This window comes from Archocentrus centrarchus, chromosome 18 (genome assembly GCF_007364275.1).
Source record: "Archocentrus centrarchus isolate MPI-CPG fArcCen1 chromosome 18, fArcCen1, whole genome shotgun sequence".
NCBI classification, from domain to species: Eukaryota; Metazoa; Chordata; class Actinopteri; order Cichliformes; family Cichlidae; genus Archocentrus; species Archocentrus centrarchus.
The window spans coordinates 6,016,302-6,160,480 of NC_044363.1; the positions used below are offsets into that span (position 1 = coordinate 6,016,302).

General features: G+C 40.1%; 1 protein-coding gene across 1 annotated transcript; it reads left to right on the plus strand.

Annotated features, from left to right (window-relative positions):
* The first annotated feature begins 29,263 nt into the window (after window positions 1–29,263).
* Window positions 29,264–91,866, plus strand: LOC115797317 (neuropeptide Y receptor type 2-like). Its single transcript, XM_030753864.1, has 6 exons — window positions 29,264–29,378; window positions 55,035–55,277; window positions 56,947–57,079; window positions 81,451–81,616; window positions 89,718–89,871; window positions 91,144–91,866. Exons 2-6 carry the CDS (start codon window positions 55,098–55,100, stop codon window positions 91,720–91,722), a joined length of 1,212 nt encoding a protein of 403 aa, XP_030609724.1. The 5' UTR covers window positions 29,264–29,378; window positions 55,035–55,097; the 3' UTR covers window positions 91,723–91,866.
* Window positions 91,867–144,179: the final 52,313 nt, after the last annotated feature.

Below are 144,179 nucleotides of genomic sequence, written 5' to 3' on the forward strand. Positions count from 1 at the left end.
TGTGTGTGTGTGCAGGCAGTTTCCGCACTTTCCTGATCTGTCCAGGAAATTTTCTCGGAAGATTTCTCTTTGAAATTGGTGGTTGTTTTCCCAGAGTCCCGTCATCCACACTTTACACTAGTTTAAATTAGTGGTTTTCAAGCTTTTTGTTCATGGCATACCTGCATTCATATCTGTAGCTCTGTGTACTCTAACATAGGTTTAGTGCATCTGCAACATTTGGACTTAACATCATCGCTCCAGCAGCGCATAACCTGCCTTCTTTTGCCCGTTATGTTTGGCTCTTTTTTTCTAATGTGGATGTCTGGAAGTGTTTATGCAGGAATAAATGTATAACTATATGTTTGAATGTTTGGACATTTACACTTATTCTTAATATGTGGTTGTATTCAAATGTGAAGCACTTTGTAACTATGTTTTTAAAAACAAAATGATATGCAGATGTTTTTAGTAGTAATTTTATCACATCCCAACACTCCTGCTGCATTTGGTTCAAATCCAGCATGTTTTTAACCTTTCAACATCGACCATATTGTCACCAACACTACGTGCTTCAAATGTGTAGGCGTTCACAGGCTTCCTGCAGTAGCACAAGTATAAGCACATGTTGGCTGTGAAGCGCAATTTCTCAGCTTTCAGGAACCATTTGGATTTTTCCAAAACACGTGTCGGCGGCACTACGCTTGGTGTTGAAGGGTTAAAGTAGGCCAAGTTTCTCTCTGTAGGGATGTTTGGTTTCCATGTGCTTTTTAGGTTATGGCACCATGTTGTACCATTAGCCAGTTTTTGTTGTTGGCTCACCCTTTCATAGCTTGATGTTGAATATACTTACTGGGTTCATGATTACATCTGCATGCATGAATGTGTGATAGGAATGAAAGTGCCATCAGCTCTGGCAAAAGGATACATGTCATAAAAAAATAATTCCTTTATCATTATTATGTATGAAACTAGCTTATAGATTAACTTATTTGTCATACCGCCAACTCCAGACCTGTCTTGGTCCTTATTGTAATTCTCTGCTCCCATGACTCCTCATGACTCGTTTATCACCTCCTGATTTATCTTGAAGGTTATTTTCCTCATGTGTCCTATGTTTTTACTTCCTGCCTCTTTTTTTTTTTTTTTTAACCCAATTTCTGCCCCACCTTTATTGGTTCTGCCTATTTCATTTAGCTCTGTTTGTATTTATAGCCCTAGCTCTTCCTTTGGCCCTGTAACAGAGGCCTGTCAGTGAACCCCTGGCTACCTCCAGTCACTAAGGAAAATGTATATTCCCTGAGTGGGGGGAAAAGTGGTTCCTGGAGGTTGCTGGCAGTTTGTAGGTGAAAACTGGTTGCAAGTCATATACAGTGCTGCACTGTTCTTTTGGCAGTTTGTCCATCTTGAGTTTTGCAATGGCAAAACATTTCATCACAGCTCTGATTTTTGTTTTCTTTTTGCTTTTGTCTTACAAAAATTTTTGAAGGCTGTTTTTTTTTTTTATCATAATCCAACAGCGTGAAGCTGAGCCTGATCAGCTGAATCTCAGAAGAAAGCTAAACTATTCAAGTGTAGTTGCATCTCAGGTTTGTGTCAGATAAGATCCTTTCAGTCTATACAGCTGAGTCGGAGGAAAGACTCCACTTAAAAAACACCTCCCTGCCTGCAGGCAAAAAGTTGCATATCGTGGCACATGAAAAGAAAGTGTCTTCTCTTCTTTCCTTTAGTCTCTCTGTCTTCCCTTTTCATTCTCTCCAGTAGCTGTCATCACTGTCATCTGTGGATCTCCTTCTCTGTGTTTTTAATCCCAGACACTGTGACTGGCACGCTTATTACCGCGAGGCTTCAAATGCTCACAGGGAAAAGAATCATCTGTGCTGGAGTGGTGACAAATATAGACCTCTGCAGCCATACGCGTTACCATGTTTTAAACAGAGCTACTAGGCGAGGTTTTCTACGCATGTCTATTAAAAATGTGTGTGAGGAGCAAAAGATGGAGAGTGTTTGTGCGAGAGCGTTATACTTAGCATTTGTGACAACCGTGGGAAATGAAATTCCCCCGGACTGAGTGGTGAATATTAGAGCATCCAAAAAACTCTTAGTTTGATGGAAAGTAAGACTGTGTACGACCTATGTTATATAACTGTGTGTGAGTGAATGTGCTGGGTAGATGAAGCCTTAAGTCTGATATCCACATGACTGGTTATCCTGACAAGAGTAATCTGTCTTCTGACGGGACATGAAGCACCACAACGTATTCAGGTCACTGAAAGTCCTGCAACTTTCTGAAAAAACAAGGAACAGCAGACCAAACATTAAAGTTCACTTTAGTGCAATTTCAGGCACCTTACTTGGGAATTATCTTGTCACGAAACTTTGGAGTATTGTAGTATTGTACAATACAAAATGCAAAATATGACTTGCTTGTAGAATATGTTTAAAGAAATACTGGTAAATGTTTTGTTCATTGTGTTAATCACCTTTTATCTTGTGATGTTCATTTTCTCAAATGTTGGAATTTGGCTGACTGTGGTTTTTTTTAAAAAGGCAGCAAAGTCCTTCTAGAACAGGGGTGGGCAAATTACGGCCGGTGGGCCACACCCAGCCCCTTGATCTTTTAATCCGGACCGCCAAAGATTGTTACAGAATTGCCCGAATCATTTCATAATTATCACTGATGTCGAGGATTCTGAGAACTGGTGCAACAAAACCAGCACCAGACTTGGATGCACTGGCAAAAACAACACTGTTCCCACTAAAAGTAAATGTAAGTACAGTGGTCCCTCACTATATTGTGGTTCACTTATTGCGGCTTCACTTTATCATGGATTTTTAAAAACATATCTAATTCTGTTTCACGGAGTTTTCACTATATTGTGGGATTTTACAGTTTTACTGTAACACCCCATAACTATGTTCATCACTCAGACAAAGAGATAAGTTATGACTACGACTACAGTACTGCACAGCTACATAATTCATCATCTTCATCATTTAAGTTGTAGTAAGAGAGTGGTAAAGGTTTATAGGAGTGTGGGAAGGATTTATAAAGCCTTAAAAATATATAAATAATAAAATAAATATATAATAAATATAACACCGCTACTTCGCGGATTTTTACCTATCGCGGGGGGTCTCTATCCCTTTTAGCTGAGCATTTGATCAATCACTCATTTTTAGTAAAACCTAATAAGCTAACTATTTCCCTTGTTTTTTTTATAGTATCTAAACTTTTACTGAATATTTGACATTTAATTAGCATTTTCAAATCACTAAATTAACACTTTAGCAAAATAAATACATTTCTTAAAATGTGATCTAGAGAACCTTTGAGAAGGATCTTGAATGGTCTAGCAAATATTTTAAAATGCAATGTACTATTATTCTGTTCATGGGAACAAGAAAGGGCACAATGAAAATATTTCAAATAGCAGTGCAAGTTAAGAGAAGTGAGAAGCTTGCAAATTCATGATTACTTAATTTGGACAGCTAATGGTTAGCAAGCAAGCTGGAAATATTCAGATGCTAGAAATTCACATTTACTCCTGTCTGGATTTTGCTCCTAGGATTTTTGATCTCTGTTTAATTTACACTAACCTACCAAAAATCTGATTTGAGAGTGAGACAGAGTAAGCTACGCTAGGTGTTTAAAAACAATAGCTTGTATAAAAGATGGACATAGCCATCATGATATCACACTGGTTTCTTAATCCCTATTATGAAGCCGAGAGTAGAGTTCTGTTTTTTTTTTTTGTTTGTTTGCTTGTTTTCCCGTGGCCATCTTTTTGTTTTGAAATAGGATGTGACCAGTGAGGTGTTGCCCTGACTCACTGATCATAAGCCAGTGAGCATATAATGCACTACTATAATCCTCTTTTCTGACTTTTATAATGACCATTTACAAAATGGGCTCAATGTTTTATTGAATATGACCAGAAATGAGGGGCTGAGCCCATACAGTCATCCGGAAAGTTTTTACAGAGTTTAGTTCAGGACTGGGGGCCATTTTTCTCATAGAGTTCTAGAGATCTTTAAGTCTTTTTGAAACCTCAGTGGTCGCTCCCTGGTTGCAGGTTCATGGCACTTTTCAGTTGGCTTCACTTTTCAAGATGCAGAAGCTACAGCAATCTTTGATACTCACTGAAGGTTTTTCCAGGTAGATTTTTGAACAAGCCTAGCAGTAATAAATGCATGATCTGGTTTTTCAGCGTCACTCTGGCCTCTTTTACACCAACAGCATTCCAGTGCCAGAATTTGAACCGTTTAGCGTTTTTTTCCACCGCGAACGCACTCGGTGCTCAGCTAAAAACTGGGTTCAACTTGGGCCCCGCAAGCTAGCTAGTTTTGAACCAAGAACGCATGATGAAAGTTGCAGAAGGGCGTGACTCTGCCATCCCCATGTAAAGTTTTCTACCATTATTTCACTGCATGGTGTGTATTACATGAGAAAAGTGAAGCGATTTTCACGGCTGTGAATTAGGTTGGGCTCTAAGGCTGAACTTGCTCCTTTGTATCAGTTCATATCACAGATAAAAGGACACAAAGTGCGTACTTGTCGTCTTGCTCACAAGCACTGTCTGTGTTTACCTCTGTGCTGCACACAGATGCTGCAGTAGTTTTGATTGAAATGGACATCAGCACTGGAACGAGCACCGGCACCTCGATGATGGAAAAGTAGCATCTGAGACAGGATGTTTCTAATTTTAGAAATATTGTGCAAATGAATGAAGGCAGTCCTACATATTTGTTTAATATGTGCATTGAAGGATGACTCCAAGATTCCTCACAGTGTTACTGGAGGCTAGGGTAATGATATCCAGAGGGGACATATCTGTTAAGACACCATGTTTCCAAGATTTCCAGGATTGAGTACAACAATCTCAATTTTGTATGAATTTAGAAGCAGGAAAAAAGAAGAGGTTATTCACACCTTTATGTCTTTAAGACATTTCTGTTTAACTGTACTACTGCATTAAAGGAATACTTTTTAATCAGAGTAAAGCATCAAGTCAGGGACATTGATCTGATCCATTAAGTAGCAGAGGGGGTTGTTAATCAGTTTCAACTGCTTTGGTGCACTAGAGGGGCAACAATGAGACAACCCCAAAAAAAGGAATGGTTTTACAGGTGGAGGACACTGACATTTTGCCCCCTCATCTTTTCTGACGGTTTTTTCAGTAGTTTTGCATTTGGCTAGGGTCAGTGTCATTAATGGTAGCATGAGGCAATACTTGGACCTTACAGAGGTTGCACAGGTAGTCCATCTCCTGCAGAATGGTACATCAATACGTGCGATTGCCAGAAGGTTTGCTGGCAGAGCATGAGGAAATTACAGGAGACAGGCAGTTACCCTAGGAGAGCTGGACAGGGCATTAGAAGGTGCTGTGCCCATCAGCAGGACCAGTATCAGCTCCTTTGTACAAGGAGGAACTGGATGAGCACTGTCAGAACTACAAAATGACCTCCAGCAGCCACTGGTGTGAATGTGACTGACCAAACAATCAAAAACAGACTTCGTGGGGGTGGCCTGAGCGCCCAACGTCCTCTAGTGGGCCCTGGTTGCACTGCCCGGCACCATGGAGCCCAAGTGGCATTTGCCATACAATTCCAGAGTTGGCAGGTCCACCACTGATGACCTGTGCTTTTCAGAGATGAGAGCAGGTTCACGCTGAGTACATGTGACAGATGTGAAAGGGTCTGCAGAAGCCACAGAGAACATTATGCTGCCTGTATCATCGCTCAGCATAACTGGTTTGGTGGTGGGCCAGTGATGGTCTGGTGAGGAATATCCATGAATGGACACACAAACCACTACATGCTAGGCAACATTAGGAGCATGCCCCGACAATATCAGGCATGCATACAAGCACCATTGTGCCATTTTGAGTTGCTGCAGTGAAATTTATTTTCCACTTTGATTTTTGGGGTGTGTTTGAATTCAGCCCTCGGAAGTTTGATCATTTTAAGTTTCATCAAATGATGTGGCACCTTTCATTCCCAACACATTACCCAGTCCACATCAGTATCAATTTCAGCATGATTTTCTTTTTTTCCCCACTGAGATCTGATGTGTTTTCAAAGTGTTCCTTTAAACTTCTTGAACAGTGTTACTGCTGTGAAGCCAGAGTTGTATCATTTGGCTTCATGGATAAATGAATCTGGGTATCATTTACATAGTAATGAAAATGTATGCAGTGATCTGTAATAATCTTACCTATGGAAGCATGTATAATGTAAAAAGTTCTGATTCCAGCACAGGACCCTATGGAACTCTGTGACTAACTTTGCATGTGAAGAAGGCTCCCCATTTACATGCACAAATTGGAATCTATCAGATATGATTCAAACCACTACAATGCAGTATCTTTTAATACCAACAGTGTGTCCAAATTTCTGTAATAATATTAAAGTCAACAGTTTTGAACACTGCACCTGAGGTCTAGCTGGACAAAGAGTCAGGTGGGGTGCTGGGCAGGCTTCTCCATTAGACCTGCCTCCAGGTGGAGTCATCTCTTCACAAACATGGTGTTCATAGAATAAAAGTGAATAGAATGCCTTTATTGTCATTATACAGAATGTACAATGAGATTGATTTTTTGTTTGCTCCCTGTGTGAAAGCTTTCCATCTGCTAAGTTTTTGTTTGTTTCTTCATTCTCAGTCTGTGACCTGCTCAAGAAACTGTTTGCCACTGTATGGCCAACTCTGGAAACACTTGTGCACACCAGCAGCTCATGTCCGGAAAAAGTCATCTGCAAAGGACTTCTGCAACTCAACTTCTCTGCCCGCTCTCCACCGTCGCACACTCTGTTTGGAGTCCTGCCTGCTCTCTTCAGATTCCTCCAAAATTTCTCTCTGGAAACTCAAGATGACAAAATCTACTTCAGATGCACTTCCTTACTATCATTCTTCTTCCTGGTTTAATTTCTGCAATCAGTTTTGCCGCGCCATTCTCCTGTTTGCTCTCAGGAATCTATTTTTCAGTTTGTGATTGAATCTCTTAAACTTGCTCCCCAGGGTGCTGACTCTGAATTTAGAGTCCAATTTGTGCCTAAACATGACACTGGAACTATTCAAATAAACAAAATGCACTGCAAGTGATCATTTAACTGTTTGACAACTACTTTAAAAAATCTTTGAAATAAAAAAGGCTAGAAATTGGTTTATAATTAGCTAAGACAGCTTGATCACCAAAGAGCTTTTTAAATAATGGTTTAATTACCAGAGCTAAAAGGTATATTGATGATGTTAACTCAGATCGATAGAAGAAACTCCAAGTAAACATCTGCAGTTATTAAACTTGATGTTCTTAATGACACATCTGTAAAAAAAAAAAATAAAAAAAAAATCTCTGATTATGGAGAAATTCATAATCATTGCAAATTAACAGAATACTTGGCTCAGCACAGCTTTGTCTCTTTGTCAGCCTGGCTACTGTACTGAAAAGAAATCTGGCAATTTTCTTCCATCAGTGATGAATAGTAAGATGTCTGAGCTTTATGGAGAGGTTTTTTTTTATAGAGCAAACAAATTTCCCAGGACAAACAAAGATCTTCTAAATAAGTCAGATGACATTTCCTCTCCAGCTCACAGCTGATCTACAGGAGGAGAATAGAGTCCCACCTGTCCAGCAACAAGACATGGGAGATGTGGCAGGGCATACAGAACATCACAAACTACAGAGGCTGTGATGTGACAGCAGGAGACATGAGTGTGTCGCTAGCACAAATTCTTTAGGATTAAATCGTTTTTTGCTGGTTTTTGCTTCGCTCTTTGGTGGTCTGGGCGCAGACACAGCGTCTATAGGGATGGAGTTTCTTCAAGCACATTTACTGTTTGTGTCTAGATATTCTATAATTGATGATGATGATTTTTGTGATAAAGAAATAGAAAACAATTTGACACTATTTAAAAATAAATTCCAGGCTTTGTGTGTGCACTGAGACAACCAAGCTGTTGTCACAAACATGAAAGAAAACTGTATTTGTGTGTGTGCGTGTGCACATGCGTGCATGCATGCGTCACAATTCATTAAACACAGCTGGTCTGACTAAAAGCAGAGGGGCAAATGTACCTAATAAGCCTTTTAATTAGGTCAACCCACAAGCTCTTAAATAATCAATTACACTGCAATGAATACAACAAAGGGCCTGCGTCACCGTGTTGGATGGAGACAGACTGAGTACAGGTCTGTGTAATACATGATAGGAAAAGTCAGGGAGTGTTTTAATGACAACACGTTCTTGTACAGTAAAGAGCCAGTTTTAATTCGGTTCACAGAAAATGGTTCCCAATTAACCCGCCATTTCTCTCAGATTGTTGTTATAATAATGGTTTACAGCATTTAACAGCCACTTTAATTGAACTTTATAATTATGAGGTGTTTAAAGGATTTATTCCCCTTGATTTTTATACAGAGCAGAGAGGTCAGAAGGTTTTGAACACATGGTTAGTTTCTGCTCTTGTGTGATTTGTTGACCACATGACCTTAAAAAAACTTAAAAGCATTTGTTTTACAGCCTGATTTCAGTCTGTATTTTGTATCTAAAAATACACATAGTGAAGAGAAAAGAGAAACCAATGCTTAAATGACTTAGACCTTCATTATTTCTACTGGCTGGGGGGGAAGTGACTCTTCTGGTTGAAAAAAGAAGGCTTATTATGCAGACAGACTAAGAAAATAACCCTTCTAGGAAATTGGGGGACATAGTTTTATAAATAATTAATTCATATTGTATATTAGATATAACAAAAAAAAGGGGGAGGGGGGGTGGATGATATTCATGACTTGTGGGCCCCTGCAGCTCTCCATGTTTAGCGCCTGTGTTCCCTCGACTCGTCCCAGTGCTTATGGGGTCTGGTCCTCTATGGTTCTCAAGGGTGGGGGCTGGCCTAGTGAGCCTCTCCTGGTGTCTCCATAGGGGGTGTCTCCAGGTGAGCACCCTGTGGGACTGGGTGTTACATCCTGTTACTCTATGCCCCACTGTCCACTGCTGGTGTTCTTCCTGGACTTTGGAAAAAAAAAAGGAGTGACCCTCCAGCTCACAGAGGATCTTCTGCCACATTTTTGGAGTGTTAGAAAAAGTACCCAAATGCAATAAACAAGCCAGCTGTTTGTTCTGGACTTTTTGTATAATAAGAAGTCCATAAACAAAATAACACAAAATCCAAAGTAATGCAGGATTAGGTGAAGGGGAACACACAGAGAAGGTAAACACAAGCAAAAACAAACACATATGGCATGGAGAGGAGTATTCATACATAAAGTCATCCTGTTAACAGGAGGGTGACAAGACCAGATCTACATAGACAATGAGACAGAAACAAAAGCAAAATTAAACATTAGAGAGAAACTATAACACAAGTACAGCAGGAAATGAATAGCAGCCATAACTGGAACAAAGGAAACACAGGAGGAAGAAAACACTGAGAGGACTAACTAAACTCCAAAAATACAGCAAAAACAAACAAACAAACAAAGGAATTACAACTAAAATATAACAAGAACTGAAGGCTCTGGAAATGCAGTAAACAATAATAAAAACTTAAAAAGGAAACAAATCTAACAGAGACACAATAAAGCAATGAAACAGACAGCACCTAAGAACAAACAAGAATCTTAAACTCATGGGACTACGTAGGAATGTCTCCAGCTGCAGTCCAAGATGGTAGACTTCAGCTGGAGTTGAAGTCCGTCTGACTGTCCGATGACTCCCCCATCGCCACTTGTACATTTTAGCATTGGAAAAATTGTTGGCTGATCATATTTGGGTTGGGTCTGGGTTGAAAAATAGCTCCAAAATGAAAGCTGTTCCACTGTTGCGGATGTAAGTCTGCTGTCTGCTGGATGCAGCTTTTCAACGTTGCCTGGACATCCTTGTTCCACTTTAGTGAAACTTAGTGTCAAATTTTGCTTCTATTACGCGTTTATCAATTAGAACTAATTTTTAAAAAGCTTTCTCAATTCTAAAAAGAGTAAGAAGACCAAAAAAAAGCATCTATCAATAGGATCTCACCCTGTTAACTTCCTGTTCCAATGATGACTTCGTATCCTGCTGAGGTAAAGAAGCATCTGCATCACAGGATTTATGACTGAAATTGAGAAATTGTGTAGCTAAACATAAGTGTTGTTAAAGAATCATGCTGTGTTTGTAATACTAATCTGTGTATGTGCAGAAGATGTTGTGTGGCTGTCTCTTCACAACCATTTAGTGACCAAATTAGCTGTCAATCAAATCTCACTGGATTAAAAAAAAAAAAAAACAAAGACGCATGAATTTAACTTGCATTATGTGTTAAAAACACCAACACCCACCCAGAGTTCCACTTTTGCTGTTGTAGCAAAATAAGCTTTGATCCAGGAGACAATGTTGCTGTTTTTATGTTTGTTGGGCTGCCAGTGAGGACACGGGAGAAGAGAATGGCCGGGGGGAGCTGGTCAGCAGAGATTGACTTTTTAAAGTCATAGCAGTGGGATTGTGCACTAGATGGCATTGTTTTCTCAGATGGATTAAAAATTTAAATCTGAATCACAAAATGACAGCCAAGTGAAGCCTGTCATCTTCTCCTGTGGCATGATGGGAATCTGTAGTCCATAAATGTTGGTCTGTAATAATTTTGGACACTCAGCTGATTCCATTTTCAGATCTCCTTCTTCAAACTGACAGCATCACACACAAGCTGACACCAAACTTCACACTTCATTTTGCTTTGAATTTGCACTCTGCTAACACACACACACACACACACACACACACACACACACACACACACACACACACACACACACACACACACACACACACACACACACACACACACACACACACACATACACACACACACACTTCTTCAGCATCGATGAACTGCACTCTGAAAGCCAACATGTGATGTCTTCCTCCCGATACATTCGCAACACAAGCTCTGGCACACACACATACACACACACACTTTGTTGCACATACACGCGACAGCAGCAGATATGAAGCAGACTTCCTCACAACACTCACGCATGACTGGTTGATGTAAACTGTCACCCTCAGCAGCTGGTGGACACCAGATTCCCCAAATTAGTGTCGCTTATACTTTAATCACCATGACATTGTTACAGTGAGAAAACTGCAGAGAGAGCTTCAATCTGACTCATCAATTTACATGAGTGTTCCTGTGCAGAGGCTTTTTTCCCTTTTGTGGATTATTTATTTAAGTATGCATTAAACATTTGAAGCATGTTTCTGCCTGTTACTGTACATCCCCCAGGAAGTCCGGTGGATCTGAGTAAGCAACAATAAATATGTCCAGGCTAAAAAAGGAGAAAAGGAGGCAGAATTAGGGACAAAACAAAGTTAATTTTTATACGTATATCTACTAGTCATGTTATTTATGGTCTAGTTCAAAGTATACCAGACCAAACATGGATATTAGAGATGCAAAAGTCATATAAACATACATTTACTAGTTCAATGGACAGATGTAAATTTATGGGTATTTGTTCATTCTGACTGCAGCTGTAGACACATAAAATGCAAACAGCTGCAAAGCTATATAAGCTGAACAATAATCTGTTTTTGGTAGACACTGGTTACTTTTAGGTGTCCACATGGGTGCATCATAAATCATTTTGCTCTGAACCTGGGCCCAGGCTTCTGGATTAAACCCCTTTATAAAAAAACCTTGGACTCTGTGTGGCATTTGGCTTCAGCAGACAGAGATGCTGAGTATAAGATAAATGTGAACTAAGGTCTGATTTACAAACAGCACAAGAGGCTTGCAGTTCTTTAGAATAATATGGGGATAAAGACGTTTCCAGTTCGACAGAGAGGCCGTGAGCCAAAGCAGAGTTATTAAACATGACTGACAGGGTGTTCATGAAGTTAATTCAGTCTGCCTCTCAGTAAAATGACTTTGTTCAGTGTGATATCTTCATTCATTGTTTTCTGTCTGATGAATTTAGATGTATTACCTCACTGGATGGTCAGCCTGAAAAATGATTTATTCTGTTTCAGTGAGCTGAATGAACTGGGCTGTACTGTAATGTGATGCTACTGCTGAAGTACATATAGGGAGTAATGAGTGAGTGTGTATGGGTGTGTAATAGCTCCATATGTTTATTTTTGGACTGCTAGAGTATCTTTGCATGATTTCCAGTTCAAAATAATCCTTATTTATCTTGTACTGACCTTTGGTGCAGCCCCTCACTTCAACCTCTGGTTGCAACAAGCGCCTCACCCTTTAAGCACTGGCATTCTGTGAGGGCAAGCACAGCAGCAGTGCTTGCCTAGTGAAATCTGAAAAAATAGACTTAAATAAAATGAAAACATTGTAAACTGAAAGTGAGCTTTCTCCTTTCATCTGAAACAGCATTCCATCAAATCGCCTTGTCTGCTTCCAGACATCCTTTAAATTTCTGCCATCTTATCACTGTGTTTAGCTATCTCTGGAAGCAGGATTGACTCTGCTCGACAGATTTCCATTAGAATCTGTAGCGCATCTTGTTTTGATGGGTGTATCCATGTTCTTATAAGAAAGGTTTGAGCTTGTCAAGCAGCATTTTCTGGCTGTTTGCATAAGAGATAAACCTTTGGTCTTTGATGGGAGGATGAAGGGAAACTAACAAATGAGAGACTAGACAATTGCATTAGCCTCTGCTTTCACTGTTGAGTGCAGCATGGTTACCATTTGTACATTGTGTGGAAACAGCTAGCATTAGCAAGTAAAAACTGTGGCTGTAATTTATTATCTCAATAGATGATTTTCTTTATTACTAATCACTTAGGCCAACACACATGATGTATAAGAGGTAGAGTGAAAAGATTTTTGATAGCTTCTTTAGCACATTAGCAAAGAAACCCTCCCACCATATGTGATTTAATTTCTAGTTTAATCAAACAGACAAGTTAAACAGGTGCAGTCTACATTAACAGTTTCACACAAACATTTCTGAGAAATCACTTGGTTGACCAAATGTACTAAATTTAACCAGCTGTTTTGTTAGTACACACATTAATTCATTAATATTTATTAATATTAATGTTCATTAATATTTTTAATCTAGTTGTAGATATTGATGGTTAACCATGTCACACAGTACTCAATCCTTTTAATTCAGCTGTTTTTTTTTATTACTATTTTATAAATTCTTTAAAAATCTAAGTGAAGGTCTGTGTGTCTGAACTCATTAACAACTGTTTTTTTTTTAGAGATATGTGGTTCTCATTGTCTTTGCTTTCCTTTATGTAAAAATAACCACATGCCACTGACTTTAAGCTAGCATTTCTCAAACTGTGGGGTGCGCAGAACAAGGAAATTAGCATGTTAGCAGGTATGTTACTTTAGTGACTTGCAAAATTCTTCGCCATCTTCTGATGTCGCTTTGCTGGGTCTTCACTTTGCTATCAAGGGGGACCCCCACAACCACTAATTTACAGTCACTGAATGAACATGATGCCCATGTTATACAATTATGGTCACACTTCGAGAATAACAGATGATAACACAGGGTCTGCTTTCACGGCAGGCTTGCAGTTGATAAGCTGCTGTTGTTCTCAACACACACTCCTCACACTCATTGGTTTCAAAAATTGAAGATGCTCAGCTCAGAAATGCTCAGAAAAACAGGACCAATGTGTAACGTCATGGTAGCAGCAACTCAATGTTAAGAATACTAAGTGCCATTTTAACAGCGTGTATTTTTCACATTCAGTTATACTTAATTTTTCACATTAAGTAGATAAGATAAGATAGTGTTTATTTGTCACATGCACAGTTATACACAGTACAATGCACAGTGAAATGTATTTTGTACCTGCAACCATATATACACACACATATAAATAAGAAGAATAAAAATAAAAAAAAGTAATTCACACTATACACTATACTCTATATACTATACACTATACACACTTTTATAAATTATAATATTTACATTGTGCAATAATGGTCCAGTTAGGGCTCAGAGTTGAGCAGACGGATGGCTTGTGGGTAAAAACTCTTCTTCAACCTTTCAGTCTTAGCCCTCAGGCAGCGGTAACGCCGGCCTGATGGGAGCAGGGAGAAGAGAGAGTGTCCGGGGTGGCTGGGCTGTTTTAGGATCTTCATGGCCCTCAGCCTGCACTGCTTGGTGTAAATGTCCTGCAGGTTGGGGAGGGTGGTTCTGATGGTCCGTTCAGCTGAACGAACCACCCTTTTTAGGGCCATGAAGTCCTGCTTGGTGCAGTTTCCCATCCAGGTGGTGATGCTCCCACGCATGATGCTCTCGATGGTGCAGGTGTAAAAGTTCCTGAGCACCTTGAGTGGGAGCTTGAAGTCTCTCAGCCGCCTGAGGAGGTAGAGACGCTGTCTGGCCTTCTTCACAGTGATGTTTATGTGATGAGTCCAGGACAGGTCCTGTGAGATGGTCACTCCCAGGTATTTGAAGGTGTCCACTCTTTCCACCTCAGCACCACTGATGACAAGTGGATGGTAGTCCCTCTGCTGCTTCCTGCTGAAGTCCACGATCAGTTCCTTTGTTTTGCTGACGTTGAGCAGGAGGTGGTTCTCCTGGCACCAGTTCTCCAGGCGGGAGACCTCTCTCCTGTAGGCTGTCTCCTCATTGTGAGAGATTAGTCCCACAACAGCAGTGTCGTCAGCAAACTTGATGATGACGTTGGACTCTGACGTGGCCTCGCAGTCATGGGTGTACAGTGAGTACAGCAGAGGGCTGAGCACACAGCCTTGGGGGGATCCAGTGTTGAGGGTGAGGGAGGATGAGGTGAGGTGACCCACTCGTACCACCTGTGGTCTGCTGGTCAGGAAGCTGTGAACCCACCTGCACAGGGATGGGCCCAGGCCCAGGTCCAGCAGCTTAGAGACCAGCCTGGAGGGAACTATGGTGTTGAATGCTGAGCTGTAATCTACAAACAGCACTCTCACATAGTTCCCCTTACCAGTGTCTATGTGTGAAAGGGTCTTGTGGAGGAGGAAGGATATGGCGTCATCTGTGGATCTGTCTGGCCGGTATGCAAACTGTAGTGGGTCGAGGGTGGTGGGCAGTGAGGAGGTGATGAATGTCTTGATGAGTCTCTCAAAACACTTCATCACCACAGAGGTGAGCGCTATGGGGCTGAAGTCATTGGGGCTGCTGGGGTGTGGTTTCTTTGGGACAGGGACTATGATGGACTTTTTAAAGCAGGTGGGAATCACACACAGTTTCAGTGAGAGGTTGAATATCAGTGTAAACACAGGTGCCAGCTGGTCAGCGCAGGTCTTAAGGACATGTCCACTAATACCGTCTGGTCCAGCCGCTTTCCTGGTGTTTACACGTCTAAACGCCCTCCTCACGTCGCGCTCCGTCACAGTGAGTGTCTCCGCCCCTCCGGCCGGGAGCGCAGCGGGCTGTCGGCTTCCCGACTCAAAGCGCACAAAGAAGATGTTGAGTTCATCAGCCAGAGAAGCGTCGGCACTCACCGGGTGTGTGTGTGGTGCTTTGTAGTCCGTGATGGTGCGTAGTCCCTGCCACAGTCCCCTGGAGTCAGACTGTTGTAGTTGCTGTTCCAGTCTGCGGCCGTAGCGATGTTTTGCCTCTTTCACCGCTCTGCGGACGTTGTATGATGCAACCTTGTATAACTTCTTCAACCTAAAAGTTAGAAATAATTTACATTTCCGTATAATTTCACTCCTGTGCAGTTGTGCTGGTGTCCCCACAGCTGGAATTTCAGTGCATTTTACTGATAAAATTAGACTAATTGGATGTCTGACACCCCTTGTCTGTGTTTTAGAGCAGTTTTTAGCCTGAGCTCTTTGCTCACAGGGATTACATGTACATACACTGACCTCCTTATTTGAAGCTTTGGCCATGTTTAATATGAAATCCACCAGTGAAGCAAGAAATTCATGACAGGAAACAAGGTTCTTCAAATGCATATTATATTAACCACAACCCAGATTTTAATACTGGTAGTTGTGAGATTGAGCCGTCACCTCACAGCAAAAAGGTTCCTGGTTTGAGCCTCCTGATTGGCTGGGGTCTTCCTGTGTGTAGTTTGTGCCCAATCCTGAGCAACAAATGACAGTAGAAGCATCAAATATATCAGCATGCAGTGAGAAATAAATTACTAAACGTGTTCATAAATAACACAAATATGTTCTTGTGACTTTGCTATATGAGTTTAATGTGTAGCTAAACCTTGTTTATAAGAGGCCGAGGTCACTAATGACCTCAGTGACTGTATGTGGCCATGCTGGAAAAACAAACCACACATAGAAGGTAAAAGCTGAAATTTGTCCTAAAAAGAGAGAAAACTACCAACCACAAAGACACACACACACACACACACACACACACGTTTTCTTCTTCTTTCTTCACTGACATAATAAATAAGGAGTGCCGAGCGGCCTGAATACTGATGGGTTAAAAATCTGAAATTGGTTCTGGCTCCTGCTTCTCTACTCTCCTTCCTCATCCTCCTCCTCTTTGTCCCTGTGGGGTTTACAGCAGAGGTCTTAACAAAGATTTCCCCTCTTTTCCTCCTCTGCAGCCTTTATCAAATCATCTTTCTCCTCCTCTTCCTCATCCTTTTCTCTGATTTTCCTTCCCCAGTGTCCCTCTTTTCTCTCCCTGAAGGCTGCTCCCTTTCTCCTGAAATTCTCATTTCTCCTCCATCTTCCCATCTTGCCTTTGCCTTAATCACCTTCTCTTTTTCCTCTCCTTAATTCCCCTTAAATCTAATTCCCTCCTCTTCTCATTCTTCACTTTTCTCTGATATTTCTCTGGTTTCATCTGTCTTACTCCTCTGTCCTCATCAGAGAAACAAAAATAAACTGGGGGAGGGGCTATCCCAGCTGTAATAGGGTGAGAGGCAGGGTACACCCTGTACAAGCCTGTCACAGCCTGTCACAGGGCCAACATGGAGAGCCAGACAATCATTCACACTCACATTCAATCACCAGTTAACCTAACCCCAGGAAACCAGAGTACCCACGCAAACACAGGGAGAACAGAAAGGCCGGGCCAAGGTGGACTCAAACCCAGACCTTATTGCTGTGAAGCGTCTCTGTGCTGCCCAATAAAAAAAAAAAAAAAAAAAAATATATATATATATATATATATATATATATATATATATATATATATATATATATATATATATATGAAAACAAGAAAGAAATAATTAAGGGCAGGACAAGCATGGCCAAAGATATAGTGAGGCTGTGAGGGAACGTCTTGGAATTTCCACCCACTTCAAATGTTATCAGTCCATTAAATGGACGTTATTAGCAGTTTTCAGGCCCATAGACACAGGCCAGGATCCTAGTCAGTCGAGAAGGTTGTTATCATCGTTCTAATGGAGGATCACTGACAGATGCATGAAGGGCCCCTCCTGGCCCATATCTATGGGTCTGAAAACTACTAATAACATTCAAAGTGGGTGGAATTTCAGACTCAGGTTCCATATGTGCCTTAATGTTCTGGATATTGTGAAGCTGTCTTGGCTGATTTGCCTTTGCAAAATTGCATGAAAGTCAGAGACAGAGCGTCTGGATTGGAAGGCAGGGGTGGTCATCCCTCTTTTGAAGAAGGGAGACCGAAGGGTGTTCCAGCTTCAGGGGGATCACGCTCCTCAGCCTCCTTGGGGAGGACTATGCCAGGTTGCTGTAGAGGAGAATTCAAATTTTGGTCTAACCTGTTATCATGAACAATGCAGTTTTCATCTTGGAGTTCAAGTATGTCAGGATCTTGTTCTCGAGTGAGGGGAGATTGACAGATGCACTGGTGCAGCATTTGCAGGGATGCAGATGCTGTGCCGATGTGTTGTGGTGAAGAGAGAGTCGAGCATGAAGGCAAAGCTGTCAATTTACTGGTTGATACATTTCACCCTCACTTGTCATCACAGCAGAAATGATACAAGTGGCAGAAATATGCTGACTCTGAAGCACATTTCGCAGTTGGGGTAAGGAGCTCAGAACATAGTAGAGAGATTATGTCTTTGGGAAACCTCTGTGTCCCACTAGAAGAGCTGGAAGTAATGGCCTGGGAGGTCATTACGTTCATTTCTCCACTTTCCTCTCTCACCTTACCTCCATGACCCCCCCCCCAATAATCCCAAACCCATCCATCCATCCATTCGCTTCCGCACATCCTGTTCAGGGTCGCGGGGGGACTGGAGCCTATCCCAGCTGTCATAGGGCGAGAGGCAGCGTACACCCTGAACAGGTCGCCAGCCTGTTGCAGGGCCAACACAGAGTTACAGACAACCTTTCACACTCACGCGCTATGGGCAATTTAGATTAGCCAATTAACCTAACCCCAGTAAGTGCATGTCTTTGGAATGTGGGAGGAAACCGGAGTACCCGGAGGAAACCCACGCAAGCACGGGGAGAACATGCAAACTCCACACAGAGAGAGGGAGAGGCCTGGGCCAAGGTGGAATCGAACCCAGGCCTTCCAGATGTTATTCTAACTGTGAGGCAGCAGTGCTAACCACTGCGCCACCATGCTGCCCTAATCCCAAACCCCTGTCCATATTTTTAACAATTTTATTTAATTATTTTTAACTTCTCTTTTTTAGAATAGATCCCCTCACGCACGCACCCACCTAAACTGGACATGTGGCAGAAAATGGATGGATTGATAATTGGATTTTTCATTTTACTTCATTTTAATTCCTCTCCCTCTCACTTTTCACGTTGTCTTTAATTTTTTTTTCCAGTCCCCCCCCCCCGCCGCTTCCCTCCCTTCCCTCCCCCCTATAAACAAGAAGTCCTCCTCCTCCGACCCGCTACTCCTTTACGCGCCGCGCGTAAAGCGCTTCAGTCCGTGTCCAGAGCGCACGGACCAGCAGCAGAGAGAGGGAAAACAGATGTGCATGTTTTAAACCCCGATGTACAGATCTCTTATATTTACGCTTTGCTTAAAATCTTCCTGTGTCTTCGACTCCTTGGAGGTTCGTTTGGGAAGCCAAATTTACCGGCGGGTTCCGCTGATGCAAAGTGACAGGAGCGTGAATGTCAGCGCTGCTGAGACTGTTTCCTAAAATACGGGAAAAGGGGAGCGGAAACCTGGAATCCCGCTCCAGGTTTGTTTAAAGACAGAGAAAAGAGCAAAACGCGGGCAAAGAGAGCGGGACTCCAGCGGGACGGAAAGCCAAGGAGCCGGAAGATGGGGATTTAAGCTCTCAACCATCTCCAGACAGCTGGCTGCTTTTTTCCCTTTTCTTTTCTTTTCTTTTCTTTTCTTTTCTTTTCTTTTCTTTTCTTTTCTTTTCTTTTCTATTTTAATTCTCTTTTTTTTTAACTTATTATTTTAATGGCAGCCGGGATCCGCGTGACTCTCCCGGGGTTTTCCGCTCGAGCTGCCGGGAAAAAAGAGAGGAGTGAGCCGAGATTAGAGAGCTCTACCGGGACCCGAGCTCCGCGCTGAGCGCCTGAGAGGAGAGACTTGGAGCAGGTCAGTGTGTCAGGCACGCACGCGCACCACGCGCTCACATACGCGCAACTGTGAGACTGTGAACATGCACTTGCTGTCTCAGTGCTACAGGGGGCACACGTGCGTGTATGGGCGGACGCTGATTTTCACTGGATACACACTTCAAGCACGTGCAATTTTCAAGGCTGGAAATAATTTTCACATTTTTATTTCACTGAATCCTATTTAATATTAATTAATTAATTTATTTTTCCTATGTTTCCCCCGTTTTTAAACGAATTTTACAAATAATTTAAACTAATTGAATATAATAGTAATTATTTTTATTATATATATTTTTATTTAATCCTGATTTAATTATTTTTTTATTTTCCTAATATTTTTATATTTATGTTTTCTTGATTTCAGTATTTTCAATTTTTTAAAAAATTTAATGTGTTTTTATTTAAATAAAATATTTTATTTTAATAATTTAATATAATTTTTATTTTCATATTTCTTTGTCTTATTTAGCAGTTTTACTTTGCATTCATTATATATATATATATATATATATATATATATATATATATATATATAATGGTTGTGTGAGTTTGTCATTTCCATGGGTTTTAGTAGTCTCAGTGGTCCTTATTGTTTCACAGCAGCCTTTAAACGTGTATCTTGGTGATTGTAAAGAAGCCATACAGGAGTGTACAAGTTTTGGCTCATAAAGTTTTATTATTAGCTCCAGTTTTAATGTGAGTTGGTCTCCAAGTTGAAAATATGTCCTTGAAAAACAAATGCTGGTTTCACACGCAGCGCTGATACGCTGTTAAATGAGAGAGAAACAACAGCGCCGTGATTGCACGTTCACTGCTCGTCTTATCCTCCCTGCGATAAGGAGGGCAGCTGTTTAAATATTAAACCTTCATTTCCAGCAGAAATCTGTCCTCCACACTTCTCCTCTGGTGATTAGCCCACAAACACACGTTTAACGTGTGCGCTCATGTGCGGCCTTCGAGATGACAGAAAAGTGCAGGTTGAAGTCTAGTGAGAAATGTTGGTGGATTCTGCTTGAGGTCTTAAAAAGAATCAGAGGCTTAGTGAGGTTTCCTCTCTGAGCTGACAGCTGGTGACCTGCTTCCAATAATTTATCCGTCTGACTACATTTATTGTGTTCACCTGTTTGAATGGTACACGCTGTTCCTGGAAATTGAGATTCTCACTCAGATGTTATCAGATGAATTTACATGGAAAACAAGCTTTTTGGGGTCCATCTGATGCCAGAGCCAGAAAATTACTTGAACAAACCTTTGAAGTCCCATATGATGACATTTAGACCCTTTAAAACACAAGCAGAAACTGGCTCACCAGATGCCAAAATATCAGCTGTGGGAAATTAATTATTAGCCATCAATGACCAAATTGGTTCACCGCTCAGCGTGTGTGTCCAGTGGCCTTAATCAAACACACCCATGCTGCCGCCTGGTCCACAGATGCATGCTGGATCCTAAACCGTGTGCAGCTCCTTCCTGTTTGCTGCTGTGAGTCCGGAGAGCAGCGACGGTTTTCCAAAAGCTCTCACTGGGACATAGAATGAGCGAACAGGGAGGTTTTGTGCTGCACCGGTGAGTTCAGCAGCAACATGCAGCTCCCTTTTAGCTTTAATGTGTCCGTGCTACAGCTGCTGTGGACGTCATTATATCTCACTTAATATTTGCACTTAGAATGCCTGACTGTCAAATATATGAAGGTGTGTATTCCAGCAGATGTCCTACCGAGGAGTCGTTTTAATTTGCTGTTGGTGATTTTTGTCCTGTTTTCCTGTAATCCTAAGAAGGCAGCACAGTGAAAGGTTAAATGGAAACATTAGTGCATTGAGCACCTTGTTGTCCAAGAATTGCCAGCAGAGGAGCAGCTGCTCTATTGTGTGCACTCCTTTTTTTCTAGACACAGGTGGTGAAGATAAAGATGGAGGCTTGGATGGTGCACTGTGTGACTTGGGTGAGGTGGCGAAGGGGAGGAAGTGGGTTGCACAAATGAGTATGCAAGGGTGAATGACAGGTAAGCAGTGAGTTTTAAGGTACGCAGGGTGGAGACTGATTGGACTAAAGTAATGAGGTCAGCTGTGAGTTTGACAGCATGGGAAAGCAGACGTTTTGAGAAGAATAAACTAGCAGACAGAGGAGTGAATACACATCTTCCTTATTGAACTCACGCATGAGCTTCATTTTTTTAGTGCCTAATGCTAAAGTCACACTATTGCAACTGTGTGCAATGAACTTGCATTCTTGTTGTTTGTTTGTTAGCTTTGAGGACAGGAACCAGGTCTGCGACCACTTGCAGTCACTTGCCTTCTTGCTAACAACAGGACAAAATCATTCTGCTGTTGAATGAGCTCAAGTTGGCAGTTACTTGCAGTCTCCTGCCATTTTCTTTTGGGTTTCAGGGTCGCAGTTGGGCTGCAGCCTGTCCTGGCTGTCACACCCACAGCCAATTTAGAATCACCAATTAAACTAAGAAGCATGTCTTTGGACACTGTGAAGTTCAGAGTACCTACACAGGCACAGAGAGAACATGTAAACTGCACACAGAACGGTTCCAGCTGGCCAGGGGATTTGATTTCTCGTTGTGAGGCGACCACCGCCTTTACATGCAGTCTGTTTGTGATAATACGATGATGGACTGTGATAAATTGACATGTAGTCATCTGCAAGCCTTCACCAATGTACCTGACGGTGATTGGAGCCGGTCCGAGTTGGACCATAATTGTTTGGAGACAGATTGCCTCCCATCAGCCAATCACTTTGTCGAGCATGCAACACCCTCAGCCTCTGGGCGACCAGCTGGTCTCTGCAAGTATTTGCAATCAGTCTCTAAAAAATGGAAAGAGAAAAGGAGGAGTGCAATCACAGAGTAACCACTGATTGGTTTTCAAGGGTTGTTTCCTGTTTTTACTCTAGTGTTACTGAGCCATGAAGCCAAACCAATAGCTGACCGAGTAGCTTTTAGAGAAAAATCATGTCCGCAAGCACAAATTAATAGATTAAATGATGCAACTGTTTGACAAACTGCCTTGAAACTGTTCTTTTTGCATCTAGAGTCGCCCCCTGCTGGTCATTGCAAAGAATGCACGAGCTTCACCTTTCAGACCCATATGCTCCATCCATGTATAGTCTGTGGGTGCAGCTCTACACCTTTATGCAAGCATTTTTTTGTACGTACACTGAACTTTGTGTTGGACAGATTTTACATTAAAACGGCCAAACATGGAGTCAGAAGAGGTGTATTCAAAATTGGTTTTAAATAGGCTTTTTTTTTTAGCATGTACATTTATATTAACAGGGAGAAGAAGTCTCACTTCACACACACTCACTTTATCCTGACTGCACTGGCAGGTTGCGACTGACTGAGCTGTTTTTACAGTCACTTGATGTTTCAGGCTGTTTAATCTCCATGTCTTTTGGATATTCTGCTTTTGATTGATTACAGTGAATCAGACGTTGATGTGTCAGTCTGACCGGTCAATCGATCAGTCACTGTCACTCACTGAGCTCATTCTGACAGTGGCATCAGTCAAACTCCTGGTTTCCTCCAGCCTCTTGCTCTTTCTCAGGCTCGTTTAATCTTATCAGGAAGCAACGCCGTCTGCTTGGAGTGATGTTACTAAGATGACTAAGATGTGTTTTGAGAGAGTGCTAATGAGCCGATCAGAAAAAATCTAACATGATGGCAGTGAAAGAAAAGTGATTCATAAATTACTACTGTGCACGTTTGTGTCTGTATTTGTGTCGTGGCATTGTACAAACAGTGAACCGCTCCATGTGAATGGACTGAAAACACAATGCAATGATTTGCAAATCTCATAATCTTAAATTTTATTTACAATAGAACATTTTAAGAAAAAATATGAGCTGACTTTGAATTTAATGGCTGTGTAAAAAGTTGGGACAGGGCCATGTTTACCTCTGTGTAGCGCCCCTCTTCTTTTAACAGCAGTCTGGGAACTGTGGAGACCAGCGGCTGAAGCTTTGGGACAGGAATGTTGTCTCATTCTTTCTGATATAACGTTATAGCTGCTCAACAGTCCCGCCTCTGCTTTGTTGTTCATTTTCTTTTTGGTTTCATGATGCTCAGTTGGTCAGTACAGCAACCGGACTCTGGCTATGAAGCTGTGCTGTTGTCACAGATACAGCATTTTCTTGCCGAAATATGCAAGGCCTTCCCTGAAAGATATCATCTGGATGGGAGCGTATGATGCTCTAAAATCTGTTCAGCATTGACGGTGCCTTTCCAGATGTGCAAGTTGCCAAATCCGTAGGCACTAATATACTCACATTATAGTTAGAGATGCCAGCTTTTGAGCTGAGTGCTGATAACAAGCTGAACGGTGCCAAAAGTAATTTCAAACTTCAATTCAGCTGACCACAGAACAGTTTCCCACTTTTCCTCAGTCTAGTTTAAATCAGCTTTGGCCCAGAGAAGGTGGTGTTTCTGCATCGTGTTCACACATTTAACCTGCATTTGTGGATGGCACAGTGACCTGTGTTCACAGACAGTGATTTCTGGAAGTGTTCCTGAGCCCAGGCAGTGAATTCTATGACAAAATCATGTCTGTTAAATTAATGCAGTGCTGCCTAAGGGCCCGAAAATCATGGGCATACAATATTTATTTTTGGCCTTTTCCGTTTGCACACAGAGATTTCTCCAGATTTCTGGAATCTTTTGATATTATTTTTAATAAACATATTCAGTGTCATCACAGTTTTATATTAAGGAACTTTATACTGAAATTGTTCCATAATTTGTAGATGCAGATTTTTGCAGATTGGTGCACCTCTGCCTGCTACCAAGAAACTCTGTCACATGCTTTTTTAAAAAATATAGCCTGCACTATTTTCATGGTTCTGGCACCACATTTGAGCTCAATCTGTGCCACCACAGCGCCTACCCTAACCGAGTAGACTTTATCCCCTAAACATAACTGAGTAGTTTTTAGTGCCAGAATTTGCTGCAGGGATTTGTGTCCACACCATTAAAAAAAACGTCCTAATTGACTCTCCTTTGGCAGTGTTTCCATGATGCTGGCACCTAATTGGAACCTACAATGTGCCACCACAGTGTCCTCCCAGAAATGTGACCAACAGAAAATGGGAAGCATCCCAGCATGCACTGCAAGACCAGCGCTTCTACTGTGTGTCTGTTCACATAATCATAAAAAGCCCAACGCTCGCCTGCTGCACTCAGGCCTCACCGCCATCACCCCGCTGCTGGTGCGTGTGTGTGTGTCGTATGATTCCAGCACACACACATCACAGACACCAGGACTGAGGTGATGCTATTCACTCAGTGTGCTGTCCCCATTGTTTCACTGTCTCTTCTGTCTAATGAGCGCACCACAGCTACAGATGTCAGGCAATTAAAGTTACAGGAAGCTGTGTGAGTGTTTATCATCAGCCACACACACATAAACAGAGAGCGAGAGCGGGAGGGAGGGTGATATAATGGCTGCTGGCAGCTGAGCTTCAACACACAGCTTTTCACCCTGAGGCAGCAAATGTTCTGTTTTCACCCCGCCTTCCATCGCACTGTATCACCTTTCAATCATCCCGACGGTCTGCCTCCCATCCTGAAGGTCGTAACCCCTCCCATCACCTCCGCAGATGTATTTCCTCTGTCTCAGACACTGAAGTGAATGCTGTCATAAATGCTGTCATAAAAGTCAAGGCCAAGCATCTGTAAAGCTGACTGATTTATCATCTTTTCACATAATAACACACAGAAGTGTAAATATCTCTCATGTCTTGAGCTCTGGTTTCTGGTGTGAGTGGCAAAATAATTTGCTCCACCACCAACAACCCCTCCAGCACACAACTTTTTCACCCTTTGAAGAAGAAAAATATTGATTTTGTGTTCATCAACACAAAACAGTACATACACGTATACACACATATTCAAGGACAAGAAAATAGGAGCCTGAATCAACAGAGTAGAAGATGTGACTATTTCACAAAGTGCCCTGAAACTGTGTTGCTATACACACACATGCATGGTTGTTTGGCTGGCTTTGTGAGTACACTAATTCCTTCATGCAATTCCTATTAACCCAAAGTTAAACCGTGGTATTCAACAGCTACAAACTGCTATTTTAGTTCATCATGCCATTTTTATCCAATTTAGCTTTCTGCTTAGCATTTTGCTTCTTGAGCTATTTGATTACATTTAGCTTAGGTGCACCCTGCTAGTACTGGACACCCCTCATTCTTTGTGCCATAGATTCAAAAAGTATTCCTCAGATTTTTTGATCCGTATGGATATGTATTCTTTCTGAGACCATTCTCTGTAAACCCCAGAGATGGCTGTGCAGGGAAATCCCAGCAGATCAGCATTTTCTGAAATTCTCAGACTAGCCCGTCTGGCACCAGCAACCATGTCATGTTCAAAGTCTCTTAAATCACTTTTCTTTCCCATTCTGATGCTCAACCTGAACATCAGCAGGCCACCTTGACCATGTCGAAATGCCTGAATGCACTGAATTACTACCATGTGATGTGATTAGATATTTGCATTAATGAGCAGTTGAACAGATGTACCTCATACAGTGAGTGTAATCCTGCAGCATGAAGAGTTCCCAACTTTTGATTTAACTGAAGCATATCTTCATGATCTGAAAGTCATAAATTTGCATAAGATAGAGATACTATAGGTGTGAAGTGGACAAACAAAAGTTTCAATAATTTGTCATGGTCATAAATCAGTTTTGTTTCCAGTGTTGTGGGATCCATTTTCCATCATTTTGTGTTTAATGCACAGCTTGATGGGCAGTTCGGATCATCTGCACCTCACTTGCTTGATTACAGCACACTCAGTTTCATTTGTGTTCTCAGACATAATTTTCATCATGATGTGTTCATGGTCATCGGAGCATCTCGGTCTGAATGATGATAGCAAATAAAACGAGGCAGTGATTTAAAAAAAAAAAAAGAGGTAAAACTAGTTAATTAAGAGGTCTAGTTCAAAACTGTTCATCTCAGTAATCACATAATTGAATATCATAGTTGCTCACAGCTTCACTTTGTCATTTGTTAAATATTCTTTCTCTTCTTTTTTTTTTTTTTTTAAGTCCTTTTCACTGCGCTGCATAGATAAAAGCATGTGGATGGTGTGTAAGGAGATTAAGCAGAGCAGCAAGCCCTTTACATTGGAGAATTTCCAACCTGGGATGGAGTTGATTACATTTTTATATTTACCTTTGCTTCGTTTATGTGTGTAAAGTTGAAAAAATATTTGTTTAGTCAAACAACTTCCCCGAACCGCTCCACCATGTTTCCTCCAGATTGTTTCCCGACTTGGTCACCTTCATCTTGTCCTTTATTTGATTGATATCAATCCTTGTCCACCTGTCTTCCCCTCTCTCAAAGGAATTAATTACAGCTGACATTATTACTGAGCTTCAGCTGACGTGGTTGGAACGTTTAGCCATAAAACTGCATGTTTATCGTTTTATCAACAAACTATTACCAACCACACCCACGGGTGCCATTAGTGCTCCATTAGTCACACAACCACTAACTTCACTCTTTTAATAAGTCCACATATGTTGACTCCATTTATGCGTGTATGTGTGCTCACACATTTATGGCTTGTAAAACATGGCTTTGAACTTTTGTATCTTATTTTTATTACCATTAAAATTATTCACTGATGCCATCATAAGGTTTATGACTCTAGCTGACCTATTTTCTTTCTGTGCAGACACTATTTAGTGTGTATTTATTGCATCAGTGCAGTCCCTGTTTAATGTTCAGCTCTGCAGTGATGCTAAAGGTGAAATGCAAATTAAGTGAATTATAATAATAATCCTTTTAAACTTTATTTACCTTCCAAAACTATCTTACAAAGTGGTTTGCAAAGAACAAATGGCATGAAAATAAATAGCAAATTAAAGTATAGTGAAGAAAAATAAAAGAAAATACCCTCGTATTTGGATGCTTTACTGAACTGGCTTACCATAAATGGGTCTGGCTGTCATCTGTCCATGCAAAGAATACCATTAAGATGCAAAATGACCACAAACAGACAGACATAAGGCAAGAAGAAAGAGTGAAAAAAATTATCAAAACTAGACTAAAAATGGCCAAAATTAGACTTACAAAGGTCTGAATGACAAAATGAACACAAAAAGATGCAAAATGACAAAAGATGTAAATGACCGAAATAAGACACATACTAGCAAAATGAGACAAAGTCATCAAAGACCAAAGATGACAGAGTGCTAAAAAGAGCAAAACATTCAAATAAAAGCCAAAATGACAAAATAAATAAATAAAACATATAAAACACAAATCACCTAAATACAACGCAACCCCCCAGAAATACCTGGAAAAACAGAAGAATCAAAATTAGATACAAAATTAAGCATTAAATTGACAACCTAAGACATAAAGTACAGAAGTATAATCCCAATCCCCCAAAAACTGACAGTAAATGAAAAAACTGAGATAAAATTGGGCAAAGGATAAACAGAAGGACCAACATGGCACACAAAATTACCAAAATTATACATGAAACAATTAAAATAACACAAATTGTGAAAATGAGGGCCAAAAGCTCCGTAAACAAAAATGATAGAAAATTATCTAAATTAAACATAAAAAGCACAAAGAGATGCAAATTCATAAAACTGACATAAAATGATGACCACCACAGACATACGAGACAAGTGGAAGAAAAAGATGAGCAAAATCACACAAAGTTAGACAAAAACTGAGCACAAACGTACAGATAAACAAAATGAGACATAAAGCCACCACAAACAGACCTAAATCTACATGACCACAAAGACAGAAAAAAAAGTCAAACAAAATTACCAAACTAAGATATGAGCAAAAAGACTGAAAACCAGACAGAGAAAATAAAAAAGAAATTAAAAAACCACATGAAACAAAAAGGCAACACAAAAAAAAATGTATTATGACAAATCAGAAAGAAGCTAAATGACTTATAAAATGTTTGCACTTTGGTAGTGGACTTGGTTGGACTAGATGCCTCATAGAAAGAAGTATATAGAAAATAACAGGGGACCAAAGGTAGAGCCTTGGGGAACACCATCAGTCAATCTGATATGTGTCTTGGTGGAAAAGCGGCACAACGGCACAATGTACAAAAAAGACAACGATGGTGGAGAATTTCGCTAGTTGCTACCTGCCAACATAATTTCCTTGTTCGATGTGAGAATGAATGTGATGTTCAACAATTGTTCCGCATAACTTTTCTCCCAGGTTATTCGAGCCCCACCTGTCATGACTCTGCGTCCCACCAGTGGGGCACGCCCCACAGTTTGAGAAACACTGCCTCAGGGTGATGAATGGTAACCTGGTTAATGTTAATAGCTGAAAACCAGAAAAATACACAAAGAAACAAAATGGTTGTTAGTGTGAAAGTAAATTGACAGCTCTTCCTTTCTTATCTCCTGTCACAGCAAAGTTTGAAGGATTTTTTTTTTTCCCAGTGGCTAGAGCTGACATTTACCTCCTGCAGCCAGACTTTTCCCTCCCCTCCCTCCCTCATTTAATTTTACTTCAGTCCATCTTGGCTTTATTGCCTTGATAAATCCCAGACTGTCAGACAGGTGGCCTACAGGTGAGGCGCGTGTGAGCAGCTGCACAGATCAGACAGCAGAGCTTTAAATCTGCTCATACACGTCATCTCCAACCCCCTTTTATTACTCACACTTCAATCATTTTCTTTGTTGTCACTCTCCTCTCTCTTGCGTTTTGTCTTTACCTGCTTTTTTATTCACTCTCATCATTCCTCTTCTCCTTCCTGTCTTGTTATTTTCTGTTAAGGTTTGTCTAATTTTTTTTATTTTGTCTCCATTCTTTCTCCCTGACTACTGCCTCTGTTCTTCTCACATGTATCTCCTGTTTCAAAGCTCTTTACCTTATAAGATCTCTTCATCAGACCTTCTGACTGCTACATCTGATTTGTGCCACTTTCACACCTGTATAGGTGAGTTTCACAGCTGGATACTGGTCTTCTGTTTGTTTTGTTTCTTTTTTTGTGTTGTATTGTTTGTTTTATAGTTCAGTTTCAGCTTTAGAGGATACAAATTAAAACTGTCTTTCTTTTCAGAAGGAGACCACAATTTCAAAACTACAAGACTAGAGTGAACCAAGATTGTCATTGTATTAAAATGTTATTTTCCATGTTCTGCAACCTGAAATAAGATTTCAGAACAATGCACCTGTTGATAGCTGGTGATGTGTGAGATTGAATGTTTGCTCAGAAATGGGAAATTCTGTCAACAAAATCAAAAGGGGAAAAATGTAAAAGAAGAATCACTTAAAGATTGTGTCTTCAAAAGATGGACAAAAAGGTTTCTGGAACCCACATTTTGAAGGCTCAAAGAATGGATGATTCCATGTTGGTTTCCTGCAGCTAGAAGTGACCATATTTGGAGAATAAAGTGGCTACACCCTTAACTTTAAGCCTTGACATTATCTAGATGGTGGAGTTAGAAAACAAGTGAATTCCTTGCATTTCATAGGCCCATCACTTGCTGCTCTTTGGCACTGAAAGGATGTACTGCAGATTAATAAATAGAATTGCAAAACACAGTACCATTAACTGTTTTCAGATACATGAAGACATCTTTTAACATTGTATGGAAACCCACATTTTGAACTTCATAGCCACACCAGGTTACTCAACCTCCACCAATTAGTCTGTCCTCATCTATTGTTCTCCACTCACGAGCAGCAGGACAGCAAATGAGGAATGGGAGCTGAACAAGCAGCGGGGAAAAGCGTTTTTCTAGTGCTTGTCTGACTGGAAACAGAGCAGTGGCCTGAAATGTCAGTGTGCCTAACTATCTTCTGTAAAGCTGTCAAATGAAAATAATAAGGATGCCATGTGTTTTGCTCCTTAGACCTTCAGTTTGACTCCAAGTATTTTGTTTGCGGTTTATCTGAAAGTGTCAGAGTCCCCAATAAAGGCTGTTAAAGTTATGCTATACTGTGTAAAAACTTCATCCCAGAGGGCTTGATTTGTGCACCTCACTCTGTTTGGCCTATTCAGTACAGTAAGTACGCAATAGACATCTGAGTGAGAGGATGGCTGTACTTTCAAAGTTTGGGTATTTGTGGTGCTTACATTTAGCCAAAAAGCCCCTGAGTTGTTTTGTCAGTTCTGCTCAGTATTGACAAAAATCCCACAAATGTTAAACATGCTTTTGTATTTTCTGGCCTTCACTCGTACACAGATACTCAGCATCTCAGTCTGAGGCTCTCTCAGATGCGCTCTCGCTCTCTCTGTCTCCATTTAGCTGCACATCACCATCCGCTGATTTATTCATCTCTCCCTTTTCTCACTTCTCTGTCACATGCAGCACCTCTATTTTTGTCCTCGTCCCAGAGAGTGCAAGCAGAAACAGCCTGAGTACAAAGGTGCATCACTGTACCAAGTGTTTGACAGTAGCAAGCCTTCAAATGTCTTCACGTGTGTCACTTCATTCACAATCTATCACTGGCATTCTTTTAGTTTCTTAATGAAATGTTTTCCCCCTCAAATTATACACAATTGTCATCTTTAGCTCCATTTTGAAATGGGCTCAGAAATTAACTTTAACAGTGTTCATCTTTTATTCAGGCCCCATTCACGCAGGCCTAGAGTCAAGTCAGTGACCACAGGTCCCAGACTGGTTGGCAAGTGGTTGCTGGAGGTTGCTGGCACTGGGTAGATGAAATCGGTCTCAAACAGATATGCGGTGCTGCACTGAAAACTTCCTTGTAACCACTTTGGCCACAGTGACCCGTAATTTGTATGGAAGATGACAACTTGTCTGCAGACTCTCACCAACTACTTGTACAGTAGCAAAATTGTGTGACACAAACTACAAACAGATGTTCATCTTAAAAGTTGCACCTTTTGAAATGTGTTGGAGTGGTAAGCCGCAACTTTTACTCTGCTGGCAAACAGTCTTTATTTCAGGAACAATCAGTAGGAGATTTTTGGTGTAGTACTTGTTGCAGCCTCCAGCAACCACACACCAACCGTTTAGAGAATGCACAATTTTCTCTTGCAACTGATGGTTACCAGGGGGTTGCTAAACAGTTTCTATGCCTGCGTGACTGAAGCATAAAAATTAGTGCTCCTGAGCAATCACAAACTGCCTTACTTGGTCTTAGTTTTTATGCCAGGAGCAGAAGTACTCAATCCTAGGATTTTGATCAGGGGATAGAGGGGGGAATTTACATTTGCCTTAACCCTAAACTTAAGATGGTCAACAGATCCAGTTCAATGACTCCAATAAGCTGAGGTGAAGCCTAGCAGCAACAGTATGAGAACACCTGTCACTATGCCATTTTAAACTTTTATACTTTCTATATGTTAAAAATTAAACCACTATACAGTCATTATAAAGAAGGATTATAGCCATAGAGACTGTTTGTAGCAGGCTGTAAACATGTTTTTCTGCTCTAAACCTGGGCATTTTAACATGTGAGTCTACAGGGATTTTGCAAGTACAAGAGGTCTTGGCTCAGAGTCCAGGATGAAACTCCTTTTCTTACCCCTTCACAGTCTTTGCATTTTCATTGTAAATTCTTTCCATGCAAACCTGGTATCAGACTTCAGGCTGAGCCAGGTTGCCATGAAAAAGGATTGAAACACTTGCTATGATAAATGTAAATGAGTGGTCTCAGTCTAGCACTGGGAAAAAATGGTGGTCATGTTGAAGAAACTAGGATCTCCACATTAAGTAAAGTGTTCACAACAAGGAGGGATTTTTATTCTGTGAAGTAACAACCAGAGCCTGGAGTATAGCCATGTCTGTTATACCAGGGCTTATTGGGGCCAGTCTTTTGCAGTCTGCTTTCTTACTGGCATTTATCAGGAGAACAAGCTGTAGAAATCTACCTCTGTTCTTCACACAGGACAACAGAAACAGGAGGTGTGAACGATAAGCAGCTGCTTGAATCTCACTAAAAAGTCTATATTTTAACAGGCACATTTTCCACAGTAGATTTTTGCTGAAATGGGTTTTAGTGCTTATGTGAGAAAGATAGAAGAGGCTCGGGTGTGCCAGAGAGCAGCTTGTCTCTCCATCTGTAATCATCAGTGTGACACTAATCCTCACACCGGGTGTCGAGCAGAGAATCTCAGTTTCCCAAAAACTAAAGAGTAGAAGCCACTGGCTTCCATTCGGTCCATCCAATCAGGCAGTGATTTAAACCTGAATAAGCTGACAGGCAGTTGCTTCTCAGAGTGATAAGTTGGATGTTTTAGATTTCATTTCTGCTTGCTTGCGTCTTTGTAGTTAAAGTCTCATTTTTTGCATTGTGGGCGGTAGTCATTGCTCATATAGCCATTGTTCATTGTTTTGTTTCTGTCATATAAGCTGTCACCAGTAACAAAAATAAATGATGGCACAAAATAGGAAAAAAAATTCATGTACAACTAAAATTTTCACTATTGATTTTCATAACTTAATAAATCATTTCTTGTTTTCCCGTGCAGCCACATGATTTATCACCCTTGTTGCTCTAGTTTTACCTCAGGATTTGTTTTGTGCGTATGTGTTGTTCCACACTTCTGCATTGTAAGTCTTAAATTATATCAAAAGCTGCAAAACAATGATGCTTTGACTTCATCTATTGCCATCAGCAGGTTGCATTTATTTTTTGGCCAGTCTTTTGTCAGCAAATATTAGCATTATTGAATTCACAACACAATTGTTTCTTCTCTCTGTAGGCTGGCCAACTCCATGTTACTGATGAATGCTCAAAAGCTCGACCTGTTAAAACAAACCATTTTGGAGGACAGCTGTGTGGCGTTATAGCCAAAAATAGCTAAAAACAAAGTAAAAAAAATGATGAAAAGCATCTCAAATAAAGGTAATTCATAAAAACATTCATCTTCAAAAAAGTAACTCAGAGACCATGGTTTTATTTTTTTTGGTTAAAAAGAATGCCTCTTATTTGAGGACTTTATTCAATAACTGTAGTTATAGGTTTGGTAAATTAAACAAATGTAATTTAAATTTAATTTAAATTGTTTAATTAAACAAATTAAACAAACAAATTAAAACAAACAAATTTAACAATTTTAAACAAATTAAATTAAATTAAATTTTTAATTTATTTAAATTTAATTTTAAATTTTAAACAAATTTTAATTTCATTTAAACAAAATTAAGCAAAGGTTTAATTTTGGACACTCTTAATAAATGCCAAATTTATGAATATTTTTTTCTTTATAAATCCTTGCTGTTGGCTTAAAAATGTGAATTTTGTTGGACTAATAAGAAGAAAGACGAAAACTTCTCTGTCATCACAAAATCAGTATTATCAGGGGCAACCTAGCCATTTTGGGGACACAGTGTTGAGCCCTGTGGGATGCCACTTTTAAACATAACCATTCAGATTTAACTAACAGCGCGCTTGCCCATTATATGATAAATCAGTAAAAACACAACACAACACTCAACCATAAATATGTGTACCTGCCATGCCTCATTGGTAGGTTTTCCTACAAATGACTGTTTAATTAAAAAATTTACCCCCCCCCCCTTTTTTTTTGTGCTGAAATGCTGGCATTCAGTAAATACTACAAATAAATAGACAAACTCTAACATCTATGAAAGAAGATTATTCATTCAAATGACAAATGAAAAATGTCACAGATAATTTCTTTAATTTCACCTGCAGCTGTATTCTGACATTTAGACAATGGTGACATTTGAAATCACTGATACAAAGCGGGTGAGTGAAATGAAATGTTAAATATATTCAAGCTAAATTGGTCATCCAAACATTATGTTACCTTCCATTTAAGACAAGCTTTACAGCCACACAGTGCTATTCCTGCAGTTCTTGATCAGCAGAGTAATGTTATACATCAAAGTTTAATGAGCTGCTGGGATTTTGTGAAAAAGCTGCCGGCTGCTGCTCCACTTTCTCACCAGTTTAATCCCACTACTTGATATTGTTCATTTTTCCATTCCCTTCTCCTGCCCATTTCCTCCCTGTTTGAAATCATTCTTTTGGGTTTCAGGCTGTGTTTAACATAGAAATGATTCAGCAATTTTAAGAAATGCATACTCACCGGGCCCTTTAGGAATTTCTTATTAGCATATACATCATGCCCATGCTTTTTCTTTGGCCAGCTTCAGTTTCTATAAGCCTTCCTTTAAAATTTTTCTCCATGTCACCATGATCCATGAAATAATTTCTGCAGGCAGCAGCACATTCATGCTACCAATCTCCAAATCTGCCACAATGATGCTCTACCAAATTTAGGTGTGATGACTGGGGATGCCCCTAAAGTACATTAAACTCATGTTCAGTTTGATTTTGTGCCATGGTGCATTATTTTGCTGGAAGAAACCAGGAAATCTGTAGCCACAAAGGAGCAACAACACCCACATAGACTGTGACATTTTGTAATTGCAAGCAGTAATCTTAAAGTACCACAGAACCATCCCCCACACAATTACACCAGAAGCAGCAGTATGGATTACTGATACCAGGCAGGCTGGGACTATATATTGGCTATTGATTCTGACCAACAATCTGCAACCTCCGCAGAGGTGCAGAATTATCAGAGCCAGCTTCATTTTTGTAGTCTTGAGAAAAAACGTTTTCTAGAACTGATACTTAATGGATGTTTTTCATGCACTGCCACATTACTGGCTGATTTGATAACTGCGTGAATAAATAGGTAGACAGGTGTTTCAACACACTTTTTTTCCAAAAAATGGAAAAGCTGACCCCCCTTTGGAGTCACATTTAATCCAAACCACCATCTTTTCCCAAATTTAACCAAGTACTACAAAGAAATTTCTGAGTGAAAAACAAGTGAAGCAAAATGCAAAACATAAAGCTTTCAAACAGGATTTCAACCATAGGTTCCTAGCTCATAAATAGCTAACGCTGGCACCTCTATAGCCTACTAATGTAGAGTTTATAGCTCTTTAAAAGGGGAGTGTTACCTTGTGGCTCAGCTATTGTTTAGCTGTGGACTTGGAAAAGCTGCCAGAGGGATCCATTTACCAATTGCCAAACTTCTAAGGACAATCAAGGTGTATTCAAAGGGAAAATATACATGTACATTTGAAGGGGCTTTCAAAAGACTTAAAAAGTCAAATACGGATATTAGTACAGGACCAGTCAAACCTTTGAATGGCTGAGTGAGTCCAAACTTTTGACTGATACTGTATATCATCGCACAAATTTTTTTAGCTCTGATTTAGTCTCCACCATTTCTCCACCATTTTATCTATCATCTTTCTTTACCAAGTACTACTGCATCTGTCTGCTGTTGGGTATTGAACTGACAATATGCTGAGGCTTCTACGACAACTTTTGATGCTGCTGTTAGAAATGTGTCAGAAAACAAAACAAGGAGGCCAAGAGTGTTAAGCTGTACTACTTTTGTGATGGTTTTTGCTCATATTCCCCATTTTAAGCAGTGCCAGCTGGAATATTATATCATAAAAGCTTATAAAGCTACACATTTTGACTGACAGCAGGATGATTAGATTAGGTCGCTTCATGGTGGCTCATCTGGCCCCAGAGAATGAACTCCACACAGTGTTTTAAATATTTTATCTCTTGCATTCTCTTTATTCTCTGATTTGATTTAATAATTAAAATACTGAAGGTGTGAGAGCTGCTTTGGAAAGGTTCCCCAGAGTAATGCTTTTGGTTATGTTCTCCAGTTTTGTTGTTATGTACCAGTAAAAAAATAATAAATTGTGACAGTTTATTTCATAAATTTTTCATATTTTAGGGTTTTTGGGCTGTTTTACTACTCCTTTAGTTATTCCAGCTGAATGTAACTCATGGTTCTCTTGGCATGCTGTCTTCAGGGGCTCATTTTACAGGACCTTGTGCAGCTCAGCTCTTTCCCTGATGCATTTCTCAATTCAGATTACAATTTACCAACTTTTAGTGCAGAGCGGGTGCCGTGTTTAATCTTCTGTCTTGTGATTTTGGGCGTTCTAAAGGGTCAAAGAGTGTGTCTCCTCAGGGTGACAGTGATGTGATCACATTTTCCTACATGTCACTGCTGATTTATCTTGCAACAGTGCACAGCGTTAAACATTTTTTAACATCTGTTAAACATACAGAAACAGCCTAAAGATATTCTGTTTAAAAAGATTTAAATTTATGGATTCTTTTTCGTTCATTTATCATTTGCAACGATGATCAAGAGCATTATTTGTGAGAGGATTTGAATGAGGTGATGTGGAGGTGCGGTGGGGTTTTTGATGGCTGATGAGCCCAATATGAGCATGGAACTTCCTCTGCAGATTGGGCACACAAAGTTGGAGTGAGTTGGCTGTGAAGAGTTGGATGATCTACTCTGGATTGTTTCTTTAGCTGCACATCACAGATTCTTCACTCTTCTTGATGGACGCACAGTGCCATTAAGAGTATTGTTGAGCAACCTATTCCCAGTTGTCAGGATTTATTGCCATGTTTTTGAGTGACAGTTTCAAGTTGTCCTTGAAGCACTTCTTTTATCCTCACCATGTTCTCTTGCCTCTGAACAGATCCCCATAATTCAATTCAATTTCATTTAAATGGCGCCAAATCACAACAGTGACTTCAAGGCACTTTTTATTGTAAGGTAAAGATCATAGAATAATACAGAGAAAACCCCAACAACCCCTGTGAGCAAACACTGGCAACAGTGGGAAGGAAAAATTCCCTTTTAACAGGAAGAAATCATTGGTAGACCGAGGCTCAGGGAGGGGCGATTATCTGCTGTGACCGATTGGGGGTAAGGGGAAGGTGACAGGGCAAAACACATGCTGTGGAAAAGATTAATAATAAATAACTAATAATAAATACATAAATTAAATGCAGAGTGGTTTATAAACACACACAGAGAAAAGAGGTAATTGAAGAAGAAACACTCAGTACATTATGGGAACCCCCCAGCAGCCTAGGCCTATTGCAGCATAACTAAGGGAGAGTTTAGGATCACCTGATCCAGCCCTAACTATAAGCTTGATCAAAAAGTAAGATTATAAGCCTAATCTTAAAAATAGAGAGGGTGTCTGTCTCCTGAATCCAAGCTGGGAGCTGGTTCCGCAGAAGAGGGGCCTGAAAGCTGAAGGCTCTGCCTCCCATTCTACTTTTAAATATTTTAGGATCCACAAGTAAGCCAGCCATCCGAGAGCTAAGTGCTCTATTGGGGTAATATGGTACTATGAGGTCTTTGAGATAAGATGAGGCCTGATTATTCAAGGTCTTGAATGTGAGATGAGTTCAATAGAAGATTTTCTTGGACACACAACACTCATTCATGCATGTTAGGTGGCCAGACCACTGAAGTTGTGCTTTTTTAACAACACCCCCTCACCCCCACCCCTCCAACCACCCCTTAGTGGTGTGCACTCTGAAGGTGTTTGTTCAGCCCAAGGCTTCTGTAAGCAAGACTTCACTGGACCCAGAAGAACTAACAACTTATGTAACTCTTTGACTCCTATAGTGACATCAAAATTTTGACTTGTCAATTAAAAGTACTGGCACAAGTTCATGGTTCCTAAAGAAGCAATGACTTGGTGCTGCAGCATGTTTCTTTTGTCACCACCATTTTAGGTTTTGCCTGTTCATGAAATTTTGTTTCAATGCACTTTGTCCCTAGGGGATGAATTGAAGTAACCTCTGTGGTCCTTTGTGACTTTTCCACTGAAATTGTTAAAAGGTTAAGGACAGACATCTGAGGTTCCCAGAACATATATTCTAATAACTTTAGTTCTCCATCATGTTTCCAGGAACAATTAAGATTTGTGCCTTTTAGTGTCATAATATTTGGTTGAGAAATTTATTGTAGCTTAAAGATGAGTTGTATTAACTTTCCCCATTCCTTGACTCTCCTTATAATACTGCCATGAGATCACAATGTTGACTTGATTACTTGATGGATTCTAACTGGTTCTCCATTATGTTTCCTATAGTTGATATTCTTGAGTTTCAGTGAAACATCTACTGGATGGATGGTCAATAATAGGATGAAGAGGATGAATTCTGATAACTTTTATAACTCTCAGACTCTACCTATAGTGCTGCCACGAAGTCAAAAGTTTTGACTTGTCTACTTGATAAAATGGCTCAGAATTTAATCCTGATGTTAGCTGTGTTGGTTTTGGGGTCCTAATTTGACTTTTCTTTTGGTCAGATTCAAAGATCTTCCCCCAATTTTTTATTACAGATATAAAGGCTTCAAAGCTGCATGACCCATCAAGTCAAATTAGACATGAATAGTGAACACACCAGCTGTCAGATACTGTGAGATAAAGGTGCACCGGCAGCCTGTCCATACTTGTGGCAGTTGTTGTATCTAAGTAGTTAACTTTCTCTTTAAATAGGATTTCTTGCTGAAAATTACTTTAGACTTTTATGGATGCTTTTGTCCATCATTAAAGAAAATAAACCTATCTTTAAACTCTTTCATGTCTGTCATCAGACTTTGTTGTCAGACTGCTTTGCTGAACTGATGTGGATTGAAGTGGACATCTGGCCTTGGGTCCAGGGGCCTGAGTGTGACTTCACAGTGATGCGGTCTCATCAAATCCTCCCTAATGAGCAGTTCTCTAAAGGCTCAGTGATTGATTCTCACTCAAAACTGGGGCGGAAAAAAAAAAGAGTGAATTAGAAACACTCGTCCTTGCCTCCCTCTCTCTTTGTCGGTTTCTGTTTTCTGGCCACATAAGTGGGCTGCTCCATGCTGTCTTTTTCTCTGACCTTAGCTGTGACTCAGGCTGTGTCATTTCCTGCTCAGCAGTAAAAAGAAATGGTGTGACTTCCTGTGTTAAAGTGTCACAGGCTGCAGGGTGACAGATCTGTTGTCTCCTTCACATAAGTTGTTTCTCTTTTCATTTGATGGGAGCTGTGAGCTTGTTGTGACTCTTGTAACTTTTGTTTTTATAGCATTTTTTTTAAAAGCTATGTCACTGCAGAAAGAGATGGCTATGAAAAAGATATGGAAAGCAGAAACACCCATGAGCAAAATACTTGGCTTTTAACAAGTGTTTCAACATAGTGTCTAAGTTAAAAAAAAACCTTGGTACTTACTACACTCATGTTAGAGATGGACTTCTTCTCCCTCTGTATGCAATATTTTGCATTTAAAACTTTTTTTGGGCGAGTGGGGAGTCTCTCTGCTGGCCCCTAAGGACAAACCACGTAGACATGTTTTTCTCAGCCCAATGCACCACACAAATTTTGAAATTTGAAAGATGCAAAGCACTGAGTTAAAAATGGTCCAAATTTTTCAGCTCCAATAAAATTATCTCCCAGATATTAGAATAAAGTTTAAAGTCAAGGCATCCACGAAAACGAGGGTTTAAATAAAATGTATAGCTCTGCTATGACTTTACATGTAAACAAAGCCAGAAAACTAAATGGCAGCAGAGTTGGAGAGTTGGGCGAGTTGACATGTAATGATGTGTTACCCACCCATGGTTAGGCTAATATAAAGACATTTGCACAAAGATGATGTAGGGTGAGGGTTTAATTGTTCTCAAGAAGAGCACTTGCTGAGTGTCCCCGATGGGCAGAGACAGACGCCATCAGATTACAAGAAAAAGACCCTGAAAATAAACAAAACAAAACTTCAGCCAAGACAACATATGAGACAATCCCTCCACAACAAGAGGTGAAGCATGAATATATTACTGCAGTTTTGATTATTCACTGTGAAAAGGAACTGATCCTAAGCTTGTTGTCCACACTGAAATCATAATCAATGATTTCAAAGAGTGATTCATCCATCCATCCATCCATCCATCCATCCATCCATCCATCCATCCATCTTTTGCTTATCCAATCTGGGTGGTTCCCTATCACGGCTGTCATAGGGCGAGAGGTGGGATATACTCTGGACAGGTTGCCACAGGGCTAATAAAGAGAGACAGACAATTCACAACAGACATTTTATAATCACCAGTTAGCCTAACAAGCATACCTTTGGACTGTGTGAGAAGGTCAGAGTACCTACGCAGACATTAGGGAAACAAGTAAGCTGCGCACACAAAGGCCCCAGCTGGCCAGGGGATTAAAATCCAGGACTTTCTCATTGTGAGGCGACGGGGTTTAACCGCCTGTGATTGTTAGTGTTCAAATATTTGGTGTTGTCTCCATGACAGTAAATAGAATTTAAATGGCTGTAATGTATATTGTGACTTAAAAAAAATAAACATGAATTGTGCCAAGAATAATAACACCGTTATTTAATGTTATTTTCATTTAACAAGCTGACAGAGATAGTTCACAGCAATGCTAAAGTCAAGGTGCTTTACACTGTTAGGAAAAGAACATATGATATTTAAAACAGAACCCCGACGTGCATTTTATGTTTAAATGAATAAGGTATTACACCAGTTAATGTTTTACTGTTACAAATTTACTCTACAATGTGGTAATAAGTTGAAGTTTAAATAAAGTCACTGAATCAGAGTTTCTTCCATTTCATATTATCTGATTTTTAACATTTTTCCTTGCTCTACTACTGTGCAGTGGTGCACATATAATATAATTAACATAATTACTCCTCATGAGGCCTCATGCATGTCCCCAGCCCGCTCTTATTAATTGGATTATTATTGGCTCTCCTGGTTGAACAGTGCTGAAATGATGGAGTCATAACCCTGCACTGATGCAGTAAATTAAAACTACCTTCAACTAGAGATCACAACTTTTTTTTTTTTTTTTTTTTTTTTTACTTTAATCAAGTTACTGAATATGTGTGAGGCCTGAGGCTAGGTCATTTGGCATTAAACTTCATTATCAACCACTGACATGAACCCTGTGTGTAGGGTTAGTGAGCCTGTTAATTAGGGGATTGATTAACCACTGAATCAGCAGTTTTCTCACCCAGTTAATTAGTCATCAAACCAGAGAATTGTCAGGTTTATCTAGTGCTGTCTAGTCATTTAGGACTAGAGGTTTACTAATGGTGAGATGTACTTCCCCGGAGGGCTGTGGGTTAGTTAAAACAGAAAGGCAACAGGTGAAAGTGACAGAGAGTCAGTTACTGCAGCTGATTTGTCCCACTTAGCAAAAAGGGCAGAGGTTCAGGAAAAGAAAAGGTTGAAGAAAAAAAAAAACTCCAAAAAGAAAACAAAAAAAATGTGAACTTTTATTTAACAGTTTTTCACTATAGACACTGAATTAGATAACCAGAAAAAAAGATGTTTTTTCACCATAGATTTGTTTGTTTGTTTAAAAAGAACCTTTTTGGTTATTTAATTTTTTTCAGTTTATCTATGGTGAAAAAAATGTGGGTTTTTTGTAATTGAATGGAATACTTACAGCAATCATCCACCTATTTCATGCCACTTACCTTGGTCCGCGATGAAGATGGTATCACTGTAACCAGAGAAGCCCACACCAGCCTCTAAGTTTGTCCACATATAAATGTAGAACTACGTTTCTGAAAGTCTTCACCCTGTAAGGAGTTTTTCAAAAGATACACTTTTATTGACCTAAAACGCCATTTACATGTAGACAAAGGGCCAAAAATGCAAAGAAAAAGCTAAGATTTCCAAAAATACCCGTGCATATCTGGACAGTGCCATCATCTCTCCACAGTGTAAAGCAGGCATCCTAGTCAGAGCCCAAAACCACCATAACGTCCTATAACGTGATCTACTGTTAAGGACACCAAACCTCAAACTGCTTACTGTGAAATTCTTAATCTCTGCAAAAGCCTCGACTGGGCCGGACTGTACCCTTTGACCCGCCAGTTCTGGCTCCTGGACCTTAAGTTTGACATCTGCTATATAAGAAGGACTTTAGAAGGTGCTTTCAGGGATGAATGAATAAAGTCTACATTATTCAAAAACTGCATGATCATCCAGAGTACAAAAGGATTCGCTGTTATCACCTTCATGCTCAGCTCCACCCCACCACTTTGTCCTGAAAAACATTCAAACTACAGCACTGCTTGATCCCATGAAGCCAGATTTATGGTGCACCAATAGAAAGGCAGGAGTCAGGAGACCTTTAGCAGCCCTCTTTTCTGTTTGGGACACCCCCCGAGAACTGCTGTATGATTAAACTGGTTGAGTTAATGGCACTTTGCTGGCTCTGGAGCCTGTGCATCCTCTTGATGTTTTCCGTCTCTCTGATTTGACCCAGCTTGTACAAATAAACAAGGAGCAGTCATCCTCGGAGACACGCAGCAAGACTTGAGACATCCACTGAATGTCAATGAAGGAACTTGACCAAAATTAAATGAAATCAAATTGTTTGACTCCATGCAGCCAGTAAATAATGATGCAGGCAGAGTGTGTTAAATTTAGAATTTAGTCAGGCGTGATATTTTTACAATGTAAACAGCTGTACAGAGTGTAAGGAGAAGATTAGGCGGAGAACCACATTAAGAGGATTTGTTCTGTTTCTGTCAGTGCTGACAAGAAAACAAAGGAAATGTTACAGTGAGAAGAGCCGTGCAGCCATCAAACTATTTAGATTATATGAAAGCCACCTGCTCAGCAGAAACATGGACACCAGCATTCAAGTGTTTGAAGGGGTGCATTTTCAGCCTGTCGTTTGAAATAAAGAGAGACCCATCAAAAACATTCTTTCAGACACTTTCTACACGTGCACTACAGCTTTAAATCAAATGACAACAGCTCAGACACCAAGGATTTGAAATACTGTTCATGTTCATCAGCATACGGTTGGTATGGAAAGTATTCAGACCCCTTTAAATTTTCTTTGTTTCATTGCAGTCATTTCCTAAAATCAAAAAGTTCATTTTATTTCTCATTGTACACTCAGCTCCCATCTTGACAGAAAAAAAAACAGAAATGTAGAAAGTTTTGCAAATTCATTAAAAAAGAAAAACTGAAATATCACATTGCTGTGACACTCATATTTAACTCACATGCTGTCCATTTCTTCTGATACTCCTTGAGATGGTTCTACTCCTTCATTGGAGTCCAGCTGTGTTTAATTAAACTGATTGGACTTGATTAGGAAAGGCACACACCTGTATATATATAAGACCTCACAGCTCACAGTGCAGTCAGAGCAAATGAGAATCATGAGGTTGAAGGAACTGCCCAAGGAGCTCAGAGACAGAATTGTGGCGAGGCGCAGATCTGACCAAGGTTACAAAAGAATTTCTGCAGCACTCAAGGTTCCTCAGAGCACAGTGGGCTCTATAATCCTTAAATGGAAGAAGTTTGGGACGACCAGAACTCTTCCTAGACCTGGCCGTCCAGCCAAACTGAGCAATCGTGGGAGAAGAGCCTTGGTGAGAGAGGTAAAGAAGAACCCAAAGATCACTGGCTGAGCTCCAGAGATGCTGTATGGAGATGGGAGAAAGTTCCACAAAGTCAACTATCACTGCAGCCCTCCACCAGTCGGGGCTTTATGTCAGAGTGGCCTGACGGAAGCCTCTCCTCAGTGCAAGACATATGAAAAAACACATGAAGGACTCCCAGACTGTGAGAAATAAGATTCTCTGGTCTGATGAGATGAAGATTGAACTTTTTGGTGTTAATTCTAAGCGGTATGTGTGGAGAACAGCAGGCACTGCTCATCACCTGCCCAATACAATCCCAAAAGTGAAACATGGTGGTGGCAGCATCATGCTATGGGGGTGTTTTTCAGCTGCAGGGACAGGACGACTGGTTGCAATTGAAGGAAAGATGAATGCGGCCAAGTACAGCGATATCCTGGAAGAAAACCTCTTCCAAAGTACTCAGGACCTCAGACTGGGCCGAAGGTTTGCCTTCCAACAAGACAATGACCCTAAGCACACAGCTAAAAAAACAAAGGAGTGGCTTCGGAACAACTCTGTGACCATTCTTGACTGGCCCAGCCAGAGCCCTGACCTAAACATAATTGAGCATCTCTAGAGAGACCTGAAAATGGCCGTCCACCAACGTTCACCATCCAACCTGACGGAACTGGAGAGGATCTGCAAGGAAGAATGGCAGAGGATCCCCAAATCCAGGTGTGGAAAACTTGTTGCATCATTCCCAAGAGGACTCATGGCTGTACTAGCTCAAAGGGTGCTTCTACTCAATACTGAGCAAAGGGTCTGAATACTTGTGACCATGTGATATTTGTTTTTCTTTTTTAATAAATTTGCAAACATTTCTACATTTCGTTTTTTGTTTTGTTTTTTCTGTCAAGATGGGGAGCTGAGTGTACATGAGAAATAAAATTAACTTTTTTGATTTTAGCAAATGGCTGCAATGAAACAAAGAGTGAAAAATTTAAAGGGGTCTGAATACTTTCCTTACCCACTGTACATTTAGGCACCCAGAATAATCTTGGATTAGCGGTATCATTTAGCTATCAAATTATGTGTAATGAGAAAGAAAGCACAAGAGATGCAATTAAAATTATGTTGTCAAGATTCTACCAACCTCTGTTTTGTAGCCATGATCATGAATAGCAACATTATCGTCACGCAGGCCTAGAAACAGGTTAGTGAACCCCTTAGCAGCCTCAGGTCACTAGGAAAAAATGTGTATTCCTCAACGAGTGGTGGCGAGTTCAGGATGTTGCTGGCTGTGAATTATCCTGTGAATCCCAGGCCACCAGTTTGGGCCCATAGTTTGAGTCAAGCCTACTCCAAGTTAATTTCTACAGCACCATTCTGACAGACAGATAAATAAAACATTGGTCTAAGTTATATGGTTCTGTGTTGGTCCTATTTTTAGGGGTCTCCATGTTCCTTTTGGCTGAAAATTCAACCTCAAATCCAAAGTTTCCAAAAACATCACTGGGATGAGCAAGTTCTGGTGCAGGCTGTTTATTAGACATATTAGTTACACAAAACACAGACAATAGCCAAAAAACAGACAGTAACATAGTTAAGACTAAGATACATACACACACAGAGAAGAAGAGAGAAACAAAGAGACAGAGATAGATGCAGAGACAGGAAGAGAAGAAGAAGAGGACAGGCTAGGGAGGGGCAAAAGTAAGTGAGTAAAAAAAACAAGAGTAAAAGAAAAAAGAGAAGAAGTCGTCTTAGACAAAGAACAAGCACCTTATTTTAGACACTTAAAGATGGTAACTGCCCACTTGCCTTTGGCCCCTCCTAATTTATATGAAGTGTTGTCCCCTAAAACCTTTCGGCTCCACTGGTTCCACTCTTCAGCGCAGGCTCAGAAACACAGTTCACCGGGGTCTTTTCATATCTATGGTAGATCTAACATCTGTCATTACGATGAGCGTTTCCCAGCGGAAACTACCTCCCCCAAAATACTCCCACGGACAGCTTTCTACAACTTCCACTATGAAAAACTCCTTAGAGCAGTTTTATCTAAGTATATAGAATTTATTCCCACACTTTATTCACATTACACAAACGCAGGTGGGTCTACTCAAGGGCACATGTCGTAAGCAACTCAAACTTTATTACAAAGTGATGCAATGTCATGTGAACAAAAAATTTGTGCATTAGATTAAAATGAAACTCTAAATATAGACGTGTGCTTATTGACAGGTGCTGAATGAGAGGCCCTGTGTTTCCATGGGAGGAAACACAACAGGCCTCTGTTTTATCCTACTTCCCAAAGCATGCAGTATTCCAGTGTGTGGATATCAATAAAGTGGTATGCAATATAAAAAGTGACCATTAATCCAGTGTGTGTGATAAAAATTCCCAACATCTGCTATTATGTAATCATGTATGTAAAGTATTTTATTTGTTAATTTAGTAAGCTATTTAATGACCTCACTTCCTGTGTGCTGCCAATTTCCAGGAATGCTAATTTCCAGAATGCTAATGCTTCTGAAGCCTCTGCTTCATAAAATGATTGTGAATCAATATTATTGAATTGAAAATTATATTGGAGAACTAGCTAATGTGATCCTTCGGGCCATGATATCCCAAAGCAATACAAAGAAAGCTACAGTATCGTTTCTTAATTTGTTACATAATTATCAAGTCTGTGATATCTGTAAAGTATACAGAGTCATTATGAGTAATGAGAAACGAAAAATTAAGATTTATATAGCCCATTGGGAAATTCTTTTTTTATAGTGGTTGAAATGATGATGAGATAGTAGTAATGATAATAATATCTGATAGATGCCTCTCTGCCAGAGAGATTTATTATATCATAGATGCTGATAGCATGTGGATAGCTGATTCAGTCTGTTAGAGTAAGTGATCTGCTGCCTTTCCAGTAAATGGTGCAGGGGGCAGTCAGGATTATCCATGATTGATAACTGTTTGTTCAGTGACCTCCTCTTCACCACAGCTTCGAAAGTGTCCAGTTTGCAGCCAATCATACCTTCCTAATCAATTTATTCATCAGCTCTGATGCTGCTGCTACAGCACACCACAGCCAAGTCCACTGCCCTTGCCACAACTGAGTGATAGAAAATCTCCATTGTTTTGTTGCAAACATTCCATTTTCCTTAGGAAGTAGAACCCTCTCATTCCCTTTTCATATGCACTCTGTGTTGTCGATGTGGATTCACAGGTACTTGTACTCCTCCAGCACATTAACATCCTGTCTCAGGTCAGTGGGTGTTCTGCAGATGATCACCAACTCTCTGGTCTTATTCATAGGTTTCTCAGACTACTCCCCAAAGTGGAGTGCTCTGTACTCCTCCTCCTGTCAATCATTAATGCATCCAACCACAACCACTGCATAATCATGAGAGTATTCATGTAGGTGGTACTGAAAGTCTGAGGTGTGCAAGATGAACAGGAATGGAGACAATAGAATCCCGTGAGGAGCTCCTGTACTATATCAGATAGATCGTTGTCCAGGCTCACATTTGCAGCCGGTCAGTCAGGTAGTCAGTAATCCATAAAATGGGGTGGATATGTTTACTGAGGTTACCTGTAGCTTCTCTAACAGAGGCTGAATTATATTAAATGCACTTGAAAAACTGAAGGTTGATCATCTTCATAGAGTAGTAACTATCAAGATGGGCATAAGCTCTCTGCAGCACGTAGATGATTGTATCATTTCAGATTTCATCTGTTCAAAATTTTCAGCATGTCCACTGTAGTGGACATCAGGACGATGTTCATACAAAACAATGGGGCTGAACTGAAGAATATAACTAATTTTGTTTTTGTTTTTTTTTTATCTCGCCACTGTTACGTATTCCATATGCACGGGGTAACTCTTTTAGACACCCTGACAGGAGATGATGCAGCCCAATATCCTAACCACCACAGTTTAAGTACTCGAGCTGTGCACAGATGTAGATATTTACATGCCAACCAGGTCAGGACCCTACAAGATGTTAATGCCAAGCCTGAGATGCAGAGGAGCTGTTAGTCTGCAAAATGCAAGACTGGCACCAAGAAGACCCTGCAAGATGCAGAAGGAAAGCCATAATGGCTCTGTGATTGGTCCACAAGATGCTAGAGCATAGAGACAATGCCCAGTTGGCTACCACTGAGATGCACCTATCACCTGCTCTCCGAGGGACTGGCTGACAGATTAAGATGGTAGAATCTGGAAAATGTGGACTCACAAGACCAGCAGCACAAATGGCCCTTGATGAGGCCCATGAAGTGGCCATACCTCGGGTTGAGTGGTACTGTACTCGGGATAGGAGGAGAGTTCCCAAAAATGCATACCCTTGGTAAATGGCCTCTACAACCCAATGGGACAGCCTGGGCTTTGACTGTCTGGGTATGCCCAAGACCCCAGAGTTAAAGTAATCTGGGACAGGAGGACTTAGATAGAGCATTTGGTAGAAATGCAGGGTTAGGCCAAAGGATACCCCGGATCCTTCTGGCAAAAACCTGCAGCAATCACTGTAAAACCTCCTGGCAAATGTTATGAAGAAGAACAAAGATGAAGAAGTTGTCAGAAAAGCTGTTTTAAGGGAAAGGCGTTTAAAATTAGCATCGTTGAGGGGATCAAGGGGGCATGATGAAGAGTGCCAAAGACTATGGGGGTTCCATGGGGGGACCAAGGGTCCAGACATGTGAACTGTAAGCCTGTGGGCACCTTTAAGAAACTGGGAGATCAGAGATGTTTCATCCCAACCCTGATGAACTGCCTGAAAGTACGTGCCAGAAACAGCTGATGTGATTATCAGGACCCTGATATCCCAAAGCACAAGATTTTAATTTTTTTTTTTTTTTTTTTATTTCTAATATGACTATTTGAGCATTGATGTCCTAAAAGTAAACAATAAAAGCCATTATTTCTTTATTTTTAATGCAATTTCTCTCACTCTGCAGATTTCAGGACAGCCTCAGTTTCTTAATATAATGAACTCAGACTTTGACTTTAGAATGGCCTCTGCTTCTTAAAATGCTGATTATAATTAATAATATTCAAAAACTGTCTTTTTTTTAGTGTTCCAATCTTGGAAAACTTTCAGACATTCTTAAAAAGCCTCTGACTGAGGTCTGGCAATCAGCAGAACATGGGTGGTTTGTCACAACAATAAAGAAGTTCAAAGTTGACACTGAGCTCAGAATGCAGCATGAAAATCAGCCTTTGTGAAACAGTTCCCTTGTGCGGATGCAAAATTCATGTCTGCAGTCACAGAGAAAAGACAGAAACAGACACACGTCGTGATGGTGTTTGTACTCTGACTTTAATGTGGCTCCAGAGGCGAGGAGTCTAAACTGAAACAAATTATCTTCTTGCTTCTGGAGGCAAATCTCAGTAGGCGTGTGTAAAGCATCTCTTCTGTCTGTGTTCAATACAAACAGAGTATTTTAGGACTATACGTGGCTTTGAGGGAGGCGTTAATTAGAGTTTCCTTAAAAAGTAGTCATGTGTATTTTTGGTTGAATGTGCATAAAGATTTAAATATGTTATTTTTAGAAGTGAATCACATCAACATTTACTGAGAGGAGCTGGAGGTCCAGCATCAGTTTGAAGCTACACCTCACTCATTAGCTCTTTTAAGCCTCTGCTTTGATGCACGTTTTTTCCGCATCAGCTCTTTTTAATTTGAAACCTTACACTGGAGGTTTTGCACCAGAAAACTTTAATTTACATTTTAAAGCCTGGCCTTCATGCTGTGCTGGGGAAGTTTTGTGTTACAGCAGAAATTAGTTGTGATGTGACAAAATTAGAACAAAGTAAAAAAAAACTAGAAACAAATGGATTTGGCCTCTGTGCTTCTTTTACTTATGTGTCTTTTGTTTCATCAGTATTATGACGTGATATTGTCTGATTGGATTGATTTCATTTTCATCTTAGCGTATCTTTTTAACATTTCGTCAGGGGTTAATGGATGGGAAGATGCTGTGCACAAAAACAACCAAACAATGAAGCAATCAAGAACAATCAGAATTTCTAGTGTTTCCAGTGTTTGTTATGTCTCCCAAGATGTATTGGTTATTGAATAGTTTGATATGTAAGCTGTATATAAGCAGTGCACTATTTTGCCTCAGATCCTCATTCAGAAAACCTCTTGACTATTAGAGGGAAAAACCCTACTCAGAGAAGCCACGCAGGCCTGGGGGGTGTGACTTGGCCAGTCAGCCAGTGAAATTTGCCCCCCTTAGTGGGGACTTCAGTCTTCATCTTCAAAATGTGGGTGTTAGAGTTTTTATCATAACTTTAATCATTTACAAACATGCTATAAGTGGCTGTTGATATGTTTGAATTGTTTAAATATTACAGGTATTTTTATTCACAGTCCCCCATTTTAAGAGGTTCAAAATTAATGACTGACAAGTAGTTGCATGGCCAGGTGAGGCCTGCTCCTTCATGACAAATTAAGCTGGCAAAATATGTGAAGTTGATGCAACGTGTTGAATTTGTATTTTATAGCTTTTCACTTCTCACAGAGAGACAGCAAAATCCTTTAGACCTTTATGCCTTTTAGGTTGTAAGGCGTGTCTTCAAATATGACCTTTATTTTAAGAAGGACAGGCACTCAGCAACACAAAAAGAACCAAAAGACCACAAAAGGAAACTAAAGTGAATGATTTCCACGGACTGAATACAGAAAGACCACAGAAACAAGAAGCAACTGAAAGCAGCTGCAGTGAGGTAGGAAACACAAAACTTAATGACGTCGATGTGTTCTAGACGTCAGTATTACAAAACATCTTTAGATTTAAATTATGTTTGTTCCATTAATTTCGAACCTCTGACAATGGGGGACTGTGTATAAAAATGACTGTAATTCTTAAACAGCTCGTTCAAAGTTTTTGTAAAACCCATTAAAATTAAAGCTGAAAGGCTGCACTTTAATCATGCATTGTTTGATTTACAATCTGCTGTGGTGGTGTACAGACGCAAAACTACAACAAAACTGGTTTCTTTGTCCCAAACATTATGGAGGGTAATGTATAATGCAGCCGAGCCAACAGAGACACAACACCCTGTGATTGGTCTGTTTGGTGGTAGTATGCCATGTGATCACAGCGGAAGGATAATGACCCAGTTTAACACACAGTCTTAGCAGCTTGATAACCAAGCTAGTTGACGTTAGGTGGTAACTTTAAACTTCACCTCCTCATCCAAATGTGGTTCTTTCAAACCAACAAGGTGGCAGAAAAGCACTAACCTTGAGGCTTCAAAATGTTCAGTGGTGGGTGACATCACAGTTCGCTGCATCAGTCATTACAGCACAGCATATTTTATTCTTTAATCCTATTCATCTAGTCTTCTTTACTTCATTTCAGTAAAAGTAACTGACTCAGAGCTAAAAAAAAATGACAATGACTTGGACTTCAGCCTGGATGTTTTGCTCCACAGTACAAAGAGTGAAGGCCTTTCACATGTCTGTGCCCAGAGGTCAGTTAGTACAAAACCGATGAATATTAACCTTTTTTGCTCTTCAGTTCTTTAAATCCTCTGCCGACCAGTGAATATGACTAAATCAACTAACACAAACACACACCCCACACCCGTGTCTTTTTGTATACATATAAATATAAAAACGATGCTTTGTTGAGACCTTTTCTGAGTCTGGTTTGTTGAGGACTGTCTCACAGTGTTGTGTTTCTTGTGGCGACTGTGATTCGGCATAGTCACTGATCCTGTCAGCCGAGAGAGAGCAGGAGGGAGCTGAATGCCCTAAAGCAACTTGCTCAGTGAATCAGCTCACTGGGGTGTGTGTGGATGTGTGTGTGTTTGTGTGTCTTTATTCCCACATGAATTTGTGTGAGTGAGCAGTTTTAGCCATGTTGGGTTTGTTTGTGAGTGCGTTCATTTTCACATTGGTGTGTGTTTGTGTTAGCATCGCTGTGTTGATATCTGTGTGTGTGTCTGTCTGCTGAAATGTCCTTTGAGGCTTGTTTAACTGACCTACATCACAGAGCTGTGAAATGGAGAGGTCACAGCTGCATGTGCATGCTAGTGAGCAGAAGCTATGACACAGCTGGTGGGACATCCTCCCACCTGTGAACCAACTTTGTGCATCGTTTTGAACAAACTGGAAACTTTCTTCCAAGATGGCGTCTGTTCATTTGTTCAGTTTCTTCATTAAGTTTCACTTTTACTTTTTAAAACAGAGTTACAAAGTTATTCAAACTGTGGATCCAACACACATTAAATAAGTGTAAATATACCAACATCTAAACAAGCGTGACAATACCAGTGGTGCACAGTGACTTTTACAGACAGGCCAGGAGACATTTTCTTTTTTTTTTTTTTTGTCTTGCTGCACTCGTCTTGGACATCTTCACCTTTTTGTACTTCGTCTTGGCTGAAGTTTTGTAAAATATTAGATAACATAAAAAAAAGATATTTGCCATTAGCTGACAATCCGTGTGGTGGAATGTTTTAGAACCATTCCTGCAGTAAAAGTAGCAATACCATAAAATGAAAAGTCCTCACACACTGGGTGAATGTGTCCAAACTTTTGACTGGTACTGTATAAAAGGTGGGACCTCATATATAAGACCACAAAAAATGGGTCCCCAGAATCAATAAAATCAGGAATATGTGTTTATGGTGTAATCGCTCGTGTTTTAACAGTTGCTTTGCTGAAGAAAAAGAATACTGTAGTTTAAAAAGTCTGAAACCATATTTTATTAGCATTTTCACAGTTAACTTTAAGTTACTTTTTTGTTTGGTGAGGTTTTTTTGGGCTCATCTTTAAATAAATAAATAAATGAAAACAAACAAACAAGCATTTCAAGGTAAAAAGACTAAATCTAGCACAAGTTTTCAGATGCCAAAACATTGTAGGGTCTCAAACTTTCACTCCACCCACACAGTCTGCAAAAGCAGAACGTTAATATTAGCAGCCTGAGGGTGTGAGTCCACTGAGAGCTGACCAGTACGGCCACCATCTGCTGCTTTGCATCACCCAGGACAGAGGATTCATTGTGCTACCTCAAGGCTCCTCAGCACTCAGCGTCCAGCGTTTTTAGGAGATGCTTGTTGCAAAAAGTTTCTGATAGCACACTCAAAACACACAGTACACACAACTCATTTTTAGGACTCATTTGCGTATATACATACACATATACAGCCTGCTGCTACAGATGTGTGTATATATATATATATATATATATATATATATATATATATATATATATATATATATATATATATATATATATATATATATATACACATATATATATATATATACACACAATGATAATGATGATAAAATGCCAAATAATTTCCTATAACATCTGATCTCATTTATGCTCTATGCTGCTTTCCAGAAAATGGGATTGAGGACAACCCACTGACAGGTTGATTTGACAGTGACCTGATTACTTTTAGATGTGTGTGAATGTACATAAAGTGATTTTTAAAGAAATGAATGCAGTGTAACTGAAATGTAAGACAAAATTGTTGGGGTTTTTTTTGTAAACGAGTGAAAATCTGTTTTGTAGTTGTTGTCTAGTCTCTTTCTAGGATTCATGTGCTATTTCTGAGATAGGACTTAGTGTCCCCTATTTAATCCTGTGTGTACTGGACCATTGTAGTAATCTGTCTGTGTTCACAGCTGAATAGATTGTTATTACAGGCAAACAGTACTGGCTGATTTAAACTGGGGTTTTAGAGTAATCAGCCTCACATAAAATGATTTTCCTGCTTTAACTTGATTGCTTGTAGTAATCTGTTGGGTGTGAATGAAAACACAGTCTCAGACAGGTTTATTCACATGGCTCACAGATTTAATTATCTCATTACTAATAAATGTAGTCTTTAACACAGTAATTCCTTAACACTTTTATCAAGCGTACCTCTACAGGCTTGCCAGAAGAGCTTACTTTTCCCTCACATTGTTTAACAAATGAACACAGTTTAAATGTGTTCAACTTACTCTGTTGATTGTTTTTAAACTGTTATATAAGACCATAAGTGGCAGTACAAATCAATACTGTTAACAGTAGTTAATTTTGGAGGAAGACATCATAGGTTTCAGCATTAGATCTGTGGATCATCCATGATTTTTGATAATTTTTACTATTATTATTATTATTATTATTATTATTATTATTAGAAGAAGAAGACTTTATTTGTCATTATATGTAAACATGAACGAAATGAATGAAATTTGCGTTCCAGAACACCCATCCAAGAGAAATACAAACAGCAGAAACAAACAGGGGGGACAGGTGTCTGAGGTCATGCAGCCATTTTACCGGCGCTACCTTTGGCAGGAAAACAGAAAGAGATACACTGGGATAGGTAGGTTCAAAAGAATCATCTCGTACTGTGTTCATTATGAACACCTTACGAGGTTCTAAAAAAACACTTCAGCAAAGCAGTAGGGGAGAGACTACCAGCAGAGACGAGCAGGATACTGTGATGGCCACAGAGCTTCCAGACCAGCAGTTCATGATAATGTTCATGATAACATGGTATAGTCAGCCTTGGTTGCCAGGATACCAGTTCATACGGGTCACAACACGGGGCGGGGGTGAAGAGCATCTGTTTACATAACAGCTCCAGGAGGCGATTTAGACAGACAGCCGTCCAAGGCCGTCTGGGAGCCAAAATCCAAACACTGCAATTCTTTGGGTTCAGGCCGTCATAACTATTTGCTGACAGACCTTACAGTGTTCTGGTTACCTCTCCGAAATCCAATCATTCGAATCTGGTTCTACTCCGCCACGTAGAACAGACACTCCAACACTCCTCCAGATGTAATCAACTTCGATTCAGCTCTACTAAATCTGATTGAGTTCGTACTGTTTCTGCATCCCTCATAGGCAGCCTTACTAGGGCCTGAACAGCTGCCCGGAAACCAGGTATCCCCAGGTCCAATTCGAGAAAAATCCCGGTATCAATATATATGCCACGTCCATACAGTGCAGCCAGGAATGTTATCTTCCATCCCCATGGGAATCCATAACATAGCAAGCCGGGTATGTAGTCGAACCAGAGGAAAGAGGGTTCCCCTTCTCCCCATCTCCTCGTGATGAGAATTTTACCATTAATAGTGTTGAGAGACCAGCTGACCAGATCCATAATTTAATTTCCAGTTCGGGGATGTGTGAAGAGACGCTGTAAGCAGCGAAGCAGTAAAAAAACAGGGGTAGATAGGGAAGGCTGGGGAGAAGAGAAAAATGCGTCCGTCTCTTATTATTACAAGCTCATAAGTTACTGCTAGTTTAGAAATGGTGTATCCCTCACTTTTACAAGGTATTAATTATTATTTATGGCCATTGTTTACCATTTAATCCATTAGTTTAGATATATGAAGCTATTTATTGTGCTATGTTTTTAATATTTGTACATTTGTCTGTTTCTTTATCGCCCTACAGGTCCAGTGAGTGTAACTGTGTGTCTGTACAATGGCGCTGCCAGCTGAGCACATATGATCGGACATGGAGGCCGTCATCGCAGTCAACTCCACACAGGACGAGCTCCCACCCGATGATGACCCCGGTAACGTTGCTTTCCTTGACTACGACCCCAACACCGGTGCAACTCCCCCAGCTCTGCCCACATTGGCATTTGAGGGAGTGAATTTTCCAGAGGACCCCATTAGACTGCCGAGCATACAGGTATTGGTCTCATGTCCATTTATTTTTTCCCTTATGAAGAAAAATATGTATAATTTATCCTTTTCCAGTATCCTCAAATCAGCTTGGCAGCCCATCAGTGTAGTAGATCTTTAGAAATGCTGGGCTCTCACAATCAAAAACTATCACTTTTACTTTTTCATACTTTATTAATTTGCCTAAATGATTGTTATCCCGTTCTATAAAGATATTGTTGGTATTTACTTTGTTTAATTGTACCATATGGTGTGTGATGATATTTTTTGATTACTACCATAATAATTTGTGGTTAAGTATGACAAAAAGTAATGAAATGATTCTTATCACTTTATAGCGTGAGTGAAAAGTTTTGGAAATTTACCGCACTTTATATATATATATTACCCCCATCCTGTGCCTCAGTGAGGTTAAGTAGCATGTGGTCATGAAAAAAATGCCCTAATGTTGTATAAAACCATAACGTGTATGCAGTAATTTTCTAAAAAGTGATGTTGTAATGACTCTGTTAGAATGTTCTAAAATACATGTTACTTTCACCATATATGTGTTTTTATTGTATTTATTTATTTATTTTTATATATGTAAATACCATAGAATTTTTTTTAATCACTTACAGTACGGACAAGGAACCAAATACAGTTACTTCATTGACCTTGTTTTGTTTAATGTTTTATTTATTTATTTTTTACATGAAAATGAAACATTTTGAAAAATGACATATAATTAAGTCTTATCTCCTTCAATAGCACTTTAAGGTTGAAATTTAGAATTTCAAAGTATTTTAATGAGTGCCCTATAAAGGGATAATGTACTGTATTATTACTTTTTATAGACTCATTTTTCATTTGTATAGACTTATGATTTTCAGCTGGAGTAAAAGGCCCTCTTCCTCAGCAGTGCAATTAATCAAATTTTATTTTCAATTAAAATTTTGGAACAAATTCAAATACACTACCTGCTGGGCTGTAGCAGTTGAACTTTAAAGTTCAAGGAAATCCAAGTCTTTGTTTATATAGTGATAAATAATCCTGATCCCAATATTGACAGCAATTTTTTTTTTTTTTCCATTATGAAGAAGTCTTACCTTAATCAACAATGCAGGCAGTTGAGAAGTGACGAGGTTCGGATGCTCCAATGGTCTCTTAAAAGTTCTTTGTGATAATATAATTAAAAGAAGGATTGACTACATATCAGATATGGAGTCCATCTGGCACAGATACTGAATGTATGCAGGTGTGCTTTCAAATCTGGTTTGCCCTTTGGTGTGGTGTGAACACAAAGTTAGTGAGCCACTGTTATAGTGAAATATGGATAATACAGAAAGCATTAATGTTATGTTTGTAAATGCCTTCATTAATTTCAGTAGCTCACTAACACATCACTGACATATTGAAATCTCACATAAAGATAATTAACAAAAACTCTTTTTGTTAGTCTTGCAGCCATCATTTTCATATCTTTGATTCAAACACCAGACTTAAATGAATGTGGTAAAAACAGAAAATTGAACATAAAACTCTACTAAAAAATATCTAAATTTAAACTCCGATGCAGTCTTCAGTTGAGGTACATAAAAGATCCACTTCACATCACCGCTGTTATTTCTGAATTTGTTTCTAGTGCTGTAAATACTTGCCTCTGACAGCAACTGTTTACACTTGTTTGTTTACAGGTAGTGTTGATCCTGGCCTACAGCACCATTATTGTGTTGGGGGTTCTGGGTAATTCTCTCGTCATCTACGTCATCTACCGCTTCAAGACACTGCGTACCGTCACCAACTTTTTCATTGCTAATCTGGCTGTTGGTATGTTTACTCACACCGACACACAGCAGCAGCAGCTCTTAGTTGCTTTTTGTTTATTAACATTATGGGGACCTCAATCTGTTTACACAGCCCCATAAAGGATGCTCAACTTCCATTTATGAAAAAACACCAACCTCCCATTATATTAATCATACAAGTCTCCAATATGTCCATCTGTGCAATGCCATCTGAACTGATGAGAACAGAAGTTGTGCAGTTACCAGGAGGTAGGATGCCTGTCCATATTTTACTCTACATTTTAGAAGAAAGATTAACTTTTAGCTTAGTCTTTAGCCTGAGATTCAGGACCCCCTCCAAGGTGGACTCCCCATCAGTTCACTGAAGAACTCAAGCACTTAATGTAAGTCACTGTAACGCCTTCAGAACTGACAGAAATGCAACTGTGTGTGAGTGAATAAGGAGAGCTGACCAATTTGGAGACGGTGATATCTGGCAGTCTTGGACTTGTGGGTTTTGATTGGCTGGCTTACCAAAAGCAACAGCTGAAGTTTTGCTGGTAGTCTGCTTGTCTAGTGAAAAATATGTGATGCATTTAGAGTGTAACAGTAAGGTATTTGGCCTCAGCCTGCTGCTAGAACAGATTTGGTGCACCTTGGGGTGGGTTCTGAGAGTCTACGGAACTCTGCTGAAGAGATAAACATCATTCCTCCAAAACGATATTCCTTAATTTGAGGTTTTGATCATAGCAATGGAGAGCGCTGTGACACGTCTCCAAAATCCTCCAGGGTTCAGTTGGGTTGGGATCTGGTGACTGCAGGCTATATTATTGTAGCCTAACAGAAATAGCAGAGGCCAACTTGAGCAATAAGTAGCCTAGCTATCAGGGATGACAAACATAACCCCTAAATACACAAGAACATGTCTTTTTGTTTGAGTATGTTTTTGGATAGGCTAAACGCAAAAGATACATTTTACCATAGGGGTTAACCATCTGAGGGTCACCATTCATGATAACCCTGTGTATGTAATTTACAGTAGGACCTGGCTTGCCCTCATGCAGAAAGAATTCTTGAAGAGAGCCAGTAAATAGTTTGAAATGGAGATGCATATGTTATAAGGGGTTTACATTCAAACTTTTAAACTGGGGGATTTTCTTCCTTGATACTTCATACAGGAGGGATTTATGCACTTTTGAGAGGATACTACTTGTTTCCCCGTCTGCCCAGTTCCGTACATTTTACAAATCCAGAACTTCATTTCAATGTTTTACGGTTGAGCTGTGGACAATTTAGCATGAAAACTTCCCTTTGGATTATTTTTTTCACTTTGATAATGCTAGAGTTACCTGTCTGAGGATGTCAGTGATCAGTATTGTTAACATTAACTTATCTGCTGTTTGCAGTATTCCTTTTGATGTCTGGCAGCTTTGAGGATTTTCATTTTTAGCTAGGGGTCCATGATTTCTGAAACAGCAGAGGGAGTGTGGGATCTTCTAGAAAGAGATAAAATGTGTGCACCAGATGTTATCCAGGACAGATGTCAGTCCATCTCTACAGCACTAGCCAGCTGTTCTGCACTGGTTCTAACATTATACTGATCATTATTAGTTCACTGTAACTGAGATTATGGGTGCCAGATTTGTGGGACTCAGTTAAATGATTTGAAGTTCCTGACTGAAATTCAAGCACAGAGAATGGCACATGAACTCGATAACAAGAAAACACAAATATGGACATTTTCTAGCAGACTTCTAATGCTGAAGTTCTAGTCTCACAAAGGATTTCATAGAGGTCTTCCTTTATAAATGGAAAGGATAACATAAGGAAAGATAAAACACAATAAACCAAATTGTATAGCCAGAGTATCTGGTGCCAGTCAAAAAAAATAAATAAATAAAAAAATCATCACAATTACTGAGATTAACCGCAAACAAGCTCATTAGTCAACTCAACTTGGACAATAGAAACCAGAAGGGTCCAAAAATCATGTTGCTACCGAAAACTGCCTGCTATGCAGATATCTGTTCATAAAGATTGGCTCCGGGCCTGGATGTGATTCACATTATCATACTCATCATCACAGTCACTCATGGCCTGTGGATGGGGGTACCGTCATCCAGGAAGAGACCACTCCCATTACCATAGAAATCTTTCATTATAGCATTGAGGTGATCTCACTGAACAGATTTCTGGGACATGTGGCCCAAACCACAGCAGCAAAATGTCACCTACAGCATAACAGAGTCACTGTTCCTTCAACTTAGGGGTCAAAAGTTGTGTTTGTTTGTTTTTTTTTTTCCTTTGTAACGCGTCTGTATATGTGTGTGCTGCTGTATATAAGCCATCTGCAGTGATGACTCAAACATCTGTCAGCCACTGTGTGCTAGATCTTTGTGATGTCTTGTATTTGCTGGCTGGTTTGCGTGGGACAGATAAACAGATGCAGAGATGAAATCAAACATTAATTGTTCATGTCATGCAGACATGAGGATTCAGAGTTTTTGTTACCAATAGAAAAATGTGACTGTGTGAGCATACAGATGGGTGTTTTATACCAAGGAGAGACACACAAACCCTATTTTTCCATTTTCATTTGATAACAAGAATGGGTGAGTGCAATATATTTTTAATGTTAGAGGGAGATGAAAGAGGTACAAAATGCAAATATCAAAATAGTAGACGTGCATTAAAATGATAATCAGCAGTTCAGCAAAGAAAAATAGTCATAGATTTTTATGTTTCAATGCAAAAAAAGCATTTTACAAGTCATTATTTCCAGATTATAAAGCATTTTTATTTTGTTTTCTTATTTTTCTTGACTGTTTTGGGTATCTTGATGTATTATGAATGCTAAATAAAAGTTATTATAAGCAGTTTGAATAAACTCACTCAAATCAGGTTATAAAGGAGAGCTATAATCTTGTGTAGACCCAAAAAGAGCAATGAAAATAAAAATTACCATTCAGAGATTTTCTGGCTAAATTATGTTTATATGTGTAACTCTAAAAAAAACTCACCTTACCATATAATTTAAAAAAAAAAGTACATTCATGTGTATGCATGTGTGATTGCACTCACAAAAGTTGCACATTGCACACGTGCAGAACATTTCCATTTGTTTTTCAATTTTTGAGTGATATCCCGCTTTTAAAACTAATTGCACACACTCATGAATGACCTCTTAGTTCCAAATGTCTTCCCAGTGTCTGACCTGCAGAGATTCAAACACTCTAAAGTCAGAGTCAGTGGGTGCTGAAATACTGTCAACAGAATAATTAACACAAGATTGGTAATTACTATTATGTGGGTAGTTTCTCTCCAAAATTGGATGACTTCATTGTAAAAATATGACATTAGAATTCAGGGATGCACAGAGACGTTTTTGGATGGGCTAGGACCCCTGGAGCTCATCCATAATGCTGATGCTGCATGGATAAACATGCCTAAGTAGATCAATCTAAGACAGTCTCTGTACCTGACTAGTTGGAGCAGCTGCAGAACAGAAGTGAAATGATTGCATAGTTTTAATGCTCATATCCTTTGGGTCAAAAATTATTTTGTATGATGAAATTAAAACGTTTTGCTTAAACATTTTGTTTAAATTTCAATTCTAATAAATGTAAGATGCATAGTTCTACTTTTTAGAACACCTGAAGGTCTTTTGATGATATATGATGTGTCAATTAGATGTTTCAGCATAAGACTGAGCAGCAGTGAATGTAATAACACAAGAAAGGTTGGCATCATATGACTGAGATTTTGTTTTCTCACTGTAAAATATTCAGTTATCTTTGTACCAGTTTTATGTTTTTAATGAGCTGGGGACTATCCTGGTGTCAACCTGAAACATCAAACAGGACTGAACAGCAACAGAAGCCAAGATCAACACTAAATCATCTGCTTCGATACATGGCAGGCAGTCTCACTCTGGTTTTATTTATACGTCTAATGAGACAAGTATGAACAGTTTCACATGTCCCCCCGCCTGTGGTGCTCACTTGTGAAATTTCACACTGCAACATGATTCACTGTACTTTGATTTAGAGTTACTGTTGATGTTCAAACTGACAGATGGGCTGAAAATCTGTTTCTTAGGTTATTCTCAGAAACACCAACACAACTGAGACGCTGCTGAAAGTCAGTTTGACATAAACTGACACGAATGAGACGTTTATGTACAAACCATTAAATGCACAAAATGAAAGCAATTAATTAAAACATGCAAAGTACTGCAATAAACCCTAATAAACACATTCTACTAAATGCACAAATTAACAATAAAGACTAACCAAATAAATTGGTGGATTTATGAGCAGCACACATGCTAATAAACGTATATATTAAAAAAATAGAGGGAAGTACTGAAATGTAATGTGGGTGGGAAACTGCCTCTGCTGGCAGAGCTTCTCAAGCCTGAAGAAGCACAATAATATATTTTATTCACAGCATACACTTCAGGGAATGCTAATGTAGCAGTAAACAAGAAAACAAGTATTGATAGAAAAGTGCAATGTGCCTCCATATGTAGAGAAGTATCAGCACTACAAAGAGCACCAAGCTGAGAGTGCACAGACAGGTTGCGTGCAAAGAGGCTGTTTGTTAAAGGCGTTTGCTTTTGTTATTGTCAATAAATCTTACAAAAACACACAAATGCATCCTACTGATTTTTATTGTTGTTTCAGAAGCCTTTAAAGTCTTATATCTCTCTGCTACACAGCTCCACTGTTGTCTAAAAATGATAAAATACAATTAGAGCCACAAAAAAAACATAATACAAAATAAAATACCCAATGTTACATACTTAACCCAGTGTGAGTCACCCCTCCTCTATTGGTGCAGCATATTAGATAAATGCTTGAGATATTACTTCATGCTCCTTGTTTGTGCTATTTAGTACAATATGCTAAATAGTCTAGGTCCTTCAGTTTGTGCAAATAACGTTTGTTTTTGTACTAACTATGAAGTTATGTGAGAATGGGGCATCGTCTGAAATGTGAAACTGCTTCTCATGCTTGATAGAGGTGGTGGAGACCAAAACTAGAGAACCACAAAAATCATCATGCAACACAAACCAATAATTAAAAACTAACAAAACTGATTTAAAAAAAACAAAAACAACAATAAGCAACGCCAACGGGAATCACTGAAACAAAAGTCCTCACAACAACCAATAATCAACAATATAAATCTCAAGAACAACACAATCCAACAACCGACAAAGAAAAACAGAGCCACAACAGCAACTGTCAGCAACTGAAACAACAATAGCAAACGGTCCCAAGAACCAACAAGCCACAAAAAACTACAATCATCACCAACCCAAACCAAAAACTAACCCTTAACCAAGAACAGGTTCCAACAACACAAAAATCACCACAACTCCAAATACCAACAACACATGAAGAGGCTGAATCCAAATCCTATCCTGACTGGATTTAATGTTAGAAGTAAAACACAAATTTGACTGCACAAACAAAACTAGTTCACCCTTTCTAAAAGACAAATAGACTACTTCATGAGTTTTTTAACGGAGGTCCACAACCCATAGCCAAGAGAATGGTTTGCTCTGCATCATTAAAAAGGGCGTATATTCACATTGGGACCGTTCACAACAATACAAGTATTTAGTGTCTGTGACTCCCCCATGCTATCTTTGGAGCAAAAGAAGAGGATGATATTGTGACAAGTGATGCTAAGTCCAAACCAACTAAATCTGTGTTACAGGATTTCCTTGGTCCAGAACCCCTTGGCCTAGTTTAGTAAAGTAACTTGTGACTGTAGTTGAATTTATATCATCTTTTGTAGTTAGTTTGCCTTTAAACAACATAAATCAGTCAATTCATTATTCATGTATTGTTTGTGGGAAATGTCCTTCCATCCTTTAAATGCTGACAGAAGAATTTGTTTTATTATAGCCCCTTTGTTATAAGAAATAACAAAAACGCTTGACATGTAGTTACAACTTGTTTTGGCTTAACCTTAACCTTGAAACAGCTTCACCATTTCTGTTGCCTGCATATCAACCACATTATTATGTATTATATGTAAGATTAAGAGAATTTGGGTTTGAACTCTTTCCAAATGCCCTCAACATATAAAAAAAGATTATTTTAAAGGAAGAATATGACAATGCCCTGGAGAAGTAAGATATGAAGGCAGAAACAACTCTGTAGCATTGTTAAAATCTCTTTAACCATGACTCAATGACCTACTTGCCTTCCAGTTAAAGCCAAGCATTTTGAGGAGCTGCGATCAGCTTTGTGAGGTCCCTGGCATCCCCTCTCCATCTGTCACAAAGTAAAAAGTTAGCTAATGAAGAAGAAGAAATAAATAATTAGATTAAGTGCCAGTTGCCTACTCGTGTGTGTGCCTAACTGCATGTGTGTGTTGTGTGCAGTAACATCTTTATATAGCCCCAAGAGTCAGTCGTTCTGAGAGGAGTAGAGAAAACTGGATACAAAGTAAAATCCAGCATTGGCTATCATTAATAAATGCTCACACACACTTACTGTTCATGTCCTGGGAAAAAAAATGCTATTAATTTATTTTTGCCTTTAGCAAGTTCTGCTAATTAAATCCTCAGTTAAACTCAGCTGAATTTATTCCATCAGTACGTCCATCCCCCCCTTTATTAAACCAGTGTGGCCACTGTGCCTCCAGAAACAATATCAGTGGTATTATATATGTCTATTCAATTTTATTCATATTGATCCAGTTGACAATAAGGTACTTTATATTGTAAGGTAAAGACCCGACAGTATTAAAAAGAAAACCACAAAACTCAGGCAGTGCATTCTAGTGTCTTCAAACAGGATGCCTGACAAACACTGACATACATTTCATTTACCAGTATAGTACAGAGTACAACTGCATTCAGTTGCAACATAAGCAGTTATTATTAAAGAAAACTATCTGATCTGCTTCAGCGTTGGATGGTGGGGGTGTGTGAACGCGGGGGCTCGGGGTGGGGTGGCGTGGGGGGGATGTTCCCCCAATGGTACTCAATGACCACTTGCTAATGCTAATGCCTGCTCCTGCTAGCTAAGTGTAAGGATGGAGATCCGTTACTGTAGCTAACAGCTGAAATTGTCGCCACGCGTGCGACAACCCCTCAGCCAGGTGCAGTGCCCAGCAATCAGCCACTAGCTAGAACCCTGCTGCAGTGAGAATAACTCACCTTAAACCCTTTCAAGGCTAAAGTAAATGTTACGGTAATGCATAAGTTTTATTATAGAACTTATTAGAGTCCGAAATAATTTCTTCCTGTCTGTATCTCAGCAGAACTGTGACGTTTTCTCTTTTCCCAGTTATCACTGACTTTAGTTCATTAGCTAGCTAGCAGTCACAGATGTGTAAAAACAGATAAAAACAGAAGCTAACATTTGTATTTAAGAAAGCTGGTCTTTTTCTGGCCACCAGAGGCCAAAACTGATGGCTTATCAATGGCCAAAAATAATTTTAATATTCACTAAACTAAAGCATAAGTCATAATAAACCTAAGTTATTTTTAAAACAAGTCAGCACAATGTTCCTGACTGGTTGCAGCACAAACCAGTCAACAAAAATGAGCAATGGTTTCTAATTTTTTATTTTTTTAAAAAAATCACATTGCGTTAAGTCTTTTGAGATGTTTATTTTAATATAAAAATATAAGTTTTAATATTTACCACAGAAATGTGAAGGCAGTTTCTCCAGCTTCAGAGTCCAAAATCCAAATGAGGTCTCTTAGTATAATGGCCGTCTAACTTTTCCCTCCTTTTGGGGTTCATGCCCCCACAATGCATTTCAGTAGCCAGGAAATATAGAAAAACACCTCTAAATAACTAATACAGAAAATTCCTTAACATTTATACAGTACATTATACTGTATTTTTACAGATTTTTTTTTTTTAAATTACAGTGTGGTTTGGTGAATGTAGCTTGTAGCTAGTGTTTTATGAGTGCACAAATCATTTCCAATTCAGATGGCATTTTAGCTGGAGCTCTTCAGCTCCAGCTCGGGGGACACAATGCGATCCCAAGAGACATCATTTCTCCAGACATGTCTTGGGTCTACCCGGGGTCTCCTTTTGGTAGGACATGCATGAAACACGTCCTCAAGGAAGTGGCTTTGTGGCATCCTCCGCTGGCTCCTTTCAGTGTGGAGGAGTAGCAGCTACACCCTCTAGAGGAAACTCATTTCTGCTACTTGTATCTGAGCTCTTAGCCACAGGTGAGGGCGGAGCCATAGATTGACTGGCAAATCGAGAGTATTGCTTTCATGCTCAGCTCTCTCTTTACCACAACAGATCTGCACAGTGTCCACATCACAGCAGATGCTTCGCCAATCCTCCCCCCCACTGTTTCCCAGCTTGTAAACAAGAAACCAAGATACTTGAACTTTCCACCTCAGGAAGAAATAGTGGATACTCCACCCTTTTCCATCTGAGAACCATAGGCTCAGCCTTGGAGGTGCCATTTCTTATCCCATAGTTTGAATTTGTTACCATGAATGATCTGGCCCTATCATATCTTGAAAACCTTTTGGTATCATCCTATCCCAATAGACCACTTCGTGCAGAGCGACTTGTGACTTGTAGAGTTTCCAGAAGTAGAATGGGAGGCAGAGCCTTCAACTATCAGGTCCCTCTTCTGTGGAACAAGCAGTGTCTAGGGCATAATTGGCCATTTTTTTGTACTTTTGAGTTTGCCTTTATATTTCACCTTAAAAACTGCTTACTTTGCCTTGTTTAGTATATTTGTTATTCAACTATTTGCAAAAAAATCAGGTGTCAAGATGCTACACAAAGTATTTGTGCCACTCCAAAAACCACCCTCTCTAATTTAAAGATTAGGTTCCAAACTTTTCTTTCTGCTAAAGCTTTTAGGTATGACTGGATATGGTGACCCTGAACCATCCCATATGCTGCTATAGGCTCAGGCTATCCCATGATTTGCTTTTTATCTTTCTCTTTATGCTCGTCTTTTTACCCCAATGGGTGGTGGCAGATGGCTGCCACTCCTTGAGCCTGAGTCTGTTAAGAAAGCTCTGGTTACTCAGAGGGTATCGCCTGGTCACTGGGATTCTCCCTCTAAAATTATAAGGTTTTTACCTTACAATATATGGCGCCTTGAGACAGCTATTGTCAAATAGTTCAAAATGGCACCGTTTAATGGTTGAGTGAATATAAAACTTTAACAGTGCTAACTTGCTCACGTAGTGTGAAATAAAACTTTTGTTTTCCTTTGTAGTATGCTTTAAAGACTGAGAGCCAGACATCCAGGATATTTCTGATCCAGAAAAATGGTCCAGAGTTTCAAGGATGCTGTTACTACACCGAGCACATATAGACATTACATAAAACTGAGACATGACATGAGCAGATGTGACAGTCTCCGTTAACAGTCACGTTCAGTTTGTCTCTCAGTGCCCCAGCCGTCTGACAGGACACAAGTGCACTATTTCTGCATTTTCTGGCATCTTCACCTTGTTGGCAGTGTCATCCGAAGAAGCTAGACGGTAGCATTTTCTAGCTGAATGCACCTTCTCTGATGGAGAGGAGAAGTGGCAGATGGCCCTTTCGTTCTTTTTCAGTACATTATGTTATAACAAAAGAGAACAACTAAATGGAAGTGAGTATAATAAAGATGTTGTGAATGAGACCTACTGAGAGTCTTTCATGGTGCCAGAGGCTGCTTTTTGTAAAAACACTCCACAACTGTGAGGCCAAATTGAGCAATCTTGGGCTCAATGGATAAGGAACACTTGTGAGACTTTGGAAACACAGCAAGTGAATGAAAATTTTAAACAAATCATTTACTTTCATACAGTCATGAGAGAAGCACAGAGAGCTTACACAGAGAGGAAAAGAAACAGGAAAAACTTAAGAGACAGCCAGAGGGCAAACATTTAAAAAACAGGAAAAAAGCACATAAAAGAAAAGCTGAACTAAAATGAAAAGAAACAAATACAGTGAAACTGTTGCACTGCTTTTCTTACACAGCAGAATTTAAACAACTCACCTAGCATTACAGAAGAAGCTAAGAAACAAAAAAGTATACTGCTGAAAAAAAATAAAGGAACACTTTTTAAGCAGTTTAGCATAAAGTCACTGAAAGTTCTGGGATATTGTAGCAGAGAGGGTTGTTAATCGGTTTTAGCTGCTTTAGAGGGGCAACTATGAGACAACCCCAAAATAGCAATGTTTTACTGGTGGAGGCCACTGACCTTTTTTCCCTCTTCATCTTTTCTGACTGTTTGTCACTAGTTTTGCATGGCTAGAGTCAGTGTCACTACTGGTAGCATGAGGCAATACCTGGACCCTACAGAGGTTTCACAGGTAGTCCAACTCCTCTAGGAATGGCACATCAATGCATGACATTGCCAGAACTTTTGCGGTGTCTTCCAGCACAGTCTCAAGATCATGGAGCTTCCAGGAGACAATCAGTTACTCTAGGAGAGCTGGACAGGGCCATAAAAGGCCCTTGACCTATCGGCAGGACTGGTATCTGCTTCTTTGTGCTTTGGAGGAACAGAATGACCGCTGCCCTGCATTGTGGAGACCAATTCTGCTCTGGCATAACCAACCATTACTTAAATCCATGGGCATACCTTTAGGGTAAGTAAGGCAGGTAGTGCTTGTCCAGTGAAATCTAGAAATGTACATTAATCGAAATGGTGCCAAAGTGAAAGGGATCCCTCTCCTTCAATCTCAAACAGTATACTGTCTCATAAGGATCTCCTGTTGCCTGTTTCCATCCATTCTTTAAATTAATGCCATCTTCTGCTTGTGCTTGGTCATTGCCTCTGGAAGCTACCCTGACTACAAGTCATTGGAATCTAAATTTTCCATCATTTTCATGGTTGTGTCCTGCTAACGGGATAGGGCAAGCTCACGGCCTAGACGTTTTTTTTTTGTTTTGTTTTTTTGTGTTTGCACATGCATATTGTTGATCAATTATTTATTCTGTGGGGGATTCTGTGTGTGCTTTTTGTTTGTTTGCTTTTGTTTTTTTAATAACAATGGCCAGTTCTCTTACAGGTTATTGCTTTAGATTAAGAGCAGGTGTAGATTAATGCACAGACATGAATCATTGAATCCATGAACCCTTACTGAAAGGATCTGAGGCTTTAAGGGGATCATATGTTAAAATTGCAACATTAGATAACAAATGTACCCTAATGTCTAATACTTTGATATGCTTCCTGGTTTTCTGTAATATAGGTTTTATCTGTGACCTCATTTGAAATCTTTTGTATTGGTCGAGGTTTTAGTTGAATCAGTTATGATCTGCCTTTTATCATTTTTTTCTTTTTTTTTTTTTGGTTGTTAGATTGATGCCTAATCTACACTAATGATTATTAAAAAAAAACCCTGGCATTTAGATTGCCAAGGATTAATTGTATTCCTCCTCCAAGCTGCAGTTCAGGTGGTATTATGTAATCTCTGTAAACAGATGCATGCATATAAATCTGCAGATAAAAGGAAAGATTTTTGAGTTTTGTTGTTTTGTGGTTGTAGACTGAGTTTAAATGACCAATCACATTTGATCAGTTTGATTCCATGTAAGTAGACGGTCCATCTGGAGGCAAAAAAAGGAAAGGCATGAATTAGATATCTTCTGACATTAATTTCGTCTTCTTATTATTTACTGAAGTAAATTGAAATCTTGGTCAACAGATCCACTGTATCACAGGAGACTAAGTGATCAGACTTTGGTATGGAGAAATCGATGGATACATTCAGGGTTTTGTGGTTCTCTTGAAATTTAGTTCGATTTAATGGTCTTGTTAAAGGCATGTTATTCAAAAAGGAGCGAGAAAATGTTGCTTATATAAATGCAGGATGCTCTGGAACATTTAATAGGCACACTCCTTTCACATTTGAGACTCTTTCAATGTGTTGATGTCTGAAAAGACCCCTTTTGTATATAAAGACTTTGAGAAGTAGTCAAAGGATGCTGTGAGAGAAAAATCAATAGCAGAATGAGACCGTGAGATGTGATTGATGTAATGTGAAATGTGCAGAAAGGTAGAAAGATAGCAGCTAGAAAGTTGCCGGTTCAATTCCCCCGAATGAAAACGGGGCAGTCAGGCAGTGTGTGATAAACAAAGCGAGCACTGCACTTCCTCGCCCATGGGCTCATCTGCTCCCTCTTGTTCATTATTTCTCTCAAGCTCTCTGCTGAAAGCTTTGTCTTCCTGCCTTGATGGGAGCAGCGGCTGTTGTCTCATTACTGGACACCACACGCCTTTGAGCGGCCAAACTAGACTCTTAAGTGCGATTCTTACACTGACACATCTGAACTGAAAAACACAAATAGGGTTTGATTGCAGTGCAGCTACGCCTCCAGTGTTAACATAATGAGAAAAACAATTACTGAGCCTTGCAGTTACTATGAATGAATTTTAAAATTTAATATGGAATTTTCATCTACTGTCACTGTTGTTTTTATAGTTGTTATGAAGCAGGCAAAGTTTTTGTGGTTGTTACTTGGTTTTACATTTGTGTAGTTGGCACAAAGAGTGGATCTGGTCTGGTCTCTTTTCTGTCGTCTAATGAGGTTAATTACCAGCCCTCTCTCAACCCAGGGCATTAAAAGAGGTAGTTTTATCAGAGCCATTGGTGTGTCTGTTACACACACACAGAGTCCTTTGGTTGTGTCAAATTATGGCAACCCAACTCCATCAGTCTGTCATTTTTTTTTTATCCACTTATACCATTCAGGGTCAGAAGGTCGTTGGAGCGTATTAAAGCTGTCATTGGGTGAGACACAAGGGAACTCCCTGGACAGGATGCCAGTCTAAAGATATGCTGTTAGGTTGATTGGTGATTGCAAACCCTAACCCTAACCCTGAAAACTAACCAAGTTGTTCTTAGTACCTTAAGCTGAGCAGTTTCCAGTACCAGAACTTAAAACAAATACTTGTTAGTACCTAAACCTGACCGAGCAGTTCTTAGTGCCTAAATCTAATAGAGTAGTTGTTAGTGAATAAATCTAACAAAGCAATTTTTGTTGTCTAACCCTGATAAACAAGTAAAGTAATGAAAAATTAAAAAATTGAGTGTAAAATATGGCAAACCAAAGCACAAAACAGGAAACCAAGTATGCTCAACCACCTCTCCAGCCTCCTAACATGTACACTTTCAAGCTATTTTTCAAAGTTTATTAAAATTATTAATGGGAGTTTTTCTTCCATGTGGGTCAGAGCTCAGGTTTTCAAATAAACAAACTTTGAGTATGACTGCTCCTTTTCATCTAAAATTCTTTTAGATTTATTTGATGTCATGCTTATTTTATGTAGCTTATTCGTGTTCCTCTGCATGTATCTGGCTGTCTCTGTTTGTCTCTTTCTTCTTTGCCTTTGCCCTGAAGCATCACAAGAAGCAGAAGGCCAAAATTGACAAAATCAAACGAAAGCATTCGGGCAACATCAGAATCAGCTCAACCCCGAATGGCTTTTTTGTCCTAACATAATCTGGCACAATGCCCTTATCACAAATTTAATCATCAAAAACTGACATGGTTCAGGGGTTTGCAGAGTGGCCCTGGCCCCCCTTCCGGTGACACCAGTTTGGTCCCTGCAGGGGCCTCGTGTACCAGAAAAAAAAACAGTCACATCTAATTAGATGTCTAATACAGGGTTCGATTGAAACAGCTGCAGCTGTTGTTTATGCTCTCTCTAACACCGGTAGACAATCAGTCAGGAGAGCAGGTGGTCCAATCAGAACAGGAATAACAGTGCAGAGTCGATTATATTTAAGTCCTTCAGGTGAAGAATTAAAAGCATACAAACCTATACAGAATTCAGCCTTCAAATTCACAGCAAAGCATTCAGCCAGCCAAGGCAGAATATTTCACATTTCTAACATGTGTGAAAAGATCTGAATATGCATTACTGTTTGGATTATAGGAAGTACTGACTTCAGAGAGGTTTAAAGGAGCTTGATTTCTGGGGGAAAATAAGAAAAATAAAATCCACAAACCTTTTGACGTCTGACAACTCACATTTGAAGTGATTGATTTATTCTAGCAGCAGGACATTGGTAAACTTCAGCTTTTAGGCTGCATGTTTATATGATACATATATTTAATATGGGGCAATGCACATCAGCAGCAGCACTGACGTGTCAAAGACGAGCATCAACCCACGGCTGAAAAATGAAGCCAATGCTAAATGTCTACTTGAGGCTGGTTTGAAAAGTGACGCCCATGTTAAAATGTCCAGTGTTACAGTAGAAACACGTTCACAAAAAAACAGTTTCCATTGCTAATTTCCTCGTTCGTGACAAGTGTATGGGAAGTGATTTTTTTTTTTGTTTTTTCCCCTGAAACAACGGGCACATCTGGTTTCATTGGGAAGTTGCTTGGCACAGATGGCTGAAGCTGCTAGCTGTATGCTAGGCTTCACCTCAGCTAACTGGAGTCTCTGAACTGGACCTGTGGACCATGTTTGTGCTGTTGGTGTTTGTTGAAGTAATTATCTACTCTGTAGCTTGCTTTGTAGCTAACTGTACTAACACACTGTCCAAAAATGTTTGCAATTCAGTTGTGGTGATTGAAATTATAGTATTGCATCTTTGTGTTGCACCCATACAGTTTATGAGTGCAGCTTGCAAACCAAACTTGCCAGCATTAGATAACACCTTAGATAAGATAAGATAATGTTTATTTGTCACATGCACAGCAGCCGATAATATGTAGTGAAAAAAATATATATAAATGACCTTGTTGTGACCTTGTTCACCTTCTGGTCAACAAGGTCACTTCTAGCTCTAAAAACACCAACATTCTGTTGACAAAAATCCTAACACTGAGTTTAGAAGGCAGTGGCTGGCATCCATGTTTTATGTACATATTATATGCTAATGCCTAATTTAGAACCAGTTCCATTTAGAACCAGGGTCCAAATACCTGGCTCTCTCCACCTTTTGGTTTGAGAATGAAAGATGAGATGTGTTCAAGTTGCCTTTTTCCAAGCTCCAAAGACTACTATGACCTGAATGACTGAGAACCTACACAAACATACAACCGGTTCCATATATTTCAACCAAAAAAAGAAGACAGTTGGAGGTTGAGACCACTGACAGCAGTAGCTATAAGGAAAGAAATTATCCAAACCCACCCAAACTATAACCTATCCTTGCACAGAAATCATTCCACCTTCTGCTAGGTAGCATCCCGTCATAATAACTGATTATCAAGCCCATCAAAATGTGAACAAGCTGTCAAAGTGCCAAAGGGCAAAAAAAAGCAGAGCTGGTTCTATGTTGGTAGAAAAAGGTATTAGGGCTTCCTGCAGCATTACCACCAAGCTCTTTAAAGCATAGGATTGACTTCAGGTTAGAAGTGGATTTGGGGAACAATACAACTTGCAGCCTGTGGAGGAAAAATTACTTTTGAAGTTAAAGCTAGATTCTGATTTGACTTTGGCTCTTTAAAGTGGTTCTGGATTATTTTACACACGGATTAGTAAAATCTTCTTTCAGTTTGCTGTTTTTTATTTTTCGCAGGGTTTAATTTGTACCACCATTATAATTGAACCATGTGCAGAGCATCCGTGTGTGACAGACATGTAGCTCCAGATGTTGCCTGACCCTTGGCACCAGCTGCTGCTGCTGTAGATGCTCACACATAGAGAACTACATATGATTGTGCCGATCACGTGACCCGGTGTCTGTCGGCAGCTCTCCAGGCAGATGGCGTCTCTCCCTCTCTGATGTTTCGGGTACAGCGGCTCTGGTGCTCGCCAGTTTGTTTGACTCTGCATGTGTCCTCACATGACTCAGCCAATCCTGAACAGCTCAGCGCTCACTCAGCTTCATCCCCTCTCATACATGACATGTATAAATTCAATTATAAAGGAACACTGAGGATAAAGGGGGGGAAAAGATGATTATATAACAAAGTGCTTATATAAGAACAGCAAGCATTAAAGAAAATCAAAAGATGGGACAGGAATTGACAACAGAGTTTTGACTGCAGCTGCATTTTTTCTTTTTAATTATCTTTTTTTTAATCTGGAAAAAACATAAAAGTTGATATTTGACCTACTTTTTGTGGCATCAGTGTAGAAAAACTGTGGCAGATTCAAACTGTAAAGAGGTGCCCAGAGGGAGGCAAAGATACATCAGGTGCATCAAAATGTCCTAAAAATGGGAGGTGGTCAGGTTTAAATTCATAAAAACTGAGTCATAACTAAGTCAAGTCTGAACACACAGGCATCATTATATATATATATATATATATATATATATATATATATATATATATATATATATATATATATATATATATATAAACTTCACCCTTTCATGCATGAAATGCATGCATCAAAAAAGAAATGCAATTGAAATTTGGTTTATGAAACTTTTTTCTTCATAGCGTTACAAACATGTCCACCCAGCTGGACTCCATGCATTTGACTTTTGAACCAGAGAAATATTTATTTAACAAACCAATAGCAGAAAATTATTTTGCACCCTCAGATCAACTGTCACTGCTGCAAGTATTGATTAATCCTGACCCTGTTAATTACATTCAAGTAATGCAAGTAGTGCAAGTAGTGCAAGTTTATTTACAGTGGTAGTGAGAATGTGTGAAGGGAAGCAGGTCCGGGGATTTTGTGGGAAACAGCTGGTGGCGAGCGGCGAGCAGAGAGGCCAAGGGGAGGAGGAGAGGCCAGGCAGGTGAGTGAGCAGGCAGGGGGAAAGGTCCCGAGGATCAGCGGTGGCACGGCGTGGGACGGCGTGGCGAGCGGAGAGCAGGATTTCCAGGGAGCGAAGGCAGGAGCCGACACGGAGATCTGGGGAAGGCGAAAAGCGAAAAAACAGGTAAGTCTGGGAACACACGACAGGAAGTCACCGAAGGAGCCGACACTAACTTGGAAGTAGTCAATGATCCAGCGACGAGTGAATGTCCGCTGGCAGCTTAAGTAGTTCCACCTGATGCCTTGATCCATCACAGGTGTGGTGGAGCCACGCCCACGTATCTGCCCAGAGGTGGAGACGCCTGAAACCCCTCTCCATCTCTGCTGGACAGCCAACGACTCACAAACACAAAAACACAGACCGGCCCTCCCTGGGTTATGACAGTACCCCCCCCTCAACGGGAGCCTCCAGGCGACCGAAACTTCTCTGGACACCGTCTCCGGAAGTCCCGCACCATGCCTTTATCCAAGATGTTAGCCTGGGACACCCAGGACCGTTCCTCAGGACCGTAGCCCTCCCAGTCCACCAAAAACTGGTAACCCCGCCCACGGCGACGTGCGTCCATAAGGCGACGGATAGTGTAGACCTGCTGGCCGTCAATAATCCGAGCGGGGGGAGGAGAACCAGACGGGGGGCACAAAGGACTGGAGGAGACAGGTTTGAGTTGCGAAACATGAAAGACGTTGTGGATGCGCATGTTACGAGGCAACTTTAGACGGACAGACACAGGATTGACAATAGACTCAATCTCGAACGGCCCAAGGAAGGTTGGAGCGAGCTTCCGAGACTCCACACGTACTGGAACATTCTTAGTGGACAGCCATACCTGCTGACCCGGCTGGTAGTCTGGTGCAGGGGTCCGGTGGGGTTCAGCAATCCGCTTGTTCCGCTCTTTGGTCCGGAGAAGAGCAGCGTGGGTGGCCTTCCATACCCGACGACAGCGACGAAGGTGATGTTGGACTGAGGGAATGGTGAGGTCCTCTTCGATGGCAGGAAGAAGAGGTGGTTGAAAACCCTGAGCAGCTTCGAACGGGGACATGCCCGTGCCGGTGGAAGAGAGAGAGTTGTGCGCGTACTCAATCCAAGGTAGATGAGAGCTCCAGGTGGCCTGATTGGAAGATGCCACGCACCGCAAAGCCGCCTCTAACTCCTGGTTGGCACGTTCGGTCTGGCCGTTGGTCTGTGGATGGTAACCAGAGGAGAGGCTCACCTTAGCTCCGAGGGATTCGCAGAACGCCTTCCACACCCGGGATGTGAATTGGGGCCCCCGATCGGACACTATATCTTCAGGAATTCCATGTAGTCGGAAGACATGGTTGGTCAGGAGTTGTGCTGTTTCCAGGGCGGAAGGAAGCTTGGGCAAGGCGATGAAGTGAGCTGCCTTGGAAAAACGGTCTATGATGGTCAAGACAACGGTATTCCCTTCTGAAGGAGGGAGGCCAGTGATAAAGTCCAGCGCTATTTGGGACCATGGTCGCTTGGGAGTAGGCAGCGGCCTAAGGAGACCAGAGGGAGAAGACAACAATGGTTTATTCTGTGCACAGACACTGCATGCTGCCACGTACTCACGGGTCTCCTTGATCAGCGTGGGCCACCAAAAATAGCGCTGGAGAAAGGAGACCATGCGATTAGCTCCGGGATGACAGGTGAATCTAGCTGTATGTGCCCACTGCAGAACCCGGGCCCGAACCTGGGAGGGCACATAGAGGCGATTGGGGGGTCCGGTGCCAGGGTCTGGTTCGGCCTGGAGAGCCGCTCGAACGGCGGACTCGATCTCCCAGGTGAGGGTGCCGACAACGCAGGAGGGAGGCACAATAAACTCCGGCTGGACAGAGTGGTCCGAGGAGCAGAATTGTCGAGATAAGGCGTCGGGCTTCACATTCCGTGACCCAGGCCTGTAGGAGATGGTGAAGTTGAAGCGAGTGAAAAACAAGGCCCACCTGGCTTGTCGCGCATTAAGGCGCTTAGCGGACCGGAGATATGCCAGATTCTTGTGGTCCGTCCACACCAGGAATGGATGGGTCGCGCCCTCCAGCCAGTGCCGCCATTCCTCCAAAGCCAACTTGATGGCCAACAGTTCCCGATCCCCCACGTCGTAGTTCTGCTCAGCTGGCGAGAGGCGACGGGAAAAAAAAGCACAGGGTCGAAGGCCACCTGTGGCCTGTTGAGAAAGGACTGCCCCCACTCCCACGTCGGATGCATCCACCTCCACCACGAAGGCCCTGGACAGGTCAGGCTGGATGAGAACCGGAGCGGAGGCGAACCGATTCTTCAGAAAAGAGAAAGCACCAGCCGCAGCCGAGGTCCACCTGAAAGGCAACTTGGGAGAGGTGAGAGAAGTAAGAGCATGGGTGATGGTGCTATAGTCCTTAATGAAGCGGCGATAGAAATTAGCGAATCCGAGAAAACGCTGTAGCTGTTTCCGATCCGATGGCTCGGGCCAATCCAGAACCGCCTGTACCTTAACCGGGTCAGCTTCCAGTCGCCCCTTTCCAATGATGTAACCCAAAAAGGAGACAGACTCAACGTGAAATTCGCACTTCTCTCCTTTCACAAACAACCGGTTCTCCAACAGCCGCTGCAACACCAGCCGAACGTGCTTCCTGTGCTCCTGCAACGAGGGAGAGAAAATCAGGATGTCATCTAAGTAAACGAACACAAAGTGGTTAATGAAGTCCCTAAGGACGTCGTTAACGAGGGCCTGGAACACTGCCGGGGCATTGGTCAACCCGAAGGGCATCACGAGGTACTCGAAGTGACCGAGATGGGTGTTGAAAGCTGTTTTCCATTCATCTCCTTCTTGTATGCGAACGAGATGATAGGCGTTCCGGAGGTCCAGTTTAGTGAAGACGGTCGCCCCCTGTAGGAGCTCAAAAGCGGAGGTGAGGAGTGGCAGTGGATACTTATTACGAACAGTGATAGCATTGAGGCCCCGGTAGTCAATACAGGGGCGGAGAGACTTGTCTTTCTTTGACACGAAGAAGAATCCAGCGGCCATGGGAGAAGTGGACGGCCGAATGAGGCCAGCTGCCTGGGCTTCGGTAATATACCGGTCCATGGCGTCCCGTTCATGCTGAGAAAGGCTGTAGAGTCTGCTGGATGGATAGGGAGCCCCAGGCACGAGATTGATGGCGCAATCGTAGGGTCTGTGAGGAGGCAAAGAGACGGCCCGGTCCTTACTGAACACCTCAGCCAGATCGTGATAGGCTGAGGGCACCCCAGACAGATCGGATTTCGTCTCCCCCCTGGGCGTGGAAGAGCGGTTAACAGAGGGCGTGGCGGACCGGAGACAATGCTGGTGGCACCGCTCGCTCCACCCTGCGATGCTTCGAGTTGTCCAATTGATATGGGGGTTATGCAACTGTAACCACGGAAAGCCAAGGACGATGGGAGTCTGTTGTGAATCAAAAAGAAAAAATGACAAATGTTCTGAATGGTTACCCGACAGGGTGAGGGAGAGCGGCTGGGTCTTGTGAGTGATAACAGAGAGAGCAGCGCCGTAAAGTGCCGAGACCCGGAGCGGAGTGGGCAAGGCTATGGATGGAACGTCCCACTGCTGGGCGAGGGCGGAATCCATAAGATTTTGCTCAGCCCCAGAATCTATTAATGCCAACGCCGTGTGGGAACCGGAGGGAAGCTCAAGCTTTGCCTGGAGCGTGAATCTCGGCAGGGAGGAACAAGAGTTAAGTTGGCCCGCCAGTACCCCCACCTTTACTGACGGACACGACCTTTTGGGCGAACAGGACAGGAAGCGATGAAGTGACCCATCTTGCCACAATACATGCATTCCCCCGCCTCCCATCTCCGTCGTCGTTCCAAAGCAGACAATCTGGCCCGTCCAAGCTGCATGGGTTGCTCCTCCGCGCCACCAGGAGTCGCCGTGCGCCTGGCGTCATCCTCCGGGGATCCTCTCCGGTCACCGGAAGCAGCGCGGTGAAAGGCATGCTGGGAGTCGTAGTTGCCCGGGGTCCGCCGCGCTCTCAGGCGATCGTCTAGCCGAATACACAGTGAAATTACCGCCTCCAGAGAAAGAGGTAAATCGCGGGTTGCAAGTTCATATTTGAGGTCGTCACTAATGCTATTCAAAAATACTCCTCTGAGCGCTCTCTCCTCCCAGCCGGCTTCCTCGGCGAGAATGCGGAAGTCCACGGAAAAATCCGCCATACGCTGTCTGCCCTGCCGCAGATTGACCAATCTCTGAGCCGCAGCCTCGGGGCAGGATCCCTTGTCAAAAACTTCTTTAAAGCGAGACAGGAAAGTGGGGAAAGACAGGTCGGGGTTACCTCGTAAAACAGCGTGCCCCCACTCCAACGCCCTTCCCCGGAACAGGTTGACCATAAATCCAATTTTTGCGCAGTCTGAAGCGTAGGCGAGTCTTTGCTGTCTGAAAACTAGTGAACACTGGGTTAGAAATCCTCCACACTTCCCTAGCTCACCATGGAATACCTCAGGAGTGGGCAAGGCTTTCTCCGGTGTTCCGGTGGCTTCGGATGCGGAGGCTGACACTACCGACGGTGCCGGCGGCGGGGCAGATGAATCGGGCTGGCGAGGCATGGCAGATAACACAGTGGGTTCCAACATACCTCGTAAGTCAGCCAGGTGTTGAGTGGTAGCACTGAGTTGGCTTGTGATCAGGCGAAGCATGTGGTCATGGCGCTGGAGGGTCTCTTCCTGGTTGGCCAAAGTCCTGCTGATGGGATCAGCCTCCGCGGTGTCCGATTGTGGCTGGATCATTCTGTCACAACTGAGAAGGAGAAGACACACAGGCGGTAACTGATGAGAGCAGAGTGCAAGTTTATTTACAGTGGTAGTGAGAATGTGTGAAGGGAAGCAGGTCCGGGGATTTTGTGGGAAACAGCTGGTGGCGAGCGGCGAGCAGAGAGGCCAAGGGGAGGAGGAGAGGCCAGGCAGGTGAGTGAGCAGGCAGGGGGAAAGGTCCCGAGGATCAGCGGTGGCACGGCGTGGGACGGCGTGGCGAGCGGAGAGCAGGATTTCCAGGGAGCGAAGGCAGGAGCCGACACGGAGATCTGGGGAAGGCGAAAAGCGAAAAAACAGGTAAGTCTGGGAACACACGACAGGAAGTCACCGAAGGAGCCGACACTAACTTGGAAGTAGTCAATGATCCAGCGACGAGTGAATGTCCGCTGGCAGCTTAAGTAGTTCCACCTGATGCCTTGATCCATCACAGGTGTGGTGGAGCCACGCCCACGTATCTGCCCAGAGGTGGAGACGCCTGAAACCCCTCTCCATCTCTGCTGGACAGCCAACGACTCACAAACACAAAAACACAGACCGGCCCTCCCTGGGTTATGACAATAGCAGATGGGGCTTGGGCAACCAGAGGAAAAATATGGACTGAATCTAAGTTCAGTAATTATGAAATGTGTAGGCAAAACAAAAAAGACTGTTGACATCTTGCTGACATGTATTCTTCTGAAGTTCAGCTTTCAACATTTTGATGATGGGAAGTGAAAATGAAAAACTGGGATTTTGCATGTGTACTTTCTTTTGAAGGAGGGCATGCCAGAAAAGAGAGTAAGAATTAATGATACAAAAAGGAACTGCTGGTTGTTAATTAACAAATTTTACATAATTTGAGCAAATATGGACTCTGTCCACACAAGAGAAGGCTTTTATTGAGTCTTTTTTGCAAAATGTTCTGTTGAATGTTCTTCGACTTAAAAACTTTAAAATAAGGAATCTCTCTGTGTTTTAGCCCATTTGTTCCTTCTCTAGCCAATACAGTATATATTAAAATCAAAGTGACAAATCTGGCCATCTGCTAATTTTAATCCAGCTTATATCTCAGTTTACATTTTTAATAAATCTTTGACTGGCTTGCTGTGCATGGTGCACAGAGGAGGAGACTGGGATCCTCTTTTCTGAGCATTTCCGATGAGACACTTTTTTCAAAGAATGTCATATTGATGCTTGAATCCACACCGCAGCACTGATATGGAGTCGTAGATCGAGAACAGAGGCTTCAGAAAGTTGCTGAACTGAAGCGAGACTGCAGCTACACCACAATGTGATTCTCTGAATCGAAACGCGACGTGATGGAGCTGCAAAGGCAAGTTTGATTTTTATGCCCAGACAGTTTCATGGCAGGAGGATTTATGGTGCAAATAAACTGCACAATTAATGATTCTTACTTTTTAAATGCCACTTTGTTCCCCCTTATATTGGTCATTTTCAGGCTTGTGGGACATTTGTTGTGAGTTGGCTGTAGTCTAAATCTGTTATTTTGGTTGACTAAATATCAGTATTTCTATGTCTTAATGATTTAGTTTGTTCAGATCTAGAGATAAACTGTTTGGAAAATTAAAACTATCTAATGTGTAATAAGATGTGTAGCACCACAAAAAGGAAAAAAAGTGCATTTTATTAAAAATTATGACTCCACTGCTGTTCTTAAACTTTGCAAAGCCATGGGCAGACTTTGACCCTTTGGCATGCCGATTCAGTCTAGACTCTGCAATCAATATTCCCACAGCAATAAAATAACTTAAACACTGTCCAGCAACTAAACACTAAAGTATTTTTTCATAGGTATTCTTGGTGCTGTCCAGCAGATTGTTAATGAAAAGGAAGCGAGGAAGACAGGCAAGACTGTAGACCTTGACCTCAGCCTGTTTTAAATTGATTCAGATTTTTCTCTGTTAAACTGTGAGGCAAGTTGATCTTACCATTTTAATGCAAAGACAGAACTGGGTAACATTTTTGGGTGGCTTTTTTCCCCATCGTTGGTGAGTTTATTAACTCTAGTAGCCTGTTCCAGCTGGGGTACATACGTTTGACACTTTTGCACGAAAACAACCTGTTTGGGTGTGTACATGGTCATGAGTACATGTGCTGATTCTTATGTGGTTTCACTTTTCTTTCTGTCCATCATTTGCCTGCTTGTTATTAGAGGGAGGGGGTGGAAAAGTGGCTTTTCTGAAAACAAGAGAAAAAAAAAACCAAACAGCCGAGACAGTCACAGCTGGATGCCCGGTTAATTATCTCTGATAGAGGAGAAGATATAGATCCCAGGGAGAGAGTGTAGTGGGTGGTGTTGAGTTTCTGCAGCAGATTCAGGGAAAATTAACCTCAGAGACAGAATGGGTTTAATGTGTTTGCGATGACAACCAGATGAAAGCAGCAAGCCTCGTAAATCTTTATACACATGAAAACAACAGTAAAGTAAAACAACCAAAGGTAATAAGGCAAGTACCCTTACTGTATTTGTGCCTTTATAACGTCATTGGTAACACTGCATTATATTAGCAGGGTGAAGAGTCAGTTAAAGTTTTCTACCTATTGCTAAGTCCCTAACGATGGGATTGTTTATCACTTAGAGGCCGACACTGAAGGCTAATGCATCGTGATGCCAAAAGACTGTTTGCCCAATGGTGGGATGCAGGCAGCTTCTGAAAATAAATAAAATAGCAGCATTTGATGCCTTACGTGATGGCAAAAACAATGATATCAAACTTTATCAAGAGGAAGTCCAAGTAAGGCCAAATGCACACATTGGTTTAACTATTTTCTCCGATGCCCCCTGGCACACAGACAAACAGCATTGATCATTTGTACACTTATGACACAAGCTGCTCATTCACTAGCCCTTGGATTTATACCACCTATAATCAGTACAAGTCATGTTACGTGTACATGGGAACATTTTGAGCTTTAAATGGAATGTAAAACCAAACGCGTCTCCTTTGTCTTCTGTCTCCAGCCGACCTACTTGTCAACACTCTGTGCCTCCCCTTCACCCTCGTGTACACGCTGCAGAGGGAGTGGACATTTGGTAGCACCCTTTGTTTCCTGCTGCCCTACGCCCAGGGGCTCACTGTTCATGTCTCCACGGTGACGCTCAATGTCATCGCCCTGGATCGCCACAGGTGGGTGGGACTTAAAGGACGTATAGTTTGTGTTTATGATAATCCTATTTGCATGCTTCATAACCAAAGACAGGCACTTTGAACTGTAACTATATTTATTATCACCATTATCTATGGTTTGCATAACAGTGGATGATTTAGAGGAACAAATGGCGTTGTAAACATAAAATCCATCAAACGAACGGGCAAAGGTGTTGAGGAGGGCTTTTTTCTACTTTGTATGGTTTGCCACGACAGTAAACAGATTTTCAGTAGATACTTTGAAAATCCTTGTTAGACTTTATGGATGGCTCAGGGAGAGGCAGCCATCTGCAGCCATCTGCCACGACCTGTTGGAGGTGAGGGGGAGGGAGACAGGAAAAAATAATTAAACACACTGTGGAAGAGACCCAGAGTTTACTAATAACTAATGATTCCATATAAAGTGGTGTATAAACACACAGAGTGAAAAAAGGAACATGAAGAAGAAACTCATAGGCCTATTGCAGCATAGCTAAGGAAGAATTCAGGGTCACCTGATCCAGGCCTAACTGTGAGCTTGATCAAAGAGGAAAGTTTTAAGCCTAATCTTAAAAATAGAGAGGGTGTCTGTCTCCTGAAACCAAAACTGGGAGCTCGTTCCACAGAAGAGGGGCCTGAAAGCTGAAAGCTCTGCCTCCAGTTCTACGTATAAATACCCTAGGAACTACAAGTAACCAGGAGTTTGAGAGCAGAGTGCTCAATTGGGGTGATAGGGTACTATGAGGTCTTTAAGATAAGATGAGGCCTGATTATTCAAGACCTTGTCAGTGAGAAGGATTTTAAATTCTAGCAGGAAAAGTATAGAGTTGACTCCACTGTCAGAGGAAGTGAGAATAACACCATCCATCACTGATTTACTAGTGGCTCTTATTTTGAAAGCCTAGACTTTGCTAGCCTGTGAACTCTAAAGCTTCCTGTCGCCCGTTTTCCCCACTGGGTGGGTTACTGCCTTACTCTGGTGAGCTGCATTTTTCTTCAGCTGTTTTCCTACAGAGGATCTTGTCAGATAAACTCCAGCTTGTTCTCTTCTGGAGATCCAGTGTGAACTGGAAAGTCACTCCAACTTTAACCTGAAAGTGGAGAACTGATTCATGTAATCCCATCCAGAATTAACCAACAACAAAAGAAGGTAGAATTGGAATCCATCCACAGCATGAGAGACTGACTGGTAAAACACCTCATATGTTGCTTTGCTATATTTGTCACAAATCACTGAGCAAATAAAATATTGCACATGAGAAACTTTTTGCAGCTGAATAAATCCTTATAAAATGCTGCAGACTGAAATAAAACTTGTCAAACTTCACAAAGCACTTTAATGTTCTTTATGACCAATTACCTGCAAAGTTAATGGGATTCCCATCAGTTCTTGCTGCCCCTTGTTTTTAAGTTTACCTATTTAGAACTAAATTATCAATTCACATTTTCAGTCCATCCGGTTTTATGACATATTTTCACCAGTTTGAGTGAAATCAGTTTGTTCTGCCCAACAGCTATGTACCTTCTTACGCTCTCACTGTGAGTTGATGTCATATATGTAAAATCTAAAATCCATTTCCACCTTAATACAGCTCGTCCTGGCAAAAGAGGATTACAGTGAAGATTCACATGCAAACTGAGCTCTCTGTAATGCCACCATTGCACTGGTAAAGACACAATTAGACTTCGGTTGGCTGCTGCTTTGACAGTTGGAGTACAGGTCTTAAGAGCAGTGCTGCAGTGGGTTTAGAATGAACTATGGCCTAAAAATGGTCTTGTTATTTATTAGGCGAATAAACTGAATTAATGTTTTTATAACCAAATTTGAGCTGGATCTCTCTTAGAAGTCAAAAATTAATCAAGCATAAATTCAGTTACTAAAACTCTTTTTTTTTTGTTCAGGAATGCAGTTGTCTTTTTTTTTGTTTTTTTTCTCTCAAGCTCTTGAGAATCGACACAAACACCAATTGTAATTTGGTATCTTAATCAAAAAGTAATAATGCACTATTTTTCTGCTTTTTTTGTAAAACAGTAAATTTTAAAATTTATAAATAACAATAACAATAAACATAATTTTGATTAAAAAGCTTGGATTAACCATTACAGAAACATAAAAAAGATATTTTGGTAATTACAGTACTGTTAATTTTAGGCAGCTGTGGCATAAACCTGGATGGTGGTTATGCTGTAAATTTCCTGTATGCCAGGAAATAGCTACTTAAAAGCAATATTTTCTGCCACATGGTAGATGATAACCATAGAAGAACACAGTCTCCATTTTAATTACATACTGCTGAAGCACAGAGCATGAACTCTGAAATTTCTCTTTGAACAATACCCATTTGTACTCTTAGCGCATTTACTCCAATAATTCATTTAGCTTTTTAAATTTAATTAAATTTAATGTGGACGTAGATTTCTTTCTTCTACCTACACAAACCAAAGCTGTGACTTTAATGCAACATCCTATTATATTTCATGCTGAATGTGCCAAAGCACAAAGCCAAAACCTCATTGCCAGCTCGTCTCGACCTTAAACTTTTTCCAAAAACTTTTCATCTTACACTCTTTTTTTCTTTATCAGCAGGGATTGTAAAAGCTAAAAGAAACTTCACCAGGTTTTTGATTTAATCTGCACAACAATAAACAGATAGCTGTCAAACACTGCAGAGACTCACCAAGATCTTATTGAGGATGTGAAACCAAAGCTTATTGTGCTGTCCCTCCATTTATAGCTTTGCAACTTTGATGCTCACTGGAGGATAGAACAAGAAACCTGAGAGTCAGAGTAATGAGTTCCATTTTTTTCTACTTACGTGAAGGAAAGTGTTTTTCATGGATTTTCATGTTCAGTAGATTAGAAAGGAGCCTCAATTTTAACCAGCAAAACAAACACAGTTGGAAAAAAGAGTTTCTGCAATTTCATCAAAACTTCTAAACATGCTCCATTAAAGGCAATGTAGCCAACAGTATTTGGTGAGTGGCCTTCAGGAGTTGAGTTGCTGAGTGTGTTTTCATTTCAGTGTTTTTATATTCATGAGTGTTGCTGAGATGTAAGCACAAAATAACTTGCAGGAAGTATTGTTTTTGGCTACAAAAGAACTGCACCAAGAGTGCTATCATGCAGGGTTAGTGTTTTAGCCACATGCTAGATGAACCTGCTCCCAAATAATAAAAACACTTTTGAGTCAGAAAACAATGTTATTCTTTTTCTGCACATTTGTGTTTCTTTGAGTCCTCTAAGGCATAGCGTCAACCAGATACAGTGCCTTGTGAAAGTATATGACCCCCTTGAACTTTTCAACCTTTTGCCACATTTCAGGCTTCAAACATAAAGATATAAAATTTTAATTTTTTGTGAAGACTCAACAACAAGTGGGACACAATCGTGAAGTGGAATGAAATTTATTGGATGTGTCAAACTTTTTTAACAAATAAAAAACTGAAAAGTGGGGCGTGCAATATTATTCGCCCCCCTTGTGTTAATACATTGTAGCGCCACCTTTTGCTGCGATTACAACTGCAAGTCGCTTGGGGTACGTCTCTATCAGTTTTGCACATCGAGAGACTGAAATTCTTGCCCATTCTTTCTTGCAAAACAGCTCGAGCTCAGTGAGGTTGGATGGAGAGCGTTTGTGAACATTTTCCCATCAATTTTGACCATCTTCCCTGTCCCTGCTGACGAAAAGCAGGCCCAAACCATGATGCTGCCACCACCATGTTTGACAGTGGGGATGGTGTGTTCAGGGTGATGAGCTGTGTTGCTTTTACGCCAAACATATCGTTTTTGCATTGTGGCCAAACAGTTCGATTTTGGTTTCATCTGACCAGAGCACCTTCTTCCACATGTTTGGTGTGTCTTTTTATGGATATCTTTGAGAAATGGCTTTCTTCTTGCCACTCTTCCATAAAGGCCAGATTTGTGCAGTGTACGACTGATTGTTGTCCTATGGACAGACTTTCCCACCACAGCTGTAGATCTCTGCAGTTCATCCAGAGTGATCATGGGCCTCTTGGCTGCATCTCTGATCAGTCTTCTCCTTGTTTGAGATGAAAGTTTAGAGGGACGGCCGGGTCTTGGTAGATTTGCAGTGGTCTGATACTCCTTCCATTTCAATATGATTGCTTGCACAGTGCTCCTTGAGATGTTTAAAGCTTGGGAAATCTTTTTGTATCCAAATCCAGCTTTGAACTTCTCCTCAACAGTATCTCGGACCTGCCTGGTGTGTTCCTTGGTCTTCGTGATGCTCTCTGCACTTTGAACAGAACCCTGAGACTATCACAGAGCAGGTGCATTTATACGGAGACTTGATTACACACAGGTGGATTCTATTTATCATCATCAGTCATTTGGGACAACATTGGATCATTCAGAGATCCTCACTGAACTTCTGGAGTGAGTTTGCTGCACTGAAAGTAAAGGGGCCGAATAATATTGCACGCCCCACTTTTCAGTTTTTTATTTGTTAAAAATGTTTGACACATCCAATAAATTTCATTCCACTTCACGATTGTGTCCCACTTGTTGTTGATTCTTCACAAAAAATTCAAATTTTATATCTTTATGTTTGAAGCCTGAAATGTGGCAAAAGGTTGAAAAGTTCAAGGGGGCCGAATACTTTCGCAAGGCACTGTACCAAAAAACCTGTTGTTATAGTATGTTGTTCTTCTTCTAACCAAGCAGTGTTGCTGCCTGTGTAATCATGCAGTATAAAAGATGGATTTAGCTTCAAGTTCTGAAAAAATGAAGCCAATGCTGAAGTGCCTTGCTGATATGCTGTGGTTGTAGAAATACTTCCAGTTTTATAGAAGTCTATGGACACTCAGTCTTAACCTCTGTAAACACTTACCCAATGAGTTTATGGGCTCCAGCCATCATATTAAACAGAACATTGTCATTTAAAAAAAAAAAAAAAAAAAAAAAATCATTCTAATTATATCCAGTTTCAAAACACCAAAATGAGACTTCACTAACTAATGAGCAACATCATAGTGGCTACGTCCATTTTTTTAATACTATCTATGCTCCTAATGCAGCCTTTTATGGTCTTTAATTTTAGATGTGCTCGCTTCATGTCCATCTTGGAGTTTTGAATCTGGATGTCATGAACTAATAAATAGAGGTGGCTGTGGCTCTGTGTAGAATTACCAATTAGAAAGCTGGTGGTTTGATCAGGTCGTGACGATGCAGGGACATGGAAACGGACATGGGACTGCAACCGGTGCCACCCACGTGTGGGTAGATACCGAGCTTTGTGTGCCAAGCTTATAACCTCCAGCCCCATCCCAACAACAAAATCACACTTGAGGATAAAGAAGTGGCAGGCCTGAAAGAAAGAAAAAAAAATCCAGCAAACACCTGACACAGGACCAGAGAGATGCATTTGATCTAACTACTATATATTGCAGCCTCAGACATGGTCTCAGTCGAAAGAGTGGCTGTCAAGAAGCCATTTTTAAGAAAACGGGGAGAAAAGGCTGAGGTATGCCAAATTACACAAGAACTGGACTGACAATCAGTGGCAACAGATCTCATGTAGTGAAGAATCCACATTTCTCTTTTTTTGTTCAAATTGTCATCAATAGGTGAAGAGGAGGTCAGGAGAGAGGTACAACAGTATCTACAGCCATGTTTGAGGTTTTGTCATGATTTGCAGCTGCATTTCAGCCAGTTGTGTTGGGCATTTTGTCAAAATTGCTAGAATTACAGAAAAATACTATCAGATTTTCATCCACCATGAAATACCATCTGGAAAGCATCCGATTGACAACAGCTTCATATTTTCATTTCAGTATGACAATTGACAATAGCATGATATTTCACACATGACTCATGCAATAAAAAGCTTACCCAGATAGTAAAGGCCCACCGTTCAACACTATTTTAGGATCAATTTTATTTACATTATACATGCTTCCCTTGGGCAGTATTATTAGAAAGCATTGCATACATTTTCATTGTTATGCAGATGATACTCAGCTTTATCTTTCCATGAATCCAGATGACACACATCAATTAGATAAACTGCAGGAATGACTTAAAGACATTAAGGCCTGGATGACCTCTAATTTCCTGCTTCTAAATTCAGACAAAACTGAAATTCTTGTTCTCTGCCCCACAAATCTTAGAAACATGGTGTTAAACCAGATACTTACTCTGGATGGCATTACTTTGGCCTCGAGTAACACTGTAAGAAATCTTGGAGCCATTTTTGACCAGGATTTGTCCTTCAATGCACATATTAAACAAATATGTAGGACCGCATTTTTGCATTTGCAGAATGTTTCTAAAATTAGAAACATCATTTTTCAGAGTGATGCGGAAAAGCTGATTCGTGCATTTATTACTTCTAGGCTGGATTATTATAATTCGTCATTATCAGGCCACTCCCTGAAAAGCCTTCAGCTGATCCAAAATGCTGCAGCTAGAGTACTGACAGGGACTAGAAAGAGAGAGCAGATTTCTCCCATATTGGCTTCTCTTCATTGGCTTCCTGTTAAATACAGAATTGAATTTAAAATTCTTCTCCTCACATACAAGTTCTTGAATAATCAGGCCCCATCCTACGCTTAAAACTTTCCTTTAGGATAAAGCTTATAGTTAGGGCCAGATAAGGTGACCCTCAACCCTCGCTTAGTTATGCTGCTATAGGCCTAGGCTGCTGGGGGGTTCCTATGATGCACTGTTTCTTTTTATTCACCTCTTTTTACTCTGTTTATACCCCACTCAGCATTTAATCATTAGTTATTATTAATCTCTGGCTCTCTTCCACATCATGTCTTTTGTCCTGGCTCTCCCCTCAGCCCCAATCGGTCATGGCAGATGACTGCCCCTCCCTGACCCTGGATCTGCTGGAGGTTTCTTCCTGTTAAAGGGGAATATTTCCTTCCTGCTATTGCCAAATGCTTGGTCATAGGGGGGTCGTTTGGACTGTTGGATTTTCTCTGTAATTATTTTAGGGTCTCTACCTTACAATATAAAGCGCCTTGAGGTGACCACTTGTTGTAATTTGGCGCTATATAAATAAAATTGAATTGAATTGAATATCAGTCATAGATTGGCCTCCCCAGATCCCTGACCTCAACATTACTGAAGAAGTGCGAGACTAATCTCTTTTCCAAAAGTACCTACTCATCACAGCTTGACTCGACATGACTCGGCACGGTCTTGTTTTGACCCTAAAATAGCAACATGGGCAGTAGTCTCTTGACATAATTTGTATGTGACTCAAAACACAACACAAGAATGGATGAGCTAGAGGCAAGCTAATGGCAGTTTACTATCGTCATCATACATAAGTCCCCGGTACAATGTTTTGTATGCGTGCTGTGTGCGTGTTTCAGATGGCTCTCTTGTTGCAAAACTACTGCTGCAAACCATTGGTCTGGGTATTCAACCGAGCCTCCCAGTGGTTTTTGTGCCTCTTTTTTCTTGCTGTTGGGTTTTAAAAATGGTACTGTTGATTTTGGTGAAGGATTTGCTCTAATGACTCAGCTAGTGATGACACTTCCTGGCCAATCAGTGGCATTCGGTTCTTTGATGTCACATTTTCGGCTCACCTGGGATCGCTTGGAACCCTGACTGAGTGGGTACTAAAAAAGTACCTGGTACCAGAACCTAATGGAAAAACCTACAAACCATCCTGAGTAGGTACTAGTTGAAATGCGTCATAAGAGAACAGATCAAAAGGTAGTCAATAACCAAAGAGCTTTGGATGTCTTTCAGGAGGCCTGGAGAATCTTTTTTTTTTTTTAAACCTAAATGTATTTAATGATCAGTGCTCCTTGACATATTTTAAGACCTTATCAAGTTTGGGTAGAAAATTTTGTACAAATATCTACAAATTTTCCCCTGTTTAACGTTTGGTGAAGGCAGAACACAAAATAAAATAAAATCCTCAACAAAATTTTTGTAACCTTTTAGTAATAAACAATACATTCAAAGCATCACATAATGGACACTGATTTCTTTGCATTCTGTCTTGTCTCCATCCAGTATGAGGAGAGAAAACAAGAAGCTTAAAGACAAACTATAAGGTGGAGTTCATGTGATCATTATGTATTTTTATATATATTTTGTGTGTGCTGATTTGCATTTCAGGTGTATCGTCTACCACCTGGAGACTAGGATGCGTAAGGATGTGTGTTTCGGGGTGATAGCATTGACCTGGGTGCTGAGTGCTGTGCTGGCTAGCCCTCTGGCCATCTTCAGAGAGTATGGCTCTTTCACACTGGAACCTGGACACACCATACAGGTACACACATTCACAAACCTATAAGGCCATGCTTCTCAAATCAAAGACTTGTACAAATCAGTCCTCTCACTTCCCTCCTCTTCCTCCCTCTTTGATTGTCCCGCTATTGCTCACATCCCTCATTTTTCCTCCTGTCCAGCACTTTCATCTTGTCCATCTTTCACACTTTCTTTACTTCAGTTCCTTAACAAACTCTTGTCTGTCATCACACATCCATAATCCATCCATAATCTCTGCATCTTCACTTCACTTCCAAATCAACCAAATCTAAACTGAGTTAAAATCCAAACTAACCTCAATGAAATCAACCATTATACTCTAAAACTGAACTCTCCTAATCTAAAAAAAAAAAGAGTTAACAAAATAAAGTGATGGAGTAAACAAACAAACTCTGAATCCAAATCTGTCTAAACTAATGAAAAAGGATAATGAATCTAATCCAATATAATGTAGGGTGATCCTAATTAATTCTAATCTAAAATCCAGTCTAATCAAAACAATCAATGGAAATACTGTAATTTAAAGCTTTTGATTATATAATCAGACAATCATGTTAAAGAGCTCCCATATAATCTCATCTCAATAAAATCTTGATTAAACTCCTTTTTTCCCCTCAGTTTTAGCAGACAGTGGATTACAGCAAAATCCTTTTAGAAACAATTCGCACCACTCCGGTGATTTAGCAACAAGGTCAAAAACCAGAAATGTCTTCCTCTGAAACGTTAGAAAACATATGCATTCAAAATGGAAAGAAACTGACATAGTATAGTTTCTTCTTTGCATGTTTTCTGTCATTTGTCCTCACTTTCTTTTAAAACTATAAGGGTTCTATTGTGAGACCCAAGGGGAACTTTGGATGTTGCCTCTCCATGTCATGCACCCTTACCTTTTTAATAATTCATTCATTTGCAGAAAATTTGTACTTTCAACAGTTTTACTTCTTAAGATCCACCAGGTGACAACCCATTTAGGGTTAGGTAGGGTACAGTAGCATTAATTTTTCACCCTTATTATATGCTTATCACCTGTTTAGAACACCCAAATGGAGGAAAAAATATCAGACAAACTGTAATGGCAAAATGAGGCTTCATTTGGAATAGAACATATTCTAGTTACTGGAGATTTGGTCATATTTACATGGGACTGAAGTAAAATCTAATCCTGGATGGGTTGCCAGTCACCTGTTATACATTAACTTCACCACAGTATTTTTAGTGTACCTTCACATAACACAGTCTAAACTCAAAGATCCCTTTCTATTGTCTGTCACAGGTGTGTACGGAGAAGTGGCCTGGTAAAAACACAGACGGCACCATCTACAGCATCTCCATGCTCATTCTGCAATATTTCCTCCCCCTGTCCATCATCTCCTTTGCCTACGCCCGCATCTGGTCCAAACTGCGTGGCCACGTCAGTCCAGCGGAGAGTGGTGGCAACAGCAGCGTCGCTTCCGAGCGCCACCGCCGGCGCCGCAAAACCACCAAGATGCTGGTGACCATGGTGGTGGTGTTTGCTGTGAGCTGGCTGCCTTTCCATGCCTTCCAGCTGGCCACTGACATCGATAGCACGGTGCTGGACATGCGCGACTTCCGCCTGCTCTACACCGTGTTCCATGTGATTGCCATGTGCTCCACCTTTGCAAACCCACTTCTCTACGGCTGGATGAACCGCAACTACCGCGCTGCCTTCCTTGCCGTCTTTAAATGTCGCAGGGGTGGGGAGAGAGGGAGGAGCGGGCGGCTGGACAGCATTCACCCCGCCGGGGGAGGAGGAGGAGGCGGAAGGGCGAAGAAGATAGTCCTTGAAACGCAGGATGTCGTGTCTACACGCCTGAATGCCACTGATGTGTGAGATCCTGAGGAGAGCTGGAGGAGAGGAAGAGATGGAAGAAAAAGGAAGGCAAAGAAAATTCTTTTGTCCCCCAGAAAACAAAAGATTCCACATGGATACAGAAAGAGAAGGGACATAAAGATGGAAACAGAAATGGCATTAGTGAGAGGGAGCCAGTGAGGTGGGGGGTGGGGGTGGGGGGGTAAAAGCCCCAAAATAGGAGGAGGTGGGGACGATTGGGGATTAGAAGAGGAAGAAGAATGACAGGAGATGAGAGGAAGAGCTGGTGAATGACTCAAAGTCTTCTCAACCAAATGAAACCTTTGCGTCCTTTTGAGGGCATGACCTTGCTGTGACGGAGATTTCCCTCTCTGGAAAGACAGGGTTTGAGGGTGAAATTATGTTTGAAGGATCTGTGAGTCTTAAAAAGTCGAAACGTTTGTCTGGAGAAAGGATTAAGAGGCAGATTTTTTTTTTTTATGGGGGAAAAAAATGAGAAAAAGCAATGAATTTCTCCATTTTCATTCCACAGGTGAAGCATTTAGCTCAAACATATAATCCACAGTGGCTTAGCAAGGAGCTCGCTTTTGTGGATAGCTCTATTATGGAAATTTTAGGCCACCGTTAAATCGATTGAAAGAAATGCCAGAAAAAAGAATAAAATTTGGATGCATGATGCAAGCTTTAAGAAATCTCAGACACTGTTATGAATATGTGTGTTTAACATGGATTATCTGACAAATAAAGCTGGATTGGAGGAGTGCAAAACAGAAAACATGGAGGTGGGCAAGAGGTACATGTGAGACATTAAGACAAAGACAAACAAAAGATGGAAAACTGGTCAAATGATTTATATTAGAATGGCAATGCTTTTCTTGGTTTTGTTTTTTTAATAGCGTGAGGATGGAGCAAAGGAATAAGACAAGGGCAGAGGCTGCAAAGGCGATAAAGGGATCAGTAGTAGGAAATGATGAGAGTGAAACATGGGATAATGAGGCAACATGTAAAAAAAAAAACAAGATATTTCAAATGAACTGCATCCAATTTAGAGCAAAACATCTGACAAAGGATCCCTACTTTCAAGCGAACACATGAATGTTTGAATAAAATCAAAACTTGACTAATTTTTTCCTTTTTTAAATCACTTTGGCACCTTTTTGAAGCTGTAAATTTGTCTCATTGCACCTTCAATTTGTCCAGTTAAAAGAAATTATTTTAAGCTTTGAATCTTATTTGATTAATCTGGGCACGGCTCATTGACTCTTTTAAACTCAATCACAGACAAAAGAAAAATCATTAAAATATGATTGGTCACATTAAATTACCTGGATATGCCACTTTTTTGATAACTTTAATAGATACTTTGAAATCTAAACAGCTTCCACAAGTGAATACTTTATTCATAGACTTTTACATGGATTTGGAACACATGCTTTTCTTCTCCGAACAAAAAAAAAAGCTTAATTTAGCTTTTATATTCCCAAAATATGATTATGATTTCTGAGTTCATGCTGCCACTGAATGTTTTGTGAGAAGTCTCATTATCCCTGCCCAGCACAGTTTTATGGCAGTTTGTGAAATAGTCATGACTCGTACTAGTATTTCTGGACACAAATGCCCTCTTTCCCCTCTTTGTCCTTGAACATGATTTTTCATCTCAATGGTCTCATATCTACAGATACTTGTCCACAATGATCTTGAAGGGTGATAAAGTAAATATTTGATGGCTGATGTGTTGGTGGTGGCATGAATAATGTGACCTTGTGATGTACTCGTGACCTGTCCACGGTGTACCGTGGCTCTCACCCTATGTCAGGTAGGATGGGCTCTAGCCCAAAGTCAGTATAAAAGAGTGAAGCTCCTGGGACTAAAATTAAATTTACCCTAACCCTGAATTCATTTTAAGGGCCACCAGGGGGCGACTCATCTGGTTGGATTTCTGATTGTGTAGAAGAAAATGGAAAAAATGGCCCTAACATTTTCCTGATGAATTTTTAGTCACGCAGTTGAGGTCATTTGGACCTGACGGTGGCTATGGCCATATTTTCTCTCTCTATTCTCCAGCTCAATGGAAGAATAATTCCTGTTTATTCCAGTCTCTATGGCTCCTTGTACCTTTGCATTGGTTACCTCAGTTGTAGAGATTTGTGAGGAAATGAGGAGTCACAACTGGCATTGGACTGCCAGAGGATCTGTGTTCAAACAGAACGTCCATGAATGGGGAAGTGGGTTTCAACCAAAGGTTGCTGCGGGCTAACTGTAATGGTGTATTCACAGAATATGCTAAGTCACATGAATCCACACCAGGAGATGCCACATCTGCAGAAATTAATACTTCAACTTGGGTGAAATATTAGCTTCAAACTGTGTCATGAAAGCTTTACAGCTGAGATTCTCTCATAGACTGGATTAGCCTGACGCCATGACTCTGAGAAATGGAGAATATTCCAGAACTGAATGCTTTAAATGATTTGTTAATGAGAGAGAACAACAACAACAACAAAAACAAAATGCTTGGAGTGAGCAAAATCATAGGACTTCCTGGTACCTTACTTTCTAATGTTACAGTAACTAGCTATTAGCTAGTCACTCATTCACTTCAAGTTTAGTGTTAACATCATTGGGGCTAGGACTACATTCCAAGAGACAGACAGAGTAGAGCTTCTGCATTGAACAGAGCCAGTTGAGGTTGTTTGGGCATCTCACCTAGGTGAGGCGTTTCAGGCATGTTCAACTTTGAGGCGGACCTGGGGAAAAGCCAAGACATGCTGGAGAGATCATATCTCTCGGCTAGGTTGGGAACTCCTCTGTCTCCCCTGGAAGGACTGGGTGAGGCAGAAAAATGAATGGATGGATGAGGAGTCACACAAAATCATGTACAGTACCAGTCAAAAGTTTGGATACACTCACTCATTCAAATGAATAGGTAGGTGTGTCCAAACTTTTGACTGCTCTTTTTGCTCCAGTATACAGTGCCAGTCTCCCTGAAGCTTTCCAGTGTTATGTAATCTGTGATGAGAAGTTTGATTTTTGAATACAATAGCGGCATAATCATCCAATTTTTAAGTTCTGTTCCCACACAGTTTCATAAACCCAGTGCTGCTTCAGCCTTTTCGAGCACCCGAGCTGTTCTTAAAGCCTATCACAGATCCAAAACACCCAGAGTCAACAGTCAACATAGGTCACAGCACACTGTATTGTATATTGGTACTGTGGCTGTCATTGTGACCCATCAGAGTCAAAACATCTAGAGCCACCAGTAGACAGAGGTCACTGTATTCCTAAAGGTTCCTCCAACATTAACTTTTGTTCAGGCCTTCCCATATAGTGTGACCTCACCAAATAGTAGGATTAACCCCAAGAACTCCTAAACCTGGAGAAATAAACATCTTCTTGTCTGAATTATTTCAAAATTTGGTTTCAGTCTGACTGAAAGTAATCTCTGAACCTAGCCACCTGGATCCTGTGCTGAAATGGAGACCCCCTCTGCTTGGCTCAGCAAGAGGTCTCTTGGTTTGCTGAGGTTTTCTCTGAAATTTGAGTTATGCTTTAAATAAGCATCTTAAGATGACTTCTGGTTCTGCACTGGTGGAATATGAATACAATTTAATTTAAGTGAATCCAATAAACCCACAACAGACTCAACAGACTAATGAGAGACACAAACAAGCAGCAGAAGCTGAAATAAAGTGGCATTGTGATTTAAAAGAGTATGCCACACAATTACCACTGCTGGAGTCAATCATAAGAAAGATAAGATAAGATTAGAAATCCCTTTATTAGTCCCATGATGGGGACATTTAAATGCATCAGCTGATAAAGTATAAGGGTTAAGATAAAAATAAATAAGAAAATATTTTACATTATTTTTTTTTAAATAATGGGCTAAAAAGAATCACAACGAACTATAGAAGAGGTGAGATATGTGCTGTATAGAACCCAAGGGCAGAAATGCACACAAAAAGGCCAGAAAAAGAATGGACTACAGTGATAATGTGCTTTTGTCTAAACGCCAGCAAACTGCTTGCAATCGACTGCCAGCGTGCCAACACTTTGTCCCACTCGCCTTCCTTTAACCGATCAAGCTGCCAGTAAAATAGTTAATTACTGCAGCTGGCTCTCCTTCTGCTCCTCGTGTACTCGCATTCATTTAGGTCACAGAGCTCTTCATCGTTCAGTAGACTCACTCCCTGGCTCCCTTGTAAGGGCTATTCCACCCTTGGAAGGTCTGTGCCAAGGCACAGGAGAGTAGAATCCTCCGGTAAGTTGAAAAATTTGGAAGGAGCAATGCAGTGAGGAGCAACCCTCTGCACTGCTCAGAGGGTTACTTTCTTACCCGAGCAGTCTACATGTATTTTGTGGATTTTGAAAAAGGGATTTGACCATGTTCCTTCAGGTGTCCTGTGGGGGTTGCTGCAGGAATACGGAATATCAGCCTAGTTGTTAAGAGCTATTCAGTCGTGTACTGCAGGAATTCATCTAGATGGTTAGGGACATATTTAGGTCTAGAGACCACCCCCCTGGCAACCATGGGTTACTCTGGAAAAATCTGTATTCCTGTAAAACTGGTGAATGGTTGGTGGCTGTCACTAAGTGAAACTGGTCACAAAGAAACATGTGGCGTTAAATCAAAAACCTTCTTGTGATTGCCTTGCGCACTAGCAGATTGCCATGGTCATCCGTAGTTTGGAAGATGGAAGGTTCTGACTTGTATGCAACAACTTGCCAATACTTGCTGAGTGCTAATGAAAATGGGAAAAGCAAGACTCAAAACATGGTCCCTGCAGAAATGTAGACGGTGCGCCTTCAACGTAAAGTTGTGCCTTTTGAAACAGGCTGGTTGGGGTGTTAAAGCAGAACTTTTAAACTTCTTGGTTTAGGTTTATTCAGTGAAATTATCTCGGTTAGTACTTGATGAGTTGAAAACTGTTTGGTTATAAATGCCATTTAAAAAAATCATATAAAAACACAGTGCTTTGTGACCACTCTTCTGTGAAAGGCGATTTCTAAATAAATCTTACGTGTTTACTTGCTTGGTTATGTTTACAAAATGATCGTGTTTGGGTTAAAATTTTGTAGTTTCAAAGCAGTTTTCTTGGTTGCAAGGATGATGCTTTTCCATATAAGGCTCTCATTAACATGCTGCAAACATGAACTTAAAGTTCCTAATGAATTAGTTCCATACTGATTGTAACTATAACTACATCTATGTCACAGCTGACAGGCGAATAAAGGAGGACGACTACTGGCGATTGAATAGATTGATGAGATTCAAATTGTGTGGTCTGCCTCTGTTTGCCTGAGACGGTGGGCCACATGTTTAGTCAGATACGGCTAAAAGCTAAATAAGCACATCCCTCATTCTGATCCAGTCTTGCACCATCCCTTTTTTTCTTGCCCTTCGACATCCCAACTTGTGTTTTGTGAGAATCTTGTGGAAAGAACTGATGTGCTTCTTGTCTGTTTTAAGTTAGAGGTCAACATAGAGGCTAAACTTACCATTTCCCACTTGTAACACCAACATTTTTATGTGTTTTCACACGTAACATTTGCTCTTAATTTCCTCTTAATTACAGACTAATTAGATCCATTGTTCAAAATGTTATTACCAAAGGCTGTTTCTTTAAGAGTCTAAAATCTAATTGCCTAATTGTAATTACAACTCTCGGTTTTCCCCTGGCAGGAGCTTTTTCAACACACTGATTTGGTGTAAACACAGCTGGCTGAATGAAAAATGACCTGCACAATGTAATACACACAAGAGAAAAAGACATGTCAGAAAACTAATCAAAAGTAGGCTAATACCATGTTGTAAAAGGGGATCAGAGGCCCTGCTGATAAACTCCTTTGTTTTATTATTTTTTGGGCTGAGCCTCGGTGTCCCTGACATCATTTCCTCTTTAAACCCTTCGATTAGTGGATCCTTTTTCTCTGAGCTGCATCACCCGACCAGCAATCCTACAATCCCTCTGTTCCCTCCCACTGAACCTGTTTATCTCTGTCCTCATTTCAGCTCCTCGTCTGTCTTCTCTTCCCCTATGAATACATGCATTAAACAGCTAGAAATGGACAAACAGAATATGAGAAAAGTGAGTTTTATTCTGGTATGAGTAAGTGCTGAGATGCAAAAACTGAGAAAAATTATGCCTGCAAAATTATGTGTCAAAGCTTACAGTTTAATTTAAAAAGTGCTTGAATATTTTTGTAAAAAGTAATTTTTTAACTATAATGTGCTTTAGTTCAATGACGGACTCCTGAGTTAAAGTCAGTGGATTTAGCTGGGATGACTTTTCACTGTTATTATATTTATATGGATATGTAAAGAGGTTCAGAAGGGCAGTTTTAAAATGCATGGTTTGCTCAGATTCCCCAAAGCCATCCCCAAATTAACGGTGTGTATTCATCATCTTGTCCACAGGATAAAGTGTCACAAGAATAAGACATAAAACCCAGAAACAGCTTAGCTTTAATGAGCCTCCAGTTTTTTGGCAAAGAAATGTCCAATTACCAAACTTCACAAGTTAATACAGTATCATTCCTATTCATATTTATATTTATATTATATTTATATTATACCGTTTCACAATGTTAAACATCTTAAAGGCAAATTTTTCCATTGTATGACTAATTATATTGAAAAATGACACCCAAGGGTTACACAGTATATTCCAGTACGATTTCTACTAATCCTGAACATGCATCAGTATGTGAAGACTTTACATGAACGCTACTTTGCAACCTCCCAACATAAATCTTGCAATTATAGCTAGACATCTTTTATTGTCCAAAACTTTAGCTATATCTTATAAAGCCAACCATTCATTTTCTTCTGTTTATCCAGTTCAGGGTCACGGTCTCTAAACCAGAGACTGATAAATAATGTGCAGAGCGGGTAAATATTACCAGTGCTCTACTGACTCAATAACTGAGGAGTTCAAAACGTCCTCTAACATTAACATCAGCACAAAAACTAGGCACTTAGAGCTTTATGGCATGCATTTCCACAGCCGAGGATTTGCATGCAAGCTTTACATCCCAAAGTGCACGTGTTGAATGGAGCGGTGTAAAGCACTCTGCCGCTGGCCTTTGGAGCAGTGTGTTCTGGGAAGTGAAGAATCACACTTCTCTGTGTGGCAGCCTGATGTACAAATCTGGGATTGGCAAATGCCAGGAAAACATAACCTTCCTGACTGCATTGTTTCAAGTCTAGTGGAGGAGGGTTACCAACTTTATGTGGCCAGTTTGGGGAAGGCCCTTTTCACTTCCAGCAAGACTGAGCCCCAGTGCTCAAAGCAATGTCCAAAAAGGCATCGGTGCATGAGCTTTGTATGGAAGAACGTGACTGTGCTCCAACCTCAAAACTGCTGAACATCCTTGGGGTGAACTAGAACAGAGATTTCTAGCCAGGGCCCTTGTTCAACATCAGTGTCTGACCTAAAATTAAAAAATGCTCTTTTGGATAAATGGGCCAAAATTCCAAAGTCATAGAGAAAGCTGTCATAACTGCAGAAGGGGGACCAACTCCATATGAATGCCTATGGATATAGAATGGGATGTCATAAAAGTTTCAGTAGGAATCATGTGTAGATGACCCAATATGTTTGTTCAAATAGTTTATTTAGCTTAAATAAGCTACTGTTCTTTTTCCATTAATAAGAACAGAAGTGTTTCATGGCCATCAAAACTCCTTCAAACTCTTCAAACTTCAGTCAGCAAGTTTTTACCTGTGGACAATTGGAGGCATCTCCTTCAAATAACCAAGTGAGACAGAACAGATTTTAAAAAGTCTGAGGTAAGCTTAGATATAAGCAAATTTTCTAACAAGATGTAAAAAATTTTTGGGCCAACATTTCCAGAAGTGTTTTAAAATTTCCCTTTTCTGCAGACTTATCAACTGGTATCATTCATAGCCTATGAATCTGCCTTATAATCTGGCTATTAGTCCAAAGTATCCACTCTCAACAACTATTTCTATGAAAAAAAAAATTAGCAGTCAATCTTTTTTAAGGGTCAATTCATTGATTAATTTCTCAAAACGGTGATAGGAATTCCTTCAAAATTAGGCCAAAAACAAGAGGTAAATAGATTCAAGCTGCCGCTACCTGTCTTTTTTTCCTGTTAGCCCATAATATATTTAATCAAAATGTACCTGGAGGGTCCTGTATTACTTCCTAAGATTTCTTTTTTGTTTTTGTTTTGTTGCAAACTCCTTTAACTTTTACTGTTAAAAAAAAAAAAAGAAAATCTTTGTTTTGTACTGATGTTTTTAATATTTGATTTTGATTTCCCCTGTACCAAGTTTGAAGGACCAAAAAGGCACATTTCAGCTGCTCCTTTCTCACAGGGGTCACCGCTGCAGGTTGCTCGTCATGTTTTCATTTGAGAGAGCTCTACGCCACATCTCCTTTCTGACAGCCTCAAAGGGAATTTGTCTCCCGCTTATAATGAAACAGCAACCTTTTGCTTAGCAAGCAAATGTGTAAACCACTACACTATGGAGCCACTTAGAGGACCAAAATTAAACAAAGTGAAATCCAACTTTTAACAAACCTCTGCTTTGAATGCTTCTGGTGATTTTAATGGGCCATCTTTTCTGTTTGTTTCTTTGTTTGCTTGTCTTATAAGAAAAAAAGTTGAACTGACATTTAACTTCTTACAGATTATATTGTGCCGGTTTGTGACAGGAGGCCACAGATGCTGCTCGGCCTTTATCAAACATGAATGTAAACTGCTTTGTAACATGGCTGTAATGTTGTATATTGTATAACTCTATGTAAATATTGACTGTGTGAATGACTGTAACCAAGCACAAACTGTTGGCCTTTACCCGTGTCCAACAACAGATGTACTATTCTCAAGCACAAACATGCCTCTGGCCTCTTTCTGTGTGTCAGTGTCTTTTTTATAACTATAAACTGGATTTTATGTACATTAAAAGTAGAATTTTATACATTTCCAAGGTTATATTGCAACCTGCAACAAACCAGAACCAAAAATTGTTTGTAGACAATACTGACATCTTAAATGACTAAAGCATAAATAAATGTAGTCAAGTTTATTTCTATAGCACATTTAAAAACAACAGCTGCTGACCAAAGTGCTGTACAACTAAACTAATCAAATAAAACACAAGATAAAATGACTTAGTTAAGAAAGGAAACATAAAATTATAAAACCTGAGTAAAAAACACAAATGATGTAAGAGGAACTCAGACTGATTTAAAAGCCAGAGAATAAAAATGAATAAAAAGTAAAAAATAATTTTTTTTTTTTTTTTTTAATTTTTATTCATTTTTATTCTCTGGCTTTTAAATCAGTCTCTTCACATGATGATGTGAAGCAGACTGCAAAGGCCCGATCCCGTCTGTGTTAACCTCCGGACAGCTCGGAGCATTTGCTCAGCAGACCTCAGTGATATGGTGCAAATGGGCACACTTAAAAGATCAGAGAGGTAAGAAGGTGCTAACCCATGCAATGAGTTCAAAACAAATAATGAAACCTCGAAGTCACTTCAAAAACTGACTGTCAGCCAGTGTAGGGAAGCCAATATGGGGAACATTTGGTCTCGCTTGCGCGTGCCAGTTAGTAATCGTGCTGCAGCTTTTTGGACCAAGTGCAGTCAGGTAATAGTGACAGACTAGCACCTGAATAAAGACGATCACAATAGTCCAGACAAATGAAGGCATGGACAACCCTCTCAAAGTCTCTGAAACACAGGAATGGCTTCACTTTTGTGATTAGCTGGGAAATAAACACAAAATAAATTTAATGACAGCATTAATGTGTTTGTCAAAAGTTAGATTACTGTCAAAGATCACTTCCAAGTTCCTCGCAAAGGGTTTAAATCTCTTTTAAGGGTCAAGATCATAGAGTTCAGGAGCACCAAATGCAATAAGCTCTGTTTTCTGTTTATTTAAGATGAGAAAATTTAAAGCTGTCAATGTCTTAACAAAGGTTTACCCATTAAAGTGATCAAAATATGTACATCTATTGGAAAAGTACAAAAGATCCAAAAACTGGAAAAGAATTGTTTGTATGTGCATTTTTTGAATGTCCAATCTCCTAGTCTATATTTTAATGGGTTTTTCAAAAGGCTTGTGATGGATTAAATGAATCTGATTAACAATGGCTTTCGACATTTTCATTCATTCAATTTTGAATGTTTTATGCATCCCAAGAAGGCCTTTGCTTGTCTAAATGAGACAGCAAAAGTTGTCAGGACCAATCAAGGGCATCATACACAGCACACTTTTACTTCTTGCAAATGCACTGCAGTAAAGATCATAAAAATTATGTCAATTTATGGAATTTATATTGCTAAACAAAATGTGCAAATATGATAAACTTTTATTTCCCATGGTGCTTATTTTCTGAGATAATCCAAGTCAAAATGGAAAAATCCCCTCCAAAAAAATTGACAACGAAATATGGCAGATGCTAACTTGTGGATCTTTCGGCACAAATTATTAACTGTAGCACTTTATAGCCCAATTTTATTTCAACTTTCCTTATTGAATTTTAACAGCTTGACATATTAATCAGTAGAAAACTGAAAAAGCAGTAGTTCCAAAGAGGAAAAACAAAAAGAAAAATGTAAGCCGGTTTCTCCCTAACCCCTTCATTCCCACCCCCCAACCTGAACACACCCCAATCTAGGTCCAAGCACAAGACTGACATCTAGCAGAGATCCGGTCTCTGGAACTATGCATAGGAATGCTATATGAACTCACACAAGAGTGGAAGGGCCTCCAAGTCTTCATAAATTTGCTGGTATAGCCCTTAAGTGAAAATCTTAGTTTTGCCAGTATGAGGTTATAAAGAATTTCCCTCACCCAGTGGTCGTAAGAGGGAGGAATGCATAATTTCCACTTCAGTAAAATAAGTCTGCGGGCCAGAAGGGTAGTGAAAGCTAAAGCATGTTTCAAAGAACGCGAGAGGTCCATATCTGGAAAGATGCCGAGGATTGGGGAAGATTGTCTGATCATATGCCTTGCAGCCCAATTTTAATCCTGTATGCTTTCATTCCAGACTGCTTCATGTTGAAAGGAAGGCAGCAGGAACTCAAATAAGCATTCATTACACCTAAGTAATACAAAAGAGCATTTTGAAACTTGAAGCAGATGGGCTACAGGAGCAAAAGACCACACTGGGTGCCTCTTCTGCCAGCTAAGAAGAGGAAAGTGAAGCTACGACAACAAAAGATTGGAAAAAAGTTGCCTGCTCTGATGAGTCTCGATTTCTGCTGTGACGTTCATAGTAGGGTCAGGATTTAGTGCAAACAACACGAAAGAATACCAATTAGTACCACTTGCACATTGTTTAAATGCCACAGCCTTCCTGAATAATGTGGCAGACCAAGTCCATCCCTTTATGAACACACCCATCTTGTTATGGGGTGGCTGTAGCTCAGTAGGTAGAGCAGGTCACCTACTGATCGGAAGGTCAGCGGTTCGAATCCTGGCTACTCTGGGCTACATGCCAATGTATCCTTGGGCAAGATACTTAACCCCAAGTTGCTCTCCGACCGTTCTGTCGGAGTATGAATGCGTGTGAATGTTAGGTAATTAAAAAGCACTTAGCTTCATAAAAATGGAAGTGCTTGTATGAATGGGAGTGCATGGGTGAATGCAAAACAGGTTGTATAAGCGCTTTGAGTGCTCATACTGAGTAGAAAAGCGCTATATAAGAACTAGTCCATTTATGGCTGCTTCCAGCAGTGTAACGCACCATGTCACAAAGCTCAAATCATCTCAACCTGTTTTCTTGAACACTGTGCTCAAATGCCTCCACAGTCACCAGATCCTAATAGAGCACCTTTGGGATGTGGCAGAACTGGAGCTATGCATCATAGAAATGCACCCAACAAATCTGCAGCAACAGGCACATTTGTCGATGAGGGATGGATGTGATCTTAATACATCCTAACATAGTGATGGTAGTAGCAATCACAATGATGCTGATTACAATTAACTTTTTCTATCACAGAAATCCGACTGCATCCCAAAGCTTGCAGCATGTTTTTTTTTTTTAAGCCTCTTAATTTAGAGACCCTTCAGCAACCTCAAGTGTGATTCCTCATGGAAATACTCTCAACACAGACTGGAAAGCTGCAAGAAATAGATTGAAATTAGGCCCTCAAGCTTCCCAAATGATGAATTCCCATCAAACTGGCAGAAACGTTTTCCTCCATTTCCACGCAAAACCAGAATTTTGCTCTGAGCTGATGAAATGCAGGGGACAGAAAGTTCCTCCTGCAGGGAGGAAAAAAGATAAAGATTCAAATACCGGGAGGAACATCCAGCTCACACACAGGAGGTAATTTAGTCCATCATTCTTATAATGGAGGGGAAGAGCCACAATGATAAATGATCTGGACTGGATTAAAATCACTGCATTATTAAAATAAATAAATCCCATTCAAATAGGCTTTAGTGTTTCAATAAACAGTTAAAAGAAAAGAAAATGAAGCTCATTAATAAAATCCTAGATGATGTTTGTGGTGAGCAAAAACTATACTCATAATGGGACCATAAACGTTACATGAACAAAGATGGATATGAGCTGAACATGTTCGCTGGGGTTTTGAAACCTGATGCGATAAGCGAGGGGTGGATCTGACTGTTCGGAGTCGGGGCCGGATTTCTTCCTCTGTTTTCTTCATTTCGCTCTCTCGTTCTCGCCTTCTCTGTTTTCTCTAAGTTAGAGAGGTGGATGGATTATGTGTGCCTCCGCCCGTGGGTGATGCTGCCCTTTTCCAGGCTTGCTCACGCACACCTGCAGTCCATTGCCTTCATCAGTGCTGTGTATTTAAGGACCGGCAGTGGCAATGATTCTCCGCCAGATTATCATTTCTACTATGTGGTAAATCAGCCACATGTGTAACTTTATCTGTTCTGATTAGTAACCCTTGTGTGTTGTCTGCTTCATGGTTGCTTTTCTGGAGATCCTAATTAACTGCCTGAGAAATTTAGCTGCTATCCCTTCTGGAGTCTTAAGGCCCACAGCTGGACTAGTGCAGCAATAGCATTCAGGTTTTGTTTCTTCAGAAACAAGGACTTAGCAGAAACTCACCTGCCTGCCCACTCTGAGTCACTCTCTTCGTCTCCAAGACCCAGCCTGACCACCAGCTACCCCCCACATACACACACAGCTCCACATTCTGCTTTGACAAGAAAAGACTCTAAGCTTAAATCCTTTGAGCAATTGCAGAGTTCTTAACATTGACCTCTCTCCCTTTTCACAGATCCTCCCTGAGCCACCCCCTAAATAGCCACGTGTACTTATCCAACTCCTGTTGTAAATTAACCTTATAAAGTTTTCATCGGTTATGCTCCTCAATTCCATCATCTGTAAAATAATGAGGTCAGTTTAGACTTTGCTTTGAAATGTTCTGATTTCAATTAGTTTCCATGGTGGGTTTGCTGGTTTCAGTATGTTTTTTTATTGTGTGAACAATAACTCTAATATGAAGGCTGTTTGTCAGGAGCAGATTTATGAAATATAAAAGAATTAAAATACAAACACAATACTTACAGACTCAGATATGCCAATCTAACAAAAAATAGAAATAACACGAAGACTGAAACTACCAGTTGAGACCATAAACTCATCAGGAAAGTTTGTGGAGGTTAGATTAAGTGGGCGAGAATCATTTGACCATTGACTATTTGTAACCACACAGGTTTCTCAGTGCGTAGTTTCAGGCACTTCTGCACTGACTTTCCTTCCCAGACCTGAAAGCTCTGTCCATCTTTGGATGCATTCTATGTTGCAAAAAGCAGCTCAGCATCCATCACCATTTGACTGCAGCAGAATATATGGTTAATGGCCTGTTCGTGTGTAGTTGCACTCTAAAACCAACAAAAGGAGGCCGCACTTTGCTTTGTAATTTTTTTTCCTGCTGTGATCTTACAGGGGGATTTTCTTTTTCGAGGGTACTCACAGTACGGTTGCCTTGTACCCTGACAGATTGTCCATCCTAAGCACTCCTCCTGCGGTTTGCGCTCACACTGAGCTTAGATTTCCTGGACTGAGTGCTCTTCTGTGTTTTTCTTCCATCCTTCTCCTTTATCACAAGCTGAAAGGGAATATCTGATCACCTCTGTCAGTCTCTGTTACTCACCCACTTCATTCTGACGCAACTATTCAAGAAAAGCACTCACAGAGAACATACTATTATTTTGTCTTTTTTTTTTTTTTAGGAGGGCGGGGGGGGGGGGGGGGGGGGGGGGGGCTCAGATGGCTTATCAAATATTTAAGTGATTTTCAGTCATGCTACACAATGGTTGACAATGTTGAGAAAGCATAAGGGAATATTTAAATAGTTTTACTGCAAGGTTTTAACTTGTTGCAGATGGGACAAGTTTGCCTCTTGTGTTTAGAGCCATGCCCCAACCGAACAGCAACAGGAGAGGAAGAGTCAGGACAGGTCAGACAAAGCTGTTTTAAAAACCAAACTAAACTCTTGATTTGATTGGGCCATCTGCCACAAAAAGCCTCTAAACATGGGCTCTTCTAGGCTATTTCCCTTCCTCTTGTAAAAACTACACTAATGGGCTATGGTTGTGTTAAAATGCCATACATAGTGTGCTGTGACCCACCAGAACCTTTAATCACCTGATCACACAAACACAAAATGAAGCATTTCCATTCATCAATTGGAATAGTGTGAAGAGCTTTCATTTGTTTTCCAGCTTGATGAATACAGGTGCTGCAGTTTGTTTTGCAAGACAGGAAAATTTTATTCCATTATAATCTCATCTCCTGTCGCAAACTGCTGCCAACTTGTTAAAAAACAAGATGAAGACTGTTTTGCCAAATGTCTGAACATTTAAAACTGAAATGTGAACTACTTTCTCAGATGACTGAAAGTAAGACAATCATGCTGCATTTTTTTTTTTAAATGTGTAACGGGCAGGTCTAATGTTACAACAGCATGTTGTGCAATGAAGGAATACTGGAGGAACATTCAGATGAACAAATGTAATCCTTAACTCTCAGTCTAAGTTGTTGGCAGTGATGACCCCGATCCTAACCTCACCTGTAACCCAGGCACCAGAATATCAAATTGATATTCTGGTGCCTGGGTTCAATTGAATCAAATCAATTGAATCAAATTGTTCTCAGAGGCACAGGCCTTGGCAGTCCGACACCCACGGAAATCATGATTTCAAATCCTGAATCTACCTATTTGCTTAAACTAACATCACGTGATTCTATTTAACCTGTCATGAATCAGCTGTGTGGCAGGCAGGAAGGAGGACCCCAACGCCAGACAGGTAGGAAACAACTCAGCTTTATTAGGCGGGGCTAACAAAGGCACGAACAAAATCCAACTCCAAAACACAGGGAAAACAGACAGAGGCACACAGCACGGGGAAACAAAGAATAAGACGAGGATAAGACGACAGGGACTGACTGGAACATGGACAATATAAACACACTAGGTAACGAGGGGATAAGGAACACCTGGGAGAGAGACACAGGAAGGAAAGCTAAACACACTACACTAGAAATCAGACGGTACCAAAATAAGACAGGAACTATATGAATGAACAAATCCCACTACAAACTGGAAAACATAACAAGGACTCAATGAAAAGAGAAACCAAAAGAACTAAACACAAAATACTGGACACATTGCTCAGGATCATGACATAACCAACAATTTGCTAGCCAATCAAAAGCTGACCTGACAGAAGATCATGGCTAAGCCGGAAAGCTGGATCCTCTGTGGTCGAGCAACAAGACTACGTGAAGATGCAGCGCTGGACAATCCCTACTGCGAGTGTCACTGAAACCAACCAGATGATCTATACAACAGCAACAGAGATCCTTGAGACGCTTGGCTATAAGATGAATGACAGCCAAAAGGAGCAGCAATGTCCTCTCCTGTCTGATCATCTCTTAATAACATTTACACTGATGGATTAAACAGCAGTGGAGAATAAGTTTTGTTACAGTAAACGTGCTGTAACTAAGTTTAAGGATATAATTCCTCCATTATTATCCTCTTCAGTGCCATATGCCAATACTGCGCAGAGCAACTACCTAAACTCTGCTCCCACAGAGGTCAACATCAATAGTTTTACATCCTCACTGCGTACAACTTTGAATACTGTGGCTCCTCTGAAAAAGAAAGCCTCAAATCAGAAGTGCCTGACTCACAAATGCACAGCTTAAAGCAGATAACCCATAAGCTGGAGAGGGAGTGGCATCTCACTAAATTAGAAGATACTCATTTAGCCTGGAAAAAGAGTTTGTTGCTCTATTAAAAAAAAAAAAAAGCCCTCTATAAAGCCAGGACATCTTTACTATTCATCACTGAATAGAAAGATCCAAAGTTTCTTTTTCTTGTCTGTTGAGCCGAGTATTCCTTAAACCTTAACTACTAAAGACTTTATTAATTTCTTAAATACAATTTTAACCATTAGAGAAAATATTATTCATAACCATCTCAAGGATATCTTTATGTTCAGCTATTTTCAATACTACTGATATTTAGGATCTCTCTCTCTCTAATTGATCTGAGTTAACTTCAGTAGTCACTTCCTCCAAGCCATTAACGCGTCTATTAGACACCATTCCCACTAGACTGACAAAGTCCTCCCATTAATTAATGCTTTAATCTGTAAGATGATCAATCTATCTTTATTAATTGGCTGCGTACCACAGGGCTGTAAGGTGGCTGTAATTAAACCAGGCATGTCCAAAGTCCAATCACGGCCTGAGCTCGGATTGACTAATGGACCAATCGTGGGGCTTGGGTGGGGGTTATAGGTGACACAGAGGTCTCTGCAGGTCTACGTTGCTGATTTAACACTTAACTGGCCAAATTAAATTTGCTCTGAGGCTTCAGGTGCCATGGCTACAGCAAGAAGAAAAAGGAAAGTTGATAATGAAGACCGCCATTTCCAGGAAAGGAGGAAATTACAATATTTTTGTCACTGAAAACCAGAATACCTGCCTGATTTACCATGTTGTCCTGTTTGAGGAACATAATGTGATGAGACACTACGTGACAAATGTCGCTAATATACATGCCAGGATTTCTGTATGTTTTAAATTTCTGCTGGAAATTCAAATACATTTTCATCTTAATTGCTTACCTCATTTTTATTTTACTGCATAAAAACAAAAATATTAGATAAAATAATATTCATATGCATCTATTATTTTTTAAAATAATGCCATTAGGGACTGTTGGCCCTCAGGCACTTTCACATGATCAAATGTCCAATCTCCAACCTTCCTTTTCTCTCAAAGATTCTTGAAAGAGTAGTTGTAAAACAGCTAACTGATCATCTGCAGGGGAACGGTTTATTTGAAGAGTTTCAGTCAGGTTTCAGAATTCATCACAGTACAGAAACAGCATTAGTGAAGGTTACAAATGATCTTCTTACAGCCTCTGACAGTGGACTCATCTCTGTGCTTGTCCTGTTGGACCTCAGTGCAGCTTTGATACTGTTGACTAACATTTTATTACAGCAATTAGAGCATACTATAGGTATTAACCTTTAGTTATGAGTTATGAAAACCTCACTCAAGATTTTTTCCTGAGTGTTTTTAATCCTCTGTAGACATGAAAAAAACAATACAATTGAAATTTTGTTTATGAACCTATTTTTCATGGAGTTACAAACATGTCTAAAGCGTTTGACTTCTGAAAGAGAAATAGAAATAGAGAACTAAGATCCTGTGGGACTTCCAAATAGAGACAGCCAAACTTGTGACGGCTAACAAACGGGTCATAGTAGTGGTGGACAAGCACAGGAAGAAGGCCGTAGTGATGGACGTTGCAATACCAAGTGACAAGAAAAAGAAACACGAGAAGCTCAAGAAACACCAAGGGCTGAGAGAAGAGCTAGAGAGAATGTAGCAGGTGAATGTAACAGTGGTCCCTGTGGGAACTGAACACTCGGAGCAGTGACCCCCAAAACTAGAAGACTGGCTCCAGCACATTCCAGGAACAACATCTGAGACATCCAGATGAGTGCAGTCCTGGAAACATCTAAGATACCGCGCAGGACGCTCAAGCTCCCAGCCTCTGGTAGAGGACCCGAGCTTCAAGACCGCCAGAAGGTGAGTGAAGAATATATATATATATATATATATTTAAATATATATATTTAAATATATATATATATATATATATATATATATATATATATATATATATATATATATATATATATATATATATGCTCTGTGTGTGTGTGTGAGAGAGAGAGAGAGAGGTAAGCAGAACAGGTAAGGAAAGTAAAGGGAGAGGAAAATACAGGTAGAGGAGGGGGGCTATTAATTGAAAACTATAGTAGTAGAGAGAAGGAGGAGAATGACTGACAAGAAAATATTGGAGAGTCGATGGAGAGAGAGAGAGAGAGAGCGAGATCGGGGGCTCTACACAGGGGAGACAAAGAGTAATAGCTTATTTCAGACCATATGTCCTCTATTGTCTTGAGTTGATGGGATAATTGTCGGCACTAGGGAAGTAGTCAATGGTGTTGACCCTTAATGACTGAGGCTGGCGGCTGGATGGAAGAAAATTATAGGCTTGAATTTGAGTTAAATTGATGGGACCTATTGAGGGCTGCATTATGATAATGCAAATGATTTTCCATAAGTGCTTCTCTAACCGTGCGATGAAGCAGCGACATGCCAATTGAGAGAAATGGTCATTAGGATGTGGAGAACAAAACTCTCATTAAATCATTTATCTGTTCACAGAGCATGTCTGGTGTGAATTTCAACTGCTGACGAGAAACAAGGAGCATGTCACTATGAATCTGTTTCATCTTAGATTACAAATAAAGAAATCCATCTTATAAATAGCCACATTTCATGTTAAACTGAACCGATAAGGAAAAAGAAATAAATCAGTGGAACATGTCTTCTGGGATCAGTATAGAGCTAACCTGAACATTTCCAATGTCCACATGACATTTTAAACATCATCTGTTCTGATGACTGAAGCCGGTGCTCGAGTGCCTTAAACCTGCATTCTTGGGTGCTAGCTTAGCTCAGCTACTTGCAAAGGTGAAGCCAATCCTGTGTTTCAGAGACTTTGAGAGGGCAGTCCTGCCTACGTTTTATCTTGACCTGATTATCGTGACAGCCTTTATTTAGGTGTCAGTTTTCAACTACTTCGCCAACTGCAGCTGGTCCAAAATGCTGCAGCATGGTTACTAATTGGGACTCACAAGCAAGACCACATATCCCCCAAATTAGCTTCCCTACATTAACTGCCGGTCAGTTTTTGAATTGACTGCAAGATTTTATTTACATTTTTTTTTTTTTTAGACATTGCATGGATTAGCGCCTTCTTACCCATCTGAAGTTTGCACATTCCCACTAGATCACCGAGGTCTGCTGAGCAAATACCCCTACCTGTCCTGAGGCCCAGCTTAAAGCACAGAGGAGATCTCTGACATTTTATCTTACATTTTATGCTATTTGATTATTTTCAATGTACAGCACTTTGGTTAACAGCTGTTGTTTTGTGCTATAGAAATAAACTTGACCGTTGATGCATCTTTCTCCCATTCAGAGATTTTTTAAATACTTCAACAAAAGCTGATCCAATTATTTGCATGTTCTAAACAAATACACCGGCACAGGATTCTGCAAGTTCAGCGTGTAATATAAAGCAAGAAGAGCTTTGTGTGTTGAACCCTATACGTAAAACTGAAAGGAACAAGAACCACGGTATTGTTGGGTGATTGGCATTTATTCCCCCATACTTCTGAATTATTTTCTTTGGCTAACGTTAAAGAAAATAATCCACAAGGACACTCTGCATTCCTCTCAGCAGTTTATTATTAATATTCCTTGTTCACAAGGAAAGTTTCTCTTAAGAGTGTTGTTTTAAACTTTCACATTTTATTTGATTAAAGGGAGGCGAGACCTTGAGAAATATGAGAAAACATTATAAAATATAACACTGCTGTTATCAGGAGAAAAGACTTGTTTGGATCTTATGCTGCAATCCTCAAAACACCAACAACGCCTACTGATGTATCTGGGCCGCAATTAAAAAAACTTTGTGTATACTGAATTTAAAATGGCTAATTAAATGTCTACCAGTGTCATTTATTTAACAGGACGTAGGTTAAAAACAATCCTCTTCAAATGAGAATAACGATAAGGTATTTGTGTAAAGAATATGACAGCCTGGATGTGACTGGTTTTTCCCTACTTGTCTTTGTTTAGGATTCTCTTATTTGTTTTTCCTCAGGAATGAAACAGGTCAGTTTAATTTTTCCAAAAAAAAAAAAAAAAAAAAAAAAAAAAGGTCTCAATTTTCATAAAAGTTGACAAACCAGAATGTCAATGAAATGTCCATCATAATTCCTTGGTTATTATAATGTGTAAAGTTTTTATGTCCATGGTTGGCTGCACTGCAAAAACTAATGAAAAATTACATGAACTGATAAAGACAAATTCACTATTTTTCTTGTGCACCATTTGAGTGAAAACCCATTAGATTGATTAAATTCTAAACCAATACTCTCCTTGGAGGAACTTGTGACCTATGGAAAGATGGACGTCACCCATTGGTGAGTGAAGTCTTGTCCTGAAGCCCTGCGATGTTGCTGTTGCTGGATGTGACAGTGGGGTGGCTCTGACTGAGGAGCCAAATGTTACTTGAGTATATCCTGGATAATCCTACTTTCTAACACTGGACCAAATTTTTTTAAATGAACTTTAACTTTTAACCGAATAATAAAACTTGAAACAAGAACTATTTATTTAGGTGGATGCAGCCTTGAGCTTGTTCTCTGACGTGTTTGTTTAAAAAAAGATTCAGGACGGAGCTTTTTCAGCCAGACCGTGATGGCAAGAACAGAGTGATCTGTACCAGCCTGCCAGCTGAGTTGGCTCTATTTAACCCTCTGATGTCTAAGTCTTTATGACTTGCTTGTGTCAAACTCTGGTACATTTCTTGTATTTAAATTAATCCAGTTTAAGCTTTCAAAACTCTTATGTGCAGCTGTCATATTAACCTCTCTTGCTTGAGTTTTTCATGTTCTTTATTATTTCCTCATGACCCATATGACTGGTTCAAATGAACCCCTTTTATTTGAGCATGCTTACAACCTAAAGCCCAAACCCCAGTTTAACAGATAAAGCTGAATATCATGATACCTGTTGTCTCTGACTGGGGTTTTGGGTTTTGTCAAGCCAGCTTTGTGGTACACCTCTCAGGTAAAATCACAGTTGTTGTTCTTGTTGTTGTCCCTGCAAGTCCTCATGATAGTTACTCTAGTAGCCAAGAAAATTAAGAAAAACTTGTTGCACGTTGGAGACATTTTGCCTTCAAGGCTTTTTGATGTGATGGGCATTTTGAGTTTATTTTATCTCAACCTGCAATTATTACCTATCCCTAACCAAGTACAGTTAGTACCTAAAGCTAACCCCACAGTCACTGAAGAAAAGAAAATAATTATTTAAATAATGCAATTTTAAAGCAATGGCATCACACTAGACTGTGGTTTAAGTGTTTTAAAATGAACTGAAAACAACTACCAAAATAATTTATGACGACAAACTAATGGCGAAAGTTGTGCTTAGGTACAATAACTACAGGGGAATATAGTAAGTTTGGCTAAATGACTGCTCTTTCAACGTTAGGGGACTTTTGTTATCATGGCTGCAGAGACCAGCATGCTTTGAGGTGTTGGAATGACTGCTTTCATGGCTTTAAAGAAACAAAATCACTAACTTGCATTTGAAATTAAGAAGCAAACAGCAGTTTGATTGTTAAAAGTCCAACATTATCTTAAGTCATCCATCCACCCCACCATGCTCACAGTGGAGACTCTACACTGTCACCTTAAACCTTGTGGATGCAGGGTATTTTGAAATGCTAGTCATGAAAAAGGTTCTGTACACTGTAAACCCGGATAAGTTGAATCTACTTTAAAAAAAAAAAAAAACAAGGTAAGGTTGCCTTAAATTGTTTAAGTAATGAAACAGCTGAATAAGTGCAGTGGACTATGTTCAGTGTACTTGAGGCCCTTTTGGAATGGAATGAAAGATTTAAGTTGAATGTACTAATGTCAGAGTTTCAGTAACTGAAGATATTTAGTTTAAGCAATCATTCAGCACCCATTTATTTAACTCAGCTTGTTAAGTAACCACTACCCCATTACCAATTGAACTAAACTGTATGTTCTAATTGACCAAACTTATCTTTTATAGTTCAGACAAATTAAAATGTGTCCTTTAATCAATCATCACATATATTTTTCCATCCAACCTCATCCCCTATCCTTTCATCCCAGCTGACATAAGGCAAGACAGGTTGCTAGCCTGCTGCAGGGCTAAGACAGAGAGAGACAGACAACCATTCACACCTGTGGGTAATTTAGAGTGACCAATTAACCTAACCCCATTAACTGCATGTCTTCAGATCCACGCAGACACAGGGAGAGCATGCAAACTCTGCACAGCAAGAGGCCCGGGCGAAGGTGGAATCAAACCCAGATTATCAGATAGCACTGCTGCCTCACAGCTAGAATAGCTAACCACCACACCACTGTGCTGCCTGTAGCAAAGATAAACTATGTCTGCTTCAATTTATGATAAACATGATGAAACTCAACCCTGCTGAACACTGGTACATTAACATTTACAAATAACATTTGTCCATTGAACAATAAAAAAACTGTACAAGTAGAGAACCAGAGGGTGAACAAAAAACAAAGAAAAAGACCAAATATCTACTCTTTCAAACTCCACACAGTGAGAGGCTGGGGCCAAGGTGAAATCAAACCCAGACCTTTTAGGTATCGTTCTAACTGTGAGGCAACACTGCTAACCACCACGCCACCATGCTGCTGCTCATTAATCCAGTCTGTTAAAACCCGTATCTAGTAGATTTTTAGCAGGTGCAAAACCTGATGATATTAAGTTGTTTGAACTCAAACACATGATTACAATAAGATAGACCATCAAAAAGTACAGTCTACTCAGCATTAACAAGTAATGTTGTGAAAAGACAGATATTTAAGTAATATAAACTCAGTTTATTTCAGTAGGAGCTGTTGATTGGACTTAAAAACACAATTACAATAAAAAGGACATGAAACAGCTCAGCTTAGTCAGCATTAACAAGTAATGTTCACATACTAGGCAATTTTAAGTAATATTAACTCAATATTTTTAAGTCGAACCAAAATCTGGGTTTACAGTGTAGCAGAGTACAGGAATGACAAATATGGAGCTAAAAATGTGCAGAAACATGTTGGACTGATTCTGTCAGAGGGGTCAATCTCAAGAACTCACATAAATTGGTGTAGGAATGGATTTCTTATTCTTTACTCAGTAAACGCAGGTTATTTATGTGTTCCTGGCCTGAATACATTATTTAAGGACACTTAAACCCTCATTATAAAGACAGAATATTTTCATTTTCCCCTTAAGTCTGTTTAAAACTGTTTCAACAGATGTGTAATTAAATGAATTTCCAGCAAATCTCGCTCATCACCAGCATCAGCAATGGCTCTCTGACAGATCTTGCGTCAGTGTCCCTGTGTGCAGCTGCCACTCAGACTCAAGTTTGTCTTTCAGAGGGGAAAAAACTGAGAGCCTGCCAAGAAGCAATGTGTTGGCCCATCTGTAATCGTAGTGCTGGGATCTGGAAACGTGCCTGCTGCCACTGATACACACAATGCTTCCAATTATGTTAAAAAAATGTGTGTAAATTCTGATAGAAATGATCAATTATTTTACCGGTTGACCTAAACATGCCCAATTCCCCAAAGTGTCACAATTTTTGAAAGAAAGTTTTCACTTTCTTGCTTATTTACATACATTGCTTAATATACCTTCCCTCCCCAAATCCCTAGAAACTTCTCACTTTCCCCAAAGTGTCTTCATTTTCCAAAAATGCCCCCCCCCCCCCCCCAAAAAAAAATTGTCTTCAGTTATAGAACTGTCATTTCTTTATAAATTGTCTTTGACATGCTCTTGCTTTCCAAAAAATGTCCCTCAGTTTCCACAATTGTCTTCAGTCCTATAAAATATAACTTCTTAAAATGTTCCATTTCCCTAACATGCCCTGCACTTTCCAGTGGTCCACACTGAAATTATCTTACTTGACTAAAGACTGAAAAATGTCAGAATGGTCCTCACAAAGAGAGGAATACACATAATACCTCAAACAACCCCTCTCACTTTGGATGGACAGTTTGCATGACTGAACAATGACATTGTGTTAGAGCTGAGAGCAAGCAGAAAAATGGCATCTGTTGGCGGACTGACACACAGCCGAGACCGTCCCCGCAAACTAAATGGAAACAATGGCAACAAAACAGCTGAAAAGACTAAAATCAATAAGACAGTGAATGGAAATAAGGAGATGAAGGAGGTCATTCCCCGTGAAGGATACACCTGGTTAAGGTGCTCAGCTTGCTGCCACTGCAAAGAGAAAACATGTCAGTGTGGCAGCTCACCCAGCGGGACGTCTGATCACTAATGCAATGTTTGCATCTCTCCTCTCAGTGGGGAACCTCTAATTACTCTATTAAACTGTGAGGAAGGCCACTCTTCACTGGTTTATTCTTGCACTTAACATGTTGTGTGTGTGCGTGCATGTGTGTTTGTCTTTTTTAATGTTAGTTTTGGTCCCATTCATGCTTTAATATATGTCCACTTTCATTATTGATTGGGTATGTTGCAACCATGTAACACCAGACTGTTGTGTTGAGTCCATATGATCAAAACATTCCCAGAAGTCAAACATGGCAAGAGTGCAAGAAATAACAAACACAGCTGTACTGGAGCTGTTCAGGTGCCAGAACTAAACTGTGAAACAAGGAGGACACACAGCGGAGATAAACACTGCCGACGACACGACAAAGGAGCAGGGAAAAAACTCAGGGCTTCAAAACAAACGCAGGATAACGAGGGGATTGGGAACAGGTGGAGACACAGCTGGGAATAATTAAACAAGACAACACCAGGAAGTAAAAGTAAATGCAAAGCAGACAAGCCAAAGTAAAACAGGGACCACCCAGGTACCGAGACAGAAACGCAGACTTAACACAACACCAGGAATAAAACAGACAAGACAAGAGGAATGACACAAAACAGACACAGGAGAACAGAGATGCGGAGAAGACAAGTACAACTGGAAACAGGAATTCAACAGAATATAGAACACTATACAAACTAAGAACCAAACAATAAGTAAGCTTAGAAAAATGATATCAATATGGCATCTAAATATGTTGGAGGAAACAGACTACAACACAGTATTTACAAATCCTTCATTTATGGACAGAAACTTTGTAGGATTTGAAGTGCAAAATGAAACAAATGTTTTGGCAATTTCAATTAAGCAGTAAATTTTGTTGATATAGTGGTTTTAAAAGAGTCAAGTGTTTTGCATAAGCCAATAAACAGAATACAAACCCTCAGTTAAAAGCAATACAAAATTAAAGCCTGTGTTTGTTTTTATGTTGGAAAGTTTAAGACCAAAAATTTACTGAATAAAATTTGGTAATTTTAAGTTAAGCGTATCATTATTCTGTAATGTGAATCTCGTGTGCTTCTTCAAGCCAGAAACTCAACTCCAAAAGAAAGTATTCTCTCACTACCATGATCATATTTGATGTGCAGATATAGAGCAGTTTGTCAACAAGGTTTTTATATGAACCCAGTTTTATGGCCTTTTTTGCTCTCAGAGGTGTCCATAAACTAATTTCCCACTACCAAGCCCACCCCTCCCCCCCAAAAAAAAGCATTTCTGGTTGGTGTCGAATAATCATCTAGACAATCTTCCTCTGCCAGAATCAGTTATGAACAAACTCATTCATACTGGCTGAAGAAAAATTGACTTCTTCAATGATGCATCGACATTTAGGTCAGCTGTTCACTGCTCCTGACTTTTAGCTGCCCTTCCACAATGGCACAGATCCAGTAAAAATCCATAATAACCTGTCCCCTACAGCAGTTCAGGACTTTGCATTATTTTTGCCATCAGCTGTCATCTGTCTGCTTCCTGCTATCCATCACCAGACTGGAACATGTGACGCCTGTCTCCCATGGCTGCACACGTGTTGATTCTGCTGCAGACAAATGTGTGATTTTATGCTCTGACCTTCACATCTGCATATCCTCAATTCACTTCTAACACAATGACACTGAAAAAAACATCACCCAAACACACGTTTGTGTTTTTTAATGTTCTGGAATAGTGCTATACAAAACCCCCAAAGTGCCTGGGCTCCTTTTGAAAAGGGAGTTTTAGGACTTTTACTAATTTTTGTTCGACCAAAAACCTTTTATAACTACAACACTTTAAAAAAAAAAGAAATCTATGGAGCGTAATGTCATATTTTAAAATGAAAGAATTTTCCATGTTAATTGTTCTCGTGTTACTTTTTATGTTTAACCAGACATTAAATTTTACCATTTATGGACATGTCAATAAACTTTCATTAATAAAGAACAAACAAACAAAAAAAAAAAAAACATAATGTACTGGCAGAAAATTACCAGGACATTTTCTGTTTTTAATTTTTTGTTTTTTTTTAAACAGTGAACTCTGAGCTTTTGTTTGCATCATATTTGAGAACAACTGTTTGCTTCCGATTTAAAATTTATTCGTGAAACCAAGCACTGAATGTTACAAAAAGGTTTCTGTTATGGCTCAGCAAGAAGGATTCACTGATAGTATCCAAAGTACAAAGTTCAGGCTCCAATAAATGATCAGGTAAGTAGACAAGATTTGCATTATTATACAAAACATGAAATGAAGAATTGCTCTCTTTTTCAGATTTACAATGTACAATTCTCTGAAGGTCCAACAAAGGTAGAAGTTTCCAGAATGGCTCCCAGGTTAACTGAACCCAGTCTCAGAGTTTTCCTCCTGGGTTTTGTAGCTGTTTCTCCAATAAGGGGACAACTAATTGCAAGGTAGATAAGTACCTAGGATGAAGGAGGATAAAGCAAGTAAGAAAAAGTTCAAAGAGTCACAAAAGTCTATCATCCAAAGTTGCTGGATTTCAAAAGCATCCTGAGTTTTACCACCATTTGGTAGATCAACAATCTGGCAATGAGTGCTGGTAAGTGGTAATGAATGGCAGGTGTGCCAGTCAGAGCCAGAAGAGGCCACACCTACTCTGAAGGGGGAAGCGCAATTAGTGAGTCAAGAAAGGGGGCAGAAGACATAGATAGGCCAGCACCTAAAGGCACAGGGGCCACAACAGCATCATTAAATGTTTTAAAACTACAAAGTACTAATATTTTTATTCAATTACAAGTCAATGGTGAGTTAAATACAAAAGTCAAAACCCATTTTGAACCAGCTGTAAAAAAGTCCAAAACTCAGTGATGGTCTCAGAATCATGGATCAGAATTATGTGACGAGTTGAGACAGCCTGAATCCACGAAAACAAAACCAAGTCCAAAAATTAACCTTAAATCTGTTGTAAAACAGCACTAATACCACACCCACTGCTGAGCCGTGGGTTAAAAATCATGGAGTGGGTCAGGGATTACATGAAGAGACACAGGGAAGAAAACCACAGGTTCTGCAACTTCTTGAAGGTCCCAAAAATGGTCTAAAACAGGGATCCTCAAATCCAGGCCTCGAGGTCCGGTGTCCTGCAGGTTTTAAATGTGTCCCTGATCCAACACACCTGAAACAAATGGCTGAATTGCCTCCTCAGTATGCAGTCAAGTTCTCCAGAGTCCTGCTAATGACTTCTATATTTGACTCAGGTGTGTTGGATCAGGGACACGTCTAAAACCTGCAGGACCCCGGACCTCGAGGCCTGGATTTGAGGATCCCTGGTCTAAAAGAAACTGACTTTTCCTCAGCTGTAGCTGATATGTATTTGTTAGGCTTCACCTCCATAACCAAACCATGCAGATACACAAGGTTTAGCTTATTGCTTTAGAGTTTGGTGACTTGAAAACTGTTGAAAAGATATCACAGAGGAAATATGCAAATAAAGTATTAAGTGGTAAAAACTTGATTACACTTCTGCGTAATCATCACAGGAACAGCCATCATTAGGACTTAATTAAAACTCTTAAATCAACAAAAGAAATCACTTGCGTGTCAGATGGAGCTGCAGTTTAATGAGTCTCAGAGAAACCTCAGGAATGACTCAGTCTTGAGATTTCTACTTTTTTTTTCAGTGCATTGGAAATAATGAAAAGTTTGTTGTTGTTGTTTGTACCTTGATAACCTTGACAGAAAAACGCTGGCACAAAATGAGACACATGACGCAGAAAGATGGTCTGAAACTATCGGTAGGAATGAATCTCGGAGCAGCAGAAAACATAAAGTGAAGGTGGAGCTTGTAATTAACATTCATGATCCATTTTGGATTCCCAGTGTGCAAACATACATTTGCTGAGCTGCCACACTGATATATAATTGTATGTTACATTAGGCAGCATGAAATACTTGTATATAATTCATATCATTATGTAAAATGAAACCTTGGTTTACTTTCCTTTTTGCAGCCTTCTTTTCAAGGGACAAGATGCAGAACTTTGCATATATAATAACTGTAGTTTAGATGCTGTAGATGTTTATCTTTTGCTCCATCAGTTTACTGTGCAGCAGGGTCGGCACATTATCACTGAAGCAGGGGCGGACTGAAACAACAAGGTGTGGGAGTTTCATTCCATCCCAGAATATTTCTGTCATGGTACCTGTTTTTTATTCTTTCCTGTTTTGAATTCTTAGTTAATATAGTCAGCTTTGAGTTTCTGTTTAGTTTCACCTGTTATTACTGTTACTCCTGTTTAGTGTGATGTTTGATTTTTGTTTTTATTGTATATTTTGTATTGGATCACTAAGGGACTGGTCCTATTGGTTGACTGCCATATTAGGTGGCTGGTGTCTTCCTATCACCAGTATGATAATGTCAGTATTACAGCCAATGCTATGACATGCTGACACGATCACATATTCTCATACTTTTTATGACCATGGTTGTTACTGACCATGTAGTCATAATACTCCTGAACTCAAACACTTTGGTGTTGGACAAGATTAGTCCTGGATTTGACTTTTTTTTTTCTCTGTATTTCTGTGACAGATCCTGAGCTGGATGAGGTTCTAGTTTATTTCCAAGGTTTGTACTTTTCTGTGTCAGTTTTGCTTCCTATTTGTCTTCCCCAGTTCCCTGATTGTTCTTACATGTTATTAATTGTGTTCACCCGTGTTCCTCTTCGTCCTGTTTATTGTTCCCAATCAGCTGTCTTTGTATACATATATAGTCCTGTGTTCTTCTTTCTTAGTTCATCTGTTGTTCCTCTACTGTTCCTTGTTCTTGCACTTTATTACTTTTTGTAGTTTAGTGCTTTTTGGATTTACTTAATTTTTGTTGCTTTTTCTAAAATTTGCTTCTTTTTTTTAATTCTTCTGTTTTTTTACTCTGTTTGTATGTGGGTCCACCTTTGCATAAAAACTTGACAACTTAGTGTAATCCTATGAGTTTATTAATTTAGGTGTAAGGACATCTGGCTCATTTTTTTTCCCCATCTGCAACAAGCTTCTGTATCACACTCTGTATCCACTACATTACAGTGTGAAGGTGAGTGATTCTGACCAAAGATTGGTCTGTGACGACTTTAGATGATACATTGGCAAGATGTTAAACCTAGACCTTCATTGAGAGTAATAAAGAAATTGCATCAAGCACTATAAGAAAACCAAAAGTCCTGCAGTTCATGGTCTGATGTGCACTAAGCCAAAGTGGACACTAACACGAAGAGGCCAAAGATAAGGAGTTGACCTAAATCTGCAGGGGAACTGTAGCAAGTTCTAAAAGGTGCCAAAAGAAAGTCAGTAAGCACCTCCAAAAATTTTCCAATTATATTTAATCTACACATCAATAAAACTGGCACATTTAGGCCCTTCTCAGAATTTCCCTCATATATGTTTAATTAATAATCTGCAGGTCACTTTAGACATTTTTAATTGGTCAAGGAACCTTTCAAGCTATGCCACTAATGGCCATAATGCTACAGTAGCTTTCTCTTGTTTCATGTCTTATATCTCTAAGAGGGGAGCAAATCTTTTTTTTTTAAACAGCAGAATTTATATTAAGTATATATTCAGATCCACAGGACTCTCAAGTGGATCTGCAGTGTCTTTTAAAGTTAACATGACAGTCTCAAATGAAGTCTCACACGCTGAGTATCTTTTTCATCTTATTATTACTATTCATGACGTGTGCTTTTGAAGACAGAACTCATCCTTTCTTACCTCAGTCTTTTATTTATCCAATAAAACTTTTATTAAAGAATATCGACAGTTGTACTCTGTCTCTCTCTATCTATCCATCCATCTAAACATTATAGTCATGTTCACCAATTTGCATAAAGTCTTGGAAGGGATTGCGGTAGTGTAAGTACTTTCACAACAAACACCAGAGACCTGAGTTTGCGTCTTACGAGGAAGCAATGATTTTTATGCCTTCTTTATAATGACTTTTAAACTCAAGTTGTGCTTTTGTTCTGTGTTCAGTTAGGTCTAGAAAATAAAACAACAAATGCTTGGAATCTACCAATGTTGTGGAAATTTTTATCCATCCTGAACATTTGGGAAAATGTATACTGGCAGCTCAAAGAGTTAATTAATACTTGTTTCCTTCCAATGTGAAGCTAGTAATGATTCTGAACCAGTCTGCTGTGGTGATTTTTGAGAATAAGCCTGAAAACTGATCTGCTGCCGTTTCACAAATGAAATTTTAAAAAATAAACCCCCAATGGGGTCTTTCTTTGACTGTGGAAAACCGTTACAAATGAGCCAATACTAAATGAATGCTCAGCACTGAAACTCTACAGGAACTCTGAAAAAAAAAGGAGTTCATTAAATTTTTGGCACCAGAACAAGAGAACCACTGGTAGTGGTACCAGTGGAACTTGGTACCAGTTCATGAATTCCTGAGCTGTCTCCATGATTTTGCAATCAGGGCCCTGTTTTGTACTTGGTTTTAGAAGTGGTTCAAGACAGAGTTTGCCCAGTATTTTTGGCTTTGTCTTGGATGTAAATGCAAGGAAATTGTTCTGGATCAGGCAGTGGAACCATGTTGTGTCAACCACGTTGGTTCCACTGCCTGAGAGACATCAGAAAATTTGGCTCTAGATCTGTATGTGTTAAATAGCTATGCACTTCCAAAATGTTCCCGTTTTGACAGCTTAAATTCTCCAGGCTTTGGTTTTTCCACTAGTTGTTGAACTTGCTGCAGATTTACTTCCATCTAACTACAACTGCATCCAGTGTGGTCAAGCACAGTTCTTGACTTACAGTTGGTGTTTTAGTTCATCCTAAAAGTAGAATACATGGAGGTTCTTTTAGTGGAACTACATCCTGGTGGGGAAAACAACTAAAGCCAAAGAATGTGGCCCAGTGTGTCCTCAAACATAGCATGGCAGATATTCAAACCTTCCAGCACTTACGCTTAAATAGCTCAATTTCTGAGTCTTAAGCAGAAAACCATATTTATCTCATTACACTAGGTTTTTAACCATAAAGATGTGTTTCCCATCAGTACCTACTGACAATGAGTGAGTGTGTCTGATCCCGTCTGAAAGGAAGTAGGAGGTTGAGATGGGAGGTTGATTTTGGCCGTCAACATTTTCAACCAGTTTAGCAAAGTGCAGAAAATTATGCAAATTACACAGGCAATGATCACACTAATCGGTCAAATGGTCTGGTTGTCTCCTATAATTATGCTCCTTCATTTCCCGAGATAGAAACCAATCAAATGTAAATCCCTCCTCCATAAAACTATCTTCTCACTCTCCCCAGCTCGAGGTGCTGTTGGCTCCTACACACACTGCGTTGTTGCTGGAAGGTTACTGGTTATAATCCTTGATCAAGATAGAAAAACTGGTGGGTGTAGACATTTTGACATGTCATCCAGCTTTGATTTTAAGCCAGACAATAGTCATTTTAGGCTTTTTTTTTTTTTTAGATCAACAGTCTGCACTTTGTGTGATTTCTAGGAGGTTATTCTCATTCTTTTTGTGCCTTCAACATCACCTTCCCAATAAAGAGTGATGACTATGATAGCTTCTTTTTGTAATAGTTCCACCTGTTCTCATTCCCAAGGTGTTAAATACCATTTTGTGAAAGATGATGGTGTCTCTAAGATACACTCAAAGTGACAAAGAGAGTAAATGCTTCTGTTTAAAAGAGTGTCAAACTATCTTTTCACACATGAACTCCCAAACAGCTTTAGAAGAAACTGGACTGGATATTTGCCAAATCTTATCACAGGGGTAGGTCAGTGTGGATGGATGGTTCAATGACCTAGATACAGTTACTGCAACTCCAAAAGCTAATAAAGTTCCCCTTAACCTAGGATGCTGTCATAGCTATACTTTTAGAAATCTGTTTCATTATACTCACTAGCCACTTTATTTGGTACTTCTTATGAACACAAACACTCAGCCATGCATGTAGACATGGTCAAGGCAACATGCAACTACTGAAGGCAACTACTGGTCTACTGGGATTTTCCCCACAGTACTACCTCCAGAGAATTGGCCAAAAAAGAGAAAATATCCAGTGATCACCAGTTCTTTGTGTGAAAATGCCTTGTTGATGCCAATGATCAGAGAACAGCCAGACTCCTTCTAGCTGAAAGGTAGGCAAAAGACCCACAAAAAAAACACCAGTTACAATCAAAGTGTGTACATTTTGTACCAAGTGTACTTAACACTTATTTTGTACCATGTGACCATTGTTTAAATGCCACAGCCTACGTGAGTAGTGTTGTTGACCATGTCCATCCCTTTATGACCACAGTGTACATATCTTTGGAAAGCTGCTTCCAGCAGGATAACACACCATGCCATAAAGTTTACTGTACTCAAATGGCTTCCACAGTCACCTGAACTCAGTCCAATAGAGCACCTTTGGGATGTGGTGGAATAAGAGATTCACATCATGTGCAGCAACTGTGTGATGTAATCATGTCAATATCTCCGAGGAATGTCTCCAGAACCTTTGTTTATTTTATAATTTATAATATATATATATATATATATATATATATATATATATATATATATATATATATATATATATATATATATATTAGGGGTGGGACTCGATTAAAAAAATTAATGGAATTAATTACAAGCTTTGTAATTAATTAATCGAAATTAATCGCATTTTAATCGCATTTCAATATATAACATGATAAATATTAATTTAAGTTTAGTTGATGAATGAATCAGTATACATAAGCTTAAACTTCATAATTTTGTTTATTTTCCCACCAGTCTACTACACAGACCAACGAAGGGTGGAAGCGCTCCTGTGATAAATAAACTCCTGAAATTAAAGTTAAGCATCATAACTGGATAGTTTTATTCAACATTAATGTCTCACTTAATATAGTTGGAAATTAATCATTCTCTCAGCTGTATTCCTTGATGTTGAAATGTGTTATGCTTGTTTTAACAGCTTATTTTGAATTAAAGACTTAAAATTAAACCACAAAAAGGAGAAAAAATTCGTTCTCCGTTTAACAGCTGCTTTTACACAGCTGTGCTTCGCACTCACGGTTGCTAGGCGACATGAGCTACGCAGAGGTGACGGCAGCTGATATGAAGGCTAGCCGCTCACTTCCGGCCTTTGTGGTCTGCGAAAGACGTGGGCCGGGTCCTTCGCTGGATGCAGCCCCTAATTTGGACATTGTGTGTCGATATAATCTGTATGCCGGGAACTCGTGCACTGAGAAACGTTCCACGGTGCAAAGTGCGTTAAAATGCGTTAAAAATTTTAACGCGTTAATTTCCCTGTAATTAATTAATCGAAATTAACGCGTTTAAAGTCCCACCCCTAATATATATATATATATATATATATATATATATATATATATATATATATATATATATATATGGATAACCATGGATGACATCAAGCTGTATGCTAAGAGTGAACGAGATATCGATTCACTGATCCATAGTGTAGTCGGATGGTAACTAAGAGAGGAAAAGTAGTCAGAACTGAGGGGATTACACTACCAGAAGGCAACATTGCAGACATTGAGGACAGCTACAAGTACCTTGGAATACCGCAGGCAAATGGGAACCATGAAGAGGCCACTAGGAAAGCTGCAACCTCCAAGTACCTGCAGAGAGTAAGGCAAGTCCTGAAGAGTCAGCTGAATGGGAAGAACAAGATCCGGGCTATCAACACCTATGCCCTGCCAGTTGTCAGATACCCTGCTGGGATAATAAGCTGGCCAAAAAAGGAGATGGAAACCACTGATGTTAACGCAAGAAAGCTCCTTACCATGCATGGAGGGTTTCACCCCAAATTCAGCACCCTGAGACTGTACGCTAAGCGGAAGGAAGGTGGCTGAGGACTAGTGAGTGTCAGAACCACTGTCCTAGATGAAACAATGAAAATCAATGAAAACATCATGAAGATGGCCACAAAGGATCATGTGCTTAGTGAGTACCTCAGGCAGCAGAAACCTGAGAAAGAAGAGGACGAAGAACAGGAACCATCATGGAAGGACAGGCCTCTGCACGACATGCACCACTGGGACATAGAAGAAGTGGCTGACATAGAGAAATCCTACCAATTGCTGGACAAGGCTGGACTGACAGACAGCACAGAGCCACTAATCATGGCAGCACAAGAGCAAGCTCTGAGTACAAGCTCAATAGAGGGTGGGGTGTACCACACCAGGCAGGACCCCAGGTGCAGGCTGTGCAGAGATGCCTCTGATACAATCCAGCACATAACAGCAGGGTGCAAGATGCTAGCAGGCAGGGCATACATGGAACGCCATAACCAAGTGGCCGGCATAGTATATAGGAACATCTGTGCCGAGTATGACCTGGAAGTCCCGAGGTCAAAATGGGACACGCCCCCAAGGGTGGTTGAGAACAAAAGAGCTAAGATCCTGTGGGACTTCCAGATACAGACAGACAAACTTGTGGTGGCTAACCAACCGGACATCGTAGTGTTGGACAAACAAAGGAAGAAAGTCGTGGTGATAGACGTTGCAATACCAAGTGACGGGAACATCAAGAAGAAGGAACACGAGAAGCTCGACAAATACCAAGGGCTCAGAGAGGACCTGGAAAGGATGTGGAAGATGAAGGTAACAGTGGTCCCCGTGGTAATCTGAACACTCGGGGCAGTGACCCTCAAACTGGGAGAGTGGCTCCAGCAGATTCTTGGAACGACATCCGAGATATCTGTCCAGAAGAGCGCAATACTGGGAACAGCTAAGATACTGCGCAGGACCCTCAAGCTCCCAGGCCTCAGGTAGAGGACCCGGTCTTGGAAGGCAAAATAGACCGCCTGTAAGGGCGAGCTGGGATTATATATAATATTTATAATTTATAATTTTTTTATTACTGAGAAAAAATTTGAAAAAAAAGTTTCTGAGTCACATTTTCAGCTTATTACTTCAAACTGTCTGAAAATGAAGCAGGTTATTTTATTTTATTTTATTTTATTTTTGAAGCCTATATGTGGAGTATCTGTCTTCAGTGGATGCTCTCTTCTGGTAGGCTGAGCATTACACTGGGCTTCATTTTTATGTTTTTTTTTTTCATGTGTCTGAGTCAAAGAGGAGAGAAAATAGAAAAGTCCATCATCCTCAGTTAAAATGACTGGAACTAGAGGTGCTGTTTTTTTCATTCTAACAAAAGGAGACAGTGTCCCAGTGTTGTTGATTTAAGGCTTCTACACTCTCTCTGAGATCTGCCAAGTCCTGCTCATCCCAAGCCTCAGTCCCCTGCTGTTCCACTGATTGCTTAATTAGAGGATTTTGTTGGCCGTCGCTTCATTTTTGGGGTGCTCTCTGGGCGAGGCCCAGACAACATTTGGCACCAGCACTGCTTGGATTCACTTTTAACCTCCTTCTCTGTGAGTGCCGTCAACACAATGATCCATTCTCCTCTCGGAGGCTTTCAGAGGTACATTTAGACTTCACTTTAACCCCTTTTACAGTATATGTGTAGTAAATGATTTTTTTTTTCCATTCAAATCTGACTGTTAAAACACATTGAAGGATTTAGCCCATTAAAAAGAAACAGCAATGTTTTTTGTTTTTTGTTTTTTTAATAAATGTTTTTGGTTTTTTCAGGAAGGAACCACTGGTTTAACTTTATAAAAAGAAAATAGGTCAGGTTTTGTAAGCTTTAGTAAAATGCAAGAGAACAAATCAGCTATGGACAAATTTGATGAAGTTCCAGTTGAAAACAGCATGTTGGCGCAGGATTCGTAGTGACAGTTCAGTAGTGGGTGTTTTGGATTAGAACAACAACAAAAAAAAGGCTCACTGTTCACTGTGGAGCAGCCCACTGTGACTGCTTTGTTCATCAGTTTGAGCTGCCAAAAACTCGGCTTTAAAAATAAACCACCGACGTAGGGATGTAACCTCAACAAATGTTTCTACACGTGCTACATTTATCACTTGTGTCACTTACATTTTGTTTGAAAAGCATGTGGTAACAATGAGGTCTCAAGAGATGTCAATGATGGCAAATGGTGGGAGGGTCCATTTCTTGGATCCAGACAGAAAGAGCTCAGGTTGTGGTGGATTGATTTCTATGAATTTTTGGCGCAAACATTCACATTTCCCTTAGAAGTACAAATACACAGAGTGCTTATGTATTTGGTATCAATTTATGGACATCATTCCTGAGCAGTAATCTTAGAATAACCGATGAATTTCCAACTAGTCTTGACTAACTCACTAAACTCAGTCCAGCCACAGCAGTCTGGTTTTCAGCACAGGCTCAGCACAATAACAGCTGTAGCCTCGGTCACTGATGCAGTGACTGTGAATCAAGTTAGGGGGCTATGCTACTTTAGCAACTGTTCCACATTTATTATTATTATTTTTATCTTTTATCAATTCAGGGTTAAAAACTTATACATGCATTCCCATGTTGCACATGGTAAATGGTAAATGGACTAGTTCTTATATAGCGCTTTTCTACTCAGTCAGAGCACTCAAAGCGCTTATACAACCTGTTTGCATTCACCCATGCACTCCCATTCATACAAGCACTTCCATTTTTATGAAGCTAAGTGCTTTTAATTAACTAACATTCACACACATTCATACTCCGACAGAACGGTCGGAGAGCAACTTGGGGTTAAGTATCTTGCCCAAGGATACATTGGCATGTAGCCCGGAGTAGCCAGGATTCGAACCGCTGACCTTCCGATCAGTAGGTGACCTGCTCTACCTACTGAGCTACAGCCACCCCTAATACCTGCGTAATACTGCATTGCAGAAACACAATTTACCGTGCAGAAAATAATAATAATGAGACACAAGTTTCTGTAACACCCAAATGAGCATAATGGTGCACTGGGTTTGGCCAGCCTTAAAAATTTGCCTGTCTCCCCACTACATTGTTTACTTACTGTATATTATAGCCTACGCTTTAGTGCTGACCTCTTTATTAATGTCCCAAAAATCCATCTCCACAAATTATATTCATTCTAAATGAAGCCACAGTTTTTTTGTGTGCATTGCAATGCACTAAAGCACATTACATATCACTCATGGTTTCTCTTCATTATGTTTTCCTTCTTCTGGCAAAATTTCATAGTTAAACATGAAAATGCTTAAGGCTATTTGAACATGTAAACTGTTTGAATTGGGGATTAAGCCACTGACCTTCTAATTGGCAGGCAACCTGCTCTGTCACCTGAGCCCCAGCTGTCACCGGGCCTCCAGCTGCTGGATGTTTTGGGGTTCCTGATTGACACACCTCTCCTAAATCACAAGGAAGTTGGGATCTCGCTAGTTGTTCCAGGTTTTAAAAAGTGGGACTGCACCACTGAAATGAATGGGAATTGTCTCAAAAGTTAAAAAAACAAGTGAACATAAGAAAACCCCTACAGTACCTCTTGGGTGTAATTTATTGTAGAAAAGCCAATAAAAGTTTTAAACAGGTCACAAAGTTTTGGCCTTTCGATTGTTTTGTTTTGGGGTTTTTTTTAGTCACTGTTTAAGTTTTATGAAATGTCAGTTTTCCTCTTCGCTCTGTATACTTGAGTTCTGTAAGTTCTCAGCAATTATTCTGAAAAAAAAAAGACATTTCTTTCTTCATAATTAGCGTCTGGCTTAAAAATTACAACTCAGACCAAGCTTCTTGAATAAAATTAAAATATTAACTTCTTCCAATCATTTTTCCTTCACTATGAAGATCTTCTTCCCCTTCAAAACTCCTTCGGTTCTCTTCAGTTCTTCGGTGTTCTTTTATGCTCATAAATTATTTCAAATTTTATTCTCTGTAAGAAAAAGTTCTTAAAGTCAAAAAGAAACAACCATCCAGTTATTTTGTTTATACATCTCCACTGTTGAAGCGTCCAGAGTACCTCTGCCCTTCTTTCATTCAACTTTTAAAACTACAATCTGGTAAATCATTCACCTGAAGTATTCCCAGTGCAACACACTACCTTTGATGGAGCTGGTTTGTGAAGATTCAGGTCTTCTGCCTTTGATACTTCAATTGGCACCTCGTAATCACCTCTACCAATGGCACTGACCATACTGCAATTAAAAATTTAAATGGCATACATGTTTCTCTTCCGGAGTCTAACAGATAACTAGGTATTTGCCTTGATAGCAGAATTTCATGTAAGACTTTTTGTGTCTGCTCAAAATTTAAAAAAATATTAAAGCAAGGCTCCTTGCATAGAATTCAAATATGGATTTTTTCCTCCCAGTTGTCTGTCCTTGACTATACAACTTCAACAGCTAAACCATAGAGCATAACGCTTCATGAGCTCTTTCAGATTTAGTAGTCATAAGTATATGAAAGAGCTGGATGGACGTCCTCACAGTCTGATCTGCAAATCTCATAAAGCCATATTTTATTCACAACAGAACATATAAAATATTGAAAGTGAGAAAATGTACCAATTCAGGAAAAATATGAGCTGATTTTGAATTTGATGGCAGCAACACATTTTATAAAATTTGGGACGAGGGCAACAAAAGGCTGGAAAAGTAAGAGCTGGAGGAACATTTTGCAACTAATTAGGTTAACTGGCAACAGGTCAGAAACGTGAGTGGGTAAAAGAAATCTACAGCTCACCTTAGGCTGCGATAGCTGATTTTGTCTTACAATGAATTCATACCTCAAATCAATCTATATGTTAAATGAATCCATTAAAAATCGATTAAATAAACGGACTGCTTCTTTTAGACCACTTTTCTACACTACATGAGCATTTAAAGCGCTTTATACAATATGCGTCATTCACGCATTCACACACACAATCACACTTCGATGAACACTTTGGGAGCAACTTGGGGTTCAGTCTGTCTGTTCAAGGATCATTTTGCATGCAGAACGAGCAGCCAGGGATTAAACTGTGTGATTAGTACAGGTGATGGTCATAAAATTAGGATATCATCAAAAAGTTGATTTATTTCAGTAGTTCCATTCAAAAAGTGAAACTTGTATATTATATTCATTACACACAGACTGTTATATTTCAAATGTTTATTTCTTTTAATTTTGATGATTATAACTGACAACTAATGAAAACCCCAAATTCAGTATCTCAGAAAATTAGAATATTGTGAAAAGGTTCAATATTGAAGACACCTGGTGCCACAGTCTAATCAGCTAATTAACTCCAAACACCTGCAAAGGCCTTTAAATGATCTCTCAGTCTAGTTCTGTAATCATGGGGAAGACCGCTGACTTGACAGTTGTCCAAAAGACGACCTTTGACATCTTGCACAAGTAGGGCAAGACACAAAAGGTCATTGCTAAAGAGGCTGGCTGTTCACAGAGCTCTGTGTCCAAGCACATTAATAGAGAGGCAAAGGGAAGGAAAAGATGTGGTAGAAAAAAGTGTACAACAACAGGGATAACTGCACCCTGGAGAGGATTGTGAAACAAAACCCATTCAAAAATGTGGGGGAGATTCATAAAGAGTGGACTGCAGCTGGAGTCAGTGCTTCAAGAACCACCAGCACAGACGTATGCAGACATGGGTTTCAGCTGTCACAGTCCTCGTGTCAAGCTGCTCTTGAACAAGAGACAGCATCAGAAGCGTCTCGCCTGGGCTAAAGACAAAAAGGACTGGACTGCTGCTGAGTGCTCCAAAGTTATGTTCTCTGATCAAAGTCAATTTTGCATTTTCTTTGGAAATCAAGGTCCCAGAGTCTGGAGGAAGAGAGGAGAGGCACAGAGTCCACACTGGCTGAGGTCCAGTGTAAAGTTTCCACAGTCAGTGATGGTGTGGGGTGCCATGTCATCTGCTGGTGTTGGTCCACTGTGTTATCTGAGGTCCAAGGTCAACACAGCCGTCTACCAGGAAGTTTTAGAGCACTTCATGCTTCCTGCTGCTGACCAACTTCATGGAGATGCAGATTTCATTTTACAACAGGACTTGGCACCTGCACACAGCGCCAAAGCTGCCAGAACCTGCTTTAAGGACCATGGAAAATCATAGAAAATCTATGGGCTATTGTGAAGAGGAAGATGCGATACACCACACCCAACAATTCAGAAGAGCTGAAGGCCACTATCAGAGCAACCTGGGCTCTCATAACACCTGAGCTGTGCCACAGACTGATCGACCCCATGCCACGCCACATTGCTGCAGTAATCCAGGCAAAAGGAGCCCCAACTAAGTATTGAGTGCTGTACATGCTCATACTTTCCAATGTTCAGAGTTTTCAGTTGGCCAACATTTCTATAAAACCTTTTTTGTATTGGTCTTAAGTAATATTCTAATTTTCTGAGATACTGAATTTGGGGTTTTCATTAGTTGTCAGTTATAATCAAAATTAAAAGAAAGCAACATTTAAAATACTACTATGTTGAATGAAAAGGCAGCAACTCTTCACTTTTAAAAAGCTAGAACAGTGAAACATTCTGCATTTTTGCATGAAGTAGTTTAGATGGTACATTGTCAGCTTATAGAGTTGCGAGACTTCAGGCTTCACTAAAATGAACTTTATTTCCCTGGAGCGTCTCTGCTCCCAGTTTTTTTTATGGGGCTATTTTACCTCAAATTAGTCCTTAAATCATTCTGTTCATAGAAACTCACAACATGTTTAAAAAGCCTATCATGATTCAGTGTATTGTGTCAGGGTCAGGAGCTGAATAGAAAATTGAACAGATATAAGGCGGACACCAGACATTTTCTTTCTTTCTTTCTTTCTTTCTTTCTTTCTTTCTTTCTTTCTTTCTTTCTTTCTTTCTTTCTTTCTTTCAACACAATCAATATTTTATGCTGACTGAGCCTTGATATAAACTTTCTCTTCACATCTAAGAATTAATTTTCATTCCATAAGTAACGCTCGGGCATTTTCATTGAGCCACTGCGTCCTTCTGAATGTTTCCCTGTGTGACCTGCTTATTTGTCTCTAGAGCCTGACTGATACAGACTTTCTTTCAGCTGAGTCAGTTACTGCAGTCAAAAAGCTCAACATTGGCATATTTGGTGATGCTCTTTTTTTTATATACATATTTATGTCCATACAGTATTTTCACAACAATGTAATCTGAAAACTGTCTTCATAATTTTCTCTGCTTTCTGTTAAAAAGTCTTTTTTTTTTTTTAATTTGTATTTCTGGCCTTTCTTTTTCCCTTTTCTGTGCACAAACTTCACAACTAGAAAAACTGACTGCATTTTTAGTTTTTATGGTGTTGCAGTCATGACTCATTTTAGTTTACGCTTGTAAAAATAAAATATAACTAAGACTTTAACTTTACTCAGAGATTTGTTGTTCTTCCAGCAAACTTTCATTTGTCATGTTGATCAAACATAACGAGCTTGCATACATATATGAAATGCTAAAATCCTTGTTTATAAGAAAAAAGTGGTAATTTTTTTTTCTCATTTGAATAAAAACTGGTTGGTTTTACAAAATAAAAGCCTTTGCATCGATGCTGCATCAGACCACGAAGAAAGGAAAAAGCACAAACCATCTATTAACCACTCCATTAAAACAGTCATGATCACAAACTCCTCCACAGCACCTGATAATTAGTTTCACCCTGTTAAATCCATGCGTCATGTCAGAAATCCAAAATAAAGCTCAAGCTGAGCCCTCCAAATGCTTTGACGCACCACTTCACACCTTTCAAATTAGCCTGCAGACATTTACAGCAAAGCAACACTCACACTGAGCTCACACAAAGAATCTAAAAACTCAGAAATCAAAGTCCTCCAGTGAGAACATCCATCCTGGGCCTCCCGAACTGATAATGATTCAGTTAGGATGCATACTTTAATCTTTAAGTTAAAGAGTATTGTTAATCTTGATGCTCACACTAAATCTTTTTTTTTGGAGTTTTCTGGGTATTAGGCTCATATTTATACTGTTGATATGCTACCTGAGCCTCCCCTTTTAAAACAATAGATTGCTTGTCAGTCTTGCTTCTGTTTTAGAGAAATAAAATTCTCAACACAAGTGTGTCAATCTGCGCTTTTTTTTTTAAGGTCCAGAGTTTTTCATCGTTAGCCTCCAGTAAAGCAAAGCCAGTCTTTTTCATAATTTCATCAAAACACATGAGCAGCAAAGTGTTTTTGAGTCACAGAGTTGAGCAGTGTTTCTTCCTTTTGTCTGTTAAGCCTCTCTTTTCCCTGTTGCTGTGATTTCTTTGAAATCTGTCATGGAAGTCACAAACCAACAGGCAGCAGCGTGAAAAGAGAGCTGACTGAGATAGATTACAGTTTAGTTTGTGAGCACAGTTTAAAACAAACCTCAGAGGACTTTTCTTTTTTTCATGTTTGAGGTTGATGTGACATCCAGGCTCGGTCTTGAGATGAAATGTATTCTGGGAAGGAGGTTGATGTCCTTTGGTGGAAGACTGGGGCATGAGCATCAGTATGAGCACATGTCAAACATGAATGGCATGAGTTTGTTTGGTTTTTTTTCTTTCTGTTTTTTTTTTGCATTGATCTCCAGCTCAATAAAAAGCAGCAGCGACATCTGCTTTGGGGACTTTAAAAGGTTGTTTCAGGCAGAGTTAAAAAAAAAAAAAAAAAAATGATGGATTTTTCAATCTACAAATCAATTTCGTGAACTTAATGGCTTTTCACTCTCACTGAGCATATCTAGGATGATTTTTAAATGCAGCTGTTCTCATCTGACTTTTGCCCATGTTGGCTATTGAGTGACAGTACAGGTGTTGTAAGAACAAATGAGAGCCCAGTTATTGACTTCAGTCAAATGGAAAACAGCAGATTGTTTACTCAGAACAGTTTACTGGGAAATGTCTTGACAGTTAGGAAGTTTTAGCAGGTTTTAGATATGAAAAACATTTTTTTTTTTTTTAGTGCATCAGGGCAGAAAGGTGATTTAAGTGACTGTGTTCATGGCATCTGCTGGGATTTTTCCCCACACACCCATCTTTAGGGGTTACAGATAATCGTCCCAAAAAGAGAAGCTATCCAGTGAGCAGCGGTTCTCTGAGTGAAAATGCCTTGTTGGTGCCAGAGGTCAGGAGCTTTGAGCTTGTACGAAGGCAACAGCAACTCAAACAACCACTTGTTATAACCGTTACAACTCATTACAACCAATGTTTGACATTTTGTGCGTCTCAGAATGAACAATATGTCAAACCTTGAAAAGTGTGGACTACAGCAGCAGAGGACCACACACGGTGCCACTCCTGCGTGCTAAGAACAGGAAACTGGGGATACAGTTCACACAGGCTGCACTAAATTAAACAACAGAAGATTGGAAACATGTTTTCTGGTCTAATGAATCTGGATTTCTGCTGTTACATTTGGATGATAAGGTCAGAGTTTAAAATAAAAACATTATGAAGCGTGGATCCACCCTACCTTGTATCCATGTTTCAGGCTGCTGCTGCTGGTGTAATGGTGTGGAGGATATTTTTTTGGCACACTTTAGGCCCCTTAGTACCAAATTAGCATTGTTTAAATACCAATGCCTACCTGAGTGTTGCTGTTGACCAAATCAATCCCTTTACCAATCTTCTCATGACTGGATAATGCACTATGTCACAAAGCTCAGACTGGTTTTCTCAACATGACAGTGAATTCACTGTTATCAAATGGCCTCTGCAATCACCTGATCTCAATCCAATAGAGCACCTTTGGGATGTGGTGGAACAGGAGGTTCTCATCGTGGATGTGCAGCAGCTGTGTGACGCTTTCCTGTCAAGATGAACCAAAATCTCTGAAGAATGTTTCCAGCACCTTGTTGAATCAGTGCCATGAAGAATTTAGGCAACACTGAAGGCAAAAGGGGGTCCAACCCAGTACTAAGAAGGTACATCCAACAAAGTAAAATTATTATGTTTTGGAAACAAATCTCTCTTGCAAATGAGACACTGAGTCTCAATGGGACTACATGTATAAATAAAGGTTAAAAAAAAAAGTAGATCGTGAGCATGTATCGATGGATGATAGATTGGTGCTCTGACGTATGTGGTCCTGTTGTTGTGGTCTTTTGCAACCACAGAGTTGCTTCTGAGGCACTGAAGTGCCTTAAACCTGCATTTTTTTTTTTTTGCAGGTCGCTTCTCCTCTGGTTGCAAAGAGGAATCTGATTTAGCAGAAGTCTGTGGGAAAATGACCTTACCGCTCCCTTCTTTTATGACCCAAATAAACACTTTCCACATGAGTTGATGTGCTCAGTCGGTAGTTTCAAGTGTTACTGGTGTTGGGTTTTATTTTTTACTCTATGAACAAAATGACAATACTTAAGGGAAAATAAGAGAAATTAATTACTAATTAATTACTGAAGCAAATAATAGACAATTAAATAAATAAGGAAATAGAGAGCAGACAGACAGTGGACCAGTGGACACCAGGCTGACTTCACGGCTTTTGGGAAACATGTTTATCTTATTTATGGCCTTCCTGGTCTCGGGGAAAAATATGTTTATCTTATCCTTGAGGGTTTTGCCACAATATGTATAATTAGGTGTACAGGAGAGTGAGTAAATGTCACCATGTCCTGTTACTAAGCTGGATAAAACTGCCTTGTAATGATTAGGGGCAATATCAGAGCGGAAAGGCATGTTTCTCTTACAGGGCTTTATCGCTGATGGAAGAAATCTGAGCTATGAGAGCCAGCCACTGGATGACGAAAGCCAAACCACAGCTTACTGTATCGTCTGATTATAGATAGTGGTAGTATAAAGTGTTATGCTTAGCCTAGAATCTCTGTCCATCTCAGGAGGGGAGTCACAGCCAGCTGCTTGTATGGCCTGTGATTTCCTGAACAGAGAGTGCCCATGTAAATGTCTAAATCTTCTGATTCTTTAGTATTAAATGTTTTAAATATTTTAAATGTGAACTAATGTGATCTTTTCCTCCACAAAAAAAAAAAAGAACACCTGACACTGGATAAAACATGCTGTTCATTTTGTAAGTTATGGTTTATAAAGGTAGCTATTCTTTAAGGCAAGTCTACATTGTTATTGATAAGTCTCTGCTGTATGAGCATTCAGTGTCATTCAGTTTTCAGTGAGTCTTGTGTCATTTTTAAATCAAATAGATACTGATTTGAACAAATGACTGTAAAATGTTTAACAATGAAATAAACACTAAATTAAAGAAAAACATGAAGACAGTGAAAACACAGCTTGAGGCTCCACATGGGCTTTAGTGTACGGAAAGGTACGTCAAGGTCAAATGTCAAAGACATCACAGCATCATATGATCCCAAAAGACCACTTCAGTGACAACATTTAGTATATGGTTTAAAAAAGTTCAACGGGAGGCAGAATAAATAAGCAAAAGATAGGCATATCACATTAGTTTGGATGGATAGCTACAGGATAAAGTGATGAAGACATGGACTAATAGATGGAGAAAATGGATAGTGGGCACAAAGATTAATAGATAAAGTGAAGGGATGGATTATTTATTGATACAAACATAGATGGATGGAAGGATGAAAAATTGGCATGAAAAAGCAGGGCATACATTCCCTCTGCTGGCCTCAAATTTACCCCAGAGTCTTCCATCACTCATCTTTCATCCCTTCCATTTTTATCCTCTTCCCTCCCAAATCTTCTATTTTTATCTCACCCCTCTCTTTCTCCTCCTGCCTTTCTTCTCCCGGTTAATCTTGGCAATTTTTTCCTCCCTCGGCAGTGAGTTGAAAAGTTCAGACATTATTCCTGAGTAAACTGGAATTTAAAGTTAAAACAAGCCCAGGGAGACAAAGCCAGCAGCACTTTATGCTTATTATTATTAACAAACGAATTAATCTTTATGCTCCACTTAATAATCATCAGTGCAGTTCTTTGCTTTGTCTGTGGTTTCAGACCACATATTTTATATTTGATAAAACTGAAAATTATACAGTTAATAAGGAAATAAGGAAACATCACTGAGTCAGGAAATTATGGAAAATGAAGCCAAGTTTTCAAAACTGCAGAATATTTTTTTTTTTTTTTTTAAAAACAAGTGATGTTTGTGGGAAATTTTTTTTTTTAAAAAAACTAAGGGAATTTCAATAGGTGAAGCCTCACTTGTATTCACTTTAATGAGCAAATTAAAATAATTAACAGATCATTTATACAGTGGTACAGACATGGAAAAAAATTATTTCATGAAATGCAAAGAGAACCTTTAAAACCCTGTCACTAAAATCAGTGTTTAAAGCGCACTCATTAGGGCCACCTTGCTAACACTGCAACGGACGCGCTTTTGTTTTCAGACCTGCCTTAATGTTTCATGGCATAGATTCACCAAGGTGCGAGAAACATTTCTTAGAGCTTTTGGTCCATATTAATGTGATAACATCACACAGTCGCTGCAGATTTGTTGGCCTAGCGATTTTGCAGGAAAATTTCAGTAGATCAGAAGTTTCTGAAACACTCAGACCATCCCGTCTGCCACCAACAACCATGTCATGTTCAAAGTCACTTGAAGTGACAGTGAACCGAGTAAAGTCACCTTTGTTCCTGACTCCGATGCTTGGTTTAAACTTCAGCAGGTCATGTTAACCATGTCTACGAGCATAAGCACGTTAAGTGTAAATAAATCCAAAATGTGACTTTTCAAAAAAATTATATCATTTGTGAAAAAGGATTCTGTAAAATAAAAGTTATTTCCAACACCCCAAAATAATCAAAAATACTGTGAACTGTATCCTTCTAGACTAAAAATTTGAGGGAAAAAATATAGAGATATATTTTTTTTCTTCTAATTTTTTATTTATTTATTTAATTCTTTTATGTCTTTATTTTGCCCATTTTACTCAGTCTTGAGCTTAATTCAGGATTTTCACAAAGGGACACCATTGTGTCAAATTAGGACATCTTAAGAGTCCATTTGTGGTCATATTAGGACAAAGGCAAGATATTTGAAGGCCTTATTTTAAGGGTTTGCATTTGAATTAGATTCAGGTAAATGTAACATATAAAATCCTAAAGACTGCAAACATGTAGGAAATACGAATTTGAAGGAACAAGTCTCAGACATTTGATAACTTCAAACAAAACAGTTTGTCAAAGGCACAGTTATCAGAAAGAAAGAGACAGTGATGTTTAAAATAGACACACTTCAGTCACTCTGTTCTAGTCAATTCTTCATACCACTTTCTAATCTTTCTTTTTTCTCTTGGACATCTTTTTATCACGCATCTGTAAACACTAATCATCTTCTCTCCCTGTCATCATTTCCCTGTTTTTTTTTTTTTTTCCTCCATCTGACATTTGTCTCTGTCAGAGTTTTTCCTCCCACTTATGTGACTCATTGTTCTGTCTCAGACGCTGATGTTTCCACCCCTGAAATTAATATGCTCAAACTTTTGTAGTCTTTCCACTTTTATTCCCTCGAGCAGCAACTTTCACTGCATGTCCTATCAGATAACCAGACATTGGTTGAGGTCAAACTTTAACCACAGCTAGAGACACAGGGAGTTGGTAAAGTAAACATTTTGAGAAATCTAACCAATTTTCAGTTAGTGGAGGAGGAAGACTTGAGGAACTTAGCCTTGTCGTTCTCTCTGGCAGAGGTCACTGAAGGCATCAAAAGCTCAGCATTGGCAAAACACCAAAGCTAAATAACTGAAGGCTGGGTATTGTTTAGCCCATCTGGAAGATAAGGATGGATGGTCCTGTATTGGGGTAGAGAACTCCTCATTAACTCTTAGAAAGCTTTTGCTGGGCAAGGAGGCTCCCACAAATGATCAAACCACAGATCCATCCAATCATTTTCTGCCACTTACAGTCAGGTTTAGCAGAGATGTTCTTCTACTGGACTCTTTTCTCATTGAAGGCTGCACAAGATCTATAAACTCTTTGGTGTGTTATGGGTCTTCTAAAGAGTTTTTAGACATTTTATTTTAATGGAAGTTGCTTTAAGGAATCCCGATCTGAAGCACAAACCACGTCAACTCGCTCCTCTCGACTAACACTTTTTCCAAAGAACTTCCCCTGACTGTGAGGCTAACCTGTGATCGACAATTTTTTTTCATCATGCCTGCTTTCAGCCTGAGTTTTCAAAGCGTGAAATCAAGGTGTTTACATCCATCTTCTACGCAAATAAACACAACTTTAACTTTATTTTGAAATATGCTCTGTGTGAGAACAGTGAAGAGGTAATTAAACGTTCTTAAGCTAAATTGGGAGCACAGGGTCTACTGAAAGAAAGTGCCAAATAACTTACTCCCCTGTATTTAATTTTACTGTAGCTTATCAAACTTCCAAATATGTCAAAGTATCATGCCAATCCAAATTCTTGCATGGACTAACATTACTTCATACTGGACATCACGTACTACACCATTGCAGACATTTGTTTTAGCACCTTCCTCATGACAATATAGTACTAAAGTAAAACTCAAGGATTACATCACGCCTGGTTTTTGTTATGTGTCACAGCACAAGTTAATCCTCATTAAGGTGACCTTATGTCATCGTGGGAATTTCAAATCTACACCTCAGTTAATCTCACAGACATGCGCACACACATTTCTTTATCAGTGACGCTGGTTAATTTCTCATTTAATATAGATGGTGACCTTCTGGGCCCCTGGTGGAACTAATTGCCTCCCAGAGGCAGGAACAATCATCGGACCTTCAAAGGCCAGACAAAGACAACGACTCGAAGGACACGTTCGCTCTGCCAATTATAAACTTTGCAGTTGGCCTGTCAGCCTCCACAGATCACAGCCTTCTTAACAAGCAGGAAACAGACATTTAGGGAGATTTTTAAGACAAAGAGGCGTCGCCCTGGTTATCTGAATCCCAGCGTGTCATTTACGTCAAAGCACAATGTTTTTATGAATCACACAGAGGGACCGCTGCTCAGAGAAGCATCACTCTTTAGCTAATTGAGACCCTGAAGATTACAACACTGACTCAGCTACACCTTAATTTATTTTCTCTTTCCTTTGCCTCACCTTTTTCTTTAATTTCTTATTGTTTAAATTTTTTCCACCTCTATATTTTTCTTCCTAAATTCTGCTCAAGTATATTGCTTGTTTACTGTTGAAAACTTATTTATTCTTCTTATTTATATGTGTGTGTTTATTAGGTTGCAGGTACAAAATACATTTCACTGTGCATTGTACTGTGTATAACTGTGCATGTGACAAATAAACACTATCTTATCTTATCTTATCTTATCTAAAATAATCCTTATTTTTTTCTTATACTGGACTTGCAGGTCTTCGGTTAATCTATGCCATTTTAGCTCCTCCCCCTTTGTTTACTGGATGAAACATCAGTCATAAAAGTCTATTATGGGCCAACTTAAAGCACTTTATAAAATCATTGGATTTGATTAATTAGGATGTAGTCAGCTCTGAGGAAAAATAAGCCATGGTCTTGGAAATTCTAAAAGTCAGTCATGCGCCAAGTACAGCAAGAATTGGCAGATGATTTGATGACTTATCTGTCTATAGTGAGGGAATATTGTGCAGATATTGTGAAGATTTAAAACTAATGCAATTACATTTTCTAGAGGAGGACCCACAGACTCCCTGTCAGTTATGGACACCCTTGAAATGAAAGGATCTCTGCAAAAGATCGTCCATGCTGAAGTTTTGGTGACTTAAATGTTATAAATATGCACCCTTACATTTTCCGTCCATTGAAGAATGCTGTTGCCATGCGTGGTCTGCAGTCATCCAACAATAGCACTACATGTTTATTGGTCAGCTTCTGTTTAACTGCCCATGTCTACTTTGGTTTCTGATCTAGGGTATTCAAACCAAAATGAACTGGCAGCTGTGACGTTAAGAACACGTTTATGCAGGCAGAATATTTTTTTTAAAAAAAGAAAAAAAACATTTGTTTTAGCTGCTATGTGTTCTCCTCTAACACACTTCAGCTCTGACATGTTCTGACTGAAATGAGTTGTCACATTAAATCAGCCACCAGAGTTGCCAAAATTAAAAAAAAAAAACAAATTCTCCCAAGAGTGGGGTAGCATTCATGTGATAGAAATGAGGATTTAATACATCGCATACCAGATGAATATGATTTCATGATCATGGAAATGATTCAAATGTTTGGCTGATTGCAAAACATGAGATTCATGTGTGTAAATGTTCTCTAGTGAGCTACCGTGTGACTATAATGTCCAGGTGGAGCGGAGTGTCGGGCAGCTCCAGACAGCAAGAAAATTATTTACTAACTAGAGATGAAAAATTCAGGACCTGCCAAACACACTCAGGCGAGGAAGCAGATACATACACTCCTCTTTTCTCCCATTTCCATATGAATTATTAATATCACATTTTCACTCTTTCCTCCTCATTTGGCAAATTAGACACACAGATGCATGCCTACAGTTCAAACCAGGTCATGTGTTGCATGCAGTGTTTTTCCCTCCCTTTGTGTCCCTCCCAGTTTCAGTGCTGCTATTCAGCATTAATCCTGACTGGTGAGGCTATGTTTACACCAGGGGTCTCAGGTGCATCTCAGCAATCATGTCCCTTAAAGGATGAGGTTAGTGTTCTTCTTTGCTGTTAACAAATCGCATTTGCAGACAATGTTGGTGCATCTGTAGCTCTTGCCCCATTTGTTTAAAGCTTGTCCAAAATGACTATTTAATATTCTGGTGCACTTATGTAGTGTGAGCAGCCATAATCCTGTATGCACTGAGCACGTACAGTAGAGTGCAAAAGTACTCTTTTCTTTATATTTTGCTAGGAAAATAGCAGATAAGTGCAGTGATCTATTGAAATGTGGGCAAATATGCATGGAAATAAAGAACATAAGGCAAAAACACAGTTTTTCCAATTCTAACAAGCCAAAAGGTCAATATTTGGTACCTTCATTCTTCAGCACAGCCTGAATTCTGTTAGGTAAGCTTTCTTCGAATTACTTTAATTAGGCTTCAGGTTAAGAAGACGATTCAGCTAAAGAAACTGGAAAAAATAAGTTTTCTACTTTTATACAATACTTTTCAAGGTTCTAGCCAGCAGTTGATCGCCCGGTGTTGCACCTTGCTGAGGTGCCGTCACGCCGGGCTGAGAATTTCAGCAGTTAGCTACCAGAACAGATCGCTATCGGAACAGTTATCTAGCGCTGCAGCCATTAGCATTAGCAAGCAGTTGTTTGGTACATTTGGTAAGTCCTCTCGGTTTTCTGGCTAGAACCCTGCTTTTACTTTACTAATAGCAGATTTTTGGATGGCTGGTTTTGATGGCTGCCTCTGTTATGAAGTCACTCTCTGGTTCTGGACTCTAGCTCCACAGTTTTTCTTCACTTGCAGTCTGAGCAAATGGTCTCCTTCAGTGTCAGCTTCCTATGAATTTAGTATGCAGATCAGCAACAGGTTAAATGTTATTAATACAGGTTTATTTTTTGTTTTTACCTGAAATGTGTCATGATGGCCGGCAGAAAACGGACCCAGACGCAGAGGCAACAGTGAACGGTACAGAGTCTTTAATAGAAAATAATACTGACAGGGACAAGAGGGGTTAGTGAGGGCTTTCTGGCAAGTACGGAGAATTGGGCTCTCAACCTTAACGGTCAGGTCGGGGATGAGGCTGGCGAGTGAGTCAGGGCGAGGTGGTCCGAGGGGCAGGCAGGCAGGGGAAGACAGGAGGAGCTGGACCGGGTGAAGGGGTTCCGGTGTGGTGGTGAAAACGCCGATCACAGGTAGGAATCCAGAGCCGGGAAGCGAGGGCTGGTTCACTCGGGAGGATCACTAAACGGGAGGAAGGCAAGGCTGGTAAGTACAAGTACACAATTTTAACTAGGTTTATCTTGTGTAGCCGGATTACTACCACGAAGAGCAGAACAACAATCTGGCGATGAGTCAGCGTCTCAGCCCCTCCTATATACTCCTAACCTTGATGAGTAACCGGGAACAGCTGCCTTCCCCAATGAACCACCTGGAAGACAGAAAACACTCCCAACAACATGGCCCGCCCCGACTCATGACAGCACCCCCCCCTCAACGGACGCCACTCGGCGGCCGCCCGGGCCCCCCAGGACGACGCCGGTAGAAGTCAGCGAGGAGAGATGGATCCAGAATGAACGAGCGGGGAATCCAGGACCGCTCCTCCGGGCCATAACCGGCCCAGTC

What these genes read in the sequence shown, in the direction of transcription:
- LOC115797317 (XM_030753864.1), top strand. Translation starts at nt 55,098, where the DNA reads ATGGAGGCCGTCATCGCAGTCAACTCCACACAGGACGAGCTCCCACCC. An exon ending in TTAGACTGCCGAGCATACAG is followed by an intron (nt 55,278 to 56,946) that starts GTATTGGTCTCA and finishes GTTTGTTTACAG; the next exon opens with GTAGTGTTGATCCTGGCCTA. An exon ending in AACCTGGACACACCATACAG is followed by an intron (nt 89,872 to 91,143) that starts GTACACACATTC and finishes TGTCTGTCACAG; the next exon opens with GTGTGTACGGAGAAGTGGCC.